The 105,064-nt window shown below is 34.2% G+C and overlaps 13 protein-coding genes across 13 annotated transcripts in view; 8 read left to right on the plus strand and 5 right to left on the minus strand.

The window, feature by feature from the left end:
• Window positions 1-1,557, minus strand: part of TRIADDRAFT_56940 (uncharacterized protein) — a gene marked incomplete at both ends in the record, with an annotated part of 6,001 nt that extends 4,444 nt beyond the window's left edge. Inside the window, 2 exons of the mRNA XM_002113075.1 lie at window positions 498-578; window positions 1,301-1,557. Coding sequence (XP_002113111.1) covers window positions 498-578; window positions 1,301-1,557 — 338 coding nt within the window. The remainder of the gene's footprint in view (window positions 1-497; window positions 579-1,300) is intronic.
• Window positions 1,558-14,677: 13,120 nt separating this feature from the next.
• On the plus strand, window positions 14,678-21,851 carry TRIADDRAFT_56941 (uncharacterized protein; the record flags this gene model as incomplete). The annotated part of the gene is made up of 11 exons (XM_002112634.1): window positions 14,678-15,832; window positions 16,019-16,198; window positions 16,309-17,128; window positions 17,576-18,146; window positions 18,283-18,489; window positions 18,586-18,697; window positions 18,814-19,071; window positions 19,287-19,376; window positions 19,458-19,526; window positions 19,686-19,920; window positions 20,029-21,851. 11 exons carry the CDS (start codon window positions 14,678-14,680, stop codon window positions 21,849-21,851), a joined length of 5,520 nt encoding a protein of 1,839 aa, XP_002112670.1.
• Window positions 21,852-24,418: 2,567 nt separating this feature from the next.
• TRIADDRAFT_56942 (uncharacterized protein) lies at window positions 24,419-25,588 on the minus strand (the record flags this gene model as incomplete). Its single annotated transcript, XM_002113076.1, has 4 exons — window positions 24,419-24,590; window positions 25,118-25,184; window positions 25,332-25,414; window positions 25,503-25,588. 4 exons carry the CDS (start codon window positions 25,586-25,588, stop codon window positions 24,419-24,421), a joined length of 408 nt encoding a protein of 135 aa, XP_002113112.1.
• Window positions 25,589-29,524: 3,936 nt separating this feature from the next.
• TRIADDRAFT_56943 (uncharacterized protein) lies at window positions 29,525-38,892 on the minus strand (the record flags this gene model as incomplete). The annotated part of the gene is made up of 29 exons (XM_002113077.1): window positions 29,525-29,617; window positions 29,739-29,895; window positions 29,999-30,063; window positions 30,173-30,320; window positions 30,439-30,611; window positions 30,692-30,778; window positions 30,864-30,937; window positions 31,077-31,164; window positions 31,245-31,357; window positions 31,492-31,537; window positions 31,629-31,736; window positions 31,842-31,982; window positions 32,133-32,199; window positions 32,568-32,642; window positions 32,748-32,807; window positions 32,924-33,057; window positions 33,159-33,301; window positions 33,406-34,340; window positions 34,516-34,907; window positions 34,998-35,194; window positions 35,329-35,422; window positions 35,509-35,712; window positions 35,969-35,973; window positions 36,287-36,437; window positions 36,563-36,689; window positions 36,848-36,948; window positions 37,073-37,198; window positions 37,402-37,578; window positions 37,765-38,892. The coding sequence occupies 29 exons, from the start codon at window positions 38,890-38,892 to the stop codon at window positions 29,525-29,527; spliced, it is 5,409 nt and encodes a 1,802-aa protein (XP_002113113.1).
• Window positions 38,893-47,137: 8,245 nt separating this feature from the next.
• TRIADDRAFT_56944 (uncharacterized protein) lies at window positions 47,138-55,915 on the plus strand (the record flags this gene model as incomplete). Its single annotated transcript, XM_002112635.1, has 17 exons — window positions 47,138-47,249; window positions 50,195-50,267; window positions 50,757-50,817; window positions 51,419-51,478; window positions 51,676-51,758; window positions 52,490-52,590; window positions 52,668-52,745; window positions 53,399-53,424; window positions 53,751-53,846; window positions 53,990-54,075; window positions 54,188-54,294; window positions 54,385-54,482; window positions 54,604-54,657; window positions 54,835-54,897; window positions 55,074-55,141; window positions 55,268-55,354; window positions 55,441-55,915. The coding sequence occupies 17 exons, from the start codon at window positions 47,138-47,140 to the stop codon at window positions 55,913-55,915; spliced, it is 1,728 nt and encodes a 575-aa protein (XP_002112671.1).
• Window positions 55,916-56,705: 790 nt separating this feature from the next.
• TRIADDRAFT_56945 (uncharacterized protein) lies at window positions 56,706-65,149 on the plus strand (the record flags this gene model as incomplete). Its single annotated transcript, XM_002112636.1, has 29 exons — window positions 56,706-56,764; window positions 57,884-58,065; window positions 58,279-58,362; window positions 59,142-59,273; window positions 59,506-59,639; window positions 59,775-59,826; window positions 60,037-60,086; window positions 60,169-60,272; window positions 60,417-60,488; window positions 60,598-60,710; window positions 60,820-60,911; window positions 61,103-61,229; window positions 61,347-61,480; window positions 61,559-61,651; window positions 61,743-61,808; window positions 61,881-61,991; window positions 62,118-62,228; window positions 62,316-62,402; window positions 62,557-62,651; window positions 62,725-62,791; window positions 62,879-62,988; window positions 63,064-63,207; window positions 63,339-63,415; window positions 63,518-63,595; window positions 63,687-63,781; window positions 63,850-63,868; window positions 63,958-64,036; window positions 64,371-64,537; window positions 65,091-65,149. The coding sequence occupies 29 exons, from the start codon at window positions 56,706-56,708 to the stop codon at window positions 65,147-65,149; spliced, it is 2,793 nt and encodes a 930-aa protein (XP_002112672.1).
• Window positions 65,150-65,934: 785 nt separating this feature from the next.
• On the minus strand, window positions 65,935-68,222 carry TRIADDRAFT_56946 (uncharacterized protein; the record flags this gene model as incomplete). Its single annotated transcript, XM_002113078.1, has 3 exons — window positions 65,935-66,072; window positions 66,303-66,671; window positions 68,133-68,222. The coding sequence occupies 3 exons, from the start codon at window positions 68,220-68,222 to the stop codon at window positions 65,935-65,937; spliced, it is 597 nt and encodes a 198-aa protein (XP_002113114.1).
• A 2,375-nt stretch (window positions 68,223-70,597) lies between these two features.
• On the plus strand, window positions 70,598-73,510 carry TRIADDRAFT_56947 (uncharacterized protein; the record flags this gene model as incomplete). Its single annotated transcript, XM_002112637.1, has 7 exons — window positions 70,598-71,073; window positions 71,674-71,864; window positions 72,143-72,516; window positions 72,665-72,747; window positions 72,904-72,982; window positions 73,108-73,308; window positions 73,397-73,510. 7 exons carry the CDS (start codon window positions 70,598-70,600, stop codon window positions 73,508-73,510), a joined length of 1,518 nt encoding a protein of 505 aa, XP_002112673.1.
• A 1,833-nt stretch (window positions 73,511-75,343) lies between these two features.
• TRIADDRAFT_56948 (uncharacterized protein) lies at window positions 75,344-80,040 on the plus strand (the record flags this gene model as incomplete). Its single annotated transcript, XM_002112638.1, has 7 exons — window positions 75,344-75,489; window positions 76,841-77,000; window positions 77,241-77,373; window positions 77,472-77,717; window positions 77,815-77,894; window positions 78,015-78,934; window positions 79,050-80,040. The coding sequence occupies 7 exons, from the start codon at window positions 75,344-75,346 to the stop codon at window positions 80,038-80,040; spliced, it is 2,676 nt and encodes an 891-aa protein (XP_002112674.1).
• Window positions 80,041-80,598: 558 nt separating this feature from the next.
• TRIADDRAFT_56949 (uncharacterized protein) lies at window positions 80,599-81,847 on the plus strand (the record flags this gene model as incomplete). The annotated part of the gene is made up of 4 exons (XM_002112639.1): window positions 80,599-80,721; window positions 80,834-80,933; window positions 81,010-81,495; window positions 81,825-81,847. 4 exons carry the CDS (start codon window positions 80,599-80,601, stop codon window positions 81,845-81,847), a joined length of 732 nt encoding a protein of 243 aa, XP_002112675.1.
• Window positions 81,848-82,797: 950 nt separating this feature from the next.
• Window positions 82,798-83,685, minus strand: TRIADDRAFT_25064 (uncharacterized protein; the record flags this gene model as incomplete). The annotated part of the gene is made up of 3 exons (XM_002113079.1): window positions 82,798-83,154; window positions 83,244-83,429; window positions 83,551-83,685. 3 exons carry the CDS (start codon window positions 83,683-83,685, stop codon window positions 82,798-82,800), a joined length of 678 nt encoding a protein of 225 aa, XP_002113115.1.
• A 7,856-nt stretch (window positions 83,686-91,541) lies between these two features.
• TRIADDRAFT_56951 (uncharacterized protein) lies at window positions 91,542-94,574 on the plus strand (the record flags this gene model as incomplete). The annotated part of the gene is made up of 9 exons (XM_002112640.1): window positions 91,542-91,871; window positions 91,991-92,053; window positions 92,497-92,673; window positions 92,893-93,017; window positions 93,097-93,150; window positions 93,288-93,466; window positions 93,560-93,716; window positions 93,894-94,089; window positions 94,197-94,574. 9 exons carry the CDS (start codon window positions 91,542-91,544, stop codon window positions 94,572-94,574), a joined length of 1,659 nt encoding a protein of 552 aa, XP_002112676.1.
• A 4,226-nt stretch (window positions 94,575-98,800) lies between these two features.
• On the plus strand, window positions 98,801-101,829 carry TRIADDRAFT_56952 (uncharacterized protein; the record flags this gene model as incomplete). The annotated part of the gene is made up of 7 exons (XM_002112641.1): window positions 98,801-99,162; window positions 99,525-99,724; window positions 100,199-100,587; window positions 100,984-101,150; window positions 101,219-101,297; window positions 101,403-101,612; window positions 101,716-101,829. 7 exons carry the CDS (start codon window positions 98,801-98,803, stop codon window positions 101,827-101,829), a joined length of 1,521 nt encoding a protein of 506 aa, XP_002112677.1.
• Between the last annotated feature and the right edge of the window lie 3,235 nt (window positions 101,830-105,064).

The raw sequence follows: 105,064 nt of genomic DNA on the forward strand, positions 1-105,064 counted from the left end.
TTAATCTTAAGCTTGGAGATAATGTTTACTATGCTTATTTTAATTATGAAAATAGAATGGAAGGAAAGACTCACCATATAAAATTATAGAAAAATACTGCATAAAGAAAAATAAAGATTTATCGATAGATTAGTCATTTCAAAAATATTAAAAGATAAATGTTATAAGAGTAGAATAGAGGAAATAATTCAATAAATATATTTTTCTAATTAATGAATAAATCACTCTTAGCATATTATCGTAGCAGCTATATTTCTAGAAAATAATACGAACTGTCTTCATCCATGAATGCCTGAGGATTGTATGAAAATCCACTTGAATCTAAACCATAGCCACAGTGTAAATGTTCTCCGACATGCTGCAGGTTTACAATGGATGTTATACCAACACTAAAATAATGGCAGATAGTGGAAGACAAAAACCAAATTTACTGTTTACCGAACTAGGTTGTTCTTTAAAACGGAGTACGCATATTATTTGTAGAGTTGAAAGCTTACTCATGAAATCGTTGCATCATATTAAACATTTCTATATTCCGCGTATTTGGTCTTGCCATAGCTAAAATTGAATCTGTAACCCTATATTCATAAAAGTATAGCTTATACTACTGCAAAAAGTTGTAAGAGTCCAGCATAGAATGGTCTATAAGCATGGTATTCAGATATTGCTCCATTTTGGGGATATCTTAAGTTAAAAAGTAATTACTAAAATAGCGTTTTAAGCTTTTCCAAAGTAATCAATATCAACTTATTCAATTTCCTTAGAAATGACTATCGAAATTTCTGTTTATGCATAAATATTTATCATATTGGCCAGTAAAATATTGATATAAGACTTAGTAGCAGCTATCGTTCAGTCATTGTTGATGATATTAATATTCGGGATGTGACCAAGAGGAATAAAGTAAGAGTAATCTGTTTACTGTTAGATTATAACAATACTGTACCTGTACTACTTGTACTGTAAACATGTTTATTAGCACAAAATATACTAAGCACAGATTATTTTGACTAACTAAACTCGTAGACCATAAAGTTACGACGATGGTGTAGACATCCAATTGAATCAATACCGCAAGTAACTAATTATAGATCTAGTTTGACGAAAATAAGGTAGCGTTCATCATTTGATAAATTTATTCTCAATTATCAAAAAAAGTATAGCTTGTTTACGATACTAATAAACAAAGTCGGCATTGTAACGAAGCATAATTAAAAAAATTGATGGCAAAGTTATAATTTAGGTTATAGATAATATTAAAGTGTTTAAAATACTGTATTAGCCAAGATGATACACGTACCAGTGTGAAAACAACCCATTTATTGCCATGTCATCATTATTCCATCTTGTTCCGCTTTCATATTTACACCCTTTACCACCACAGAACAATTTACACTGCAGGCCACTAGGAGCCAAATGGCGCACTGACTCTGTAAATTTAGAGTACTTAGGTCCAACATCTATAAATGCTTCTGTTTGATTACTCTTGGTTACATTTGCTGTATTCCATTTAATCTGTCCTTTTCTATCAACCGTTTTGGCTTCCGTGTGATCCATACTTTTCACATGTAAGATTGGAAGCCGGTTAGTTTGCTTGTAATTCAACCATTAGGCTCTTAAGATATGCAAGAAAAAGAGTTATTATTTTAAGTTTAACAACCGCTTTAATCGCTTTTGGAAGTGTGTTTAATCAAACAAAAATGGTGGAATAGTTTACAATTTGAAAGAATGAGAAATCGTTACTCCTACTTATAAAGAAAAATTGCTCTAAATGGTATCAGAATTAAATACGTTATCCTTGGATTAATAATACTGATATGAAGTTAGTTTATCTCTTAACGCAAAACTTTAAATCATAACTTAGTAAAGTAATCAGCTATTAATCATGTAATAAGTTGAATACAGTTTCAATACAAAGAAGAATCAAAAATTTAACGACAGTAAAATTACCTTGTAGTCTAAAATAGTTACGAAAGCATCTGTATCGAATAAACTTGATCTAACTTTCTGTTTGAAGAACAGGATGGATATAGTTGTTTGCTATGACGCTATGCGTGCTATGGCAATTTATTCAATACGCACGGTAAAAGTTATAATATCTACTAAATTACTTTGTACCATGCAATGGAAGTTTGTATACAGACTGTAACCCCTTTACTGGAATATACTGGTTCAAGCAATCTATAATGATTTCTACTTAGCAAATGGAATCGATCTACTATAATCTATAACTACCGTAATATTTTAATATTAATAGTTGACAAACCAGCATAAGACTGTTTGGAAACAGAGGCAATAATTCATAGGATTTGACCAGAACATCTTATCCATTTATTGGATTGCTCATCCGAAAGCCATAATATTATTTCGGATGTATCCATAGCAACAGACCATGCGTAATTAATATCCCATTTTGTAGTTGTCCAATTAAATTCTATTTCGGCTCTCATCTTCGTAAGCTGCTAAGGAAAAAAATGCTAGTACGAGTAGGATATGTTGCATTAATTCTATAATCGTATTCGTGATTTATTATTATGAAAACCTCGCGATATGATAATATACTCTCTCTTTCTGCGATTTGAAATTACGCTTGAGCTTATGACACTATGGTAACGGATTGGCGAATAGTTATTTATGAAAGAGGGAAGACATACAACTGATTAAGGACATCCATGGTTAAAGATGATACACAACTGTGCTATTAATGTACAGCTGTTGCAGCGTTATTTACTATTGTCATGATATTGAATGAGTTATTACTATATTTAATGTTTATATTTTACCATAGATACTGCAACAGATTGAATTGTCTTTTTACTCGGTCACAGTTTAAGTATCCAACTGGTGCAATTCTGTCTAGACGATAATGATAGTTAAAGCACGACTAACTATCGTGCTATTTACATTAGGTAATTATAATTAATCAGAAAGCGCAGTAGTCAATTCACTGAGTGAATGTAAGATTGGCTACCATTAGAGGCCCATAACTGTCGGGTAGTATGCTATAGTTATTGTTGTCATCATATGACAAAATTTTACTAGCTATTATTTCAAGCCATAAATGAATAAATAGCTCCGCATTTTACCTTTCATTAAGAAGGCATATCTACTATTGTAGATCTTACAAATATGGAAGCTTATGACATGACTATTTTCAATCACCTTCGATGTACAAATGTGCTTTCTATCATTACATATTCTATGCATTTTATCTGACTTTTGTAGTATTATGCCTCAGTTATCGTAACTTTAAAGAATAAAAATAGCAAATAATAATGTGTTTATTGAATGATATAAGAAGTGTAATTCTTAACGTGATATCACGAGTTACTATAGCATAGAGTTACCGCGATGATGAGTGCTGCAAACTTTTCTGCTTTTATAACAAGGAAAAATTAACGAGAGCCTTCAGATAGATTCATGAGCTTACAGATATCACCAATATATAACAAGGAATAGCATATTAGAAAAATTTATTCAGGCAAACATTTCGTCTATAGCCTCTTTTATAGACCTGCATATTACAGATTTCATGGTAAAAGTAAATAGACTACTATAATCTGAGTAGAATGGATTAATGTCCTAAACGGTATAAAGTTACTGAACCTCTGACAGGTCTATCAAATGGTAATACTATCTGTTAAATGAGCACATTATCGTAAACCGTCAGTAAAGCGACGGGAGTTTGTACTAGTATCCTCAGAAATGAGTGAAGAATGAATAAATAAAATACTAATAAAGAAGTAATGAACAGCAGCAATAATTCAACGGCAATGGCTCTAATTGATCCTGTATTCAGCTAAAATTAGATAGTATGTAAATCTATATTCCATTAATGACGGAGTAAAGATATCGTAAATCAGTTTTACTTCTACGACGAATTAGAAGGATCCTATTTTTGGATTACGTTGTTTCCTATCTTAAGATATATAGAGAGCATCCAACTTGGCTCTATGCCAAAATAGGAGGCACTTTAGTATGGTAATTCAAAGCTTTAAACTATATATAGAGTTTTTTGTTACATTTTAGAATGACTGTTCAATAAATCATCTTTTCAACAAAGTGATGCATAGTGAATTGACGTTAACGTTAATGCATTATAGCAGTAAGCTAGATGTGAAAAGTATTCTTATTACATAACATCAATCATAGCGGCTACGAATCGTATGAAAATACGGGTTAGAATCAATAGCAGATTAGCATTAAAAGCAGTAAAGAAAAACTTAAACTTCGGATAGGACTTTCGTATAGGTCGACATCAAATACAGGCTCTGATAGTGATTATCATTTCATTAATATTTCTATGCTATTAAGGCACGCTAAATAGTCGTTCTCCAATAGCCTTGTACAATATGACATTATTTGTAACATGGAGTAAAAGATATTGCAGATCAACATTTCGTGCTAATCATCGAAAATTTGTGTTCAGTCAAAGGTAGATTAACGACAAAAACTGTCAAGTAAACTGGAGATATTATGCAGTGAGCCGTATTCAACTGTATGTAGATAGATTAAATCTACATATACGCTCCAATAGCATTGCAAAACATCAAATCAATCTGAAGATGGAATAAAATATTTCAGGCCAATTAATCCGCCAATTCCAATAGCCTTGTACGACATGATATCCATTTTAAAAAGGAGTAAAGATATTTTAAATAGAATGTTGGCATAAAGTTCACTAGTCTTGCTAACCTAATGTTCATTTTAAGAAATTGTACAGTAAACTGAAAGCACTGAATCAGATCCTACTATGTATCGATCAGATGTTGTTACACGCTCCAGTAGCCTTGAACAATCTTGTACCTATTTTAAGATTGAATAAGATATTTCAGATCACGTTTGTGGAAAAGAAGGCTTCAATCGTACCTTAGACTAGAATGTTGTTGACGAAACATGCCATAATTCTTTGATATTTTGCTCTATTTCTTTGAATAAATGCAAATGGTAATAAGCCAAATAAGAAGGCGCACAGAACTTTTAGATCACATTCCTGGAAAGGAAGGATCTAACACTCAGAATAGAGTTTTATTAGCGCAACATGCAATAAGAGATCCCTTTTGATATATGGCGGAATTATTTTCACGGCATTAATTTCCGTAACAAATTTCTAGTAATCCGTGCAATAAGAGATCCCTTTTGATATATGGCGGAATTATTTTCACGGCATTAATTTCCGTAACAAATTTCTAGTAATCCGTGCAATAAGAGATCCCTTTTGATATATGGCGAAGTTATTTTCACGGCATCTCTACATAAAAAGTCACGTATTTTATTAATTAACTAGACCTCATCTCTATTTTGAACGAAGCATGCAACAACCCTTTGATATTGTGCTTTATTTTGTTGAATAAGTGACCACCAGTCAAATAAGAAGTCAAACAATATTTCAAATCACGTTCCTGAAAAGAAAGGATTCAAAAGCTCAGACTAGAGAGTCTTTTTAACGAAAAATGCAATAACCCTTTGATACCGTGCTCTATTCCGTTGAATAAGAAGCAATAGAGAGAAGGTAAATTTAATGAAGAAAAAATGAAGTTATTGAATCAATTTCTACATTGAAATCGTAGACAGTCTAATCTATTCAATTTTGATAACATTTGTCTTCCAAAATTGGACATGGATACTTTCAATCAAGTTGGCAACAGTAGTACATCAACTCCATGGACAACATACGCGTAGAATGATTTCTTCCTTCAAGAAGCTTGATGAAGTCTATGATAGTTAAACACACATCATTCATCAACTTGGCTACTAATTTCTGGTTGTTATAGCGTGGATTACTGATGCCATTACTTTCGCTAGTCGTGAATCATTAAGATTTCGAGAACATTTCTTCTACTGTATAGTATTATTTATATCCATAGGTTGGTTGTCCTTATGTAATATATTACTATATAAAAATAGACAGTAGACAAGGCTTGTGAAGGCTATCATCTATGTTGTGTCAGATTGGGATTAGTATCGTTGTTAATGTTAGATTGGAAGAGATTGCTGTAGGAAAGACTGCCAAACAACAACATGGTCGCTAGCAATCCATGCATCATTTCTACCGTGTTGTAAAATGGCTACTAGAGTTTTTGTATATCCTGCCTGATGTCGCCATTCTGCCTTGATTAACATGGCTACTCTAGTCAAACAATAGAGTGGAATTGTCTTTGATGATGGAATTCTTCACCTTAAACTATTGTCTTGTTAAAATAACTTTGAATTTAAAATGGAGCTTTACAACGCTAATTATCCACTGTACAAGAGATGGATTATCGTATTAAAATGGTTGTTATTGAGGTCATTGGCAACGATTGAATTTTCATTAATATAGAAATGGCCAATTTTAGCATGATATCGCAATGATAGGAGAAAGAATGGCGATGATTGGATTGGCCAAGTGAAATAGGATAGCACTCCAAATAAATTGGATGTTTTTATCGTTAATAAATCATTTTGCTAGCGTTCTCCATTAGGCTTCTATTGAATAGTAAATTAACATAACAGATCGAAAAGATCGTCTCATTAAAAGAGTACTATTCAACTAAAATTTAATTGATGATAATTAATTGATCATCATTATTGAGGGTAAGATGTATTTCTTCACTATCCTCCATTGCATGATATACACGCTATCGACTGTTATTATCCTCATTTAAATTGCTTTAGTAAAATAACAAAAACTCCCTCCCTCCCTCCCTTCTTCCCCCCCCCACCCAAAAAAAAAAATCAATGGCAAATCGGGTATGGAAAATGGATAGGAAACTACTTTCAAATCGTCCACCATTCCTCCCTAATAGAATGATGTAGTGTGATTAATAACGTCCTTTCATGTTTCTTAATTATTTTTATTTTACTGTAGGGAAATGTCCACTTTAGAGAATAGAATACAAGGCGAAAAAGTAATTACCTCCTTGAATGCATTGATTAGTAAGTCTGGTCAAGAACGAATAACAGCATCTTCTCCATTCAATATTGTCTTTACTATTGAAATGATCAATTTGTCTATGGATTGTTAAGTTGATTTTTTATTTTTTGTCTTGCCATTGAAATTCGACGTTAATTGCTTTGTTTCAACGTTGAATGTTGTTATAACTAACTTACTGATGGCAATTGTCAACATGGAGTCGGCGGAACTATTCATCATTATTGATTCTCTTTCATGGACAATAACTTACTGTCTTGGTTGATTCTATCTCTTTTTCCCCTTTTAGCAAGACTGCTATTATTATGCAACGCTAACTCGTTGTTAGAATAACTGATTAATCATCCTTGATCCTCAAGCAATTTGACTTGAACATGAAAAGTGCTTCTCCATAAACGAAGGATTACACAAGCTGTCCATGCCAACCAGATGGTGTTTGCTACTATTGATATCATTGGTAGATTGATTTATTAACCAATACAAAACACTTGTCTATTCTACTTTCTATCTTCTATCCTTGATCAAAAGTAGGGAATCAAAAAATAAAAAATACTTGGACACAATAATTGGTGGATTATCATTTCAACGGCTATTTAGACGATGATCAAAATGCGTTACAATGCAATGGATGATTAGTTCAACCACAACTTGAGTGGATTGCTAATTTAGAACATACTTCATGTGATGTTATTTTGTCTAGCCATTGCCAAACCTTCTTTCAATTGATCCTTATCATACCAATTGAAAATTATTATTATTCTTCATCGCAGTAGGATAGTAGTTGTAATCGAGTTGAAAACAAGGTTAAATTATCCTTGAATGATTAAGCACATTTGAAGCCTGTTGGTGGGTGATTTTCTTCAACTTTGATCTTCATCGATTGTATGGTAAGTCCAACATTTCTTCATCACTAGCGTAAATCAATCTCATCTTTTCCTCTTAGCATAGCTCGTATTTCATCTTTTCTATTTTGATTATTTCAACGATCAATTAACAACTGATTAGAATCAAGTTCAATAATCAACGATCAATGATTCTAATCCTAATGTAAAGGGGTTGATGTAGTGCAATAAATAATCAATGTCATTCAAGCTTGACAAGATTTCCTACCTCTAGACTAGAATAAATTATTCCTAGCAGTTCTTGTCCATTTCCCTCCCCCTTCCTTACCCTTTAAATTTCTCCTCTGACATCATTTTTGTATTGATAATCCATTTACTACTGTTCAACTATTGTATTTAATTAGAGTTCCCCTTAACTTTTTCCTCGACTGTTGTAATCTACCTTATTGTCTTTTAAGCTCGATCTTTTGTTTGATCGACTTGGAACCCTTCAAGTAAAAATGTCCACTTATATCTACACTTATCCATGACGAATAGTGATTGATATTTATGGACAAGATGCAGTTGAATTCAAGTAGAGAAAAGTTCAATCTTGATAGACTGTTTTGGAATCGAAAATTGAATAACAGTAAAGCTTGTCACTGGTACAATCAACGATGAAATAAAGGAGCAACATTCAAGTGGAGAAGTATTTTTCTTCTTCTCTCTCTCTAACGCTATCCATTAAATTGTCTTACTGCTTTCTCTGTATTGAGAAACAAATCAATTTTTCAATCTTTTGTCATCCAGTTACCAACTTTATTTCAATAGCTATTGTTCCAAATTCAAGCAAACAGTCAGAATAAATTGAATACGATCAGTTGGAAATGACAAGACAAAATTTATCCATCGATGTTGGAAAAATATCCAACGAGTTGATCAAGACAAGTCTTGTGTCCAATTGATCGTTGTTGAACTTGGCCTTTCTTCTCTTATTTGCCGTCAAATGATGTATCGACAATACCATTTACTATCATCATCACTATCCTCCAATGACTCAGGTTAAAGATCATTTTTGCTCGATTCGACAGTATTTGTTGCTCATGGGTTGAATCTAGATTCAGCAGTTGGGGGTTTAGGATAACGAAATCAAGTTGCCCATGGTGTTGTTGGAAGAAAAGCGATAGTATTGGAATGATCAGTTATGAAAGATGATACTTGACAACTTGACTCTCTTATTGACTTAAAAAATCAATGCCGATCTGTTCAATAGCGTAGGGATAACGATATTAAGCTATCTGCTGTTGTAGTTGGACAAGTAGCTATTGGATTGGGGGCGATTAGCAAGGACAGATTAGACTGGTTAACTTTAGTTTGTTATTGACTTGAAATATAAATAGCAAATTCATTCATGTTGGGATTGTCATAATTAGTCATGAAAGATTTGCTCTGCAACTTGACTTCATTATAACATAAGTATTTACTTTACTTATAGCAATCATCTAATCGTTCTAGCTACAAATTATCCTCGATCTATTCAATATCCTTGTTCAACAAATCCGTTTCCATGTACGTTAACATATTGAATAGGTTAAGGACAAATGAGATCAAGTGATTTATGCGGTAGTTGGTTGATTAGCCAGGGAAGATTTTGCACTGTAGCTTTCCTTCACGGCATTAATCTAGGAGTATTTACATTACTGATAACAATCATGGAATCGCTAGGGCTAAAAATCAATCTGGATCCTGGCGATAGAATTACCATCGTCGAATCGCGATGGCTAAATAATTTAGAATTGTTCTCCATCCACTCCAAATTTTCTTATTCGTTTGTTCAGTCAATATCGAGCCGAGGAATAGCGTTAGGATGACGATATCAAGTGATCCATGTTAAAGTTGGATGAGCAACGATAGGATTATGATGATTTTAAACTCAAACATTGGACCCTCTAGCTTTTAGTTGATTCGTTATTTACTCATCGCGAGTTTAATTAATGCCGAGCGTTAGGGATATTGCGAGTCCATGACTCATTACAACTATCCCTATACGGTAAAATAAACTCTTTTAATAAGGTTAACATCCTTCAGTAGTTTGTTTCAATATCGATGACGCCAATTCATAAAATAACATCCATCAACAAATCCTTTCATTAAGGGCCAAGATTGAAAATGAACCCAACGATGGCCTTAATGACTGGATTGTAATCATGGATTGAATATTGTCAAGTAGTTTTAATCTTGAATGGATCATTTGATTAGCAAATTACCTCGCAGTAGGCGATCATGATCGCAATATCACTTTAATTTGCTATCATTTCCTTTCCTTATAATGGATTGATGAAGAAGACAGAGGACAACTGTGGAGACTCATTTGTAGAACAAGCTAGAAAGGATGACATTTATTTAGAAAGCATGTCATAGATTGGCCTTGTAGACCGACTTTGTATTATTTTTTTGTTGTTGTAGTCATAGAAATAATGACGGTAATTATCTTTCATTCTGTAAGCAATTAAGTCAAAATGACGATTTTATTAGCCAATTTATAGTCATTAGAAGAAAATCATAGCAAAATATTTGAGCTACGATAGATGATCAAAGCAATCCACATACAAATTAGACATGACGAGTTGAAATGATCCATCAACAAGACTACTTCAGACGAGTAATGTGCCATTGCTAGACCGATCGCAATGGTAGAATAAGTCATAATCGCAGTTTGTAGATGCTATTCCGCCATCGTGATTCTAGCTTGATCAAGTAGTCTATTTGATGACTAATCAAATTTTAATTCAAAAAAAAATGATTGCCTATCCACCTTTAATCACTTAATAGCATGTAATCTAACGTTGGTTAATTCATTTTAATGAGTATTCTTTTGATAGGAAAAAAGTTATCTTAGCTGATCTGATTACGGTATTAACAACAAAATGGTGATCCGATAAATCAATCAATCTTTTCACCTCAATCGTTACCTTAATGAATCGTATTTTGAATTTAAAATGAATGAGAAGGGTGGGAAAACAATTTTCTACATCAGGCATTGAAATAGCCATCATGGATCCAAGTCGATCGGACAGGGGAAGGGGAAAGAGAATCGGATCGACTCTTATAGATCCTGTTGTAGAGCTCGACGCCATATTGAATTCAACATGATTGGCTATCTATTTTATTTTTTATTTATTTCCTCTCCTTTTCCTCCTCCTTTCCAATAGTTGATCTAATGATTGATGTGACTACCCATGTTGCAGTCTTTTGGGTTATGCAGGTTGTTTGCAGTCCATAACAATCTCTGCATCGCTATTGATTGGATCAATAGGACAAATTCAATTTCTTCTCTTGTTCTGCAACCCACTATTCAAAGTAGAGAGAACATCAATAGAATAGAATTCAATCTGTTGATCAATAGATAGAATCCATTTCTCTCTCACCCCCCTGTCCCGATTGCCATCGAGGATAGGATAAACAATCTTTTGGATCTCGTGCTATCTTACCATGCTGTTCTCTTATGGATAGAAAATGATAAAATAACGATCGGCGTTGATCATGATTATTGCATTCAACGTTATCAAAACGCAGACCGTTCAAATGAGTTGCAATCTGTCAAAACGGCAGGTTGCCATCAACATGATGAGTTAATCTTGTTTGTATTGTTGCTATTCAAGACAGCCGTCGCTATTCTTTGCAAGACAGTAAGGATGGAGTTGTTTCATTTTATATTGTCATGGAAATAGGCAAGAGAGAGAGAGAGAGAGAGAGAAAGAGAATAAAATAAAATAAAGCAATAGAGTAGAAAGAGAGAGAGAGAAAAGAACGGATTGATCGGCGCCGTTGGCCTATGGTATTCTTCTTCTTCTTTGCATGACGGCAATCTATTGAATTAAAATGATTGTTGTGATTACACCACTACCACAGATGTCTAATGACTTCATTGCCAGTAATGAATAGATTGTTCATCATTCTTTCCTCTTTTTTTACCCTTAATCACTTCTGTTGTTCATTAGTAATCATCGATAGTCATCATTAATTCCTCTATTGTTTCGACGTGATCATCCTTCAATAATATTGATCCGATTTTGATTTTTCCACCCAATACAGCCATCAAGGCAATGATCGACATGACAAATGGTTATGTCGATTTGTTTCCCTTGATAGCGCCATCCAATCGTGGACGATTTTATCGTCTATCCAAATCCATGTTGAAAAGAGACATCGATTAAATAAGCTCAAGGACAACATGGTCAATCTGTTATCTTCCATCTGTGTGTTAATTAGAAAAATTGTCAATATGACATCAACTTATTGTCTCCTTTCCATCCATAAAGAATATCTTATAATATCTTATGAACTCAAAAACAATTTTTTTAGTCAACATTTCCCGTCCTAAGTGGACATAAGCTATTTTCAACGTAAATTTCAATTCTACCATGGCTTCCACCCTTCAAGGATAGCTTTCAAAACAATTTTATTAGTCACCATTTCCCATCATAAGAGGATATCGCAAAATGATTCCTTAAACTCATTTCTGTTAATGCTTCTATCCATGTAGAATAGGTTGTACTATCTGATCAATTTAAAATAATCTTTTTTAGTTAACATTTCCAATTACAGTCGGCATAATATAGGTTGTATATCAACTCGCTTCCGCTATTGCTTCTATCCATCCGAAATAATTTCCGATCATAAATCACGAAGAATTGATTCTCCTTTCAATTGAATAATAGTTTTTTTTTTTTTGTCAACATTTCCAATCTTACGTAGACATACGTAAGCTATTATTGACATTCATTTTTCTGCCCTAGTTTGTATTGAAAAAATTGGTTATGACATTCCACTTCTTGTCAACTCAACAACAATTTCTTGAGTTAACATTTCCATCATACGGAGACACAAGCTATTTTCTACATTACTCCTTTCGATCCCTTTTTTGAAGCGATACTTTTTGACTACGTGTATTTCAAATTGGCAATGCAAATCATCTACTGAAAATCAACCATTGACCTATTGTCCAATGCAAACAAAATACGACACATTGAACAATCTATTACCTACAACAACTTCAACTGTTTTCGACTGTTGTATTCTTGAGATGCTTGTTTCTACTTTAATTTATATTCAAATCTGCGACTATAAAATTAGCCGTCACATTTTTTTCCCCCCTCACCTGTTGTCGAATAAAAACAAAACACAAACTAGCCCATAGTATAATTCCTATATCAACTTTAACTCCTATCGACTATTGTCTCATTGGATAGGCTTATTTCTATTCAAATTTCATATCCAAATCTTGTACTTGAAAATTAACAACTCTATTTTCGACCTCATTACCAACAGAATTGAAACAATGTCCTGTAGACATTCAATTTGAAATCAATTTCAATTTGTACTATTGTAGATTATTTCCATACTTGTTTCAATGCAAATAGAGGTTGCCATTTTCTAGCCCAATCATTCTAATTAGCAATCTTATTTTTCTCTCATCAATTGCAAAATTGAAACAATTTACTGTGTATGAACCCTATCGAGTCCATTTAATCTTTGACTTGATCAAATTTTATTTTCAAATGAGTGCATATCCATTTCCATCAATCGCATCTAGAGCATGTACAAGACTACGCTCATTTTTTTTCATGAACTAATCCTTCGTCAACACACCGTGCAACATCCATCCCCATCCACTAACTGTATAAACTGCCATCACTTAACGCATATATCTTACTAATCTCCATTGTCAATCATATTTCTATTACAAGACCACCATCTATCACTTTCTAATCAACGCCATTGAAATTCAAAATGAGCTACTTCTATCCAGTCTATCAACATCCATCCCATCGGTCCATTTAATACGTATTGATAGATGAAATCAAATGGCCTCTCTTCCATTTTTAGCCTAGACATTGGAAAAATTCATCAATCATGATAACAGCCTGTTTTCTAACAAATTGATGAATAGATGAAATTATTGACATGGATCAAAAAGTGAAACATTTCTCCTTTTTCTCAACGTGGATGATGTCAATGTCAATAATGCCAACACGTGCATTGGACACAGGTGTTACCATCCGGTGTATTAATGTAGTTAACTCAATGTGAATTGGAAAGAATGACAACATCTTGAAGCCTTTTCAATCTTGTCTATCATTAAAATCAAGTCATCAGTTTAATTATCATGTTTTCATAGTTGTGTATTGAACAAGACGATCATAATGAGCATCATTCTTGTATATTATCATCATCATTCATCAATAGTCCTACTTTAGATGGTAGCATAGGATAGTCTTTTAGCATAGACTGTTGAATTGGTTAGTCTTGTTCTACTTGATAGGACTACCAACGTATTCAACTTTTTAATTGCTATTGATATTGATATTATTTCTTATTATCCATCGACTTGATTGATAATATATCTTTTTCATCATCATAAGGTATCATCGTGATTGATTACCAAGTCATTTTATTCATGGATAGCAATGAATATTAATGATTACTGTGTATTAATCCACCTTCAATGCATTCTATTTATCGATCCTACTTATTCAATTTCTATTGATACATTCCAATTAGTATTGTTATGTAGATGATGGCGACTGTATTCACAGTAGCCATTAAAGTTCAATCAAGGCTACCTTTCTCTTTCTTCTATCAATAATCTAACGTTATAAATTCACTTTCAATAACATTCATCATTCCATTCTCTTTCATATACACGAGATGCACAGATTGAATTTTCCACACTTTAACTTGCATCTATTTTGGCTACAAATGAAATTAAATTAGGTTGATTTTTTGTAATTTTTGATCTATCTTTTTTTAATCCACCTTTTTTTCTCTCTCTCCCCCCCCCCTTCTCAAATCATAGATCTCTCCTATTTATATTGCATTGATACAAGCGTGGTAGTGGTTGAAAAAAAGAATTTTTTTTTTTTTATCCAACTTAATCAATATGGCAACGATAAATTGCAACAACAGAAAACTTTTATTGTTGTTATTGTTGCAATGGATCACTTTATTGAACTACTATCCATCTTGTCATGGCCAAGAAGTATTCGATATAGAACGTTTGCAAAGCGATAACATTCAACATGTTGTTATTCATCAAGTTAATGGCGATGTCTATGTTGGGGCTACTAATACTATTGTTAAATTAACAGCTAATTTAACATGGCAATCCAATAGTACAACTGGCCCACAGATGGATAATCCCCTATGCTTACCGGACACCAATTGCAATCATCCTCGAAAATTAACCGACAATATCAATAAATTACTCTTAATTAATTATCAAGGCAATTCATTAATCACTTGTGGTAGTGTTTTCTTGGGAAGATGCCAATTACGTGATTTGAAAACATTAGCCAATCGACAAGAACCAACCATCTCGGTTGCATCCAATGATCCTAATGCTACGACGTATGGATTTATTGGAGCAGGACCTGATCACGAAAATGTTCTCTATGTCGGCGCTACACATACACAACATGGTGGAGGCGATTGGTATAAAGTTGTTCTTGCTGTTAGTACACGCCGATTAAAGCATATTTCAGTTACTGAAGTCGCCCTATCGGTCTACGATAATACAAATTCCCAATTTAATTATGATGATCCCAACTACTATATCGATTATCATTATGGATTTATTAGCGGCAGCTATAGTTATTTCTTAACTGTACAAAAAGGCGTTGTCATTAATGGATTTAACTCCGTCATCGATCAACGCTATGAAAGTCGAGTTGTACGATTATGTTCAGCGGATGCTACTTATACATCTTACGTCGAGACACCATTAAAATGCCTAGGAAGAAATAATATCAATTATAATTTACTTCAAGCAGCCTATACCATTAAGCCAGGATCGTCTTTGGCTACATCGCTAGGTATCACTACAAGAGAGGATATCATAATTGGTGTCTTTGCAGCATCGACAACGCCATCCTCTAAAATACCCTCTACTTCTTCAGCTGTTTGTATTTTTACAATTGCTCAAGTGAATAAAGTCTTAAGAGATACGATTCGAAATTGTTTAGCTGGTGGAATATCAAGGGGTTTACCTTGGGATACAAAAGGAGCTGGTAGTAAGAAATGTACCAAAGTTGATTTGGTAAATCCATAAATAATGAATTGATTTGAAAGAGATATAATTCTAATTGGTTTAATTTAGAATGGATAAAATGATACAGAAATTATTTTTTACCTATTCCTATCAAATTAATTTCTTGTTAAGTAAATAAACGAGCTAGGATATTAAATTTACCTTGTTTATTTTAATTCCATAAAACTTTTATAGAATACTGTTCCTGAATGCAGTCGACGCTACCTGAGTAATCCTCGTATTGGAGGCAACATCTCTGTCACAACAACAGCAGTTCGCGAATATTCTAATCGACTTTTAACGTCGATTGTTGCTTTCTCAGCTGATTCAACAACATTGGCTTTTATTGGAACTAGTGATGGTGATATAGTTAAGGTAATATTATAATCAAAGTGATTGAAAACGTTGTGTTAAATTCTCAATTTTATCGTCGTATAGCTAGAATCTATAGTAATACAATTTTTTCCATTTGTTGCTGAATCTAGTTATCAATCAATTCCAAAAGTATTGCAACTCAATATTTCGAGGAGCATGTCGCCCAATTACCAATCAATTCGCTAGCATTCGCGAAAGATTCAGGAAAATACTATGCTGCAACTTCAAAAACCGTCCATCGCTTGCCGTTAGAGAAATGCCAGCAATATCTTGACTGCAATCAATGTATACTATCAGCAGATCCATTATGTGGCTGGTGTGTATTTGATAATCGATGTTCCAGAAAGTCTTCATGTGTTAAGAATACTTATTGGCTCGGACGAGGAGATACAAGCCGTTGTATTAACATTACAAGTATAAGCCCATCATCTGTTTCTATCGAGAGTCAAGCTACAGTTTCTATTAAAATGCTCAACTTAAATTCTTTACCAATACTTTCCTACACTTGCTCTTATGGGTCAAATTATGGCGAATATACTGCATCATTGCTACCAGGGAGTTCTGATACATTGCAATGTCTAACACCACGCTATGTTGCTCTATCCAATGCTGTACCTGTTCATGGCTACAAGAATATCCCATTATCCGTTAGTGTTAATTTAGCTAACTCAGTCAAACGTATTACTATCGCAAACCGAGTAATTCAATTTTATAACTGTACATCATATCAATCATCATGTGCCACTTGTACAACATCTCCTTTCAACTGTGTTTGGTGCTTGTATGATTATACTTGCAATTCGAATGCCAATACATGCTCTACGGTTTCAATCGGTCGAAATTCTGCATGGCGAAGTAGTATTTGTCCAGTTATTCAAGCATCTAAAATCTCCCTTCCCCTCAATATACGACGAGAAATTATTATTTCTGGTAGAAATTTACTACCAGAAAGGAATTCCATGCGATATTCATGCAACATCGAGATAGGTGGTAGTATTTTTCAAGTACCGGCTAGTTATATCAATTCAACAACACTTCGTTGCCAAAGTCAACGATATACTAGTCAATTTCAGACTTCCAAGCTCAATTCTTCTCTCAAAGTTAGTATAGGAAGTGGAAAATTGCTTGATTCGACAGGGCAAATAGCAGTGTTAGAATTATTAATCCATCTTGTGCTGTAGTAGCATTGAGCTAGCATGATAAAGGACAGACATTATCTCTAACCTACGAGTAGCTCATTCAATTGCGTAATTAAATCAAGCTATCTTAGCAGATATTGTATTATCGTAGAGTCAAGAAAGTAGGAATAACACTTAAAGTATAATCTCTCTCATACTAATCATATGCTATGCTAACTTGATTATCCTTCTTTAACAGTTATGTTTTACGATTGCCAATTCCGAAGTTCCGACTGTGGTCTATGCTTGTCATTTCGCTATGAAGGTGGATCAGAATGTGGCTGGTGCCAAGGAGCAACTTCCATGTGTTCAACCCGAGATCAGTGCAGTTCTAACAATCGATGGATAGGTTACCGTTGTCCTAATCCGACCATTACTAGTATATCGCCATCTTATGGACCACTAGAAGGAGGCACGCCAATTACAATTAAAGGAATAAATTTAGGATCGCGCTTTAGTGATGTTACCCACATTACTGTTGGAAGAATAAAATGTCAAACTATTCCTAATAATTACAAAATCTCTCATCAGATTGTCTGCATTACGGGAAATAGTAGTAATAATTTATCGTCAAGAATTCACTTGGATGTATTTGGAATAACCATTAGTAGCCAAGAAAACTTTCACTACTTGAATCCAATCGTTAAACAAATCTTTCCTATTCGTGGACCAAAATCAGGTGGCTCCGTCCTTACTATTATGGGCAACAATCTCAATGTGGGTAATAATGTTGTGGTGACTGCAGCTGGAATTCCATGCAAGCTCTTATGGTAATTTTTTTTTGATAACATTAAGTTTTGGCCTAATATTAACGCCACCAAATCATATAAATATAGAATACTATAACACTGCGTGCAACATTGATTAGGGTTCTCACTCAGCTTTTGAATATACTCAATTTTTTAGGAGAAATGAATCTAAGATAGAATGTATTACAAGTCGCCTATCTCAAATCATAGCAACTCCAAGCAAAGGAAATCGGATGGCACCTTTAGCGGCGGGATCTGTAGTCATTTCTTATGATGGTAAAGCACATCGGAAAAGCTCCGAAAGCTTTGTGTACACCAATGATCCAACCTTTACCGATTTAAATCCACCGAGAACTATTCAGAGGTGATTATTGTGACTCTCGCTTGTAATCAATATGATGGAATAGCTTTTGTATTAAATTAACTAATTTTAAATTTATTAAACTACTTCATATCACAGCGGCGGATTGACTATCAAGATTACAGGCTCAAACTTTAATTCTATCGTCAAACCAGTCATGTTTGTCATATTATGGCTTAAAAGCGGCAATAGAACAGTCTATAGCGACTCGGTGAGTAATACACGTAGCTATCCTCATGTTAATGCTAAATTTACGGAATTTACTACCTCCGATTTCATTATTAATGCTCATTAATGAATATTAAATTCCAATTATACTTCAACTAGGTATGCGATAATTCCATTCCAACTGGAGCTACTATGTACTGTAAATCGCCCAATATTTCGCCTTATGTTAATCGCTCAACTCTTAGCTCTCAAGAGATTAAAGCTAATATCGGATTTATCATGGATGGAGTCAAGTCTATGGAACGCTTGTATGTTGCTCAAAGGAAGGAAAGTGCTATTGCTCTGTCACCTGATCCAGTCATTTTCAAATTCGGAAGGAATCCACACAAGCACGAAGGAAAAATACTTGCTATTAATGTAAGCTGATAGAATCATGAATTTTTAATGTCAGTCTAACCTAATCATTTCTCTACTAAATCGCTTAATAGTTACTTAGCTTGTTTCTAATCATAAATACCGTAACGGCCATTTTTGTGCAACTTAGTGTATAGCAGTTATAATTAAAATTGTTACAAGAATCGGAAAAATTTATTTTTTCACATCGTTAAACTCATGCATAAATCTCTATTTAGGGTTCTAATTTAATTGAAGCTGCAACGCGTAGCGATTATCGAGTTCATATTGGTAATCATGAATGCCAAGTATATACCGTAAAAGAAAAAGTAAGCTTACTCTTTAAAATTCAAGTAAGACTATTCAATCGAATAATATTTGTAACTAATTCTTTATCATTACCGTTAAAGGCAATCTTGTGCGAATTACCAGTAAATAAAATTAGCACAAGAGCCGGAGAAGATTATCCAAATGTTCACGTAAGTATTTAATTACACTCATTCATACTTATGGGTATTAAATAAATCTAGAAATCAATGTTCCTTTCTTCTTGTAGTTTAAATGCTTGTAATCTCATCGATTACGATAATCGCCGTCAATAAATTTTGAAAGACTATTTTCTATGCTATTCAATTTAGGTTTCAATTGGTAACTTGAAATTTCATGTCGGTCGCTTACGTTACGAAGTAAAAGAATTTCCAGTTATCCCATTGACCATAGGAAGTATTGCTGGAGGAGCTGTTTTGATCATCGTTACTATTTTAGTGATAATTTATCATCGTCGTAAGGTCAAAAGTAACAAGGAACATGTGCTGAATATTAGGCAAAAGTACGATGAAATGGGCCAAACTTTAGCTGGAGAGTGTCGTCGAGGTAAAAATAAGGAAATGATGCAAACATTGGTTATATCAAAATTTGAATAATAGTAGAGTGCCGTAGTAGCAGATTTCTAATATATGATTATTCACATTTTCAATTTAGCCTTTACTGAACTACAAACTGGAATGTGCGATTTAGCCAATGATCTAGATGTTAGTGGAGCTCCTCAGCATCCATTTAGAGTCTACATCCATAAAATGCTCTTTCCTAATGTTAAGCATGGCGAAATGCATCCAGTTTTTGCACCTATTAGCGTCAGAGGAAGTAGGAAATCACGCCTTGAAGATAGCCTATCATCATTTCTAGATCTGCTTCTACGCGATAAATTTTTAATCACTTTTATCGCTACGTTAGAAAAGCAACCAGATTTTAAACCCAAAGATAAATGCAATATAGCATCGTTCTTAATTGTTGCATTGCACGAAAATATGGACTATGTTACCAAAGTTTTGATGAAATTATTAATAGAAATGATACGAAAATTACCACCTAAAGGCCAACCTCAACTCTTTCTTAAGAGAAATGACTCCATTACTGAAAAGTTACTTTCCAATTGGTTAGCTCTATGCTTATACCAATATTCTAATAAACGTTTTGGTCAGCCATTGTACTTACTTTATCACGCTATTAAGCAACAAATCTCTAAGGGTCCAGTGGATCAAAAAACTGGCGAAGCACGTTATTGCTTAAGTGAAGAAAAACTTCTTCGTGAACAAGTAGACGAGACTGAAATTTCAGTTATGGCATCCATTGGTGATGGACAACAAATTAGTTTGAAGTTATTCGATTGTGATACAATTACGCAAGCTAAAGAAAAAATATTAGATGCTATTTATATTAATCAGCCATATAGCGCGCGACCCAGTGTTGCAGAATTTGAATTAGAAGCTGTTACAGTACGACATGGTCAACCACCATATCGATTGCCAATGTTTGATGAAGACAGTAGTAATGAAGTTTATGAAAATGGATGGTATAAACTTAACACTATCGGCCATTACAAAATTACGGACAACACAACTTTAAAATTGCATCGTGTCTATAATCGTAATTCTGACACCTTTTCTATATCAACAACTTATCAATATACTCGTCCATCGCGTAATCAGCTCCATGCTCGCTATAATAATGTTTCCAATCAAGTTACTCTTGGTGGCAATAAAGAAAATCTTTCTCAACCATTGCCTAATCAAGTTCGTGAGAAAGCATTCCATTTAATGAAGCATAGCGATTCTAATACCACAAATGAGCGTATCCTTCCAGAAGCTTTCTTAATGTGTCTACTATTGACCAAGGGAACTCTACAACAGTATACTCAAGATCTTTTTGAGTCGTTATTCACTTTGCCCCATCATTCCAATACATTTCCACTAGCAATTAAGTATCTATTCGATTTTCTAAACAGCCAAGCTAGCCAAATGCAATTTAATGATCCAGCTGTGGTTAAATCGTGGAAAAACAATACACTCCCATTACGATATTACATCAATATTATTCGCAATCCGCAGTTCTTATTTGATATTGACAAATCGCCAATTGTAGATTCATGCCTGTCAGTAATTTCCCAAGCTTTCGGTGATGCTTGCTCAGTATCGGACACTAAAGTCAGCAAAGATTCTCCTTCTAATCGACTACTCTATGCTCGTGAAATACCAAGATATAGGGATAAAGTAGCAGAATTTTATAAATCTATTCAAAATTTACCAACCGTTTCTGAGAAAGAGATGATGAAAGAAATGAAATTATTGTCTGAAACATTGAAAGATGATCTAGACAAGTCATCGGCATTACTACAATTATATGATTATGCCTATAGCAATATTAAAGCTTTCGAAGACAACTTACGAAATGCTAACTTAGTCCATTTGTTTGATGTGTTTGTGAATAGAGTGGTTAATGGGCTACAAGAAGATTCCACATGTTAGAATTATAGTTAAGCTAAACAGGATTAATTCATTGCCATTTATAAATGAACTACCGCGTATTACGATATCTCGTTTACGTATAATAGCTAGATTAAAATTGGAAATTCCCTTTAAGAATAGAGCAACTAGTCTATGTAAAGCTCTAATAGCTATGCAAAGTTCTTCTATAATTATCAGCGTGCTTATTAGTAGATTCATTTTCCGATCTAATCATCTAAGTAATTCTCTATCCTTATCATGATGTATATATATATATCTATGCCTCTCTATGATATTTACTTACTAGTTATATTACTATAGTCTATCCTACTGGGCTTTAACCAAGGATAATTTAATTGCAGTTATACTTATGAGCTGTTTAATTGTTTATAGTATCATTTTGTAAATAGGATTATAACATCATTTGAAGTTGTAAAATTTTTATTCATATATTCTAAACAATCATATAGTAATTGCATCTAAGAAGAAATTATATTATGAATATACGTTTAGTCTAAATCATAAATTTGTACTAATATTAGACGCCGTAACATACTGCAGTATCACTATATATCTCCATAGCGTTAAAAAGAACGCATAAGATTTCCCTACTTTTAAATAAAGAGCAAATTTTTTTTATATTTTGCTGCTTTATGGTTGCTCTATTGACATCAGATTTTTATGAATTCATGAAGTTATTATCCGTAGTGTAAATCAAACTAATTTTAATTTACACCTACACATATTATAAGTCCTCGAAAATAGTTTATGCATGCTATACAAGTTACCATGCTAAGCAGATTAGGTAATGTTAAAATTTCCGTTGCCGAAGTTCTGTCTCACTTTAGTTTTCATCAATACCGTCGTCAAGACTATGTTATGTGGATGTTTTATAGCATGCAGATAATTTCACAATCATGAATGGTAGATTAAGCCATCTTAAAATTTCTCTTATTATTTGCCAATGTATAAATAAAGACAACATAGTTGCTATACTTTGTGGCCTTAGATTTCCCTACTTTTAAATATAGAATTAATTTCTTCACATTTAATTGCTTTATTATAACTTTGTTTGCATCAAATTCTCCTAAATCCAGATTAATTGATCAAATATCAATAATGCAAACCTTTACGCTATTAATTCACTTTATACATTTTATAAGTTCCCAAAAATACTTTATAGATGTTCCACACTAAGCTGATTAGGCCACGTTGATATTTCCATAACTAAAATTCTTTGTCATATCAGTTTGGCCATATAATGCAAACTCTGACGCTATTAATTTATTTTTATACATTTTATAAGTTCCCTAAAATAGCTTATACGTGTTCTTCACTAAGCTAAATAGGCCATGTTGAATATTTTCATATCTAAAACTCTTTGTCATGTCAGTTTGGCTAATGCAGATGTCAAGAATATACAGTTACTATACCTCGTCAATATGCGAGTATGTAGATAATTTTACCATTATGGGTGATTGATTGGGCCATATTAAAATCTTTCGTAGTCTTCTGTATTATCGGGTTGTAATCGATACCAATTATAATATTTTACTTGGACATAGTATATGCTTAATAAACTTGAATATGCAAAATACTCTCTCAAATCTAATACACTACCGCGATTAAAAGATTGTACGTATATATATGAAGTTATTAAATTGAAAATAAATGTATTGTAAAAATAAGCCGCGGGATATATCTTTGAGAATATCTTGTGCTAGTATACGAGCGTAGATGGATATTCATAGCGAATACTTTTGAAACAATAATTTAGATTAAACATGATTGTAAAGCAGAATAATTAGACGGTACTATTTGGTTTAGGTCATTTATATCAGATTACTCTAACAAAGATGATATTGTTCCTTCGGCTCTAACGCTTGCTTTCTAATTAGCTTTACATAACATCCTACTAATTCTCAAATGACTGCAAGTAACGACTATTTATTCCGCAGTTTAAAACATTAGCTAGAATAATTTGCTGCATTTCAAGCCACGCCAGTTGGTTTCTTTGACAAATAAAATGGGGCAGTGAGGTGGCCAAGGCCTGCAGAATCAGCTATCGTTAAAGCATTCTACGCTTACAAATCCATTGCAGTTTTACAAATTCACCTTACATAGAATGTCAACGATGTCATTCTGACTTTGATCAAGACCAAACTAAAATGAAGCTTATTCAGAGAGCAGAAAGAGAATAGGACAAACATTGAAGGCGCTTTAATAGCCATTGCGAGAATGGATTGAATAGACATTTTTATTGTTATGCTGTCTTTTAAATCGTACAAGCTGTACATCCAATTGCTGATTTCACACTTTTCTGGCCAGGCATATAGAAAGCAACAGCTAATCAATCATTTTAATTGCAAGATTATGGAATAAACACTAGAAAGTGAGTTAGCCTATCCTACGAGTAGGTTAAAAATAGAACTTTGAATAACGCATCTGCTAGCCATAACTATACTGGGTTAACATTATGATATCGATCCACAGCATAGCATGGTCGATGGTCTACACCCAATGGAAACAAGCAGAAGACAATCCTGTCTGAATATACATAAAATAAGTGTTGTACTAGGTCGCTTTACTTATTCCTTTTGTGGAGGAGACCAAGAATCGATCTTGCGCCGAGTAGTACTATATGGTACATATTCCCTATATGATCCGGTCATATTTGATTTATGTCCAGATAGAAATTTACGTTCAACAGGGGGATCAATCGTTGGAGGGTCGTCCGTCATGAAATGGATCCATCGATGCCTAGAATGCAAATTCAGAGTGGAAGTAATGAGTAACATCGCAAGGCGCCATGTTATGAGCAATATCGGTAAATATTTTCTGCGCTACCCAGACTCTAGCTACAGTAGGACACATCTCATCACAAAGTCAAGCAACAAATAGTGAAAAAAATGGATACAACAATCACCGCAACATCAGACTATCACTTATCGATGGGTTAAGAAAGAGTGCACTATAATACAAAGGGCTGACTTTAAACATTGTTCTGATCAGAGTGAAAGTGAAAAGGTTATTTTAATATAGCTTGATTGAGGATGTGGCCGAATATTCCTGTTCGATTTACTTAGCCTTGTAATATCCTACTATACACTGTAGTGTCGACAGTATCCACTCGTCTATAATGCTCTACCAATATAGTGACTGCTAAAGGCATCGATTACAACAGTATCAACAGCAATCGTAGTCTTATGAATGTATCGAATAGTAAATACTCATCCGTTATCAGTTGAACTAGAAGAATATTGCCATCAAAATGGGTTCTAGCATACCATTCAGCTGGAATATCGCTAGCGTCGTATTTCCACCAATCCTTGTAATCTACCCATCGATGGCGAGCTATTGAAAAATTGGCAAAGACACGCAAAGTTGTAACCCATTGATTGATCTAGTATCATCTTACAACGCTATCATTCCACTGGATGGTGTATCGATATCTACATCTCAATTATCCTACAGTAGTTGAACAAGTCGAGATGATCTTACCTACAAAATAGTTTTTATTTTCATAATACTTGTTTCCATATTTGTCTTCACCCACTAACGCTCCAAATTTTATAACACATTCCCTAGTTATGATTGAAAGAATGGAAAAAGATTGAGCTTACAGTCTCTTCTCCTTTCTATTGAATAATCGATTTGGACTTGATAGCTCACCGAAACATCTTGGATATCCCCCAGTACCATCCGGTGGGGCGCGTAAGGACTTGAACCAAGGAAGTAAATTTAGTCGTCTGCGCCATATTGAATTGCAGCCGACAGCTTTTCAACGGGCAGTGATCGATTGAAAACAACGGGGCTGTAGTCTAGTCCGGTCTAGTCCGGTCTAGTCCGGTCTAGTCCGGTCCAGTCCAGTCCAGTCCAGTCCAGTCCAGTCCAGTCCAGTACCGACTGCAGACGGGTAATGGTATAACTTGATACTGTTACTGTAGTGGATACCATAGAGTTCAGTAGAAACCCTTCAAAAAATAGGTTAGGGATAACACAGCTGGACGCCGGTCTGCGCCGTCTCAGTGAGTCCCCCACTGGGAGTATGTTTCGTAACAGTCTGTATGGAAGCTAGAAAATCTACCTATGTGTTTACTATCATCAGGGACTACTGAGAGAGAGAGAGAGTAGTCCGGTGCTGTCATCAACTCCTGCGAGAAGAAACCTGGACTATGCCTCAGACGGATGGACTTGGTCCACAAACGAATTGAGGTTGCGTTGATATGGAAAAATGACTACTTAGTATGGATCTTTCGAGTCTGTTTTCTACAGTATAGCGTTGGTACTAGTTTAAATAGCATTTACGATCTTATCTAGCAGTTTCCAAGCAGAACTTTGGTAATATAGTATATATATATTTACTAGGTAATGATAAGATTCGATATGATATTATTTTAGAAAATAACATTCAGTTCAGAATCGACTATCGTCATACTTCAGTACTGTCGTAACGAAGTGTTTGGCACAATATTTTAACGAGATGGGTCCCAAAATGTCTGTCCGTCCTAGAGTAATCAGCCCAGATTCTTCTTTTGGTAGTCCATACTGACTCAGTACAGCCTGTGTGAACTCACTGCGTAGTAGGTCTGGGCTGATTTTTCCCTCGGACGGATGGACTTTCTTGACCAAATGAGGTCTTGTCTATATCAAAAAAATGATGAACAGCTCTTACTGTAGCATTAAAAACTGATGAACAGGCTGTAGTATCGATCTTCGGTGTCTATTTTCTATGTCGGCTCTCTTCATACTCCAGTAGTGTCATAGCGAAGTGTTTGGCAAAGTATTTTGGTGAGATGAGGCAGAAAATGTCTGTCCGTCCAAGAGTGATCAGTCCGGATTCTTCTTTTGGTAGTCCATACTGACTCAGTACAGCCTGTGTGAACTCACTGCGTAGTACTGTAGGCCTGGGCTGATTTTCCCCTCAGACGGATGGACTTTCTTGACCAAATGAGGTCTTGTCCATATCAAAAATGATTAACAGCACTTACTGTAGTATCGATCTTCGTTGTCTATTTTCTATATCGGCTCTCTTCATATTCAAGTAGTGTCATAGCGACGTGTTTGGCAAAGTATTTTGACCAAGTGAGTCCGAAAGTGTCTGTCCGTCCAAGAGTCATCAGCCCAGATTCTTCTTTTGGTAGTCCATACTGACTCAGTACAGCCTGTGTGAACTCACTGCGTAGTAGGCCTGGGCTGATTTTTCCCTCGGACGGATGGACTTTCTTGACCAAATGAGGTCTTGTCCATATCAAAAAGATTAACAGCACTTACTGTAGTATCGATCTTCGCTGTCTATTTTCTATATCGGCTCTCTTCATACTCAAGTAGTGTCATAGCGAAGTGTTTGGCACAGTATTTTGGTGAGATGAAGCAGAAAATGTCTGTCCGTCCAAGAGTGATCAGTCAGGCACTGTACAGTACAGTACAATGTAGATTATAGAATTGTAGATCAGTAAACAGACGGACGGAAAGCAGTGCTACACTACAACTCTGTCTGTCTGAATTGATGGATTGCCATCCTAATTTCAGGCACTTACTTTCGAGAGACTTCTACTCAGAAGTGCCTGCAAATTGGATGCTTAGCTATTCTACTGTAGTAGTCCATGATATCAAGGGTAGAGTGTGATAGACGATTTTGGTAGTAGTGCATAGTTAGTATCACTTTCGAGAGACTTCTACTCAGAAGTGCCTGCAAATTGGATGCTTCGGTATTCTACTGTAGTAGTCCATGATATCAAGGGTAGAGTGTGATAGACGATTTTGGTAGTAGTGCATAGTTAGTATCACTTTCGAGAGACTTCTACTCAGAAGTGCCTGCAAATTGGATGCTTCGGTATTCTACTGTAGTAGTCCATGATATCAAGGGTAGAGTGTGATAGACGATTTTGGTAGTAGTGCATAGTTAGTATCACTTTCGAGAGACTTCTACTCAGAAGTGCCTGCAAATTGGATGCTTCGGTATTCTACTGTAGTAGTCCATGATATCAAGGGTAGAGTTGTATATTTTCGTGGGCAACAATACTGACATTAACCAAGTCTAAGATTCAGATAGATGACAAGAGTGTGATAGACGATTTCGGTAGTAGTGCTTAGTTAGTATCACTTTCGATCATGTTGATATCAAAACAGCCGAAAGAGGAATCTAGGTAGTAATAATCGAGCTCTACTTGTACGTTACTTTGACCATGGACTACTAGGAGATTTAGTCAATGATATGACTTTCGATATCTGATCAACAAGAATTGAATAAGCATCGATCAAGCTCTACAGCAATTTGTGTCACTTTTGATACACGTATTCCACTTTTAGTCTATGAAAAAGGCTATTACTTTTATCCTTGTTCATATCAACCTAGATGCCTCCAATCGTTGTATTGTCAACGAAATTCTCCAAAGGATTACTTAATGTTCATTTCCCCTCGTAGTAATCATGAATTCAAGCTATTTTCCCCTCTTGTCAAATTATTGCGATCCACGAAATGATTCCATGATTCACTAGCCCTATACGAAATCCATTCGCTTAGTTCATACAATAGGTATTGCTTCCCTGATATGCATTTAATAATTATTATCCTATTTTTTTGTAATTAATTTTGGTATTCTAAAACGAAGGCAAGTTTTAAAATTAATTTTTTGTATAACAGAACCTCTTCTCTCTAATAACATTAGCAGCCAAATGAAGACATCGATCCGTAGTATTCTACTGTATCTTTAACGGCTAATTGTATCTAGTCAATGGTACACTATATCGCAATCATTCTCTTCATATCATTATTCTTGCAACTTTGTCCGTTATATATATATACACTTTGGTAACATTGCCCGTAAATCGGTGCTATAACCGATCATTACTAGAAAAATTTGAGATATAGAAACTAGAAAATAAGTAGAAATTAATTCTTTAAATTGTATTGACTTCATTTTATTAACTTTATCATTATCATAATACAATGGTAGAACGTTCAGACTCACCATCACATACCACTTTAGTATTATTTACGATTTCTATATATCAATATCAAATAATAAAGTTGTCAATGTAAACTTATACCAGTAAAGCCACATTATTAATTAATTCTATCAAGCGGTAGTTAACTCAACGATTTGAAATTCAATTGTAAAAATTTCTTTTCGACGCTTTCAGTGATGATACACATACATTCAGTATATTGAGTATAAAAGATGAATGGCAAAATATGCCTAAAGCATCGCTTCCATGACTTATAAAATTCCATTGAGTTGTGGTAAAATTACCATCTAATCACCAAGGAATGGGTATACGTAGGAATAGGATAGTGTTGAACGACCATTTCAATAGTAAAATACGTACAAAATCATACCATTTGCAATCTATTATAAGAGTATCTCGTACCAAGTACAAAATACAGTGTTATAATAAATCAAATTTTCTACAAGGCTATATAAAAATGTACATTACGGTAGTTAATATGGACTATATCAAAGCGTGAGAGAGTTATACTATGAAAAGCTGCTGATATAGCAATGAATCATATAGTTCAAAATACTTATAGCATATAGTCTATGCCAGTAATACGGTGTGTTAGATGATATCTTTCTTTATAGCATAAGGTCATGTCAATATATATATATATATAACAACAAAATTATTAAAGCGGTGGATACAAGAAAAAAATTGTCATTTGTTGAACTATCTATTAATACGCTCATATATTAACATTCACTTTCGTATTTAGATTTCTTTATCAACAGAGCTAATTTATCTGCTAAACTTGGCATACCGGCATCTTCTAAGGCCAGTCTTAACTATAATTTTGGTAAAGAAAATGGAGACTGTGCATAAGAATTTCATGTTCATAACATGTAATCAACTATTAATGCGCTGGAGAAAATAAATTCCTGTTTACACTAATATCGGACTGCCTACCTCAGTGATATACTTTGTCGCATACGTGAATAATTCATGGACGGCATTTAGACTATTAAAATTTCTCTTAACTCTAAATCTTCGCATCATATCTTCATGAGTATGCAAGAGTTCATCCAATGAAACAGGTGGCATATATTGTATATCAGCATAAAACCTACATGTATTTATCGCATAATGATTAATATGTCATCCATATTTACTTTACAATATTTAAAGATATCGCTATCTATTCAAATAGACATTGATATGTTACGTACTTTTGTACTCTAGCTTTATAATCAGACGTTTCTCGAGCATATAATAACTTATTTGATGGTGAATCCTATTCAAATATTTTAAAGAATAATCAGTTATTATTCTTATAGTAAGTTACGTTTCATCAATATATAAATACGAAATGAAGAAAACGCTATGTTAAAACGTCTCCTTACCTTTCCTAAACGGTTATCCGTAATTGAGCAAGAATCCATGAAAGCTTGTGCAATAACCGACAAGCATGAATCAACGGTACCAGATTTATTGACATCAAAAGCATGATGTGGATTTTTAACAATGTTAATGTAAAACCGCAACGGTAAACTAGAAATACCATAAGAGTTTAGTATGATTATTTAGCTTGTAATAGATTTAAAATGCGTATTAGTTAATACAGTGTAAAGAAAGCAAGAGTTTTCTATATAGTCAGATTTAAATTTACCAATTGTTTTTCCAGGTGTGCGCAACATCATTTTCAGTAGTAAATCCTAGTTTAAAAGCTTCATAATCAAGAAAGTCGAATAAGTATTTGATGACTTTGGGGAAATGATATAGCGTTTGAGGAACGGTAAACATCTGAGAAAACAGATCGTCGACAAACGTTTGCAGAATATGCTATAAAGAATTAGATATAAAAGTTATCAATAACATTGTAAAACAGGAATAAAAATTTTAAATTTTATATGATTTCTTACCTTAGTGGATAGCAATCTTGTTAAGAAGACTTCAGAGACCAATTTATTAGCATTTGGATCTGTAGAGTTTTCATCCATTGGTTTTATCTAAAATAATGTTAACGAAGGTTATTAAACGTAATGCAACCAGAAGCTGATAAATTTACTGTTTAATAATAATTATTATGCTCACCAGGTGCCATAAATTGTAATGTGTTTCACCATTTTCATCGACTGATAATCTACCAAGGAGACTACGTGATGAAACTAAATGCACAAAGTCGAATAAAAGCTTAGGCAAATATACTATAGGCAATCTATCATAGCTACATAAGTTATTAATTGTTTTATATTTATATTTATTCTAGTGGTATAAGAATAGAGAAATCCTAAAGAAATAGTTTACCAGGATATCTTGTCGAGGAATTACTGCTGACTGATAAGCTTGAAGCAGAGGTACGTGGAATAACAACTACAGAGGCTCCATCTGGTATCTGGCGATAAATGAAATCGCGTAAGTTATATAAAATTTTAGCACGATATTAATATAGAGCAACTACTTGATCAAGGGTACCTGATAGTGTTTTAAAGTATTAATTCGCTTCCAACGGCCAGAAATATTACTGCTGTCATCTTCATTTTTCAAAATAATTCTCACCAATCCAGACGGAGTGTCACGTATCCATTCTGTTAACATTGGCATCAATTAAAATTAGTACATTCAATTTATTGATCATACTAATCTATCTAAGTTGTCATCATTTAATAATTAATTGAAAGCATGCGCTAATTTATTTTAATTAGCATACGAGTATTTCTACCTAAATCAATTTCTTCGGCTGGTGTACGTCTAGAATATGCTGCACTCTGTGTAATTAAAGAATAAAATGAAATGAGTAAGTGCTAGCACTTAATCAGGCAATACCGATACAAATATAATAAATGGTTGATGATATACTTTATAGATGGCATCTAATATTTTTTCTTTCGTTTGAGTGATGGAATCACAGTCAAGCACTTTAACCAATTCCGTCGTTCGTTCAAAGTGAGCGGAGAGCGTCAACGTCTATAAAATGTTGAAAATTTAAAAAATGATTTGTATCTAATTCCATACGAGTTTCTTAACGGAATAGACACTGTTCACATGTTATATATTACCCCTCGAACTTACTTGGTAATCAATATTTTGTCTGATTAATTTATCCTCGCTCAGGGAATGCTTTGCATCGGCTGTAATCTCATCGACTGGACCTTTATCAACTTGTTGCTTTATTGCTTGATATAAAACGTATAAAGAATCACCGATACTTCCCTGTAATAAAATTGTGTAATGACTTAATTTTCATTCTATCATAATATAGCTTATTCTGCAACAGAAGATTTGTAAAGATTTAGCGATACTAATATAAATATTTTTAATCATGTAATTTGCAGACGATTTAGCCAGAAATGTGTGACTTACGAAAAGGTAAGGGTAAAAGAAGAAAGACAACCAATTTGTTAGCAATTTCTCAGCGATACATTCAGTTCTGTTTATCAAGAAAACGAGTATATGGTAAGGTATATTTATAAGTATAGGAGAATAAAAGTAATAATTAGGCTTTACTAATGCTTACTGTTGAGATATAATGCAAGTAAACTTAAATTTGGCTCATAATATCTTTCTCTATTAGAGAATATCCGTTAATCTTTGCTAATAGTATAAATATATCATATCTGAATATGATAGCTTAGAAAGTAAAATATTTCCTGGTACGAAATATATAATATAATTTATAATTTTCTATTTAAGATCTCTTGATTTAACCATTATTCGTAACTTAGTAAGCAAAAGTAATGCTAATGTAAGCTATCTACTGTAGAAGTTACTATGCCATAAACAATATTGAATTCATACCTCCTTAAAATTAATTTTGGATGATTTTTGGCAACGGACTTGTGGATTAATTCTCGCAGTAAGTGGCACAAAATTCTAAGTGTAATAATAGATGTACATGGATATATTAGTTTCTAGTGTTGATGAAAAATATCAGCGTTTAGAAGTTTCCCTGTATTCATCTATAGCTAGTCTACGTACTCCGTGACATAACCCATCCGATGCTGTAAGGCCACCATTAATAAAGAAGCCACATTGCACCTAAGGCGAATACATGAAGTTAATATTAAAATAAACAATTCAATTTCATTTTTAGTAATAATTAATAAATTAAACTATGCCAAACAAGATAAGAGAATTTTCGTGCAACAGTTTACCTGTCTTTCATGCTAAAGTCTTGCTGATTTTCTATCGTATGAAGGTAAATTTTTAAGAACTTTTTCTTATATAGTAAATCTGCAAATAAGAGAACTGCATCATCGTCATCATATCGCCTTCCCTCTCGTTGATTCTAGTTGGTAATAATAAATTAAAATTAGTATATTAATTTCAATGAACAATCAATAGATCAAATATATAAATAAAGTGTAGTGGTAATAGGTGTCGTCTTACCAAGAAATGATGCACCGCATATTCCTCATTATCTGGAAATAGTATTTTGATTGCGTAGCCATTGAAAGGCAAATATGGGATGGAAAAATTAGATAAATCGCTTTTCAAGTATTCAGAAACATCAGTTTGTAATTCGGCGAAAGCTGCAAAAAAATTAAGTCATTTTATTTCCAACGTAGCTCAATCAGCTATAGGTATGAATTTATCTGCAATTTCTTATTCCTATATCAAAATCAATTTTAAATACCAGTTTTGCATTCTAGAGCGACTTGTGATTCCATACGATCTAAGCGCGTTTGTAAAGTTTCTTTCGTTCGACGATTTTGTGCCGATTTCCTTCGATAAAGGAAAATTAGTGGTATGATAATAACTAGTATAATTGCCACTGATGTAGTTACAGCTATAATGATAGTTGTTCTGATTTGTTGTTCAGCCGAAAAAAATTGTACTTTCCCCGGTCGAAAGATTAAATTGCCCACAGTAACGGTAACTTGTACAATTTTAGACTGAAGTTGAGTAGTTGTGCAAGTTAAATGGGTCTGATTCAGTGTAGATACTGCACATTTTTGCCCTCCAATCAAGATATTATAATCGGTTGTATTAGCAGCACGATTTAAATTCGTTCCTGTCATTGTCAAAATAAGATTACTTCCAACACTAGCTTCATCGTTAGCAAACGCATTGATACTTGGATTAGGCGTATAATATAGTTTGCTTCCTTCTTCATTATAAATATAGAGCTGTTTTAAGCTAGTAACACCATCCATAATTAATGATATGTAAGCTGTGAAAGAGTTTAGTCCGTTTGACAGCTCTGTAATATTGGGAAATGGACAGCGCATCATAGCTCCATTTGGGAAATTATTATTACATATTGATGATGCGGTTGTCTGTTGCTGTACTCCTGTCGAGATTATAATGCGAGGTGATATAACACTATCGAGATTAGTTCCATAGACGGTAAGATTTAACCCACCAGCTGGAAAAGCCCTATTAGGATACATTGCTACGAAGGTAGGATCTTCAGTGTAGGTAAATTTTTGAGCTGATGTAATTACTGCAGCATCGATCTGAACAGTTACACTACTAGTAATATCCCTTTTCATGATACTCCTCTTAGAAGATTGGGATGAACCAGTTACATTGGTTTGGCTTGTTAAACATTCTATCACCGTTGCAGTTCTACAAGAACATTAGTTATAAAATTTAAAATTTAAATTCAAGGAACTAGGCACAGTAGGATTCAAATTAATAACAGTAAATAATTATTTAATTACATTCGCAGGATATCACTATTAAATTCTGAGCTATTTATGCTTATAATCTCTTGCTGTATGATATAACTACACCTACGTACCTTTTCGTTATGTTGCAAGCTTTATCAGCGATAATCACTTTAGCTGTTAATCCAGCATTTAAATTTTGTCCTGTAATCTTGACATTGGTACCTCCTGATTCCGGCCCTTTTAAAGGATAGATACTACTGACGCTCGTTCTAACATATTGCCAATTTCTAATATATGACGCTGAAACTCCTCTGATATTCACAGTAACCTGCCCTTGTATATCCGACGAACTGGCAGAAGTATTGCAGTAAATACTGTAACTGACTACATATCCATCTCGAAGTGGTTTACAGTTTAAGCCAGCTACGGTGATGCGGGTTATATCTGAGAACTGGATACCTAAATTAGTGCCAGTAATATTGATAACGGTTCCCCCTTCGATTGGACCCCGTAGTGGCATGACCTTTAATTATAGAGCTCAAATTAGTTAAAGATGATCATGAAACTAGGTTATATATTACAAATGTAAATCTGGTGTAGCTATTTAATATACCGAGTTAATATTAGGGCCAGGGCATGATTGGGATTGGATATTTCCAGGAAAGGAACACTGCTGAACATGAGTACAGATTGAACTTTGCAGTGATTGCGACGGATATTGACACCAACCGCAATCATAACCTTTGGTTTGCTTAGCAGCTAAGCATACGCTACAATCACTCCGACCAAATCGACAATTATATAAAGTAACTAAAAATTAAAATATTCAATAATAAGGAAACATCAATACTTTAATAGTAACGTAATTAATAAATTGATGACATAGATTAAATTATTCCAGCCATTAATGTTCGATTATTTGAATAGACTATTTTGATGATTACCTGTAACATTTCCTTCATTATAGATTAATAATCTACCAAGATATCGGATTTGCAAATTTGCCTGAATACTCTCCACGGATTTACCGTAATTATACTTTTAAAATAATATGGATATCAGATTTTTAGTATTAATAGTTGCCTGAAATTAATCCATTCTCTCAAAGTTATTAAATACTATACCGGTTGAAGTGGAGCAATGCATTCTAGCGAGTTGCTGGCGATTCTTCTACCTAATAATACCAACTGGGTACCATCAACATTCAATAAACACTCATAGCCAACATTACCGGAAGGGATGGGTTGAAGATTGCGTGCATTAAGGTTAAAGTTTCTTCTTGTTCCAATGGATAATAAAACTGTAGTATTAAGTAAAGCTGGACAACCCTATTTTAAAGATACGCGCATATATGGTAAGAAATTACTCTAGCTAGCTGTAGCTCTATAATCGAATTCAGTGTTTCATCCTAATTTGCTTTTCTATTAAAACAGATTTAATTACTTTCATATTCTCCTTAACGTTATAAACTTAAGATACTAACATCGATTGAAGAAATTGACGACGTGCAACTTGTGCTTCCATCGATACATTGGTTTGTTTGTGGGCACCAATTACAGTTGTATACACTTTGCAAACATTTACCACACCTATATGGGCAAGCAGAAATGAAACTCCGTAAATTTTTAAAGATCTAAAAATTCTCTGCTGCCGTTGTTAAACTTAATCGAACTATAGTGAATAGTGTTACTTACGAAACGTAATTAACGCTGCAATTGTAGAAAGTAAACGAGGTTGTAGCAACGGTAAAGGTGCTTGATCTATCCACCACCGACAACGAAATGATGATGTTATCTATATCGGAGTTACAAAGCAATCACTGATTTGGTCCCAACCTCCTTTTGCAATTTTAATCTTGCAAGCGTTCAAGAAATAAGCCAAAAGTATTAAGATAGAACAAACCTTGAGGTCCTAATATACTTGGCAGTAAATTACTAGAAGGTGTATTGCAACGAACACCATCAACTAGTTGTGCAGCATCTGTAGTCCCGTAGCTTCCAAACCGACATTGATATTGTGTATTAGTAGGTAAATTGGCTACGTTTACCTTCAGCTAAATATACATAAAAATTCCATAAATTTTTGAATCAGTAATAAATTAAAATACATTCAGGACTCAAGATGAGCTGTAAATGGAAACTAGAAATTGATTAAATATCACTTATAAGACTTATTTACCGAAGTTACTCTTCCAACTGGCGCCGATGCAGGCACTACTAATGATAAATCTACACATCGAGCTGTTGTTCCGGACTGAGTCCAAAATGCTTCATTAGACGTAAAACAGCCAGAGCGACTTGTGCACCTAGTCATCATACAGTTTTAGCTTTAGTTACAATAAATATAGAGTAATGATATCGTCATATCAGCGATTAAGAGGATTATAATACTATCATTATTTATGCTGGATTAAGTAACTTAAAATAATTCTTGATCAATTGATCTTAAAATTTACAACTTTACTTATTAGCAATGGTACACCATCCACAGTAAGGATCTTTGGAGTTCATACAGTTATCACAATTCTTGTGAGTATTGCAGTCATGAACTGGGATTAAAACAAGCTAAAGCAGAATAGTAGTTTGATGGAGATTCGTTAAGCGCTAATATTGGAAATATGTTTATCGTGCTAATTTCTATCATAAAAGAAGCATATCTATAAAATAGGTGATAAATTCCCTAGTTAACCTTAGTTGTGGATAGTGTGTAGATGCTATTCTTGTTCTTAGTGTATTTCATGGAAATAATTGGATAATTCTGATCAATTGTTAGATCTTGATATTGAGATGCACTTGTTGCTGAGTTGACTCGTAACTAGAGCGGAAATAATTTTGATAATATTATATTAGTCGACATTAAGTAAAGTCGGTGGAAAAATCGATCGTTTATCTTTTCTATTGCATACTAGATAATGAACATATTACTATATATAAATTTTGTTCAATATAGTACCAAGTTATGGCTTACTTTAAACTATCGTTTTTAATTTATCGCGCCTAGATAATTAAATGAATTACCTTTAAGATATGGCCGCTATTGGTTCCTAGAAATACAACAGTGTTACTACGAACTGGCGTCGCAATGATGGAGGTAATAATATGCTGCTTTAATTCTAGTAAAGCCTGCCCATAAATTGATTGAGATCCACCAATGGCTGGATTGGTTTGACTACTACATTGAGGCACTTGGCTAACCTAATAATATGCGAAAATACAATCATATTAGGTATAACTGTATATCCTATTAATTTTATTTTATCTGTTTGCAAAATGTTAATTTGGCATGTTCTTTGGCATTCGTGATTTGTCATGATATTTGCATGGTGACGATCACTTCCAATATAAATGCTTGAAATAAAATCATTTCTAGATATTTCTTACCTGACATCGTGCTGTCGGATTAACAATGTATGGCAGCCCTACCAAAATCTGTGAGCCATAGCAGTTATTTATATTAGTAGAAAAAACGGAACTGACACTTTGCATGGTATAGATGCAAACAGCAGCATCGGTTGATGGAAATCGAGAGTTTGTTTCATTCGATGCCGAAAAAACACCAATAAGAATATCGCTGGATGTTGAGACTTGTAATGATGTTGCTAAACTACTACCAGGCTTCGTCAGATAAGCTGCTTGCAATAGATTGTAGATTCTAGAATTAGCCCCACGACATTCTAAAGGTGTTTCTACATAGGACTGAAATTGATTTGGTCCATTACATAGACGTATTAACTTGGATATATAATTATTGGCAATACTCGCTGTTGTTGATGTCAAAGTAACAGCTTTCTGAACAGTTGCGAAATAAGTATAACCACCATGTGAGAAACCGTTAATATACTGAACTTCATAGGACCTATCAGTGAATTTAATGTTACTTTCTGAGGGTAATAAATTAGCATAATTTAATAAATCGCTTTGGCTAGATTGATGATATAAACTTCTTGCGGCCAGTGCTGGTACAGCACTACTAAAGAAACTACGCTGAGTATATTGAACTCCAACATAAAGGACTTTTGTGGTATTAGGTACGCCAGATCCAACGAAAGCTAATGTCGATGCTGATGGTTGATTTGCTGCCACGAAATACGACGGTTGCACTGTATTAGTAATTAGAGCCAAATTATTTAATTGTCGAATACGACAACGACCTTGATTAACACTACCACAAACGATTAGTCGTTGACCGCTAGTATCTGCTATTAAAATCTTGTTATAATTGTCGCTTAAATTGCGTGAAGACGAGCATGAATCAGGCAATGGCGCACAATATGGACTATCTTGTACAGGCCCAGTTGAAGCAGATGTTAGTATCGTTAAAGTGGTTGAATTTAACAAATAGATTGCATTTTTTGCACCTATGTAAATCCGCCCAGCTGATTCATCTAAATCCATATTTTGGAAAGTAACTGAATTGACATTAGGACTGGTATATGTTGCCGTTGGCGTTTGTCCACAGGCAATGCCAATGGATGACAATAGTAAGACCCAACAGATGTTATTGAACATGTTGAATTATGAGAATAGCAAGTGAATTGAAAATATGAAATGCCTAGAGGAGGAATTCAATAACATCATTAAGTTCAAACGTAATTTTGAATTCGACATTAGAGAATTATTGTAAAGAATATTTGCGAAATTGATACGACTATTATTTGCTTCGATATTAATGAAAGATCGAAATGCATCATACAACATATCCTTCTATTGAATGTTATTTTAAATTAACAAGGTAATATTAGCGTATACGGTAGTAATCGGTCGAAGAAAGTAATTTTCTTAACTTAAAGACACTGTATGGTTTAACATTCCATTACATCAGAGATAGGAAGTTGCAGTACAGACTTTATGTGTATTAAATTAGTAGTTAATAAGTTTACTTTTTATAGCCTTCTGATAGTATAAAAGTGAAGATCTGAATTCGATAGGATAGTTGTAATCTGTTTACGAAGCAAATTTGATCTATAGATATTGTCTTTTGATGGATATTGCCTAAGGGTAATGTAGAGAGACTTGATTTGTTTCGACGGTATAAATATCTACTAAAGAAGTTCTGAGATATTCATCAAGCTAAAGGATGCAAGGCCAGTTAATAATCGTATTGAGTTCACGATATCTTTGCTTTAATTTCAAGTAATGCTTTGCTAGTTGTAGCATAGAATTAAGCAAAATACTTCCAGGATTGTCGTATGTGCGGCAATTTTACTTAGCCAATGTAAAAATGAAAGAAGAATTTTAAGGGAAAGGAATAGGCGCAGAGACGTTATAGTCCTATAATGTATCTTAAAAGTTTTCTGCATCGCAATTACAGAAAGTCTATAATCTTCATAGGATAACGTTGAGAATGAGGAAAGGGTTCCGCTGTTCTAATTCAACGCTAAACGGTTTAAAAAAGTAACATTTTATATCTAGTAATGACAGAGGATGCACCAAAATCGTGTAGGTTATCTTACATAAACTGATGAAATTTTACTACTTCAATCCAAAAATGAACCATTTGACTCGATCATTTGCATAGAGTATGTGTAGGATAGTTACTGCCCATTACATGATTTAATTGCATTTGGTAAGCAAATAAAAATAGCTAGTGTTAATACTTCACTCCTAATCGGATTAATTTCGAATACAGTTAGATAGAAAGCTCAATTTTGCAATCGATAGGCTATATCATGTTTACTTTTTCAAGCAATACGACATTAATCTACCGTTCAATTTCCTTCAATAACAATTAGCGTTTATTTTGTTTAAATATAGCAAGATGAATCTTTTTATTGGAGGTAAGAAATTGATCTATTGATTATCGACTTCATCCCACGTCTATAGTCAATATAGCGCTGGCTGGCGATCATAAGTACTATTAAGAATTACAGCTATCATATTTGTATCAGTAAGCAATTATAACTTTGATATTAACTATAATAATATCGCTTCTCGATATCCAAAATTCTATACGTTTCCACATTGAATTGCTCCCCCTTTTACTGTTTTCGATCTACTTATATCAATCTTGTAATATTCAAACGGAAATAAAAATATAAATTGAATTGATCTAGGGCCAATTGAAATAGCGTAGCTATAAAATGATTAGTTTAGCTTGTTTACACTGGGGTAAGTGGAAATTCGATCCATTTCAAGCTATTTTAACCTTTGAACTTTTTCGTACGTTTGTTATAAGTTGTGATTCGTTACTGTTTTCAAGCAGCAACATAATACAGATTTTAAGATTTAGCAGCGTTATGTTGGTTTATATCACTAGTGAAGAATTGGCTAAGGAAAGATTTCGTGGCTGGTTAAAGCTATCGTTCATCATAGTACTGTTAACATGATTAATTCGGTATTATTTCGAGCTAAATAGCCGACTGTACACGATAACATTTGGTTAAAATGTTGATTAATTTCATGTTATCGTGGGAATATTTAGAATATTCAATTCATATGTGTTGGTGTCAACATTTCTAAATACTTATGAAACGCTAATGACGCAGATATTTCCGTAAGAGATGATGCAAGCGTATTCTATAAATGCATTCATCATCAGTGAGGTAATAGAATGTAGACCTCGGCAATGTTGGAATCACCCAATTTCCAATTGATAGTAGGTTGATGACTACCGTATATTATTTTTTTCTATCCCAAGATCACATCATTCAATTAATATTTTCGTCATACTACTATTGTGTTTATCTAATAATGAAGGTGGTAAAGCTATCGAGGCAATAACATGATGACGATGGAAGGTTATAATGTTTAATGAGCAGATAAGTTTCAAAGTCTCAAATTCAATCTCATTTCTTTCTTACCAATTACAGTTTAGGTAAATTGATACGTTCAATAGCATGGGTGCAGAAAAAGAGTTTAAAATCTGATACTGAATCATTTCTCATACGATAAGTTCGATCTCACTCTTTCTAGCAAGAAAGCTTCTAAGCAGAAATTATTTCATCATCTAACATTGTATCACATCACGGTTTTCTACCTACTTCTAATTAACTATAGACAAAATTGATGCAATCATGAGCGTAGGTGAAGTAGGAAAGTTATCTTATAGGGTGAGGATTGAAAGTTTGTCAGTTTCATATTAAGTATAGATGAAATTGATATTTCGGTGCATGTGTGAGAAAAGAAGGTTTTCAACTTTTATGATGATCGCATCCATCACCTCCGATTTCTTTCATGATGGTCATGTACTCATCTGTCTCTCATTAGATATAGATCAATCGATTTACTCAATGGGGTTTAAACTTGAATTGTTTATCATCCTGTAGCATCATTATGTAACGTTAATCCGTTTGATTCTCATTTACTAGAGACAAAATTAAGGTATTCAAAAGCATTGGCCAAGAAAGGAAGTTCGAAACCTGCAATTCTTTTTATCTTCCATTATCATCATCATTTCACCGTTCTAATATGATGAAAAAGTTTGTTACCTCATTCTCTTCCAACCATTTTTTGAATTCAATCATGACAGCAATAGTACAATAGACTTTGATGAGATTATGATATAACAAGATATTTAATCGCTAAACATAGCAACCAAAGTTTGCTATAGCCCAACCTCTGCAACAGTTGAAAATTTAGTTCTATCAAGATATTTTCATCGATAACACGTGATAAAAATTGAAATTATCCCTTGAACAAATCAAAGTCGACCCTTGCAGTTAAGATGGCCATACTGGTGGTGTTTCAATAGATTGGATTTTTAAATCATAAACTACATCATAACCTATGAGTCATTTGAGCTTTGTTTGGGTGATAATCGCTTAGATAATCATTTCAATTATCTTATGTATTACATTAAAGTGATTAGCTGCTACGATAGCCATAGTCGATGGTGTTATGATACTAACTGGATGTTCTACTTGAATACAAATTATCCTAAAAAGGGAAAGATTCAATTCAATCCGTTTCCTATTCTTTCTTTTGATTTTTTGTTGATGCAATAACAAGTCACGTAATATTATGTAATTTGAGAATTTCTTTATAAAATAATAGGATTTAACTTCTTCATCCAATGGGGACAAATTAGAATGAGTAGTAGGAGTAATTTGCTTATAGCGCTATTTTTTCCTATCGTTGGAAGACAGTATAATGGAAAGAACTAGTGTAGCTTTTTTCAATAAATCAGGATTAAATTTGCAGTAAGGAATAATTTATTGTCTTGCCAAGTTAGCGATAACAGTCTAAAGCAAACTGATTTTCCGTAATTAAATGTTCAAGCAGATGATAAATGGAGAATCAACACAAATAAAATTATAAAGTAATCACTTTTAATCAATCATTCATTAAACGTTGTCCATCAATTGACCAAATTCGCATGTAATCAGCAAAGTTATGTAGTTCGTTCAGACTGACAAGTAGCTAGGGATTAGTACCCAACTGAGTAAAGTAGTAACTTACTATAGTTGTGCTATTGTAGAAGAGGAAATTATAAAGCCTTAATATAACACCATTTAGCGCATCCGAGCTTTGGCATCGTATTGATACGACAATCACGACTATTTTGTCATCAATATTTCATGAAAATTTAAATTGTTACCTGATCGACTGATTTATTGCCCTTTTAAAATTTCCTACAAAATTCAGAGAATGACGAAATAGGATCGATTTCCAACAGAAATTCTTTATACAATTCTCGATGTGTATGTATATCAATAGTCTCTACTACTTTCACGAACGTCATTGATGACAGAAAATAAGCTCAACACAATGAATATAAAACGAAGAACTTCTTAAACCAAACTGATTACTGTACTAATTAAATCGTTTTAAATCACCATTTTACAGTCAATGACGATCAATATCTGTAATGTATTCACTAATGTTTCATGAATAAAAATGAATTAGGTAACATGAAAATGAACAGTGTATTAACATGATGCTCGTAGATTATTACTTGTAAATCGAGGCGATCAATTACATGGAAAATGTGTCCATGGTGTTTCCCCAAACTCGGGGCCGGTACAGAAAAATGACTAAAAAATTTTTCTCTATGAAGTTGTAGATTGATTAATCTATCGGTAAACTGTGTTTCAATAAAATATCCGATTAGTAAAACGACTTATTTGATTTCTCTACTTGTACAGGAGATGCTTATCCTTTTGTGTTGAGATTGTAATCAACGTGTTCATAAGTGATTTTTGCCCAATTCATTATAAATTTGTCACCATGACCTAAATACGAGTGTAATTGCCTGCACAACTTCACCGTTCAGGTTTCGTCAAATTCATCCCTATCCGTAGCCTTTAAAAGCGCCCAAAAGGGCACTGGATAGAATACCAAAGACGATAACCGATGGATAAGGATAAGTAAGATCTATGGCAGTCTTTTTCCATGATACAATCTAGTTTAACATCTACGTCGATTGAGTTAGGACTACTCAAAGTTCAAAACTTTTAGAATGAAACCATTTTGCTTTCAAAACATGGACAACCGTCCAACTCTACGAATCATGACCCAACTTAAAATTCATAACGGCATGAAAAATAGATGATATTTTATCGTACCATAAGCAATCTATCAATCTGATGCTAAAGGCAAACAAGAATAGCTACTTTGTATTTAATTACAGGAATTCAGGATTGGACATTATTCACGTTGTCGGAAGAGAAGCATTATGTATACACCCGTATACGAGGATGAAAGCATGGTGCTATTAGTAAAATTGAAATAATGATTTTGATTGACCATGATTTAAGGATAGAGAAAGGAGAGTGGATAGGAAGAGTGAATCACTTGAAAGTTAGTTACCTGGATATAGGGTGTGATAATGAGATATATTTGTTGCGATAGTTGCTCATAATCTTGCTAATAGATCCATTGATAATGATGGATAATATCTAAATCTCTACCGTATCAAGCCGGCACTACTGATCGAAACGGTTTAAATTTCTGATGTTATGTTTGAATTAATTGGATCCATTTTTATTCCTGATAAAGAATGAAATGGAGACAACGACTTTCTCTGAAGATAGATTGACGTAGTAATTAGCCTGTAACCGACAAATTAACTGTAATATCTAAAGGTGTAGTGAAAAATGCGATTAAAATAGGAAAGAACTATTCTGAGATTTTAAATGAAACTCAAGCCACGCATCTCATGGCGTAGAATTTATGAATATTTTGAACAATCAAGGCGATAAAAGTCCTAACTGATAAATTTAGTCATCAAGAAAAAATTGGGACGAAATGCCGCAGTAGAGAAAGAGGGAATCAAATGGACACAACACTGTTTTGCTACTTTAAACTACATTATATCAAGTTTTGATTTCTTGTAAAAATGTTGAAAACAAGCCGTTAATTAATTGCGCATCGCTGTTATATCGAAAGAAGAGTGACTATGATATTGAGATTAATTGGATGATGGAGTCCAATTCCGTTAGGTATAGAAGGATTGATTTTTCTTACTCTATGCCACTTACCTAATTTCTTCCTTACAATGAGACACAACTCGCCAGATCGATTCTACTTTCCTACTTCCCGTGAGGCCAAGTTTGTAAAATGGTCTATACAACCATGATGAAGTATTGATTATTCTACCTTGAGCAAACTTTTTCGATTTATCAAAAGTAATTGGTTTAATGCGTCTATCCTAGCACGAATGGAGAGAAATTTTCAACGCTTCAATTTAATGTTGTGGTTAAACTATAGGTAGAAAGGATAACGAGTCATGGATTGCATTGACCTAGATACTACAGAATGGGAAAAAATTCAAGGATAAATGATTGGTTGATAGTCGATTTTAATACTTTAAATAGTTTGTTGTAGTCTATTCTTTTGGATTTAATGTATGCCAGTCTAGTTGAAGGAATAGGTAAAGAATTGTTCGTAGAATAAACAGTTGTTAATGCAGGTGATGGAGTATAGGCTGTATCGATCATGGAGCATTGCCACAGTCTACAATAGTCACTCCTTCAATTTTCTTGGGGGCAGTTACTTTGTTCTAACTCTTATTCTTGTTTATTGGTTCAATTTAATTTCTGTCCATAGCCAAATAATATGAGTGGTGCAGCCAATTTTCTCACGCCTGCTCCTTGATGCTTAGTTATTGTTTCTTCTTCAAATTAACATGATGAGTAATGGCTAAGTTTACTTTCTATTGTTTCTTCTTGGCATGTGATAATATCGTTTACTATTTAAATATCGGCCATAACAACACTTTCTTTGAGGATACACAATAGTCTTGCCTATCCTCCATTTCTACTGTGGTTGGTCGTTCAATATTTGTCCTTTTAAGATGGATAACTTGATCAACTTGCCCAACACGCTGCTTGAAGTAGATCCATTAGATAGCAGAAGGGAAAGCGATTTAAGACTGTGCAATGAACGGTAAAGATATTTTCTTTTCTATTTGGGTGTTGGGCATTGAGAGGCAAGATGTTATGCTGGCTCGAATTCATGATATAAATGGTATGCCCATCTTATTGTTATTCTAAACTAGACTAGATTAATATCTTTTCCGTTGATTGTTAATCCCATGTAGAGGAATTGCCTATAGAGTTGAATGCTACAGGGTTAGAATACTTTTGAAAGGGAAGAAATGAATATAGACAAGTAATTGATTGGATAAAAATGCTATTCAACCAGGTGTGGTGATACCAACAGTTCTATTGGAATATTTTGAAACCTTAACTACAGTATGCCAGTAGAACTGCTGAGAGAATCAATAGTAGTAGCTATAGAAGATAATTAAGTTATGCAAACTATGTTCATTCAAAATGAATAGTTTACGCACTATATTAAACGCTTAGTAGGCCATAACGAATGAATGATTCAATGGTATATAATTACTCTACAAAGTGATCGATGTGGTTGATTCATTAAGAAATTCTTAGCTTTTGCTTTGTAGGATTAAATTTCTACATGCATATTTTATATTATTAAGGTGGACATATCTATCATACGGCTATTTATGGATAATCTTGTCAATAGCTATTGAATTGGGAACAGAATGAGACTACTAATACAAGTTATGCATCTATGAGAAAACTATTTTTCTACGTTATATCCGATAGAACCCCTTTATAAAAGTAGTTAAACTCGATCTATATCACTTGGAAAAACGAACGGTTAGTTATTATGAAGTTGTCTATTGAAGTCCATTACAGACTTTAGGAATGATGCTATTAATTCTTCATGTCTACTCACAAACACTTGCGGTAAAAGAGCAAAATGAATCCACGATTTATTAATCGCTGGAATACTGCCAATTTAGCTATTAAACATGATATCATAGTCTCAATAAGAGAATAATAAAGGAAAATTAATTTATTTATGTCGCGTATTAATAACTCTACATATGGGAAAACATGCAGCACCATACTAGCATAGTATTCCGAGTGTGAATTTATGACATCATTTACTAAAGTGAAGAATCAAGTATCTTTACGAGCAGTTAAGTTTTATTAAAATTACGAAGTTAATATTATAAGGTACAGCAATATAGGATATCGTTTCAGTTATCATGCAGTTCTTGCTTTATGCAATAGAAGATAATGAAAGATTCTAGTTTACTTTTAACCAATGCATTCTCAACTTGTTTACAGACTAAATAGTGAAAGGTGATGTATACACGTTATATACTAACCGCATACTTTTACGCTCTACAAATAGATATTCTAAGAAAACTATTTACTGATTATGATATCTAATTAATATCCTTGCCCATGGTATATATGCCCTGAAGCTGTGGGCAATGAATAAATTGAAAATAACTTAATTATCCTGTCATAGGCTTAGGAATTAGCTGGAGAATAGAATGTCTAGTACCGTTATTATATCGCGAATACCAGATCCATGGCTGTTGCTATGCTTGATTGGTAATATTATTCATGTTAACGATATAGCAATTGTTTTTGCCTTTGATGCGGGTATAATTATATTATAACTGACAGACTAGTTGCCATTCCCTAGCTTTTATAATTAATCAAAAAGAATGACTTACTTACTAACTGAGGTACACTCCATAGCGCTGGTACTCCATATTTGATAGGACCTGTATACAAGGGTAAAAATTCTCAAGTGTTAATATGCTTCAAGGTAAATTGAGCAATCATGACGATTGTGCATTTCTTTCAATAAAATGAAAACGTTGAAATTGGTACTGTTATGCTGACAATAATGTTAAATATGTATGGAATGAAATTGAAATTGATCTGTAATTAGCCAGAGGAGATCAATATTCGATAACCGATTTCTATTCAATTTTAGTGTAGGACATGTTTTTGTCAATAGTAGTAACTTATGTCATGGTCAGGAATTTGGCTAATTGAATTAATTCGTTCGGAGCTAAATGGCTCCCCGTAGGCCACTTTATAGCTTTTATTCTGTTTTTTGATCGTTCTGTTAAAACAACAATATCCGGAAATACTAGCTTCATTAGAGATATACTACAGCGTAATCCAACATTGCGGACAATGAAAGCAATTTGTAATGTCTTGGTGAATTGGCTTTAGACTAATTGAACAGAAAGTCATTAATTTTGTTTAATTTTATAATGAAAAGGTCGTAAAGTGATGTTATAACCATTATGCATAAAATAAAATAAATTAACCTTATCATTAAGATGATGTATAGCAAATTGGGGATATAGTAGCAGAAGGCTAAGAATTTTTCATCCCATGGAGATTAAGATACGAATACTATCGCCGTGCTAAAATATTATGCATGTTATAACTTTTATCCTAATTCCAGAATAGATTGAATATTTTTCATCTGCCCTAATCATGCATTTAAAGTCCTTGCTATTATCCATAAATGATATGATTTTCAACTGAATTTGAAAAATTCTTTTATAATCTGCAAAAATTTAGACCTAAGGTCCATTTGGTCAATATTGAAATAGGTTAAACCCCAAACCTTCAATGCAAATATAAATCAGATTTATTTCGTTTCAGGATGAAATGAATTATGAAAATAGCCTAATTACATAATGTATGAGGTAATTTGGTGACAGTGTCACTTAAATGGATCATTTCGGAGGAATATAGGTTATACCATACTGTTTCTTTTTGTCTTTACTGTTTAGTAGCATAATCGTATACAGTAATACAGGATAATATCGTGATTGGAATACTGCTAATGCGGTTCATAAATCTAGCTGTGCATTGGTACTGCAGCTAGAATCGATGTGTTCAGTTTATTAAATACTCATTTAAGTCAATATCGTATTCAATGCTTAGTGTAATTCGTAGCGTAAAATAGAAAGACCTACATGGAAATAAGCTTTGAGAGTGCAAATACGAATTTAATTCTGAACCATTGAGTTAGAAGACCCTGTTTAGAACAATATCTTTCACATATGGCGAACATGTGCAATTGTGAAAGCGGTACTACAATATAGCATAGCGGTTTACTTCTTTAAATGCTTCATAAATGCAGCTTGTAACAATGAACTATGCTACTCGACTACGTAATATTATCCGAAGCAGCTTCTACTATTACTGAAGGACTAGAATTAATGTTAGCGATCCTCCGGAGAAGAGTTTTAAAAATAGCCTTTCAATTAATTTTACAATTTAGTCGTTCTGTTAGGCGCTATAGCGCATGAGAATACTCACAGTAATTTATGAATTGGTTTACACTTAAGAAAGACAGAACCTATTCGATCTGATGTGAATAATAAACGTTAAGAATGTGTTTGCAGCTACTTCTTTTTTAATTTAGTCACGTCTGCCTTCGCTGTAAAACGACGGTGTTTGCAAATATTAATAAGGTAAATTTTAAACTTTACAACCTTTTGCTTTCATCATGGAGTATGGTGTTCGGTATCAAGGGTTGGTAATTGGGTATTCATTGAATAGTATTCCATCTCTCACTCTAGCTTCAATTACTGTGATAACGAAAATGGTAATTTTAAGTGAGTCATTTCTGTCTTCCATAGTAGCTTAGGTCATTATGATACTAAAGATAGGTATCAATTACAGTTATTTCCATCAGCTACAATAGCTTAAGTTACTATGCTATCAGGATGCCAATATTAACTGAATCATTTCTAACTTGCATTGCCGCTTACTATCAATTGCTCTAGTGTCTACGACGGGATGATCAGCTGAGTCACTCTGTCTATCACGACGACTTGGTAACCATTGCTATCATGAGAATCAATTTTGTTATTTCTATTTTCATGATAATTTAAGATGTTATGATATCAACGTTGGCAATATCCACTGAATAATCTCCATCTCTCATGGCATCATCATGGCTTTCAAATGCAATGCTGTCAAAGGAGTCCATATCGATGGAGTTGTTTTCATCTCACATTGTAGCTTTCATTACTATGATATCATAGATGGCAAAATCAATTGAGCCATTTCTATCTTTCATTCTACGGTAGCATCATCGGATACGACGATGACCAAGATGAGAATATCCATGAAGTCATTTCCATCTGTTATTGTAGCCTCCATTGCTATCATACTCGTATCAAAGATAGTAATATCCATAGAGTCATTCTTTCCTATTGACTATTGAAATAGAGTGACAAGGCTTCGCTTCTCTAACTATTACTATATTGAACAAGAGAAATCATGCAAGATACCATGACCTTGTGACAGTACTTGGAATGTACGATGCATTCCAAAGTATTAAAACTATTCCAATAGAAATAGATGAAAATAAATATTAAAATGAAGTGGGAGATGATGATTCTAAAATTACGCAAGGTGCCACACGCTGCATTTTCTAGATGATGCGTGAAATGCTAACGTTCGAGGATAGGAGGAATGACCTATTTTCATTCATTCTATCCATAGCGCGATTTATGCCTAGTAGTGCATTCAGATTGAATTTTTAGAAAACGTGTTTTGTATTTCAGATTGGAGTGGGATCGTCCAAGGTGAACTATCTTCGCATTTCGAAGTGACGAAGAAGGAAGCTGCAAAGGACTGGTATGCAGTCAGCATCTCGTCTAGACTAGATTTCATCGAGTAAAAGACGAGTCCAGTCGTGAGTCGTTGACCAGCTCTCAAACTTTCCTGTACTTAGGATCGAGTTTCTATGGAGTGTCAAGGACGATCTCCGCGGCGATACAGTTACGGCAGTTGAGTCCAGTGCTGGCTACAGTTACTCCGTATCGGCAGAGATGTTGCCAGTATACTGTACTGTAGTGCGGCGCATTACGCCACAAGTATGGTCTAGCCACAACCAATTAACCGGGGAATCCGTCCATCCGGACGCGGTCAGCTCCTGGTCCCGTGATCTTGATTGACTGTACAGTACTTAGTACTGTATACCTTGTTACTGTGCTTCGTATGACATCTTGCGTATTCTATTCCTTGTTTGACAAAGCTGAAGCGGTACAGACCGTACAGACCGTACAGTACACTATTGTGCACTAGAGTCTTAACGTCTCTACTGTACTGTACTGTGCACGACAGCGCAGCCGCCAGTATAAAAGCAAAAGGACAAGCAAGAATGACATCCGTCCGTCTGGACAAGGTCAGCTCCTGGTCCCGTGATCTTGATTGACTGTACTTAGTACTGTAGCGTAGCGAATGAAAATGCTCTACTACAGTACTGTACTGTGCTGTACAGTACTGTACAGTACTGACTTGTGCATACTTAGCTGAAGCGGTGCAGTACACTATTAGCGTCTCTACTGTGCATGACAGCGCAGCCGCCAGTGTACAAGCAAAAGGGCAAGCAAGAATGGCCTTATCACATGATAACACGGTCGTAGACAATAGGCTCAGCAGAAAGAGTATCGTAGATACGACTTGGATGACCCCTTATCGATAGCGATAGATATAGATAGTCTTGGCCCGATACAGGAGAGAGTGTTGCAAAACAACTTGTTTATTGGTAGAAGAAATTGGAAAATGATTCTAATTGAACTGGACTTGATGTTCCATGCGTGTTAATGGACTATATCAGAGCGAGACGAATCTGATGCAATGATCGTCACGACCTTGTTGAGAAAGAAAACGGCTGATGGCAACATGAGTGTACTGTAGTAAACGGAAGATTAATCAGCAGCTTTAGCTTTTACAAATTGAATCCTAAAACCATAATTGACCTATAGCTATCAACTATCCAATAGACGTGTATTATTACCATCAAACAAGTTGAATATTTCACCATGGAACTTGCTATCGTTTGGGTAAGGGATGGAATGAAACAATCGATTTATGATCTTGAATGATTTATTTTTTATTTTTTGTTACAATGAATCACTTGGCTTTCATTTAGAGAGGAAAGATAATATTGCAATAAGTCAATATTTCATGAATGATGGCATACACTGCATAATTATGATGTATTTTCTGATGATGTAATACGTTGATAATTTACTGATAGGTTTTCCTTATCATAGCCAGTGGTGTAATAGTAGGAGGTCTTCTAATTGCGGCAATCGTATATCTAGTCGTTGTCTGCAAAAGGTTTGTAAATTCCATTGAATATGCGTGCGATATATAGCTACCAAATATCACGCTAAATATTAATGTATACATACTCGTATCATGAGAAATGACAATTCGCGCTATACGAAATGGTAGCGCCGATAGGATTATCAGATAGCGCCCAAAAAACAAGGACTGCGTTTTATTTTACGAATACATAGTGAAGATGAATCACTATCGGTAGTGTAATTCACAATAGACGTGAAACAAATCCTTCTGTAGTTTCTTGATGATATTACCAAAGAGAAGGTTTTGAATATCGGGTATCTGTACTACTACATATAGTTGATTATCACTTCCATGATAGATAAAGTGCCTTTTTTATGAAAGCGGTCGCCGTCATGTTACGTAGTCATCGAATACAAACATGCTTGTTAATTGAATGATTCCATATGGCTCGTATGATGTAATCTATCCGGCTGTGTATGATATCAACAAAGGTCCGACCTTGTGGAATCTTAGTTTAGGAATAAAGGCCGGAGACACAACAGATTCATTTGATACTTTCACTTTATCGAAACAACTGCAAAAATCAACTTGTTTAAGATATCAACACACCAATGTACTGTACAGTGTGCATCCTGCAGCTTAGATCGTTTGTTTCGTTGTAGAAACTGTAAATCATGCTTTCCTTACTATACGCAATACAGTGGAGAAAGCAATTGGATAAAGTCAATCGCTAACCTTTGCTATTTGTATCATAAATTTAGAAGAAAGGATCGTATCACTTTTATTGCATCAACCGATGAAACTGTTCGATTTGCTGATAAATTACATAATGATCAGCTTCAAGAGCAAATTAGTAAACAAGGTCATGATTAACTACTTGTAATTTTATATGCTGATTGCTTTATTAAATGTTGGCAAATTTGATTGCACCATAAATAGATGCGGCTCTGCTGAATGCCCAGTTCTATCTGCGCTCCAACACCTCATTTATATTTGTTAAGGAATTAGTCGAAATTGGTGAGTTAAAAAACTTACAGTTGTTTCTGCTAGTACAGTAGAATACTTGACGTAATTTTCCTTGACGTCCAACAACTTTTTCTTAATGCACGGAATTCTAGGCGCTGATATTGATATCTACTGGTACGAAGTACGACACAGAAAATTACAGGGTTCATGCCTTTTAAAGCTATTAAACAAACCCAAACACATAAAGTTTCCTTTTACCTCTGAAACTGCAAATTCCTTGGATGAATTATTCACTTCTTTGAACGTAATGATGCAACTTGTATAGCAATAATGATACTGCAAGGCTGTAATTGATTGCACTTGTTTTCAAAAAGCTTCGATTTATTTTACATCCATTCAGAACTGATTAGGGTATTCCACTTATTAGGCATATAAATTACATGTGCATGCTGTTTAATTAATTATAATTTACTTGATCTCGCTGTAAATTCATTTTTTATCCATTGATATTTATTCATACATTTCATTGACAGCATGATCAATATTTCAATTCAATAAGGACATTAAAGCGTCAATTAATTTAAATCTTTACTCAGCTCAAATTGATCTTCTTTGTTAGCATCCTTATATTTGGCCCACTACCAAATTTGACTTCATGGTGAAGTACAATAAAGTGATTTTAATTCAACCCTTTTCTACTCAAGGTTCCTTAAAAGACGTCATTTATCAAGTATGCATATAGATCAGTTGTTAAATTGATAGTAATTTCTAGCTTCGTACAATTCATGTAAATTAGTTGAATTATATATAGATATCTGATAGCATTTATCGTAAGCACAAAAATACGTAAAATTTATATTGATGCGGCAGTTATAGGTTAATTTTTTTAAGATAAATAACTGTATTGCGGTAGATTCATTTTCTGGTTAGTCTTTAGAATTACGTTGATATTCGGTTGTTCCGTGATATTTCAAAGCTAATTTTTTGCCAAAGATCAAGCAACAAGTAACACTTTGCTGATCCTTAACTGTTCATTACAATTTTTTGTTGCTATAGGTTGATCCACGTAGTACCTGGGGAACTAAATATTGTCGTAAAGGGAAAAAAATATCGACAAACATGATTAAACGATATGGAAGACAGATCTTAGAGGTTTGTTAGATTTTAACAAGCTTAAATCAAGACCTTTATTACTAACGAAAGATTTGATAGTTAGCATGAATACATAGCTACAACCAAAACGATTGCATTGTTATTCAACACACAAAAGTTATAATGGATTGTGATATCTTTAGGCAATATTATACTTGAAAGATAACGGATTTACTGTACATAATAATATTCACTCTGGAAATGTTATGGTAGAAAGAGGAAATTGTCGGTAAGTAATCCATTAATATGTATTAGAGAACGCTTTAGGAGGTACCCTTGTGCCGGTAGATCAGCAGCAATACCAATTAAACCTTGAATAAAGCTAAATAATTCCATTGTAGGCTGCTGGGCTACCAGGATTTCTTATTGCGTAGAAAAGCCCGTAACCACTCTCTGATTAGCCAATATGCTAAAAATAAATCGGAGATTTATGATGTATTACTTTTTGGTAAGGAAATGAGAACTGGCTTTATTTTTTAAATCCAACTTTAAGGGCAAATGAATTGGCTTATATCGATATTCATACCTATATTTTCAGGTCATATGCTATATGAAATGATATTTGGCTATGAATTACAGACAGGAATGCCTTCTGTAAAAGATCTTCAAAGATGCAAGAATGAAGAAAAATCGAATGTAAATAAATATGGATTCGATTTTGATTTAAATTTATAGACATATTCACATATTGTGAAATTCACACTTTGTTATAAATATAAGGATTATAATAATGGTTTTACATTACAAATTTATATAGATACTAGAATTCACCTTTGGCTTAAACAGTGGAAATATACCATCATTTCAGAAGGTGCTGAGATGGAATATGCGTATTTAGAATATATATAATCTTTCTTCAAATGATTTGCGTTATAACACAAGATTTATTTTTTATTTTTTTTTAAGTAATTTCTTTTATTTTAGCATAAAATGATTTGATGTAAATAAGCAATAAGTAACGTTACGACTCCTATTTCAATTTATTCAGTTGGTTACACATACATTTTTTGCTGATGTTGAACTTGAAGAATTAAAACAACGTTACGGACAGGTAAGTCATAGTATGATCCTTTCAATAACCGTGTTTATAAATGAATTAATTGGTTAACGTAAATTGTTGTCGAAGTCGTAGAACACTATATGTAGAGCGACTCGTATTTCAGTAGACATGTATATTATATTATCGAAATAGCAATGAGAATTTGTTTTCACAAATCTTTTGCACAGGTTGATATCAAAGAAGATGCACGAATGATACTAAATCTTGTTAATCGCAGGAGGAGCTCAAAAGGAAGGTAAATTCGAATTACAATTGAAATTTGTAGTCTTTTAAATAACTTGATAGGTACCCTGATGTAGGATCAATTGATCCTAGCATTGCAATATGACTAATATCTGTATCGTTCGTTACTATTTGTAAGGGCTCAACCTGCAGTACATACAACTATCAGCAATCCTGGCTTAAGCTCTCTTGTCGAAGATGACACAATATCTTCTATGACCTCAGAGTGAGTAGATATATCATTCTAAATGTTTTATGCATTAAATTACCATAGCTACAAAGGAAGTTTACGATATGACGCTTTAATCGCAGGGTTGAAACTGTTTCACAACGATCACAGCCAGAACCTGCTCCGGACCCAAGGGCAGATCTCATGGCTAGCATTGCCGCAAGAGTTAGGAGTATGGCTGCTTCACCTTCTAGCCCAACAGCGTCATCGCCTGTATCAGCGGCTACTCCATTAAATTTTTCACAACCTCAGGAAACTTCGTCAATGGTGACAACGCCAATAGCTTCCCCGCTACTTCCAACAATACCCAAATTACATAAATCGACTACACCAGTAGCTCCTCCATTGCCACCTCAAGCACCAAAAGCCCCCAAATCGACTATACCAATAGCTCCTCCGATGCCTCCTCCGGCACCTAAATTACCAAATGTTGAATATAAATCGACTCCTCGTCCAAAGTCGGCAGGAAAAGATACCATGGCTCTTCTTAAAGATATTCGCAAAGGCTCAAAGTTAAGGAAAGCCGTTACCAACGATCGAAGTGCTCCAAAAATCTAATTGTTATTACCACCGTTATTCGATTGCTGTAGATGGGAATTACAGTTGAATTATTGTTATGCACGTCAATGACGGCACAATTTTAAAGCCAATGGTACAGAAATTATCTAATTGTGCGGTACGAAAATCTCGTTAGTTTGCACTATATCCATCTAGTATCATGCTAATGTATAATATAGAAATTATAATAGAGTTAGTAATTGCAACCTGATGAAATATTCTAATAATGGAAAAGTGAAAGCTCTCTTCGTGTGATGACTCGTCAAATTATTTATTCTGATTGTACGGAAGTCTACATGTGTTTAAGGTAGTTTAGCAGCTGGCAATGGCATTGTAATTATAAGGCAAAATTTGTCGCTAATTATCAATTTGAAATGTGAAACATCAGATGTGTGAAAATAACATTTATTAACTGAATTATAGGATAGCTTTAGATGATTTGCTGTTTCTACTGTAGTAAATGATTTCTAGGCTATTTTGACGTAAATATACGCTTATACATGTAGAATTAATAAGATGAATCGGGCAATATTATTGAATGTTCGAATGTAATGTCCAATTGCCCGTTGATACAACAATTTTTGATGTTTTCTTGTATCTAGTAGATTTTATATGGAAAATTGTGTAAATAAATTCTCTGAATAATTGATCAATCTTGCACACCTGGTAATTGTTTTAACATCTTGCACTCATCAATATATAGACCCGCAGTGTCCATAAATTGCGTACTACGTCTATAAGAATAAGTTATCTTCTTCATCTATCATAGTTTATGTATACTGTTTTAGTCATGGCAACGGAGTCCTCATTTCTATCTTATTTAGTAGGGAAGGCTGCTAATTGTAATCGGTATATAATTGTTAGTGAGTTTAACTTTGAAGGTGGAATCTTTGTTGCTACTGTATTGAATGATAGCTACCCTTCATATCCAGCAATAATACATTTGCAGTATTTACAGATTTAAAAAATTGGGGATAATTTCAATCCTTTTTTGGGGCGCATACATGGTGCTAACGTGTAGATTTTGGAATCTGTCAAAGATTGCTATACTGTACTGTACGTTGGCTAAGAGTTTGGAATAAATGAGTTACTATACAGACTCGGTATTTATACTGGAAACTTCGGGACAGTGGACAATAATATGTTTCTCCATTTTATAGCTGTCGTATAGACAACAATGGACTAAAATTTCTGTTGAAGATGCATTTAACTTGCATGAATGGAGCTCTCAATTGTTCCCATTCTACAGCAATATACCCCGTTTGCATAAGCTTTGACTTGAAGGTCAATAAGATGCAGTAATGATGGAAGATTTCGACTATAGACTATTGACCTTGCTACTGTTGCTATAATAGCATTGAAATGCTAAAAAACAGTAGGTTTGCCAATGTTTTTATAGGCTAAAAAGGATAAAACCTCAACCTGTGTTCAAATTTGCCCAAGACTGTCTCCCCTATTGGATGATATTGATGTGGACTAGCTGCTTCTTTTTCAATCATGATTTATTGAACGGTTCCAAGCTACGTCTAGACAGTGATGGGTGGTTTTCTACCTACTGACAGAATTCAGTAATACAACTTGTATTGGTAACTGATAGTTTACTGTCGAATTAACCTGTAAATAATTTATATAGTAGGGTTTGATCGCCTAAATGAATTCATTAAATAAGAATGACTTGATTGTTGCTGCGCCATTGAAATCCGATCAGGTCTAAGGTGCGTTGTCTCAAGGTGCTCGAAGAAACGCTGCTATTCTACAGTACTCGGTACTGTACTACCACAGTGGCCATGTGCAATGCGCATGCCTTGTAGTGGATGACCTGGCGACACTGTACTGTACGTAATGTACAGTAGATGGTTGTAGTTGGGCATCCTACAGTATACTGTGTACAGTACACACATACTGGAGAAGTGGGCATTTGATAGAGAGACTGTAGAAGTTGTTCAGATACGTATGAATTTCATCAAGAGACTGTAGCGTAGAAGTTCTCGTAAGGCCCCCTTGCAAGTCTCACTGCAGCCAAAGGGGAGCAACTCGAAGCGCTGACCTGAGAGACCTAGAGAGCAAGTCCAGTCTCCCGGTGGTTGTATCGTTGGTGGGTGAGACGTCACATTTGCGTCAACCGTGCCCGTACCCTGACACTCCATACAGTACGTACAGCAAACTAGGCTGAGGTCTGACTTCAACCTGGCCTGACTGCCTTGACTCTGGTCACATTAGTAAGACAGTGCCAGTGCACGATGTGCGCACGCCATTTATGACGACCTCCATCTCCTTTTTCCATTCCTTGGTTTATTTAATTGGAATCTATATCTCAGCTGGTATTTATTGGATTATTACTCATCCATTGACATCCTTGTTAGGTCTGGTCTTGTTTTTGATTATATGGAAACTTGGAAATTGGTTGACAGAACCCAATTGGAACATGATAGGCAAAAAATTTGACGGTATGTAGGCTGCCAATGATTGATTGATTCATGCGACGCTAGTTATCGGACTTACTGATCCATGGAGATGGAGTAGAGAGATCGATCAATAATTTCAATGCCAAAGAGAAACTCTCAATCCTCTCTATGTTTCGATGAATCACGGACTATTGCCTTAGTTTGATTGATTTGAGTAATAAAATTGCTTTAGGTAGAGTTTTTACATCGACATGAAAGGATCATTTCTAGCAGGTTCATGCTGAGTATTCTGTCTACACAAAATTTTGTACGCATTCACTGTCTTTTGTCAACTTCAATGGCAAAAGTCTTGCCAATAGTAAACATTGCAGCTACAGACTGTATCATCTTCTCAACCATCGTAGATTACACGCGATAATGAGAAATCATGCTATCAGTATTGAATAGTATGGATCGAGTTGATAAAAGGAAAGTAGCCATGGATAGCCAGGGATAAGCAGACTGCAATACTGTACTGTACTCTAGACCTAGAATAGTACTGCAGTCGTCACGTATGGAGGCTAGACGTTCATCTTGATCAATTCGCTTATTGTCACGTATAGAGCTTAAACAACCTCCAAGTGTTGTCATGAGGTTATCAATTGCTTCGCTCTTACAGTCAAATGGTTTCCTTCAGCATTAGATAGGGTGTTATTGATCCATTAATAAATACTTTCAAGGTGCTGCATGCCAATGGGAATGTAATATCAACTTAAAAACTTGGATTGGATTATTGTTTGTATAAGCTTATGTATCTTTTTTTTGTACTTCGTCTTCTATAGTCCAAGTAGACGAAGACTGGCAGCAAGACCAAAATCAGATTGTCCTATTATTCAAATTTGGCAAGATAGCTGAAGAGATTTCTAGAATTTTACTCGGTTTTGATGAAAAAGAAATTATTTTCTATACGGAAGGTTTGTCCATATAGATGAGAGTTGCATATTTTGCATGACTACATTGCATTGCAGCGTCAAATAGACGTAGTTTTATAAGCTTTTCAGCGAGAATTCAATAAATGATGGCTTTCATACTTTAATGCAGTTGACCATTAATTTGTTAATTAATCAATTAATCATTATACAACCTAGAATGATATTATTACACTTAATTAACTTTCTTTTCCCTTCATCGATGCTATTGTAATAGATAAATTCACCTTAAAGAAATTCAAATTATACGATTCTATCCGACCGAAAGAATTTGATACGGATTGGGATGGTGATCGATTAAAGGTCACCTTAACCAAGACCTATTTTAACTACTCTTGGATCAAGCTATTGGTATGTTAATGCAGTAAACGGAGTGATTTCACGTGTAGCAATACAATGACTTTGTTAATAATTAAATATTAAAGATGAAATATGAACCTGAAAATTAAATTACATGTATTTACTTTTCCTTATGTGGAAACTTAGTCTGTTGAAAATGAAAGAAGCAATGCAGTTCTGTTCAATGGCGATGCAAAAGGTATGATATTAAATATTACCAAGTCCATTTGATAACGTAGGATTAAAGCATTTCTTATGTATATATACAATGGTATACGTATACGCCGATGTGCATAAAGATATAAATAGGGGGATCTACATGATACCCTAGAATAAAGTTCGTTGCGATAGTATATCAGATTTGATAAATATGCTAATCTATGTTACGCATTATAAATTTTAAACCTAGAAAAAAATATTACTCTAAGTTATCTATCGCACGATTGGAAGGATTCTAATGTAAGCCTATGATGATATCTTGGTAGTTATACTTATTTATTTAGGGCTGGTTCAGATAATTGCTTGTTGTATCTATTTGCAGGAGGATCTTGAAATGTCGATCACTGTTTTTATCAAGAATCTGATTAAAAAGGATCTTGATATTGACTTTGGACTACGAAATTTACGAGTCAAGTTTCGAACGCGGTATAAATATTTGATCGTAAATTTACTACAGTAAAGCAGTTACCATACACCTCTACTTCATCCTACTAACCTTAAAATTAATTAAGCTTGGACTCGTAGTTGATTCAACAATACTAATTTTTAATCATTGATATCACAATATAGAGATAATGCCTTCTTATCGCAGCATCCTAACAGTTCAGAGACCACTACTTTTATATGGGAAATTTACCTATGGTAAAACACTCTTATACAAATACTTTCAAGGCAACGCTTAGTTTCCTGCTGGTAGTTCGTATTCTAGCCCTCGTCATTAAAGGGAATCGTGTATTATTAATTGTTGTAGTCATACCATTTTACCGAGCAAATCTTCTTACTCTCCTTTGGACGATGGTATTCAGATCATAATGCATAAGGAAGTGGCTGGTTTATGGCATAATCTGGAACAGGCTCTTTACGGTATTGATGGCGGAGCTGTCGATTGCTGCGTATCTTTTAAATATACAGTGTCAATCCTGGGCATGGATTTCTGATGATGCAAATTTATATTTTATTTTAAATCCAACAGATAGAAGTATTAGTAAAGGCCAGCCTATTTTCGCGTCAATTGATATACCATTGCAAATATTAAGAAATTCGCAATTAGGAGACTACGATGATGTACGTTAATTAATTAAAATCTATGAATTTCGTAATTTATCTGGAGTTAAGACTTACCAGAAACTCTCTTCAAACACTAACCAGTATTAAAATTATAATATTTAGATTCATAAATGTATTTCACGATCTTTTAGCATTATAATGATTAGTACTGGTACTTATTTACCGATCATTAAAAAATTTAATAATAGGCTGTAAACGACTTAAAAATTGTCCGAGATGGCATGACCGGGCTGAATAACCTTGGAAATACTTGCTTTATGAATAGTATTTTGCAATGCATGTCAAACACTCGCCCTCTTCGAGATTTTTTCTTGGGTAGGTTAAGCGATCAATTCATCTTTAATTAGTTATAAATACGTGCATATTGCAAGAAGTCATTCATAATTCATTATTTCGGCATGATCGTGTTTCTGAACTGATTTATTAATTTAGAATGTGATCTCAGAAACGAAATCAATTATGATAATCCATTGGGTAGTAAAGGTGCAATTGTGGCTGCATTTGCTGTCCTGATAAGGACTCTATGGTGTGGAAAATACCATAGTTATTCTCCTAGCAAGTTAAAGGTTACTATATTAGTTGGCTAATAATTGGATATTGTAAACATGTTTCATTCAAGATATTTTATCGATCTATTCATATAGTCCTTAGTTGCTGCTAAAGCTACCCAATTTATGGGTTACGCTCAGCAAGATGCGCAAGAGTTTATGGCTTACTTGTTGGACGGACTTCATGAGGTCACTTAATTGCCAATGATATTCAACCTAATGCAAGTGTCTAAATATCCTAACTAAGCGTAATGTGTCAATAATGCTATCCGCTCTATAGGATCTTAACCGTGTAAGAAATAAACCCCTTACGCAAGTAGTTGAGGGTGCTGGGAGACCAGATGAAGTAAGATGAAGTTAGTTATCTATTGTCTTATCTGTAAAATTAAGTAATTATTCTATTTTCAATACTTTGCAGGAAGTAGCAAATGAAGCCTGGATGGTACATCGGAAACGGAATGATTCGTTAATTGTGGACTACTTTTTTGGCCAGTTCAAATCTGTTTTGATTTGTCCTGAATGTGATAAGGTTATACTTATACCTTCCATCGTCTAACTGATATTGAACCTGATTAGTTTATGTTTTATTTAATTTTAACTAAGGAAATATTTATGCATATTATTGAGTTGGAATTGTTTTCACTTTTTACCATAGAAATCAACTACTTTTGATCCGTTTATGGTCCTACCATTACCAATTCCCGCTGTAAAAGTTCCTATCAAAGTTATTCCTGTGATAAATAATTTTCCAGGAACTGGTATTCAGGTAATGCTATTGATTAGAAGAATATTATTAAAATTCAAATATTCCATGTCTAAGTTATCGTTTTATTGTTATACGCATAAATTGTAGAAGACATTTATGGTCGAAAAGGGAGCTACTGTTAGGTCATTAAAAGTTGAAATATCGCTTTGGATTAAGGATATTCATCCTAACGACGTTAGTAATTTATTATTAAATTATTACCAACTAACTAAATCAACTTGTGCTGAGGATTACATAATGTGTATCAATAACACTTATGTCTTACAAAATTATGTATCATAGAATATTTACGATAGAACGTTTGGTTAATTTATTTTGCTGCTTGTAGTTTGTATTAATAGGAATATACGCTGATGATCGATGTAAGCTGCTTACAGATAAAGACCAACTAAGTTACATGACCAGATATGATGTGCTCTATGCGTAAGTTTATACAATTTAATGAATTTGTTACTTTCAATTTTTTCACGGATTATTAATTATCGACTTCATGTAGATGTGACTGTCGTAGCGACTCACCAGTAGGTAAAGAGGAAAATGTTATAAAGATACCTTTAATTCAGGTAAGGAGATCAATACGAATATGTATTATTGAGGCAAATTCGTTATGAGTTTATTCGTTAAGGTTAAATAATCAATTTTCTTTGCAGAGAGTTCTTCGCCCTCCTAGTGTTCACAAATGTAACGCCTGTTATAAAGATGAAAGCAATGGCAATTTGAAAAGATGTAGCAAATGTGAATCAGTGGCTTATTGTGATCTGTACGTTATGATATGAAAGGAATGATTCAATTAATGGCAATGATAAGATATTAATAACATTTTTCCATGGTTTAGTGAGTGCCAACGTAAAGATTGGGAATTTCACAAACGTAATTGTGCAAGAACTCCAACAGTAATTGGTCTTCCAGCAATACTGGCAATACCTGAAACACAGTTATCACTACCGAACTTGCTAAATGAAGCTTTCAAAGTGGGAATGTAAGTGAAGTTAAATTCCATTTAGCAGCAAATGTAATGGTATCGAAGTGAAGATGTCGTGAATGAAGCAAATTTTATTCTTGCAATAAATCTACTGTAATTTAAATTTTTTATCAATCTTCTTGTTATAGAAAATCGGTTACTGTTTATAAGGATGATGTCGAGATGACAACGTATTCAGCGGATGAAATGGATATAAAGTGCCCAGGTAGATACACGTAATCAGTTCAATTTGATGATAGCATTATGTTGCTGCTGTATATAGCAATAGCTTTAGTAATATGAGAAATTTCTATTTCTTTACATGAAGAATCAGCACCATTTACTTTAGTCCCGGCACCTATCTTCCGATTAAGTGCTAAGGATGTTGATTTTTACAAAGAGAATGGTTAGTACTCAAAATTAATGTGACTATGCCATTATTAGGTAATGAAGGTGTTTTTAGCGAATGGAGGATATTGATAAAATTTTGTACATAGGTGACGTCAACATCGAAGATATCGCACAATTTTACTTGGATTGGAACAATTCGCATAATCAAATACGCATTGAAAATCGTTCTGCGATTTCTTCTGTAAGTTATTTAAAATTATACTAACGGTAAATCATGGCTAAATCTAATCGAAATAATACTATTAATAGGACTATGAAGAAGGTATTGGTGAGACTACTCAACCTTAATATCTAATATTGATTGGATATACAATAACAGAAAAAATTTACCATTACAATCTATTTGTATTGTTGTAGAGTTCGATAAGACGACAATGCTATATGATTGCTTAAAGTTGTTTACAGTACCGGAAATTCTATTACCAGAGGAAGCTTGGTAACTTGTAAATTTTGTTGCTGACTTTATAGTTTGGTGTGGGGCTGGCTGACACAAATATTTTATGCATTTTTCATGTTGCATGGGTTAAAGGTATTGTCCAGCTTGTAAGGAACATCGAGAAGCTCGAAAGCAACTTTCACTCTGGCGCTTGCCGTCTATTCTAATAATTCAGCTGAAACGATTTTCTTTTAGAAGCTTCATGTTTCGCGATAAAGTTACGACATTTATCGACTTTCCAGAAGAGTTCGTATATACAAATTATAATCTCTGATAACAATGATTTTTTAATCATAAATTATTGGTACTTTTATTAATCGTTCGTTTGTTGCAGTGGCTTGGATTTACGAGACTTTATATCCGATTCTGCATCGACCAATAGCAATGAATCATATATATACGATTTATATGCTGTTGTAAATCATTATGGTGGATTGATGGGTGGTCATTATACAGCTTTCGCTAGATTCCCTCTAGGAAAGAATGGAGAAAATTTCTCTAGTAAGTAGTACTTAACAAATAATTACGGTTTTAGTAAGACATTTTGTGAACTTATATATTTTTTCAACATTTCATAGAATGGAGATTATTTGACGACAGCAAGGTATCATTTGCATCTAGCAATATAGTCACATCAAGTGCATACTTGTTGTTTTATCAGAAACGTGAAAAACCATCATAATAGTGTATAAATATGATTATGGCTACAATTAATGATAGATTGGTTATAAATACTCTACTATAGGATATGTATAATTATTGTATTCATGTTAGTGCTCTCTGTATACGGCGATACTGCAATGTGATTGGCGATTAATTTTATTAAATGCTAATGGTTCTGATTTCCTTCGATTTTGTTGCAATTTAGAACAGTAGAATGTTTTAATATCATTTACTACTAACAGCATTCCTGGCGTAAATTTATTGCTGTACTACAGTTACACTATGTTGCAAATTCAATATGATTTCCTGATGACTCTATCATAATATCTTTGGTTGGAAGTTAATTCCTTATAATAGATTTGTATTCTTGTTTGTATATGTGTACATATAGAGACAGTATATCTCATATATATTGATATATTCGATATGAAAGCTTTGACAATAGAATAAGTTGATATCACCGTGGTAGATCACCCAAAGCTTATTTTGCTTCGATTGGCTTAAAATAGTGTAACGGTTTTTATGTAAGCTGTTATTGACTTCAATATGCCTTAATAAAGATGACCATTGTAAGTAGAAAATGGTGGGTTAGTTTGAAAACAAGCTGCGAATTTTATCTTATTTTCAACTAATGAATACAATGAGCGTAATTACATAGTGAAGAGCTATATATATCATTGAGGTAACGCATGGGCTGACCATAATTCGAGATCTTTATACTTCCAAAACACAAATGAGCCGTGATATAACAGTTGTGATTAATAATTTTTACAGTTAATCATCACTATCAAGTTGGAAGTATACTGAATTGCTGATTAATTAAATATATCGATCAATGTCACTGCTACCATTTTTTAAATTAAACTAACAATAAATTAAATATACTTGCTCGTAACGTAACGTTATTATTTCTAATGGGTAACAGCAGCAATGCACCAATAAAATAAATAAGAATTTACAAATAATTACACAATATAAGTGATGCTATTTGGTGATTAAGTATTGATGGAAAAAAAACAAAAATAAATAAAACTATTGCCTTCGTTGTAAGGATGGGAAAGGTAGACAACATCGATCATGAAAATTACAAGTACACATATTATAATAATTGATTACAATATATAGTAATATAGGTAATTTAGAATGCCTAGTTAGTAAACGTATGAAACGGGTAAGAATTTATTGATCAATAATGTAATTAGTGTGGTCTAAAAAACCATAGTGAAATTTTTTCGTTAAATAGCAGAATTTGAAATGACGTATGTTGGTGATTGATTAGAAGTTATATAATCAGCTTCTGATGTGCCGTCGTCATAAATTACAGTATGCGATGCAACACGTAATTTAACGATGCCAACTCCAAAAGCTGTTCCCTATGATTCAAGAAAGAGATTTTAAATAAGGAATCACTTTCAATAGTTTAATGAGGTAAAAGGAAATGATACGATAGCATAATGGTTATCAGAACACTGCATGTTGAAGTGTAAATATCGTGAAGTAGATGTCTATAGGTGCTAGATAGAGTAATGCAAATTAAAAATTTTTTTCCATCCAAAATATTTCATTGGTCCAGTACTTTCTTAGTCTTATTAATACTACTTACCCAGGATAAAATACAAAGAAAGCTAAAAGCAAGCCCAGCTTTGACATTATCGATTACATAACCCGCTAGCAAAGTCCTATCGGATTCCGACCATCTACTAATTAGGTACCAAAAACCAATAAACCATAATAAGACAAAGACAAAGTCTACAATGATATCGATCACCAGTAATTTTCTCTCCATATTAAAGTCTTGTAATCGTCCAAGGTAGATATCAAAGTACAGAAATAGTATTACGGCTAGGATGGCTACAACACTTAATCCAAATTCGTAGTTGCATGTATTGGAATCGACATTACTAATTGGGCAGTCTCCATGGTTGGCTGCCTTAGCAGTTGCCACACAACCAATCACAACCAGTGAAAATACCTAAATAAAATAAGAATAGAACAGAAATATACAATCTTTGTTAGGGTTATGGTGAATGTACAAATGCTAACTAGTTAATCAAAATACGAGCTGGTTGGTAAATACTATACTAATCTGATATCTATTCCCGATAGTCTTTAATGACAGTGTGTGCCTTAAAAAACTGCAAGTATAAAATTTCAGTTATACCATTATGCAGAATTAAAATCAGGAGATGTTTTAAAGTCTTGGAAAAACTCCAAATATGAATCGCCTAGTAGTCAGATTTTGATAGAACGGTGTTAGCATTGATCTACAGTATCAACTTTGTAAAGTCCTTCCTATAAGCAACATAAAGAAGCTTAATTTTGTAGTGTAAATTACGTAATTGTAGGATAACAATTTCTAGTTGAGAGTAGCAATAAGCGGTAAGGTTGCGTAGAATTGGAGGATTACAAATCTTGACCGATCAGACATAAAGAAAGGAAACACACTCAGTTTGATGGCCATAATTATGATTTAAAATATCATAGCAATCAGTATAAATTCGACGGGTTATTAGATGTTACTACAAATGATCATCTAGTAGTCCAGTGAATAAATGATACCCTTCCTCATAATTGCTATACATCACGGTTTCTCTCATAACTTTGTTAAAGTAATGTCGTAGCAGATCAGTAGACTAGCAATCGACTAGTTTCATATCTATCCTACAAGTCGGAAAGGAAAAGATCATACTGAAGGTGATGGGATAATGGATCCAAAAAATTTGAAAAAATTACTTTCATTATAGTTTGATAGATACTGTAAGTTAACTGTGGCTACTATTCCTTCACTTTTCCATCATTTTGACAGAATAATATTGTTTCGATGCAGTAGGATGAAATCGCCATTAACTGATTTGATATTTACCCTAATGATGAGGGAAGATATACTGTAGATGTTATTGGGCTAATCAAGCTAGAAAATTTTGCTCAATGATGTCTAATAAATAATAAAGGAAAACATGTGTTCACCATTGCTATTAATTACTCATTTTCTTATAGATTTGATAAAATGATATTATTTCAGTTCGATTGGATAATAGCACCGTTGTCTAATTTCATATTGATCCTGACATTGGAGAGGGCATTGAAGTTGAAGATATTAATTAGAATGAGAATTTTCTAAAATGACAGTACCATCATATCAATATTTTGATACTACTTGCATAATTTACATGGATTGTTGTAAAATTAAATCATTTCAATCTACTGGCATCGTGTAAGAACTGACCAAGTTCACATCTCTCGCGGAAGTTGCAAATGGCGTGGATGTTGTTAGAACTGATCAGAGTATCGATATATCAACGAATATATGCTATCCAATGAAATATTGTGTCGAAGGGTTGACTAAGTCTATGAATCATTTAGTGCCACATCTCTTGGACGAAATGGCATGGCTTCCAATTTGAAAAGTACAGTATAAATAGCTATGACTTACCAGACAAACAATTCGACAGGTAACTTGTGGCTTCTTAGCGTACCAACTTAAACGAAAAGGTCTGATCGCTTGATCCCGGAAACAATTCATCATCAAGGATCCAATCAATGTGAAGGATGCTTCAACACCGATCTGCGATTTCAGTAACTGTGTTTACCTTCAAGACTTGTCACCTAATGTCCAACTACTTGGCTACCTTTACTCGCTCAAACTTATACCGTATACTGCAGTGTCTCCTCACTAATTCTATAATATTGAATCCAAATGGTCTGGAGATACGATATCCGTTGAGCGAAAACGATGACGTCGTGGAGATGTTCTGTTCTTATGTTCCCAATTAGATTTAGTTTTAATGGGAGATAATAGAATCTAAATAATCATAAAAACAAGAACAGATAATATCTGATTATATATCGATTAACTATCTCGGAATCTTTTGTACAGTTATTTAATGAATTCTAAAATTTAGAAAGCTAAACAATGACCCTAGGGATTGGATTGCAGGCTTGGCAAAACGATGCCGTTGTGTAGTTATTCCTATTTTATCGATAAAAACAGTCCTATGGTTAGATAAGAGGGCAAATTGGGTGAAAATGATGGGGAAAATTTCGATATTGCTCATGGAGAAAATTAGTCATAGCGATTTGCTAACGTGATATACTGTATAACGATAACCAACAATCTTAGATAACCTTCTATTACTATCAAGAAGAATTCTCTCATTTCATATTACTATTGAAGGGAAACACGGAAGAGATTGGGTTGCTATAGATGTAAAACGATCAATAATGCTATAGTAAACATTTCTCTATAGCCATTTAATTTCAAATCAGTCCTAGAGTAGAAATAATTAAGAAGAACACAATAACGCTATTGGATATGATTACCAATGCGGTGAGGACGACTTGCTATCTAATGTTCTACAAAATTAGGCAAGTCGTTGGCTTGCAGTCTGGTCAGAAACGATCAAGGATGACATTATGAAGATTATTGATATTCTATGTTTCAAATCACTTCTGGAGCAGTTGGATAACCCGATAATAATAATAATAAAAAAATAGCCGAACTCACAACAACAACCACAATATTGTCGTTACCTTTTAATGATGACTACTACGGCCAGAGCTAGCTTCAGCAAGGAGTAGGATGCGATTGACTACGGGTTATGCAGATGTCTAGGATGAAGTGGAGAGTTCTACTAGGCAAGAGTTCTTGGATCTAGTCGCATCAGAGCGGAATCGATTGGATTTGGTTGTTGAATGCACACTGCGTGTATAATTAATCACTTGTTAAGTTAGTTAGCACCTTACCCTTATTTATCGTCAACAGATTTGATTGATTAGAACAGTGCTAGTCCTACTGGCTAGTGCATGAGGGAAAATACTCTACGAACTGCTGTACAAAGCAGCCAAATCAAGTTGCAGTCTTGCTAGCAAACTGTTTTGTAGAAATGAATACGTGATCATACCTAGTACCAAGGACTACTGGATATTAGGCCTCGGCACAATGGATAATTACTGTATCGAGGAGTTCATGCCATAGTAGAGCATAGGGCATTGGGCTACCATGACTACAAGTGTATTTTGAACAGCAGTAGTCCATGAGAATATAGAAAGTTATACAGTGTACTATGGATAAGGATAAGCCACTATATGACATTGCATATAGTATGCTTTATGTCCTATAGGAAGCTTTTAATGGCAAAACATTGTAGTTTGTTGAGGAAATTGGAGATACTGGCTGGCATACTAGTGGATGGATGAAAGGAGTGCAAAATTGTGCACAGTGCTAACGGTAGCAGGCATGAAATGTTTCCTTAGACGATGTATACGAGCATATATCCAATGCAGAAGAGTTCGATAGCATGGTATTTCTAAATATTATAGCCGATGCTTTAAATTAGTCTACTATGGAAAGGAGAGGAGAGGATCATTGATAGCCAGAATGGGCATGCTGATCCATCCACGATGGATCAATGTAAAGTAGTCTAGAGAAGCAAGTGCAGTATAGGCAATGAATGATTTCCTTGCACAGTAGCTCATAATATGCAAAGTTGGATATTCCCATTTCAAAATACTGGCCAGCTACGTTAGCTTGCTAACTGCAGGTAGAGGTATGAAACACTTCCGTAGACAGAGGTCACTGAATTGTAGATAATCGAACACGCTTTTCCTGGTTTAACCCTATATCTTGAACCCTAGATTCTTGACACTTGACCTTTGCTTACCTACAAAGAGATAAACACCAATCAAGCCTTAGATAACATTGTATACAAAAACTCCTCCAGCCGGCATCCTTGATTAGAGTCTGACTGATATCCAATTTCTTCTCTGGCATTTTTGATAGGGTTGCGTCGCTCATTTTTATGATAATTTTGTATTAGCCAATGTTATCGAGCTTAGGCTAACATTATCGATAGAATTATTGCAAGAGAGAGAGTGTAGAAATCAAGATCGATCCACGACATGATCGTATTACAAGCCATTAAATCTATTTCTCCATCATCCGTTTGTAAACAATTATTGGGGTATACTTCATCGATAAAATGTTTATCTAATCATGGCCGATTATATCAGCGATATTGGATAACCAGTTGTAGGCTACAAACAACATCAGTCGAGATTAATGAAAGTGTTAAACCTTACGAGGACATTCCTCAACCTAAACGTCTTCCTCTTATTGGTACTGCTCTAGATTATTTTCGCAATGGGCGTGAAGGATTAAAGTATATCTATAAAATCAATCGTCAACGATTTGAAGAGCTTGGGCCAATCTATCGTGAAGCTTTATTTGGCATCGATTTAGTTTATGTTTCCAAGCCTCAAGACGTCGCGGCAGTCTTTCGTAGTGAAGGCAAATATCCTGAAAGACCGTTAAATATATTTCAAAAATTAATTGATTATCGTTCACATCGCAAGATGCCTCTTGGCGTATTATTAGGGTAGGTCAGTAAAACGAACGAATAAAAATATAATGCAGATATAAATTACATTTCTATCGATAAAGACACTGGAATTATTTTAACTTGAAGAAGATAGTGAAAATTTCCGTCAATTTCTTTGTATCGCATAATATTTTCAACATAAATTGGACAATAATAGCATAAGAATTAACCCTTACTCGTACAATCGGACATTTCATCTTTATAAACAAAATATAAAGTAGAGAAAATGGCAATCATCTATCGTTCGTAATAGTTATCGTTGCCATATTTTCAGCTACGCCTTACAATTATACAGCAATACAAAAACTACTTCAGCATGCTATAATCTCAAAATATTCTTTCTATCTTTAACACAATTTTAAAACTTTCATATCCGCGTAGCACATTAACAAGTGTAAAACCACCCGGTCCCATATTGTTGTTGTAAATAAGTAAAAAAAATTTTTAACTTTTGTCATACTAGGATGTTAAATACATTAAATAGATTTCAATCCAAAGAAATATTATTTTCGATAAAATTAATCGTTTTGCCAGATGAAAGTTATCTGCTAATAGTCTAGCAAGATATTTCAATCTGATCTTATATCTTGCGTATAGTGGGGACGAAGCATGGCGACGAGCCAGAAGTGTTATGGATAAGAAAATGATGAGACCAAAAGAAGTGTTAGCATATACTGAACGAGTCGATGGAGTCTCACAAGACTATGTCAAGAAATTACTTCGTCTCAGAGGCGAAAATGGTATCGTTCATGATATTGAAAATGAAATGTTTAAATGGTCCATGGAATGTAAGTTACACTTTATGGCGGTACATCATGCAAAATGCGACTAGATTATTAACTGAGGCAAAATATAAAGTAATCATTACATTACTAATGCATACTTGAGCTTACAATAAGTACTAAGTAGATATGTGTAATAGGCGAATTAACTATAATTGATGGTTGAAAACTGAAGTAAACTAAAAGACGATTAGTTTATTTATAAACGACGATATAATTTATCATAGTATGATAGTAATTCGATCATTGATAAGAATTTTATCTGTCTTATCCTATTTATATAGCTATAGCAACAGTACTATTCGAAAAGCGATTAGGAATGTTTAACGATCCAGTTGATCCAGATGCTGAATATTTCTACCAATCTTTGGCCAAAATGTTTACAAGCTGTCATTCATTAACCTTTGCACCGTACAACATTTTTAAAAAGAAGCAATGGTGGAATGAATTTTTACTTTATAGCGATCGAATTTTCAATTACGGAAGCCAAGTTATTAATCAAAAATTGCAAGAAATTAATAATAAAGCCAAAGAGAATAAGGACGTACAAGATTCTGAGGAAACGGAATTCTTAGCTTATATTTTAAATACCAAAAAATTAAGCTTAAACGAAATTAATGCTAACATGATGGACTTGTTTATAGCTGGTGTTGATACAGTAAGTTAAATCGATTATCCTCTTTCTATGCAGTATACGTATGAAAACAATTTTCGTTGTTTAGACTGCCAATACTGCTTTATGGTTATTGTATAATCTCGGAAAATTCCCTGAAGCTCAAGTAAAGGTGCGTGATGAAATACGACAGGTTGTGCCAGATGGAGAAAAATTAACATCTGAAATGATTAATAAAATGCCGTTATTAAAAGGATGTGTTCGAGAAACATTACGGTAAGTTGTAGTATAACATGACAATATTTACAGGTATATCATGTATATCGGATACTGTATATAGAGAGATTCTATATCCTAGACAAGTATTTAAAATACCTCAGCTGTAATTCTATTTTGATCAACTCTCGGAAACTGTACATGTATATTGTATAGGCTATATCCGGTAGCTCCATCTGTTCCACGAAAGGTTAAGCAAGATACCGTTATTGGTGGCTATCAAATTCCAGCAGGAGTATGATTTCAATTATTGACCGATATAGCTAGATGTAACGAACAGTCACTATATTCGTCATTTAAGTATTTGAGAATCTCCTGATGCAACTTATTACTGACACTAAAATCGATCTATTACTGTAGACTTTCGTAACGGCAGCATCCTATGCAATAGGCCGAGACTCGGAATTATACAGTGATCCGGATAACTTTAAACCGGAGCGATGGCTTCGTGACAGCGAAGAAAGTGCAGGAGGTTATAAATTCACTCCATTTGGGTTTGGACCTAGAATGTGTCTAGGGAGGCGTATTGCAGAATTAGAATTGGAAACATTGCTTGTGCAAGTAAGAATACGCCTATACTAGCGGTATTTTTATTTAGCATGCTGTATATATATTTATAAAAATTGCAATTTTTTATTCATAATCATAGCTGCTACCCAAATGCTCTATAGAGGTAAAGAATGAAATAGAGAATAGGCAGACAACTCGAATGATTTTAGTACCTGAAGATCCGATGCTATTCGAGTTAAAAGATTACCAATAAATTAATCATAAATACCGTATAGTATAAGATTATAAGCGAATATGGAACTAACTTAATTTTCAGCTTGTCATAAATAGCGATGATAGCAAATACTTTATGTTTTACTCTCTTGCAATAAGTATTAGCACTAAGGAATCTTTAGTAGTAATTTGAATAGATTTGAAGATTATTTCATGACCTGTAACTGTTTAACAAATCACTTTGTGTTAGCCTTATTTATTCTGTTCTTTTTTAGTTTATCTTTATATTTTTAGCAGTGTTTATGTCAATCACTTTGCTATAGCGTTATCGAGAAGAAATGCAATAAATAACTTCTATTTTGGTTGTGCTATGTGTTTACTGTCTATCTCGCTAATTTCTACTTTTGATAAATGTTCATGCAATCTTTGAAAGAGCTTCTTCCATCTTGATTCTTATAAAAAGACATTGGACGCAGCTCTCACCTACTTCTACTTCAACTAGATATAATTACTTGATTATTTGATTAGAAAAATAGAAATAGCGTACTGCAATCCTGTGTAGGTAGTCTTGCTCCTGTTTTAATAATATAGTGTAGCTCTTGCGCTAGTTCAGCTAGCATATTTTTGTACGGATCAACAGAAGATGTAAATGAAGTATTTCAACATCGATGAATGAATTATGAATAGCGTATAAATATATATATATCTATAGTTGATCTTCAATACTAATATCAATTATTTGCCAAAATAATGTAATATTAGCCAAAATACTGGAGTATAATAAAAATTGGAGATTCTATTATAAGGAAATAAGTGCCCAATCCTCCTACCATAATTCGCTCAAAATCTGATAATGCAATTTTAATATTATCGAGCCTAGGATAAAAAAACTGCTCTCTAACTGCTTCTTAACTAACTCAGTAGTATAGCATGTATAATTAAATCGAATCTATTTCTAGGCTACATATAACATCATTTTACCGTCTTCAATGTTAGGGAAAGTCGTGAGAAAATCGCTGATAAGCAGCTCTGTAGCTGACTTATAACCTGCATTATATTCGTATTTATTTCCATCGCAATTTATCATGACTTAGCACTAACTATCTACAGCTAATCTCTTGCCATAATTCGCTAATAATCTGGTAATGCAATTTGAACATTATCGAGCCTAGTATAAAAAACTGCTCGCTAACTGCTCTTTAACTAACTCAGTAGTATAGCATGTATAATTAAATCGAATCTATTTCTAGGCTACATATAATATCATTTTACTGTCTTCAATATTAGGAAAAGTCATGAGAAAATCGCTGACAAGCAGCTCCATAGCTGACTTATAACCTGCATTATATTCGTATTCATTTCCATCGCAATTTATCATGACTAAGCGCTAGCTATCTACAGCTAATCTCTTGCCATAATTCGCTAATAATCTGGTAATGCAATTTGAACATTATCGAACCTAGTATAAAAAAACTGCTCGCTGACTGCTCCTTAATTAACTCAGTATAATTAAATCGAATCTATTTCTAGGCTACATATAACATCATTTTACCGTCTTCAATATTAGGGAAAGTCATGAGAAAATTGCTGACAAGCAGCTCTATAGCTGACTTATAACCTGCTTTATATTCGTATTCATTTCCATCGCAATTTATCATGGCTTAGCGTTAGCTATCTACAGCTAATCTCTTCAACACTACTGAAAAGATTTAGGAGAAAATTGCTAAATAAAGTCTCCTAAGTTGGAATTATTGACGAATTCGTTAAGACTGTAGACCATCTTGGAAATGATATTTAGGCCATATTCATATTAAAGATAGGAATGGTACTAGAAAAGAGTTGATAAATGCAATATATCATATGGATCACAAAAATGGAATTGTATTCCATAGAGTTAGCAGCTCTATCAGCGATGAATGATACACAAAGGTATGCTTTATATGGAACTGAATTTGCAGTGTTTGTCGTCTACTGTTTGTTTACGACAGTATCCAGCAAAGGACAAGATGGATGGAAGAGGTTAGGAAAGAGCTTCAGATTTTAGCTTTGGATGACGAATAATTCTACAGATGAACAGATAATGACGAGCCGAAGGCATCAACAATTGTATCTTCAACAGATCTGCCAATCTCCACGGAATTTCCCCGCTTTACTGGAGCTAATACCGACGCTAACTCCGGCGGATTTGCATTGTATCCTAGCTGTGCTATCAAATCAAAACTTGCTGTAGTCGATCTTACATCGACTATTTTTGTAGATTAATGGTAAATTAAATGACTCACTATCGCTCATTGGATAGAATTGTGTAATAGAGCATGTCGAAGGTCTTAATATGTCGAAAAAATCGTTTCATCATGATATCATTGCTGAGAATTTACTCTTAGGTCCTATCGAATCAAACTTGCTATGCGAGCTCGTATTTAATCTTGCATGGATTAGTTATTTTCGTATATTAATGCAGTAGTCGATCTTATATCCACTATTTTCGTAGATTAATGGTAAATTAAATGACTTGCTATCGCTCATGCCACAGAATCGTGTAATAGAGTATGTCGAAGAAATCGTTCCATCATGACGACATTGCTGAGAACTTACTCTTAGGTCCTATCAAATCAATCTTGCTATGCGAGCTCGTGTTAAATCTTGCATGGATTAATTATTTTCGTATGTTAATGCTGTAGTCGATCTTACATCGACTATTTTCGTAGATTAATGGTAAATTAAATGACTTGCTATCGCTCATTGGATAGAATTGCGTAATAGAGCATATCTCAGGTCTTAATACATCGAAGACATCGTTTCATCATGACGACATTGCTGAGAACTTACTCTTAGGTCCTATCAAATCCAACTTGCTATGCGAGCTCGTATTTGATCTTGCATGGATTAATTATTTTCGTATATTAAAGATAAAATTAATTTGCTTATAATTGTAATCGCTCATTGGATTGAATAGTTCAATAGAGCATGTCTTAAATCTTAATACATCGAAGAAATTGTTTGATTCAGTAGATGGACTGATAGGTTAATGTCCATGTTAACTCTTGACAGCATCATCAGAATGTTATTCAAAGTTGATATTTAGGTTCTATCAAATTTGTTATCTTCAGTATTGCATCTATTCATTTCGTAGGTTAACCATAGATTAAATTGCCTACTATCACCAATTTCATTGATTCAAATCGTAACTGATCAAAAGGGTCTAAAGTGCTATAGATTGATAGATTATTGTCAATACTGATGATGATGTGAAATTGAAGATTATCCACTTAGATGATAATACCAATCTCAGAATCGACAGTCTTGAGCTCATTGCAGAATAGGGTGTGATTAAAATTTTCAGATATGATTATTTATCCTTAACCTGTAGCACTATAGATGTTACAGAGTGCATTTTAGCTAGTGCTAGCAAACATAATGATAAACCACCGCAACATGTCCTTCATCTTCTCTTTTCGCACGGTGAAGGAAGCTGCACTCAGGTCTTGGCTGTTGTTGATCAATGTGCTCTCCGTGCTAGGCAATGGCAGGTATCTTAATTAGATGTTTCTATGTAACTTAAAACGAATTTATTGCTTACATTCTATTCTTACCATCTAACAGGAACTGATTTATAATGTGAATAAATTATAATATTCTCTTTTATATATCGGTTTAGTCCAATAGCTTTAACGAAAGTATTCTTTAGCTTATAGTAAATTCTATATCCTGCAAGAGGATACAAAAGTTTTCTAGTTGTTGTAACTCAATTGAATCATTTCAATTTTTAGGAATGCAAAACGTGCAATTGCTTGCTTAAACTATTGGTTAAATCGTTAGATAAAAAGCAAGAATGTCAAATTATAAATCAAATGTCATTTTCCACTTTAATGCGTTATTTTAATATCGCTTATGCAAGCGCAGGTAAATCTACATATGTCATAACATGATTTGCAACACTTATCTTTATACATTGCCATATCAATGTTTACTTTTAATACAACTTCAACACTGAAATTTAGATACAAGTGAATGGAAGGAATTTTATCGTTGCTTGACATCGAAAAAGTTATATTGCCTGTTCATGCAATTGAGCTCAAGCCATGAATGCCAATTCTGCGCTGACTTTAGAAATCAATTTCCTAATGGTTTAGTTGAGCAAGCTTTAATTAACATTATGTATCAATATCCTAGCGTTGTTAATATTACGAGTGATCCATGGTGGTTACTATTAACCAACGAGGAATCAAGCAATACTGGTGTTTCAGGTTGGATAGCAATGAGATGCACTTATATTATCGTTTAATTAGCATCATTAAAGCTTATGCAATCATTTAGAATTGCGTTCTTACTACGTGTATGTAGAATTTACTTTTCCTGATGAAGATGGAACTTTGCTATTGTTTCTTCTTGACAGCTGTAAAGAAGAACATATACGTTTAGAGGTATATTAACCTTTTACATGAAAATTGATAGTCTGATACTGTAAATACGGTCCTAGTTAGTGCTAGATTACAGATACGCGTATGTTAATGACAAAGACTTCCTACATTTATCGTTAATAGGTTATAAAAATTATTCTAGCGACATCCAATCGCCAGATTCGAGAGGTGCAACCTAGTATGTGTGACAAGAACCAAAAATTGTGGATAATATTAAGATACATATTAAATGATCAAAACTCTTCATTGTGGTACCATTTCTGCGAAAGTTTTACTAAAGTTTGTGAGCAATATGACGAGGTAAACGGTAATTGGAAATGTAATGGTTATTTCCAAATGGTCGATATTTATTTACATGAAATACAGTTAAGCAAGCAGGACTGCTCGCTAAATAACTTAAATGTAAAGAACATAATGAGATTGAAACGAAAATTACTGTCAGAGCTATATAAAAGCTATTTTAATAACAAAGTAATCAATTACAACAGTGACGTTACCTCTCTCTTATTGGAATTACTTGAACATAATAAAGATACTTATTTATCAATTAATTTCATTCAATTTTGGGAAACTTTGGCTACCAATGACCATAATTATAGATTAATTTTACAAACTATCATACCGAAGCTGTTGTCCGAAGAATTACGAAATGTTGGCAGCAATTATCAGCCACCTAAAAAAGCAATAAGTCTTAAAATGTCAAGAAAACGAAATTCTAATGCAGCAAGTGCTAACGAGAGTGGATGCACTAAAGATCAATATTGTACTAGCATTGTTCAGGCGATCATGAATCACGACAAGCTATGGTCCATAATTTATCGAGATGCGTTAAAGAAAGGAAATTATGAGATGTTGACTGATATTGCAACGTCAAAATCAGAAGTTATTTTACTTGTCACGGCAATGGCTAGATTATCTCTGGCTCAATATCATCAGTACCTCGATATTCAGAGTAGAACATGTTATTACTGGAAGTTTAAAAGCCAACAGAATATTGTAACATTTATTGACGATAATCTAATCTTATGCCGTCGCTTTTTAAGGTAATTATTCGCGATAAATTTGTAGACAAAAATTATAAGCTCTGTTTTACCACAGTCATTTATATGGGTTTATTCTAAAATGTCTACCTGCTTTTATTGCTTATATATACTATAGATATGTCTCGGAAAGTTCAGAATTTTATTCTTCCTTCGCTTTGGTCTGTTTACTATTAATTAACGAGAAAGCAAATTTATTCTTTCATTACCTAGATAATGAATTAATACGGAGTAACTACAGTAAGATGGAAATAACTTCTTCAAATTTACTATTACTTCATGCTTGGCTAATTCAATCTCGTAGTCAAATTATTCGCATAGATTCTACTGGACATCATTTACATTTTATTAAATGTGGTTCTGCTCATTGTAGGAAGGATATCGTCGAAAATTTATGTAATTTGTTGTTACGTTGTGTTAATACTTTTTCATTATGTAGTTATATTGGCTTGATAGCTACTTTAGACAGCCAACACAACGATTTGATGTCTTATATAATCATAAATGTTGAACCGTTAACAGATGATTCCACTGGCTTAGACAACTCATTCATAAACTATTTTCCTAGTTTGAGTTGTGATCAGTCAAATATAAAATACATCGATCGATTGAGATGTACAGAAGAAGACAAAGTCAAGTCAGAACCTTATTCTTTTGCTATCGTAAGGTCATGTTATTTGGCCTTAAATAACCTTACCCAAGAAATAATGCAAAGAGATCATCTCACGGAATCTGCTGACTCTAACCGACTAGCTTCAGATTCCTTTCAAATCGTAGATCAATGTCTTATCGTAAGCTGGAAAATTACTGCCAAATTTTGTGCAAAGTTTACTACTTGCGTTGAAATGGAACAAAATCAGATTCCTGAGAAAATCGCTACTAATCTTAAAATGTTAATTCTATCAATCCTTCTCGAATTTTTAACTCTGGATGGTCTGTCGTGTAAAAAGTTTAAAAAATTATGTAAAAATGTCATTATTCAGGAGAGTAGCTCCTTGCAGGACTCAAGTCATGAAATAAGCTCAATATCAAAGTCTTTATTGGTTATTGCAAATTTTGTAACAAAGCGGTTTTTCAAAGATAGGCCAGGTGGAGGATTTTACTATTGAGCTAGATATAGGTAAGCTCTGTTTTACTACACAGGACGTAAAATTACAATTTCCATTACGTATAGGAAACCTACTGCATTTCTGTGATGGGCCAAAGTTGTGGAAATTGATTTACAACCTATTAAGTATCTACATAGCAGCTGCAGATGAAAATAAATTGACCATGTTCCTTCATGCAGTGGCAAATGCGATCACTGGTAATTTTAATTCCTTTCTAATTAAAGCCAGCAGTGACTATTGATATTTTAATAAATATATTATTATACAAATTAACGGGTAACTTTAATATTGTTTCGTTAAGATGATGATTGCCTATCCAAACTGGCCAGTAGTGCTGGAGGGAATGCATTAGTCTTCAATGACATTCGTCAATTTACGAAAACACTGTGCGAAATGGTAACGTCAAATTATAAATCTAATGTTGTAAATGGAGGTCTACATATTGTAAGTAAGGCCTAAAGCTGTGCTTTTTATCTGCATATTTCTGATATATTTTTGGATATTGCTTCAATGGCTTCATTAACCACTCTCTTGTAGATTGGATCAATCTGTAAAAATATGCATGGATTAGAAATTCTTCTCCAACGGGAAAACTTTTCGGCTCTACTATCCCTTTTCACGGATTCCAAAGTTAAAACCTGCTCTAATGCGACTTTAGCAGTCCAGCTTGTTATTGAAGTGGTTAGTTAAATGATTGTATTATCTGTAATGTAGAATAAATATTACATCGGTCCCTTAAAACTATTGCAAAAATCAACGTATCGCATCTTACAATGAACGTTATTTCATTTAGGCTTGCAATAGTGAGAAGCATGTAGAAATTGTTCTCGCGCTATGCCGTAATCTTGACATTATTGACTGTGTGGTCACTAATGGGCTTAACGTGTTTAGAAGTAAGATTTATCGTCAAAAATAAATTGTATATTTTTTGCCGGCAGAACATGATTTAATTGCTAAATTTCATATTAGCATCCAAGTTTTCCGCCTCCAACGAGGAAATGTGCCTAGCAATGGAAAATGCTATTCAGATACTAAGTGATATCATCCGCGCATCGCATGTTACAAATCCCCTATCAAGTCATTCAACTATGGTTACCGAAACTATTATCGCAATTTGTTCATCAAATCTTACCTCTGTATTAGAATTAATGAAATCAAGCGATTTTATATCTGATCTTGTTTTCGTCTTCTCCTCGTGTATTAAATTTCCCAATAATATTCGCTTGTTGAGTAATAATCCAAATCTCCACAAGTTTATTGTTACCTTAATTACAGTACCATTAGCGGTTCTCGTCGAAATTGATCAACTACCATTTATGATTATAAATTGTATTATGCTGATTGCTGAAGATAGGCAGGCATGCTCTAAATTGAATACAGTTGATATTGCTCGCCACTTGGGCTGCTTTGAGCAGCGATTACTCGGCGAACTGCGTCGACATCAGCGATTGCAAGGTAATATTTCTCATCTCCAAGTCCGTCTCAAACTCCTGCGTCAAAAAATCAACGCCACAACCTGAATAATACAGCTCTTTGCTCTGTATTGGATAAATACGAATGCAAGTAGCCAACATGGTATCTAGAATTAAGTTAAGCTATATTTCGACTTGCGCCATATTTATATTCTAGGCATTGATTAAATCTAAAAATTTGATAGCCTTACGACATATTGCTATTTGCAAAACTTATATTCTTACAACAATGATGCATAAAATGCAAGCCACAATTTCCAGTTCTTAACTTAGTATTAAGATTCATATATTTCGCTTTATTTCTTTCCATAGTCAGAGCTGAAAGTTCTTTGTAACGAAATACCTACATTTAAAATAAATTTATAAATATGAACTAACATAAAGTCCTTGACAACGCAACTTGAATTATTTTTCTATAGACTAATAAACCCATCTTTTCATTCTTTCAATAATTTTGTATTCATGCGGATACTTGGATTTCCGCAGTAATTATTATGTTTTGATATGTTAATGGTACTGTACCGATATACCATAATTATCCCTGTAGGTTTGTAAAATTGGATTTCTAATTGTTTAGCTCCATAAAGATGAATTTAAGGAGTGAATTCATAGTAATACATAGTAGCATCCTGCTAAGGATAAAATTTAATCGAAGTGAAGAGTTTACGAAAAAAAGTACAATTGGACTACAGGTGATTGCTTAAGAGTACGTAGTGATATACGATATAAAACTATGGACTGCAAAGCACTTTCCTACGCAGCCATACCATACATGAGTTATCAGAGTTTATTTTATCACAGGTATTTATTGATGTTATAGCATGCATATACAAAAATATATGAAAAGGGCAGACGCATTAAATCTCCTTTCGTTGTACAATTAAAAATTTATGCGAATTTTAGATTACATGGAATACCATACAACGATTCATAGATATTTAGATATTCTTTAGTTTACATGCGTAAACGATTTAAAATTAATTTTTATGCATTACAGTAGTGACTATCCTTTCATACCAAGTAAACGCTATGACGAATTGTAGCATTTCTTTTTACATTTGAAATAAAATAAACCGACGTTACTATTGCCGAGCTATACAACATCGTTATTGCTGTGTCAATAAATGCACTTCGTACATTACACGATTGATAAAACATTATCAAGTCAAAATTTCCATACACTTCAATAAATAAATGGAAACAAGCTTATAAATAGATCAATTTTCTTTGTGTATTAGTATTGATTTATTGAGATCATTTTTCACTTTTGTTGAATAATTACGACTTAGCCTTTAACAAATAAACGTTTATAGAATAGAATATAAGCTTGAGCTTTTAAGACCTGATTTTCAGAAGCTTTCGATACATGTAGATCGCTAACGTGGTACCAAGCACCTGGTTGACAACGAAGATCGGATTGCTTGAAAGTCATGCTGCATTCTTTTAACTTTTGTAATGCATCATGTAGTGCAGATTCCTTTAAATCATCTTGCTCTATGGATTCTGTAACTTCTGACATCAGATCTGATTGGCTTGTTCTAGCCTTAACATAAGCAGAATAATGGCCGCCGCCTAGTCGACCGATATGCACGACAACACCGAATAATTCGTATAATCCAGTAGAATTACTGCCACCTCGAACCTAGATAATTCATAATTAGGGTTAAGTTACATAATACCATGATAACTTGATGAAAGTGCAACTGTGGGTGAAGATAGATCAAGACATACCTTGCAATCATCGGTGCAAAAAGGCAACATGTCTAACTGTAACGGGAATGTAATGTGTTTTGCTAACTTTCTAAACGATGCTCCAACATGCTCAAAACGCTTCAGGTTTAGAACTACTACTTTAGGCAATTCGCAAATAAGCATTTGGGCTGTTGATACCGTATACACTGGTGCAAATTTCTTATCCTCATCTAAATGATACAATCGTGTTATAAATAATATTTGTTACATTAGTATTATACACTGTCAGAATAAAAATACGATAATTTAATCTATTAAAATGCTCTAAATTTTACTGACTGTGGACTTCTTGCTTAAACACATCGAGGAAAGGCTCATCTTGTGCTTCTTTGGTGCTGCTTTTACCAGTCGACTTATCTTCTATTGGTTTTCCTTGCTTTCTTGTACAAAACTTGCAATGATATTTGTTTTCGCCAGTCATTAATTCAACGCAGCAAAATCGATCCAAGCATTTGTAGATTGTATATTGATCATGGACTTCTGTAAGTTTCGATAATCGGTCAGGACAGATGTAACGATTATGATCAATATGATCCGAAGATTCCTTGCCACTATCACTATCCTGACACAGACTATCCGTTTCAATGTTGTCTTGGCTGGCGTCTAAGGAAGTTTCCAGATTGTCTCGGCTTTTATCCAAGGAAATATCATCACTAGTTTTGTCCTCGTTATCGCTTTCCTGATCGTTATCAATTTCTTCGGTCATCATGTTAGTAGGAGTACTATTTCCGATGTTTTCTACAGTCATAATAACACTACCGCTAGCATGTATTGATTCTAATTCAGAATCCTTTGAACGGCAATCATTAGCAATGTTGAATTCGTTCTCAACTTGAATTCTATCATCGATTTCGATCTTGACATCACCAATGGAATTAATGTCGTCATCGGTATGGCTTTTTTCCTGCTTTGCATTACTATGTGTCCTCTTATGAATGACAACAGTATCTTTAAATTCTGTACAAATTTCTTCATCAATAATGACGTCGTCGTTATCACCATCATTCTTGACATTATCTTCATTATTGCCATCCGCAGTGTTAACATTGTCTTTATTTTCAACACCTGCTGGATTAACATTTTCATAGGAATTTACAATCTCTTTCGTGTCTGGTGTTTCATTTTGATATAGAGTTTTTTTCTTATTTTTTTTGCCCTTATGATTTTTCCTCTTCATCTAATTCATGAGGGAAACCAAAGCATAACATTTGAATGTCAATATTATTCACTTGGGAGTCAGTCGCGCTAGGTTTTAATTTTGAATCAGTTACCTTACGTTCCTTCTTTCTTTGATAATTACTTTTCTTTAATTGACTCTGATTTTCAACGCTATACTTTTCTTCAACACTAACTTCTTTTTTCTTTTCAGCTTTAACTGGACTCTTTGCAGTATACTTCCGTGGCGGCTATCATTGTAATATGAAGCAAGCATGATGTATTGCCCCAATTTAGTACTACAGACACCAACAGTTATAAGGATATTATGTACTTCTATGCTACTGTATGTAGGACGACTAGTCCTTGTATTAGGCAATGCATTTTCTAATTACGATGAAGATTAAAAAGCCACCAAAAACTACTAGCAATTATCACCTTATACTCCGCTATTGGCAATGATAAATCTAGGAAGGTATCGAAGCGCTGTGAAGTCTATATTTAGAAGAAATAGCAACGTGTTGAAAGCGTTCTTTGAAGTTAAGCATGGAGAAGGCCCGATTAAATGATGGTCTCCGAGAAATTACTAACCTGATGACATTCTTGACAAGTGATGGTATTAACAATTTTTCCTCCAAAAATTCTATCTATAGTAGTATCTTGTACGAATTCTAAACAAGATGTAGTGGATCGAAGTAAGAAGCAATAGTCCAAGAATAGGCAGCAGACATCTACAGCAAAGCAAGCAATCGTATTCAAGTTGTCGAATGAACTAAATACCTCGTATGCGTTTCTTGTCGTCATCGGTTAACAATATTTTAATATCATTCGCTAGTCGGGCCTTGAGAGTACGCACGACCATCTTTTTTAGTCGCTACATTGAGAGTAATATTAATTAATTAATGGCGTCAGTAAAGCCAATCAACGAAGAAGAATTGAATGCCACTTGATCCTTTCTACTACTTGGACAACAACGTACCTTCACTTCTTCGTCTCGTACTCCATCTAACAGGTAATGCATTACTTCTTGGCTATCTTGTTGCTGATAACTTCGAAATTGTGGAGCCCTATTATTGCATAAGCAGAAGGTTCAAATCAACAATCGATGATTGATAGAAATAATGTGCAGCATCATCCTTGGTATATATTACAACAAGATGGAGATTAGCGCACGCAATGGCAATTTCTGCTTCGATTATGGAACTAGATAAAAAGATTATTGGACGGTAGATTCAAACCTTTTAATAATTTCGTTAAACAATAATTGTGGATTCGTATGACTGCCATTGCCGGCCATCGAGTTTAATAATGACTGCAAGGCATAAGTCATGGGGCCACTTGGAGTGATTGAATCCATCACAAAATCATCCTATAAGTTGATCAAATGGGGGAAATAGATGTAAATGAAACGTGATGATAGAACTAGTATTGCCATTTCGATAACATCATGTATTGAATTGAATCAGACATTGACTGTATCACTTTGATTGCTAATTGCTAATATGATTTCATCATTACCATTTCATCCAACTGGAGTTGATATTGAAATTCTTTGGTCATTAGTACTTGCAAAGAATCATGGAGATGATAGGAGTGATGAAGGCACTACAGGAATAATATACAAAGAGCGTTTAGTATAGCCGACGATTATTTGGCAGATAATCAAATTGATGCATGGATGAATCAGGTGGAATTGAGTGCGAGCATTAACTACTCCTTCATTCTGTTGTATACGATTACTGCATAGAGTTTGTAATTATAATTATATTGGAAGCCATTCTGTCTCTGTGAGTAGCTGATGTATTTTTCAACATGGTCAGTAAAAATATCAAATCGACTTCGATGAGAATACGATATACAGCATATAAATAACTTACTTACAATAAGGTACAACAGTACAATTTAGATTCGATTTGGACGATTAGCGCTACAATATTGAAATAGCTGTTTTAATTTGACCGTGATGATCTATTGCTTGATCGATGTACTTTTAATTACTGTACCGACAATATTGCCTACTACTAAAAGTACGTCTTGATTGAAGGACTAAATGAATCCTTTCCACTCTGTGATACAGGCACAATTTAGAGTACATTTGTATATTCTCATTACCTGTAATAACGCATTAAAGAAACATGTATTACCCAGATTGGATAAGCCCTAAAAGGTAAAATAGATAGAACATGGATATTGATTAGTTTGGTATGGATTGATTGAAAAAACTCTAGTTCTGCACGAACGTTAAAGCCGTTACAATATAAAATAAAAACTACTAAGTTGATATTCATCCAGCATCATTAAGGAATCTATCAATCCTTTCTCGACACTCCTCTATGACGAAATGGGGATTTGATGGGTGTACTATGGTGACTAGAATGAATGTCCAAAGCCTATCGATAAGGTTGTTTACTTTTTTTTACTGATGGTCTACTCTACGCTCTCCTTTTCTAACTGTACTTCTTTCCATCAATCTATCTTGCATGGACTGACTATTTGACAAGCTATTACGCTATGAGCGTCTGGAAGGATTTATCCATACGGGTTTCTCCTCCATTTCTAATTCTGATCACGTACAGTAGTGTTGCCACAATTTTTTTACATTCAGGAATACGAACCGATTATGACTACATACTTGCTATTTTATTCTATGTCAATCTGTTCATGCTACACTATCACCCTAGACATTATTTCCATGTTTCCTTGGACTCTTTACCACTTTATCAATTCAATGCACACTCTCTTCAATCACTTGGCCTACTGCAATGACTAGTAAACATGCTTGCTTTGGATCGTCCATCACATTTAATGGACGTTCTCTATTTTTTTGGAGGGGGAGGGGGGGGGCGGCCAATCTGTTGTATCTCATTTCGTCTTAACACTATGATCATCAAGTCATTTCATCTCCTCTATCCAGTAGAGTAGCACTACTTAATGCGACTCGATTGACTACTTTCATCTTCTACTTCGCGATCGAATAAGCTATTCAAGATGGCGGACTTTCCGACTACGCATCGGTGGCCTACTGGCTGATCCAATCCTTCTTCTACAGTACTCCTGCTTACCACCACATGGCCTTCCTGATGGAATGTGGCCTTGTCTTTACTTTGCTTCGGTGACATAATATTCAATCTTTGCTTTTGTAGTCAAGATCAGCTCTAGTCTAAGTGCATTAGCTTCAATATGGTGCATGCAAGATACTGCAAATCGATCATGTAGCCATGTCTGCTGTGGAATTGGACAACACCATCAGAAATGGGCAGCATCCATCGCCTGCCTAACCCTTGCAATGATTCTAAACGAGACGCGATTAGCCTTCTTATTAAAGGTACTAATGTCTGTAACTACCGCCAGGACGGTGGACTGTATGTCTTGCTGTAGCCAACCGTCCAATGTTCTACTCCAAGCTTGGTTTATGCACTGCCCCTTGAGCAATACTGTACAGTATACTCTGAATATTGACTAAGACAATCTTCTTCTTCCACTTAAATAGCTATGGTGGCGTGATAAAAGCCATGATGGAAGCTAGTAGAAGCAGACAATCAGTGGAGAGAATCTTTTGTCGACCTTAGGGCATGCAGCCATGATAAGGCATGACGGTGCATTGTCAGCTCATGACGCAGCATCCTCTTCCAATCCATTTTGAAATGCGTTGTAAGACTAGAATCCAAATTTGTCATCTCTGTATGTTAACGAACCAATAATAAGCATGGCTAAGCAGTCTTATTCGACTTAATTGCTTATGGTGGCAAGATAAAAGACATGATGGAAGCTATTAGAAGCAGACAATCTCTTGTCGACCTTCAAGCATACAGCCATGATGAGGCATGATGGTGCATTGTCAGCTCATGGCGTAGAATCCCCTTCTATCCGTCTTGAAATACGTTATAAGACTAGAATTCAAATTTGCCATTTCTGTATGTTGACGAACCAATAATAAGAATGGCTAAGCAGTCTTATTCGACTTCAGTGCTTATGGTGGCACGATAAAAGACATGATGGAAGCTATTGCAAGTAGACAATCAGTGGAGAGAATCTCTTGTCGACCTTAGGGCATGCAGCCATGATGAGGCATGACGGTACATTGTCAGCTCATGACGCAGCATCCTCTCCAATCCGTCTTGAAATGCGTTATAAGACTACTGTAGAATCCAAATTTACGATCTCTGTACAGTATGTTGACTAATAAAGAATAAGAATGGTCAGCCAGTCTTATTCGACTTCAGTGCTCATGGTGGCACGATAAAAGACATGATGAAAGTTATTGCAAGCAGACTATCAATCAAGAGAATCTCTGGTAGACCTTAAGCCATGACGGTGCATTGTCAGCTAATGGCGTAGCATCCTAGCCTGAGTCATCATGACACAGCACACGATGGCACAAATCGCTTGGCAAATAATCAACTTGTCTGCGTTAGCACGAGGTGGAAATGCAAGATAGTTTATTGCTGTATCAAGGATATAATCAACACTTGATCTCTTGCAACATCTAGTGATGGACTACTAGAAATGATTACTAGTCACTTGGAGTAGTGTATTCATGATCATTCCATCCTCTATCAGGGTTGAAGAAATGTCTAAATGAAACCCAACTTCCCCTATCAAACAGTTAGTATTCGATGGGAAAATGAGCAAACTTTTTAGTGCTTGGAATGATCCGTAAAGCAACGCTTGATGCAAAAATGCAACCCAAGTTTTATCCTATTCTCTCAGACTAACACCATATAGCATCCATCGGCTGCGTAGCACAGCACTATACAGTCCTGTACCATAGCAATTCATTTCATTCGGTCATCTACTCGACTTAATAGAATATAGTAATCCTACGGAGACCTTTTATCACATAGAGTTGTCTCCGAGAAAATTTTCTCATTTCCTCCTATACGCCATTTCCCATCAGATTAATAATAATAGAGCTTCTTTACCCTTCGTCCCTGGCCTGGCACTGTTGTGTAGTGTGCACCAATCGACCCAGACAGACCTCTGCAAAATTCATACAAATAAAAACAACCTGCATTTTTACCTTGATGGTAAAATCATTAGTATTTTAGCTGCCACACTTTCTCAAAACGAATCGACCGCTTTTCAGCAAAGGGTATGACCATTCCCAACGTACAGTATAGTAGGAGTACTAGTACTATTAGAGATGAGTAGATGCCAGACCTCTACAAAATCCATCCAGGTAAAAACAACCTCCTTTTTCACCTCGATGGTAAATCACTTCCATTTTGTCTGCCACACTTGCTCAAACGAATCGTCGGCTGTTCAGCAAAGAGTATGACAATTTCCAACGTATAGTTCGACTACTAATGCTATCACGGATGAGTAGATGCCAGACGTCTACAAAATCTATCCAAGTAAAAAACAACCTTCTTTTTACCTCGATAGTAAAATCATTAGCATTTTGTCTGCCACACTTGCTCAAACAAACCGATCGCTTTTCAGCAAAGGGTATGACCATTTCCAACGTCTATAGTAGTAAGAGTACTAGTGCTACCAGGGATGAGTAGATGCCAGACCTGTGCAAAATCCTTGCAGGTACAAATACAATCTCCTTTTAACCTCCATGGTAAAATCCCTTGCATTTTATCACCCACACTTGCTCAAACGAATCGTCAGCTTTTCAGCAAAGGGTATGACTATTTTCAACGTCTACAGTAGTACTACCAGGGATGAGTCGATGCCAGACCTGTGCAAAATCCTTGCAGGTACAAATACAATCTCCTTTTAACCTCCATGGTAAAATCCCTTGCATTTTATCACCCACACTTGCTCAAACGAATCGACAGCTTTTCAGCAAAGGGTATGACTATTTCCAACGTCTACAGTAGTACTACCAGGGATGAGTAGATGCCAGACCTGTGCAAAATCCTTGCAGGTAAAAATACAACCTCCTTATTAACCTCCATGGTAAAATCCCTCGCATTTTATCACCCACACTTGCTCAAACGAATCGACGGCTTTTCAGCAAAGGGTATGACTATTTTCAACGTCTACAGTAGTACCACCAGGGATGTGTAGATGCCAGACCTGTGCAAAATCCTTGCAGGTACAAATACAACCTCCTTTTAACCTCCATGGTAAAATCCCTTGCATTTTATCACACACACTTGCTCAAACGAATCGACGGCTATTCAGCAAGGGTATGACTATTTTCAACGTCTACAGTAGTACTACCAGGGATGTGTAGATGCCAGACCTGTGCAAAATCCTTGCAGGTACAAATACAACCTCCTTTTAACCTCCATGGTAAAATCCCTTGCATTTTATCACACACACTTGCTCAAACGAATCGACGGCTATTCAGCAAAGGGTATGACTATTTTCAACGTCTACAGTAGTACTACCAGGGATGTGTAGATGCCAGACCTGTGCAAAATCCTTGCAGGTACAAATACAACCTCCTTTTAACCTCCATGGTAAAATCCCTTGCATTTTATCACACACACTTGCTCAAACGAATCGACGGCTTTAACGTTTACAGTAGTACTACCAGGGATGAGTAGATGCTAGACCTGTAAAGGGTATGACCATTTCCAACGTCTATAGTAGTAAGAGTACTTGTGCTACCAGGGATGAGTAGATGCCAGACCTGTGCAAAATCCTTGCAGGTAAAAATACAACCTCCTTATTAACCTCCACGGTAAAATCCCTCGCATTTTATCACCCACACTTGCTCAAACGAATCGATGCCTTTCAGCAAAGAGCTGGACAATATTCAAAATATAGTTAGAGTACTAGGGCTACTGGCGATGAGTCGATGCCATGGACAAAGTCTTTACTAAAAATTATGTCACCTGTAGCCATGGTTTCCTACTACAACTTGCAATGTTAAATGGATGCTACTGCAGACATTACTTTCGCAAGCCATTTTCATTTGTCGTTGGTCGTATTTTCATTTCATCTGTACAGTACACGAGTATACTAGGATGCCGATGGCATAATTGCGAGCCATTACTAAAGGTACTCTGTATCCTATGCAAAATAAATGTCGCTAATACGCGCATCCAGTCCTCCTATCAGGATGCAGTGATGAAGCACCACACGTGACATCAGTTTAGATGGGGCGTCTATTTAAATCCAATCGACTTGCGCACTCCATCATTATTACGCGGGAAAATCAAAATGGGGAGGTTGGGGAAAGCTCTTGCCTGCCAAGAAAATGAAGAAACACCGACTAAATCTAGTCCTTCTTCATCTCAGTCGCCAAAATGGAACAAACCCAACGATATTATTCGACTACGATTGCAGAAGAGGAGGAAATCACGCAAGACTCCTTCAGCTAGCCATCAACGCCAAGTGTTGCAAGTCGTGGATACCAATGTCCAGGAGGATAGTCATGGCGACCCTGGTAGCCATTCTTTTCCAGGAGATCAGCTTGAAAGTCATGAAATGAAAGTCAAGCAATCGGATCAACAGCCGTCGCTATTTGATGCTATCGACCATTTTCAACAGGTTAGTTCTTGTAATATCACTTTTCTGATCGTGAGTACCACCAATGAACGATATTTGATCATTAGCCAATGGCTGTGCTCATGTTTATAATATCTAATTAATCGTTCCAATGACATTAGGAGAAAAAATTCAACATGGCTGCGGATCATGCGATCGAAAATGCCATTCCAAGTCGTCACTTTGTAAGTCAATCCTTAATAAAAGTTGTTACTAGTAGTGCCTAATGCTCAGTCTATCAAAGAAACAAGTCGATCCTCAATAAAAGTGATCACATAGACTTGCAATACGGTAGTGCTTAATTTTCAGTTCATGACTTTCGCTATGGTAATACTGCACATAGAAGCCAATCTTCAATCATTGTGGTTACCAATAGTGCCTAGTTTTCAGTCCATGACTTTCACCATGATTTGCACTTTACACGTAAAGAAAGGAGTCGATCCGTAATGAAAGTTTCTGCCGATGCTGCCTAATTTCTGTCCATGACTTTACAATGATAGTAGTGGACACGAAAAGAATAGAATTGTACACAACGGAATACTATGCTTTAAAAAGTCGTTCCGCTTGGTCCATAATATAATGCTCCTAGAATTCATTAAAAATAATCGTTAGCAATTCTCTCCTTTAGAATGATATGCAAGAATTGTCAAAGCTCAATTTTGGTACATCGTTGCCGGTAGATTGGTCTTTAAAGCTTAGCTGCAGATTTATTTGTCAAACTCCCTTGCAATGGTGTAATAATATCACTAGCAATGATGAAATTATGGCTGTAACTAATTTTGTACGCTGCTGTAATCAGTCAGAGGTAAGCTACATCAATTCTTTCACTGATAGCATAATGAAATAACATATAGTATAGTTATAAGTTTGGATATGAAATCATGTGATTGCCATTTTTGAACACTAGCTGAATGGATGATGTTGTAAAAGCATTAGTGATCTTCAAATTGTTGGTTTAAAATTGTAACACAGATAATCATCAATAACAGTATCTAATAACTAAAATGAAATAATTATGCTTTAGTTAAACAATCAACCAGATAATCTGGGAACTTTGCTAAAGCAATATTTATTGACCTGGTGCCACCCTGTATTGCCTGGAATAGAATTATTTCCCAGAACAGGCAGAAAGCCTTCTAAACTCTCACAGTAAGGATCTCTGACTTTGAATTCGTTTTGCATCATCTACTACCTTCTTTCTACTAATCAACTGATAAATCATACACAGGGCCGGTCCAATAGTTACGAATGAGCAAATGCTAAAAGCAATGATGTCTAACTGGTTAGGATATATTACTTCAACTGTCTGTCTTTAGATAGTGTATCATATACATCGATATTGTATCGTTATTGAATTGAAGCTGCCTAAATGCTGCATGATATTGAAATAATATCAACACGTCTATTTTACTTTCATAGGAAAGAGAGCTTTTATTCTATATATCACATGACAAGGTGTCAGAAATGTCCGTACTTCTATTTATGCACTCACCAATTTAGTATACTTTTTATTGCTGAGGGCATCAACGGCTCTCCCTCTATTACCGCCATCGTGAGTTCTACAACGTCAGGATTTCGTCAATTATTATCTAATGAAGGTAGTCTTGTTTTCATAATCACACTATTTTACTTGGTAATAATACGCTATGATAGTTAGCTTATTAAGATTGACCGACTGTATTTGCTTTCAGGAATTCAGTTTCATGCAGTTGGTAGGAAAGGCAATGAGCAAGAAGCAACAGATGAATACAAAGACAATTTTGTAGTCAGCGATGATGAATTCGACGTCAACAGTGATTCAGATTCCCTTACTGGAAATGCTGAAGATGATGAAAGTCACTTAGACTGGTTAAAAAACAGAGGGATCGATAACACATTCATGAAAATTGCCTATTCACCGACGTATCCTTTCGTAGAGTTATTCGAATAATGATAAAACTTTAATAAGGTAGAAGGTATACAGTAATTGATTGGATAAGAACAGATTGACATATATAGCTAATCATCCTTAACAACTTCATTTAGCCATAATGTAAATGATATTAACGATCGCCAAAAAGCTTCTGCTTTACGAATTGAAGGCAGCTCCCATGTTCATGCCTTTTATAACTTTCTTCTAAATTACAAGAACTTGGTTGCACCTATTGGTTGGCAAGCTGGAATTCCTCCCACAATTCTATCACCTGTCGCATTTTGCGGTGGCACTCTAAAACCTTTAACGGTAATTACTTTTGAAAGCTTTATTAATTTTGATAATTTATATGTTTTAAAAACAGTCAGTTATTGTACACTTACCTAACTGAACGCATTGTATTCATCAATTTCTAGTTTAAATGTAATAAAATGAAGCAGCCAAATATTCTTGGTAAAACAGAAGAAAAATCCTATTTAGAAATATCCGGGCCAGTTATTCCTTGCCAGTTTATTCGAATATGTAATCTTTTACGCTCTGCTCATGGAAATAATATGAAGGCCTCCATTAAATGCTTGGAATCTACTTCTGTTTTCAATACGAGTGGTCACTCAATGTTAGACGATAGTAATTCAAATCATCTACCCGATGAAGTGATGCCAGTAGCTAAATTGCAAAATTACAATTTATCTGAGGTAATGTTGAAACAATTAGCCAGTAAAAATAGCCTTGATGGAAAATCGATTAAAAGTGTACAATTGATAAACGGTAATTTTCACTGGTCAACAGCGTGATGTATATATTTATATATATATGTAATTTATAACTGAGGATATATAATTTTTATTATACATACTAAACTATTGCGTAGAAAATCAAATAAATTGAAAAATTTGTAGATTCTAATTAATCAGGAATTTTATCGAAATACTGTAACGAGGCAATTTGTTGTAACATAAAATAATGTAAACGATTAGTGGTTTCTGGCTTAATTGCTATCGTGGCCATCAAATTTCGACTAAATATGAATAATTACACTGCAATTTACTAGACATTGATTACTCGCATTTCTTGTTATGATCGATACTACTGGTTATATAATTGAAGCAGTATTCATGTCAATAATGAAAGTAATGTTTCATATTTTAAATTGTAAATTTTTTCTCTTGGACAATTAATTAAAAAGTCGACGTATTAATTCGCATCACTTTTTCAAGAAAATTTCCAATGTGTATGTTCAACAAGCAAAATTTTGACTCCATACGGAAGCAGAAAATATCAAATCGCCAATCTTAAAACATCAATGTTTTACAAAAACTGATAAATTTCCACTTCAAATGAACGGATTTACTTACACAAAGCAACACATTGAAAGAAAATTTGCAGCTCGATTCTCTTACTATGTATGTTACACTTCCTGAGTTTGAGATAAACATTCATTCAAGACTCGAAAATAGTGTTGATCTTGATCGACTTCAACTATTTATGATGATTTAAAGTGGTCATTTATTGCTCGGCAATTAAAGTGAAACCCCAAGCGTTTTGTTATGATATAATTTTCCTAAATAATATATTTAACTAAGCATAAAATATAATATAACAAAGCACGTATAGCAATTTTAAACGAAAGTATTCCACCATATTCTAAAGTCGATATTTTTCCAGTCAAATTATGATTTTAATCGACCGTTATTTTATTTTTTTCGTAAGTTAGTAGAAGCGCAATGATATTTTCAGTAGGTTGATTTATACCGTAAAACATATTGATGATGTCTTTAAGGAAACGTCTTCTGTTTAATAACTCAATGTCCGATTGTAGGCAACTTTGTTGCCGCGAATAGATTAATAAACAAACTGTATTTAAGAACTATAGAGATGAGCTTGGAGTACCACTAGACTTTATTTCTTTTGCTGTTCTAGTCAATCATTGCTCCACTATTCTTTACTCTGTAATTAAAGCCTGCTTTCAATTTCTATCTGCCTGAGACATTTATTTTGTGAGAACGAAACTAGATTAGACAGAATTGTTATGAGGCTCTTTCATTTCACGGCTAAATCTAGTTAATCTACTCGCAAAGTAGAACGCATTTCCATATATAAGATGATACTCAAAAATCAATTGTCGACTCCTGGCCACAATCATCATTAGGTTATAGCTTCGTATAACAGTATAGGAAATTTCTATCCTACCTAAAGTTAGCATGAAGAGCCTGCTGTGATGCATTGCAAATAAACGACTATCGATCCAACATGTGCTTGTTCCAATCTGAATTTTATTGTACAAGTCCAGGAATTCTATCCGATGGCTTTGTGATATCATGTATCCATAATATTATATCAATGTCCTAACTATTATAACCAGTTTTCTCTCTCCAGCATACAGTCACTAGTACTTTTAAGTAAGCTCTGAATAATACAATTTATAATATTAGCTCTATTCCGTATTTACTCTATTACGGTCAAAGCCCAAATTTGGTCAATTATAGGATAGAGTAAAGGGCTAATTAATCCTAGATCGGATCAATGTTACACTTCCTGAGTTTGAGCTAAACATTCATTCAAGACTCGAAATAGTGTTGATCTTGATCGACTTCAACTATTTATGATGATTTAAAGTAGTCATTTATTGCTCGGCAATCAATGTGAAACCCCAAGCATTTTGTTATGATATAATCTCCCTAAATAAAGTCTTTAGGTAGATAACTTTGTGATATCATGTCAATTATAGGATAGACTAAAGGTCTAATCAATCCTAGATTGGATCAATTAATTCTAGGATTGATATATTCTGAAGAGGCCAAAGAAATATTTAAATTTCTTCTACTATGCCTCATTTAGATGGCGATTCAATTTTACGGCACTAGTTTGCATTATCAAATCGGATTAATTTTGGGATTTAATTTGCTAAAATTTAACATAGATATTTACTAGATTTGTGGTATCAAGTATTAGTATATTATAATCTTAATCTTAAAGATGGATTTCTATGCTGTCATGGCCTAACAGAGTAAAATTCAGTGTGATCACTTTGAAGTAGAACACTTTTGGCCTTTGGCAAGATCAAGTGCTGTAAGACCATGCTCCATGATAGTATAGTAGTCACTATTTTTGATAACTAGAACATGGAGATTTGTAGCAATCTGCCATTGAACTTAATTTGAGAACTTGTCGCGAATAATCATTAAAATATTGGTCAACCTCAAGATCCACCACAGAACCTATTAATATATTCGATTCTAGTATTTTTATACTGCAAAATCTGCAATAAAAATATATCCAACGTGATCTACTTTTATCGATCTGCTATACATGAGTACTAAATACGAATAAAGATAAGTCAAGTGGATATCAATGTGAATTAATAATAAACTGCATGAAATTTCGCGCAATAAAACCAAAGCTTGATTGAATTCAAGAAAGGGGATCAAGTCCAATGAGAAAATTCCTCCTAAAACAGGTTACCGGCCATCGAGGTAAGCAAACCCATCCTACCTCGATGACCATACAGCCAAACCTTGTAGAAGACTATTGCAGAGTTTTACGAATGGCAGCACTATGCCCAGCCAATACTCACTAGTTACTACTGAAAAATCGCGATCTGATAGCCATAATTTAACGGTTAGTGTTTACTTAGCAGGAGGCGAATTGGTGAGCCTAAGGGCAAACTTAATTGGCTCTCAAAAGTCAAAACAAGAGTCGGGCGGACGATAACCAGACATGGCTAGCGCCGACTAAAGCTTATAGTAGGATGTCAATAAAAGCTAGTTCCCGTATAGGAATTTTTGTGTTGGAGATTTGTTGACAAATAACTCAAACCCGAATAGGATAAAAAGGTCTTGGAGAGAGAGCTAAAGTAGCCTCTCCGCTTTGCTAAGTCAAGAGTACAAGACAACTGTCTACCATAGATTATAGTTTCTGTTATTGCTAATATCGAATAACCTTTTAACACTGTAATAAAGTTATTTTTTATTCTACGATGTTGGCTATGGAAATTGCCGTGAGCGGTAGTTCAGATTAGTTCAGAAGTAACAATGATTATCATGATCAATTAAGAAAATATTAGCGTTGATCACGGAAGCAAATCTACTCTTACCTTGGATATTGCTATCGATTAGCACGATTAAAAAGAGGAAATAAACTTTTGAAAAGATAGAGCAAGGAAAGGTGCGGTCAAATCCTCCAGAACTACTTGTCTACAGGTAAGATAGCTTACTCTTCACACGGCGTAGGCTTGTGCTAGAGGAGGAAAGAAATGGTCATTCGCTTCTTGTTTTTACCTACAAGCAAAGTTTAGGCATAGACACTTAGCCAGTCCAACTACGAGTTGATCAGTTAACTGCAAGACCGACTCAAGGATTTGCCAACTCGCTGTTAACTGCGATCTTGCATTTCAAAGTTAGCATCCTTACGGTACGTCAGGAGTACTTACTGTATAGCTTTCTTTTTCAAGTTACTATCAGGACATGTTGATTTTGTTAGTTCAATTTTAATAAACACAAGCTGGATAATGTGTGGTCAAAAATCATTGGATTAGTGTTGTTTATTGAAGATGGAATGCTAGGTAACCAAAATTGATTGGATAATCTCCAGATACATTCGACAATTTGGGTCAGCTTTTGCACATTATTTTGTGATTTTAAAGTTGTTTTATTCTCCAATACTTTATCACGATGAGATGGAATTGATACGATAGTGATCATAGCAGCTATCTAGGGCATTCTATTACAATCTATTCCCTGTGTAGATTCAAATTGGTTTTCATGTTGCTGTGCATAGATATCATTCGTCTTGTTATTCGCTGCTGTGTTGTGCATTGTCTACGGTAGTGGCACAGCCATTTTGACTCCTACTTTGATATTCAACATCATCTTATTTCTTATTACAGGACTATTGACAGAGATTGCCATAGTAAACAAGCAAATTAGGATCGAGGAGAAATACAATTCAAGTCATGTTATCTCGCTTGCCAAGAAAAGTACTTTATCCTCTTGCAGCAAATAGCATACAAGGTAGGATAGCGATGCAATCGACGCCGCCTACTGCTGCCCAAAAGCTGGATGATGAAGAGAAAATAGCAAATGCTAAACCTTACACTCAAGTACCTGGACCTAAAGGTTATCCTATTATTGGTACCTTGTGGACTTTATTAAAAAATAATGGCTTCTATCAAAAAAGACCCCACTTGCTATTTGCGGAGTACAAGAAAACATACGGACCCATTTTTAAAGACAAGATTGGTAATATGGAGTTAGTATTTATATCAACACCGGAAGATGTTGCTACTATGTTTAGCGCTGAAGGAAAATATCCAAGTAAAGGACCAGTAAATCCATGGGTCATTTATCGTGAACAACGAAAAAAGCCCAAAGGTGTTTTAATCGGGTAATAGATCATTTAAGATATGATTGCTTTATGGTGCTGCTCATATTGAATGAAAGTTTTCCCTTCCTATACACGTATGCTCGTTATTGATCACTCTGTAGTTACCTTTTATTCTATTCAGCATAAATATTCGTATACTGTAATAGCATGGCTAAGCTAGATAGAAAATTGAAATTGATTCATCATGTAAATCACACTCTAAAAACGAGCAAAAAATGCCCAGATTAAGTCTAACACAATTGCTTGGAACTATGAATCAAACTATTCTCACATAGTTTAGTGCTGGAATCCATTACAATTAAATAAAATAACTCAATTATCCAGATGCTAGAACGCGATCTGATGTTGTCTTTTCTTAACAGAGAAGGGGAAGACTGGCGGAGATCAAGAAGTGTAATGGATAAAAAGCTACTTAAATTGAAGGATGTCAGTGCATATAGCGAAAGGATAAATCAAGTCATCACCGATCTAATAGCACATATAAGACAGAAACGGATAACAGATAATCGAAATGGAGAATTAGCTAATCTTAAGGATGCATTGTGCAAGTGGGCCTTTGAAAGTAAGAAACCCTAACAGTTGATCAATATACGTATATGCGATATATAGCTGTAATGTAAGAATTGAATACATAGTACCAATGAAATGCTTGTCATTTTAATCCTATTTCCTCTCGTAAACTCTTTACGATCCTAACTTGATTTCAATAATGTTAAAATATCGAAAGCTGTTATAACTGCAAATACAACCGGGTGTCTATAATTTAAAGTGTCCAATTCACTTTTTATTTGCTACTGTATCCTCTGAAATAAGAATCCAATTTTGCTATCGCTTTAGGCAAGCATTTTCTATAGCGATATTAAAATCTGCATCCATCGGAAGAAATTTCATAGTCAATCGATTTTATAATCATTATTAGAACGATACATTACTAGCGTAGCAAAGAGAGAGAGCTTAAAGCAAACTACCGTATACATATATAGAAAAACTCTTTATTAACAAAAATACTGACCTTATATTTCCATTGGATTATTAGCCAATAATACCATTTTATTTAATAAACGGCTTGGAGCATTCAATGATCCTCCTACTCCAATCGCCAAGAGATTTTATGAGACTGTCTGTCAGATGCTAGAGGTTACTGGTCAATTTATGCTATTGCCACCATATTACAAATATATTAAAACCAAAGGATGGAAAGCATATTGCAGCTATTGGGATACATTATTTGAGATTGGTGGCAAACTCATTGAAGAAGAGCGAAATCGATTATCATCTACTGAGATTAATCTTTTGAATAACCGACAGAATAAACAACGTACTGAAGATTTAGAATTTTTACCATATGTTTTATCGCGTGGGGAATTAAATGATGAAGAAATTGCTAGTAATATGATCGAGCTGATGATGGCAGGCGTGGATACAGTAAGTTATCTTACTATAAATATTTCATTTTTAAATTAGATCTAGAAAATACATTATTTGCTCCAAGAGACGTACTGTAAATTTATAGAGGTTATTGTGATACATTAATATGGTAAAATGAAAGTCAGAGCCTACATGACTTTATCAACATTTACTATCATATTCATCCCGTAAGTGGTATGATTGTAATTATTCGTTGATAATTGTGTTCATATTTATTATGTGGACTAGACTGTAGGGTATGATGCAATCTCAAACCTACATTTGCAAAAATTACCTTAATCTAGTATACCCATTAATCAGCATAAATTTTATATCCAATCATAAAATGTATAGGAATATTCAGATTTATTTAAAATTTTCTACAAATTGTTATAAGCTACAATTTTATTTCAGACCGCTACCACAATATTGTGGACGCTCTTTATCTTGGGCAAGAATCCTGATATTCAAGATAAGCTATATCATGAAGTCAGCAGTGTATTAAAAGATGGAGAATTACCTGATAGTCAAACTTTACAGAAAATGCCTTACTTAAGAGGAGTTATCAAAGAAAGCCAACGGTATCTGATGATACTTTAATTTACAAAGCTGGATAGATGAACAACCATTACCTTATATTTTTAATTAGATTATATCCTGTAGTACATGCAACAGCGCGTATCCTTGACCAAGATGTTGTATTAAGTGGATATCATATTCCTGCAAAGGTATAATTGTAAATTTATGAAATGTAGGAGTTTAATTAAAGCCTGATATTTCTGAACATTTATCTTGAGTTGATACCATTAACATCGGTGTATACGCGCTTACAGACAAGAGTTTTAGCATTGATGCATCTCATATCAAGAGATGAATCAATTTTTGAAGAAGCCACAAAGATTAAACCGGAACGATGGATACGATCATCAGCATCGTCACAGCACCAGCGCCTTCCATTTAGTATTATTTCATTTGGACTTGGACCAAGAATGTGTATTGGAAGACGCATAGCAGAACTGCAAATGGAATTAACTATTGCTAGAGTATGTTTTCTTTTAATTTTAAATTGATGATAATAAAATTTTAGTAATCATTATACAATCTATTTTATAACGGTATCTGATATTATTTATGTTTGCATGTTAGCTGATTTCGGAATTTCATGTTGACTGCCGTAATGAAAATGAAATCGGAGCAACATTTAGCTTAGTTGCATCTCCTGATCAAGATCTTCAAATTGCTTTTCAACCAAGAAATTGAAACGGCGATTGGGAATCGAACTATGCTTGTGATTTTTATAATGGACTCTAGAAATTTCCGGTCTTGATAATACAGATAGATGTAAAGTCTTACCAGAAATTTATTGGAAATACGTTATATTAGGCTCGGAGTACTAGACTAGGAATAAATATTCATTAAAAACAGCCACACAAAGAATCTATTATATATTCATATTTCCTCGTTCGTATACATACTCACATTTATATTTCTTAACCTGTAAGATCAATCTTTGTGTTGCAATTATCTAACATTTAGCACTATGATACGGTGGAAAAGGCACTCTTTCCAAGTATAACGTTCTCTTTCGAAGCACGTAATTACTTCTACCTATTTTACCTTTGTACTAAAATACTAGAATAATATGCACTGTACATTATATAAAGTGCATTAGCTAACAGGAGAAGCGATTTCGATATGTAAGCAGTCGCTTAAAATTTCATTGTCGGATCTTAATCATAGTCATTCTGATATTGCGATCTTGTCTGATAATTTTTTAACAAATTTAAAATAAATATGGGCTTGTTTAAGAATATATCTCATAACTTTATCGTATCATAGCTCGTCATATTGTATCAATGTCCTAACTGCCACAAGCAGCTCTCTAACTGGGAAATCTTTACTGCTTTATGCTCTAAATAGTACAACTTATTATGTTGTCTTAACTCCATATTCACTATCAATATAACCTAAGCAGCATTTGTACAATAGTTATCTACCATGTCTATATTCTGATGAGCTGACGGGAATATTCAAATGTTGTCTATTAAGCTTTATTAGTAAGATGGTTATTTGATCATATAAGACTAATTTCAAATTAGCCTTTCCTAATCGATTCATGTTTCTAATTTTATTCTCTAAAAGATTAGTATAGGTATTTACTCGGTTTATGTTGATATATTGTGATCATCTAATAACAGATTGAGTAATGTTATTAAATTTATGTCTCTAATTCAGACTGTCAACCAGTAAGGCATTCTGTATAATTATTAACCGGTCAATCCGAAGGAAATGATATCAACTATTTGTATTAGCATTTGTATGTTAAAATGCTTTACTGTACTACTATACAAATTGTTTTCGACATCATTAGTATGAGGTTAGATCATATCTTGATATTAGAAGATAGAAAGGTGATATCAAAGACTGTAATTCTATGTGATGATAGCAACTCAAAGTGTAAAATTTGTTAAGGAATTAAGTTATAAAAGTATGCTTCGTACATAGATACATTATAATTATAAATATGTGCTAACTTTTGTGACCATTTACGGAATATTAATATACAATTATTGTGTTTATTAACAGATTTCTAGAGCTCTTACTGAGATGGTTTTGTTATTGCAAATGTTAACTAATTAATTCATCAAATGATTGAGAAAAACCCTCTATATAAGGGATTATTTATAAATAAAAGCGCTTAAAATAGCCAACCGATTGGATGAGTGATACCGCATCGAGCTAAAATAGCAAATTGTTAGTAAAGCAGATTATATTATATTCTCTATTGGTCTTTACTTGAACGATATAATCAAGTATCTCCTGTCTAAGTTGATCCTTGTGAAGTAAAATCTGACCCGTCTAACTTAAAGGACTCTAATCCAGGTATAATCCAAATGCGATATTTTAGGTTCATAGAAGATCGGTTTTGATGCTCAGTCAGGGCTTACGAGGGTAAAATTTAGTATGATGACTACAACATCTCTCTGCAACACTCTAGGATTTTAGTAAGATCAAGTTATACCTTTACTCCAACGTGGCTCAGTAGACGTTAATTCAGTATAGCCAAGATGACATATCCCTGGTAAATTATCGAGATTTGCTAGAAGTGCCATTCAAATAGCTTGAATCTACTATAAACTATCTCATACCTTTCAGAGGAAATAGCGACTTACTACTCTACTATATAGTATCGTTATTTCCCGTATAGATTTGTCTAAAGTATATAAACATAAATTGAGAGTATTAATATACTTTATTAGATGTTTATTTTTCCGATCACCACCAAAATTGGCGTTGATCTTTGCAGTAAATCGTCTCTTACCGCGAATATTACTATCGATTAGCATCATTAAGAAGGGGAAGAAGAAAGAGTGAGAAAAATTCTGGTCAAGAATTCGAGACAACTTGCTTTAGAAGTAAGATAACAGCTAACTCTCATATGATCTACCCTTGATCTGGAAGGAAAAAGACTCCATAAACTCTATTTTTGAAAGGAATAAATTATTTACTACGAAAATAGGCTATTCTGTTTTTCTTTCTGATCACTTATTTTAATTTTAGGTAATACGGTGGAATAATTGTGTTATTACCCATCCAAATTGATCGGATAATTTAAGGTAAATGGTAAATGGTGTTTTACTAAATTTATACTTTTTGTACGCTATACATACGGGTATATATTATTAGATGAAAAGACATTCCATTTCTACGAGAACATGCTATCTTGTATTTCTTTCTGATTGTTTATTTTAATTTTATGTGATACTGTGCTATACGAGTTCTCATAGTTGTGTCATAACCCTATACCATCCTAATTGATTCGATATTTCAAGATAAAATAGTGTTTTAATGGATGGTACTTTTGTCGTCGATTATACATACACGAATATATTACCAAATGAAAAGCCGTTCCATTTCTACAAGAACAGGCTATCCTATATTCTTTCCGACTATTTATTTCGATTTTTAATGAATTAGTTAGATACTTTAAGGTAAAATACGAGTAGTTGTTGAATTGAATATTTTATTTACAGTTAGAATGTTAGATAAAATGCTGCTTCCTTTCGCAACACAATGTTGCTATCGGAAATTATTCATACAGTACTTATTGTAGAAGACATCTAGGCTAACATGTTCTATAAATGAAGTGATTGGACTTTGTTAAATTACCTACATGCTGCTTGTTTTGCTGTATTCACTGTGAGTTATCTGTTCGAGCAAGCATCTTCACGAACAGTGGCATATTAAACCATATCCTATTTCTCGTATCGCTATTGTTAGAGATCGCCCTTAGTAAACTAACTGCTTTAATATCCATGTTAGCATCAAGGATAAATACGGTACCATTGGGCTATGTTCTCACGCTTACCGAAAAATATACTTTATCCTCTCGGAGCAAATAGCGTACGAGGTAGAATAGCATTGCAATCTACAACTACTGCTACAGCCGGAACGCACCATGGAGAAGAGAAAATAGCTAGTGCTAAACCTTACA

The sequence above is a fragment of the Trichoplax adhaerens genome, genomic scaffold (genome assembly GCF_000150275.1).
Source record: "Trichoplax adhaerens TRIADscaffold_5 genomic scaffold, whole genome shotgun sequence".
NCBI classification, from domain to species: Eukaryota; Metazoa; Placozoa; class Uniplacotomia; order Trichoplacea; family Trichoplacidae; genus Trichoplax; species Trichoplax adhaerens.